The 144,179-nt window shown below is 43.4% G+C and overlaps 1 protein-coding gene across 5 annotated transcripts; it reads right to left on the bottom strand.

Moving 5' to 3' along the window:
- Positions 1-51,944: 51,944 nt before the first annotated feature.
- Susd6 (sushi domain containing 6) lies at positions 51,945-141,169 on the bottom strand. 5 transcript variants are annotated; one of them, XM_021179027.3, is made up of 7 exons: positions 140,875-141,169; positions 105,422-105,637; positions 81,628-81,690; positions 64,330-64,527; positions 62,513-62,648; positions 58,294-58,721; positions 51,945-55,671 (listed from the first exon to the last, which is right to left on the bottom strand). In XM_021179027.3, exons 2-7 carry the CDS (start codon positions 105,540-105,542, stop codon positions 55,646-55,648), a joined length of 972 nt encoding a protein of 323 aa, XP_021034686.1. In that variant the 5' UTR covers positions 105,543-105,637; positions 140,875-141,169; the 3' UTR covers positions 51,945-55,645. The 5 variants fall into 5 exon arrangements, with proteins under 5 accessions (XP_021034686.1, XP_085686640.1, XP_085686642.1 ...); XM_085830514.1 differs by lacking the exon at positions 140,875-141,169 and adding an exon at positions 140,555-140,723; XM_085830516.1 differs by lacking the exon at positions 140,875-141,169 and adding an exon at positions 88,506-88,732 and having other exon boundaries at positions 105,422-105,556.
- Between the last annotated feature and the right edge of the window lie 3,010 nt (positions 141,170-144,179).

Here is a 144,179-nt window from a genome sequence, read left to right as displayed (position 1 = left end):
ATGTATCCCAAGCTAATCTCAGACTCACTACATCAAGGGACTTTCAACTCCTGATTCTTCTGCCTCTCTATCCCAAGTGCTTACAAGAGTGTATACAGCATCATGCCCAACTGAGATCACCTTCTAAGTCAATGCTTCTGAAACTCAGAGAAGTAGTAGGGTCAGTCCAGTGGGGAAGTCTAGTCAACAATGCAATACCTGGGCCTTCCTTAACCCATGCCTACAGATTCAAACTGTCCCAAATCCCAACCAGAGTAGAACTTCTGCAACAGGATCCTTCTGCACACGTTTATTGGGAGAGCTTGATTGCAGAGGCGAGGAGACCCCAAGCCCAGAACTGGTGCTGCTTATATAGGCCTAGGAGAGGCGTGTCTCACACCCAGATTGGTTGTGCTTGGGTTATGCTTACCACCTCATTTGCATACCTACATCTGATTGGTTAACTTGTCTCTCATCTGATTGGTTAATTTTGGATAATTCTCAAAACCTCATCTTGGCAAAAGAACTTTACTGCCTATGTATGCATGGTGGCCAGCGGAGGCCAGCTGCCACTCTGCAACGGCACATGTGGCTTCCCACAAGAACTCATGGTCTGAATGGGACCTTTGTCTTCCTAGTGGAGGACTTGAACATTTTTCTGCTAGGCTGGTCTTGTTGTTTTGTTTTGAAACAGAATCTCACTATGTAGCCCAGTTACCCTTAAACTTGTGATCCTTCTATCTCTGGCATTACAGGTATACAACAGAATGGCTAGATTTTAACATATGGCATTGAACAAGCTAAAGAAGCCTTTATGGGGAAGCTCCCCTTGCTAGCTGTGATCCCGGGAGAAGCCCAAGGACCTTTAACCAGTCCTGGGAGGCGTCTAGTAATCATTAACTAGACATCCCTCAGATGCTTATTAAAACGTGTCTCTAGGGCTGGTGAGATGGCTCAGTGGGTAAGAGCACCCGACTGCTCTTCCGGAGGCCCAGAGTTCAAATCCCAGCAACCACATGGTAGCTCACAACCATCCGTAACGAGATCTGACTCCCTCTTCTGGAGTGTCTGAAGACAGCTACAGTGTACTTACATATAATAAATAAATAAATCTTTAAAAAAAAAAGTGTCTCTAGTCTAACGGTGATTATCTAACCCAGCACTGTCCGGTAGAAATAAGAACACAAGACACAGATATAAGATTTCCTAATAATTCTATTCTTTTTTTTAATTAGGTATTTTCCTCATTTACATTTCCAATGCTATCCCAAAAGTCCCCCATACCCCATCCCCACTCTCTACCCACCCACTCCCACTTTTTGGCCCTGGGGTTCCCCTGTACTGGGGCATATAAAGTTTGCAAGTCCAATGGGCCTCTCTTTCTAGTGATGGCCGACTAGGCCATCTTTTGATACATATGTAGCTAGAGTCAATAGCTCCAGGTATTGGTTAGTTCATAATGTTGTTCTACCTATAGGGTTGCAGATCCCTTCAGCTCCTTGGGTATTTTCTCTAGCTCCTCCATTAGGGGCCCTGTGAACCATCCAATAGCTGACTGTGAGCATCCACTTATGTGTTTGCTAGGCCCCGGCATAGTCTCACTAGAGACAGCTATATCAGGGTCCTATCAGCAAAATCTTGCTAGTGTGTGCAATGGTGTCAGCGTTTGGAGGCTGATTATGGGATGGATCCTAATAATTCTATTCTTAAAAGGTAAAATTTAAACAGGTAGAATTCCATTTAAAATATATTGTAATTGTTGAAGTCTGTTTCTCTAAATTGGTTCCCTGGCATTACTTCTTAGAAATAACTACAGCCATTTTGCTTCAGGTCTGCCTACCCAGCAGAGCTGTAGCCATTTTGTCCATGCCCCCAGATATTTCATACTATTGGTGTAATATAGCTGTCAGTCAATAACACTGAAAGATAACTAGGCTCAGAACAGGGTCATGGTGACCACATACCCTATTATGTTCTGAGGTTTGTTAATCTTGAAATTTGACAACCGTAAGCTCCACTTAGGACCAATCAGAATAAAGGTTGGTTAGAACTATTCTAGCTAGCTAGCTGAAGTAGCTTGAGTCAGAGCTGACCACTGGGCAGCATTTCCTGCCCCTGTGTATGGGATCACTGTGAATTTTAGCCTGTATAAGCTGGCCCTGAGAAACGTTCAGGGTTGCAGCCGTAACTCCTAAGTCTGAGCTATACATTGATCTTTGGGTGTGCCTTCAAAAACCCATCCCTGTCTGATTGAGATCGGTGTTCATGTGGTTTGTTGGGCTATTCCTGGACCCTAACATAGTTAAATAAATATATCCAAAATAGTATCACTTCAACATATAAACAGTGCTGTTAGGATTTAAGGGCAGACTGTGGCCGGGCGGTGGTGGCGCATGCCTGTATTCCCAGCACTTGGGAGGCAGAGGCAGGTGGACTTCTGAGTTCGAGGCCAGCCTGGTCTACAGAGTGAGTTCCAGGACAGCCAGGACTACACAGAGAAACCCTGTCTCAACCCCCCCTCCAAAAAAAGGGCAGATTGCAGAGAACCTTGGTGGGTTACATTTCAGCATACCTTGGCCCAGTCCTACCAAGGTACTCCAACCTTTGCAGCTAAATTCTAACAGGTCCGAAATCACTAATGTGCTATGTTACACTTTTGCCTATTCAGTCTTCACCATCCAATATACCTTATACTTTCTCCTTCAAAATGTATCTTCCCATGGGGCTGGAGAAATGACTTGGCAGTTATAAGCACTGTTTGCTCTGTCATAGGACCTGGGTTCAATTCCCAGCACCCACACGATAGCTACAACTATCTGCAACTCCCATTCCATGGGGAATATTCCATGAGGGTCTTTGACACCCTCATACAGAAATACTTGCAAGAAAAACACCAGTGTACGTAAAAGTAAAGTAATTTTAAAAATGTGTCTCCTTAGGGCTGGGGATATTGTTCCATTGATAGACTGCTTGTTTAGCATGCATGAAACCCTGTGTTCGACCCCCAGCACCTCCTACACTAGGTGTGGTAGTACAGGCCTGTAATCTGAGGACTTAGAAGTCAGAGGCAGGAGGATCAAAGGTTCAAGGCCATCCTTGAGTTCTAGTGAGTTCTAGACCTGCCTGAACTACAATGACACCAACTCACAAAACACAGAAAGAAGCAAAATGCCTCTGCCCAGAGACAATGCTTTGCCTTAGTTGTTAGGCTTTGTCGTTGTTTGTTTTGGATGTGTTGTGTGTGTGTGTGTTTGTTTGTTTGTTTAATGTATGCTCAGGTTCATCCAGGTCCCCACAGAAGACGTACCCCATTTAGGTGCATGACGTCTACTGGAGACAGAACCCTTTCTGTACGACTCTCAAAATTAAATCTTTTTTCTCCTCTTGAAGAAGGAAGAAGAGGAGAAGGAAGAGGAGGAAAAGGAGGAGAATAAACCGACACCAGGTGGGCATAGTGGTACATGCCTTTAATTCCAACAGAAACAGGATTCCTGAGTTCTGGTTCAGCCTAGTCTAGAGAGCAAGTTCCAGGACAGACAGCCAGGGCTACAAAACAATCAATCAAACAAACAGATAAAAACCAACAACAAAACACCCACAACCAACAACAACAAACTGCAAAAAGAAAAAAAAGAAAGAAGAAAGAGAGAGAGAGAGAGAGAGAGAGAGGCAGGGAGGGAGGGAGGAAGGAAGAAAGGAAGGGAGGGAGGGAGGGAGGGAGGGAGGGAGGAAGGAAGGAAGGAAGGAAGGAAGGAAGGAAGGAAGGAAGGAAGGAAGGAAGGAAGAAGCCAATTGGGGCATCCTCCTGTGGTTTTAACTCCCATGTGAGACACTAAGAAACAAGACCTGAGCTTTTGAGATGCCACCAAGCTTGATGCCCAGAATTCAGATACCTAGACTCACATAGTGGAAAGAGAAAGCCAGCTTCTACAAGTTGTCCTCTGACCTCTACATGTACACACCCGGTACATTTGAGCCCATACACATAGATACATAAAATTATAATTTTTTAAAAAGAGGTGAGAACTGAGAACACACAGAGACAGGTAAATCTATGTGAGTTTGAGGCCAGTCTGCTCTACATAAAGAATTCCAGACTATCCAGGGTAAGACCTTGTCTAAAAAAAGATGAGACATTGAAGTTCTCTAAAATGGATTCATTACATTCCTTTAAAACTAGAACTCAACTCGGGAGGCAGAGGCAGATGGATCTCTGAATTTGAGGCCAGCCTGGTCCACAGAATGAGTTCCAGGACAGCCAGGGCTTCACAGAGAAACCCTGTCTCAAAAACAAACAAACAAACAACAATAAAAACAGAGCAAGAACGGATTCAACTGTTGAAGCAGTTGACGCCCTAGTGGGTTTTCTCAAAGATGAGTCAATCATAAAACCGCCTTGGCCAGGCCTCTGGAACACTGCCTATCTCTTGCCATGTCTTGCTCTGTGCTACCGCAGGACTTTCCACCAAGAAAGAATATTATCAGACGGAGCCCCTTGACCCAGGGCCTGAACCATGAACCTAATGAATCTCTTGTCGTTGTAAGCTGCCTAGCTTCTGTTGTTGCTATTAGCAACAGAAAATGGACAAGAACCTGTGCTTACAGTATCGTGAAATTACTGTTATTAACCGGGTGGGAAGGAAATAAATACACATGGTAAAGGAGGCAGAGCCCATCGTGGGGGATTTACAAGATTAGGGATTCAGGAGACTGGGTCAGGCTGGAACTCCAGGGAGCAAGGACACCTCTTAATGAAGTGTCATTAGGGACATGGACAGTGTTGCAGTTACGTTTTCCAGGAAACCTTACTTAGTTCAGGAGACAGGGGCACAGTGTGCGGCTGGCTAGAAAGGATAACTTTCAAGGGCAAGAGGTTATAAGGCCTTGGCTGCAGTCCAGTTGGAGAACCCAACTATTAAGGTCACAGTTCACCATGCCTGGATAGCTCTCCAAACTCCGTGCAAAATGGAGGACTCCCATTCTCAGTGGGGCTTCCCTTTATTTGCCTAACTTTACTTGGAAAGTGTTTCCGAGCTATCCCGAGCTTTTGTTCCCGCCAGCAGAAACACACTCAGGACAACCAGAATCTCCTGCGGCAAAGCTTTATTGCTTACTTCTCAGGAAGACCCCGAACCCAGAAAATGGCTCTGCTTATATAGCCCACAGCATGACGTTGCAGCACCTGATGTGGCATGACAGCTCCTGATTTGTTGCTCGCCCGAATCATCCCACTATTACGCCCCGAGAATGGGCAGTGACTAGGAGTGAGTTCACTCTCGCACCTGCGTACAAGGCTTGTTTACTAGTTAGGCACAGCGGAGGCCAGCGCCATCTTATAATGGCGATTGCTCGCGGCAAGCACGGCTCTCCACAGCAATTGCTCGTGGCACGGCTCTCCACACGGAGCACAGGTGCCTGGCCTTATTTGGGCCAAGACCCTGCACAGAGCCTCCTGCACTTAAGTCCTGCTCAGCCCTCCCCTCCTTCTGAAGAACCCTACTTGGTGCTGCTACTCCCTTAGCCCTTGTGTGCTGGTATCCAACAACCCCTGAGGAAAGGGAGACTCACACAGTCCCTTAAGAACGCTGTTCTAGGTTCTGTTAGAAAGGGCAAGTCTGGAGGTAAAGATGATTGAATCGGCGTGGTGGCACACGCCTTTAATCCCAGCACTTGGGAGGCAGAGGCAGGTGGATTTCTGAGTTCGAGGCCAGCCTGGTCTACAGAGTGAGTTCCAGGACAGCCAGGGCTATACAGAGAAACCCTGTCTCGAAAAACAAACAAACAAACAAACAAAGATGATTGAATCAATACAAGCATTTGCCACCAAACATGACCTGGATTCCATTCCTGGAGCCCACATGATAGGAGAAAAGTGGCTGGAGAGATGCTAAGCCATCTCTTCAGCGATCCCCTTACCCTTTGGATGGATCTTATTTTAGTCAAATAACAATTGGATCACACAGGATTCAAGAACAGTTAAATAAATAATAAGTTAATCAGACATTAAAGACTGGTTTGTAAGCTGAGCAAGGGTGCCACACACCTTTAATCTCAGCACTTGGGAGGCTCAGACAGGTTGATCTCTGTGAATTCGAGGCCAATCTGGCTACAGAGTGAGTTCCAGGACAGCCAGTGCTATACAGAATAAGCCTGTCTCAACCCTACCTCCCCTCCAAAAGGAAAGATTGGTCTTTAAACATTAATAACCAATGATGTCACTCTTGACTGTGACCTTTCTAGTATAAAACCACAGTCAGGGACTAGAGAGATGGCTTAGCAGGTAAAAGCATTTCCTTCTCTTTCAGAGGAACAGAGTTCAAGTCCCAGGACTCATGTTGGAAGTCACAACCAGGAGTAACTTCAGCTCCAGGGGACCCAACATCCTTCTGACCTCAGAAACCTGCATACATTTATCTGACCGACTCTCTCTCTCTCTCTCTCTCTCTCTCTCTCCTTCCACACAGAGGAAATAAAAATAAAACTACTTCTTTAAAAATAAAAACCATATGCATGCTCAGTGGCCACCAGTCTATTCAGCCCAGCTTCCGGAACTTTGAGCTGTGTGAAGGAACCACTGTGAACTCTTTGTATTGTTGTCGTCAGCCTCTGTAGAGCTGTGGGAATCTCAGCAAGGGTTGGAGAACCAGTTCCATCTTGGCACAGTGCCAAAAGGAAGGCTTTGAGCAAGTCACCAGCACTTAGGATCTTCTCATGAGCTTGCAGAGGAGCTGAGCTCTTGGCTAGTGGGGGAAGGTCAGTCTGGTGAACAACAGGCTGTGCTGGGTATCAAATCACAAAATCAGACCACTTGACTCCTAATATCAACAATGGATGGTAGGTTAGGGGCCTGGAGTCATGAGCCCAATGCCTGGCCCCTGCTGCTAGTAGTATTATCGTTAGATTAATATTACTTCTCCAGGCTCCTGGTGAGCATTTCCCTTTTTGTTTCCTGGGCTGCAGCTATTTAAAAGTGGGACCATTTTCTAGGCCACATTGGGTCACTTGAATGAAAGCACTGTGGAGTAACCCTATTGCTATCTTCTGTTTTGTTTTGTTTTGTTTTGTTTTTTCTTTTGTTTTGTTTTTTGAGACAGGGTTTCTCTGTATAGCCTGGCTGTCCTGGAACTCACTTTGTAGACCAGGCTGGCCTCCAACTCAGAAATCCGCCTGCCTCTGCCTCCAAAGTGCTGGGATTAAAGGCATGCGCCACCACACCCTATTGCTGTCTTCTTGATCTAACCATTTTTATCGTCGGGATGTCAATCCTGGTCTCTTCGTTGTTTTCCATGTCCAAGCTGTTTAAGCTGCAAGGAGCCAAGCAAACTCTCATGTCAAATATGGACCGTGGCCATTTGCCCCCCACTGCCCTGTGCCACTTATGCATACCTCATCCATAAAGCCCCACCCCCGCCAGGTTCTGCCTTGGGAGTTCTGTTTCCCCAGGACAATGGGGACACCTGCAGCCCCACCCTCCTTTACACCTGAGGAAACAAAGTAGGTTTCAATGTTCTCCCTAGACCTGTCTGGCAAGACAAGATTTTTGTCAGGTCCTGCCAGCTCAGGGACTTTCTGATTAGAGAGTTGCCAAGGTGCTTTTCTTGTTTCAAATGCAATGCAGTGATCCCGCGATTCCCACAACAAACACATAGCTGTTGTGAGCGTTTAGTTTGTTTCCATTTATCTGTTACATAGGGACCTCTCAGAGGAAAAGGTGAAGTCAAACAGATCAGCAAGACAGATCCGAACTACCAGACGCTGACATCACCCCTAATGTTCTGCAGTTTTCTCAGACCCCTCTTCTACCTAACACTCACTTATCAAAGTCAATATTAAAACCACCTGATGACAATATTGTGACCCCCATCTCAGTCACGTAAATATTATCGTGATACCTTAAAGGGACCAGCACATTTCTGAATCCAGATGGCTAGTGTTATTGAAGCCTTGCTTACTTTTTGTCTGTAGCGTTTAAACGCCGGAATCACGACACTGAGGCTTAGCTTGGTGGTTCCACCTTGTAGTCCTGGCACTCAAAGAGCTAAGAGGGCTGAGGCAGTATCAAGGCTATTCTGGACTATGGAGTGAAACCCTGTCTTTGTTAGGTCTCAAAGAAACCCGGGAGAAGGCTCTTGCAGTACCTGTGGCTCCTCCCAGCGCTCTTCACCCCACCCTCTACCCTAAGCTTGCCTCCCCCTCCTGCACCTCCCCCATCCCTGCAGCGGCTGATCTTCCGCTTCCTGCTTCCCTTCCTCCAATCCGATCCCTGTATAGCCCATTTTAGCTATGCCTCGCTCTTACCCTCTTGGTCTGGTTGCCTTTCTTGGTGTGTGGCTCCTCTTCTTGGCATGTTTTCTAGGCTCTGCCCCACAGTTACCTGGCAACAGCCAGGTGTGCCTGACTCACTATAAAAGGGGCTACTTGCCCCCCCCCCTCCTCACTCTCTTGTTCTTGCTCTTCTTACTATCTTTCTCTCTTCCCTCTCTGTCCCTTCTCTTCCTGGTCGCGTCTCCTCCTCCTCCTCCTTCCCTCTCCCTGGCTTTCTCTGCCTTTACTACCCTCTCAACTCCTCTCCCCATGCCCTAAATAAACTCTATTCTATACTATACCTTCCTGTGGCTGGGACCTCAGGGAGAAGTGATGTCTCAGCCTGGGCCCACCGAGACACCACCTTCCCCCACACCATACCACACGTGCCTCTACCAACCAGATCCCGGGCTTCTTTTTCTTTTTCATAAAGCATAACACCTCTGTTCTCCCTTCCCGTCTATCCTCATGGTCTTGTTTAGTCTGCCCGCCATGTTCAGGCCATGGCCATGTTCAGCCTGCTTTCTCCCTTATATCTACAATAAAAATCTTCTCCACACTTCAGTAGTAGCCATGTTCTCCTTTTATTTCCTTTTTTTTTTTTTTTTTTTCATTTAGTCACAAAAACAAAGCCGGGCGTGGTGGCGCACGGCCTTTGATCCCAGCACTCGGGAGGCAGAGGCAGGTGGATTTCTGAGTTCGAGGCCAGCCTGGTCTACAAAGTGAGTTCCAGGACAGTCAGGGCTATCAGAGAAACCCTGTCTCGAAAAACCAAAAAAAAAAAAAAAAAAAACCCAACAAATCCAAAGGCATTCTTCACTCTAAGGAACTGCTATGGGGCCCGCATCTGTCCATTTCTTCCATCTGTCCCCAGCAGCTCAGTGCAGCTGTGCACATCCCTCTGCAGGGCCCAGATGCTGGGCTACAGGATTTGGTCAGAAATGTGGGATTTGATTTACACTGCTATAGCTTGGGATTTTGCTTTAATCTGATAGTTCCCAAATCCTACTTCTTCACTTTGGAATGAGAAAGTATGTCACTAGTCTTTGATGTTCACAAGAGCTTAGGGTTGGGTAACAGAACTTTTTAAGCGTTGAAATGTTGCTTTTTGAGACAAGTTTTTACTATGTATTCTTGGCTTTCCTGGAACTCACTATGTAGACTTGGCTGGCTTCAGACTCACAGAGATTCACCTGCCTCTGCTTCTAGAGTATTGAGATTGAAAGCAATGTGTGCCACCATGCCCAGTCTTAAAATGTTAAAATGTTTAAGGACTGTGGGATTTTTTTTTTTTTTCAGAGCTGAGGATGGAACCCAGGGTCTTGCGTTTACTAGGCAAGCACTCTACCACTGAGCTAAATCCCAACTCCGACTGTGGGACTTTTAAAGTTGCATTTTATATTATGGTATTCACATGAGATCATGAGAATAAATAAGAAAGGGAAGGTTAATTTAAAGTGATACTCTTTTGATAAGGGGTGGCGAGATGTCCGAGATGTCAAAGCTAACAGCAGTTGTGGCTTGACACACCCGGAAAGAGGGAAACTCAATAGAGAAATTGTCTCTCTCCGATTGGCCTGAGGGAATGCATTTGAGGCATTTTCTTGATGGCTAATTGATGCAGTCCAGCTCAGTACACCACTGTGGGTGGTATCCCACCTAGCTGAGTGGAGTAGGCTGCATAAGAAAGATAGCTTGACCTTGAATTTGGGAACAGGTCAGTAAGCAGCAATCCCTTCCATGGTTTCTGTTTTGAGGCTCTTCCCCTGAGTTCATGTCTTGGCTCTCCAGTTTGACAGACTATCATTCGAAAGCAGAAGATGAGATAAGCCCTTTTGCTCTTCCCGTAAGCGGCCTGAGGTGACCTGTGAAGATGGTTTGCTATTCTCTTGACCCAGAAAACCCTACAAAATCATGCAAATCAAGACATTCAAATCTTCTTACTTTAAGAATACCCACGAGGGGTTGGAGAGATGGCTCAGTGGGTAAGAGCAACGACTGCTCTTCCAGAGGTCCTGAGTTCAAATCCCAGCAACCACATGGTGGCTTACAACCACCCATAATGAGATCTGACTCCCTCTTCTGGAGCAAGCAGGTCCAACCTGAGTGAGCAGAGGTCTTAAATTCAATTCCCAACAACCACATGAAGGCTCACAACCATCTGTACAGCTACAGTGTACTCATATACATAAAATAAATAAATCTTAAAAAAAAAAAGAATACCCATGAAACTGCCCTATCCATCAAGAGTACGCATATCGGAAAAGCCCCCAAGTGTCTGAAAGGTGTCACTTTAAAGAAGCAGTGTGTGCTACTCTGGCGGTATAGTGATGGAGTCCTTAGATGTACCTGGGCCAAACACTGGAGCTGGACACAGGGCTGGTGTCTAAGAAGGATTGGTGAATTTTTGCTGCACATTAAAAATGTGGAGAATTAGCCGGGCAGTGGTGGCACATGCTTTTAATCCTAGCACTTGGGAGGCAGAGGCAGGTGAATTTCTGAGTTCGAGGCCAGCCTGGTCTACAGAGTAAGTTCCAGGACAGCCTGAGCTACACAGAGAGACCCTGTCTCGAAAAACCAAAACCAAAAAAAAAAAAAAAAAAAAAAATGGAGAATTGTGGGTCCGAGTTCTGCCCTGCTGCTGAGATGTGAAAAATGCTCGGGGTGGTGGTGGGGGCGGGGGGAGGCAAAACACGCAGACACTAGACTGTTCACCCTGTACTGCCATTGTGTTGTCGGATGCTGGGCTCAGGGAGTGGGAAAACGAAGCCTAGGATGTGGGAGGCTGAAACCGGGTTCCCAAGCTCGCAGGCATCCAGTCACTGCTGGAAAAATGCAGAGGAACGAAGGGTCCACGGGCCTCAACCAGGCCAGGACCAGGGGCTCCTAAACTCCTGGACATCCAGGCATCACTGCGTTGTGGGGAGCTGGGAACAGAGTTGGGGGCCAGTAGGCTGAGGACTCCGAAGAGCCCGGGGCTAGGGGAATTGGAACTCTGGCTTAGATCATTAGCGATTGCGAGCACAGAGGGGCCTTCTGTGGGAGGCTTAGACGGTCCAGCGCTGTAGTCAAAGGTCTTCTCCACGTTCTCCATGGCGTTTCTTGATGAAAGAGGCAGTTCTTGGTTCCAAACTGTTTTATTCTCTTGGAAAATGGGTGCATACCACCAGGATGGGCCAGATATTAAATACCTTTTGCAGGAAGGAATGTCCGGGAAGGGAAGCTTATTGGCTAAAACCTCAGGGTCTCTAGATACCTCATTAGCATGGAGAGCTCTGTTCTGGGCAATTTGATCGATGTAGGGAGCATGGTCACATGTTCCGGGCCAGGACTCTAGTAGAGAAGAGGGAGACACATACCATCTCAAGTGGGAATCAGGGTGCCAGGGTCTCAGACCCACTCAGCCTTACCAAGTTTCCTGGTACGATCCATTGTCCCACAGGATGTCGAACATAGGGTTTAGATGTAGGTTCTCTTAGTTGAACAAAGCCCCTAAGATGTGCCAATAAACTTACTGAATTCATGGCCAGATTACCCCACAGATGACTTCTTCTGCCACGTTGAGATGATCCTCACCTAGAGAGGAACAGATTGTCCCAAAGCCAGAAGAGGAGGTTGCATGGAAGAAAAAGATAACTCAGAAGAAACTAAAGAAACAAAAATTTGTGACAGGGGAGTACATTTACCATGAAGTAAAAGGAAAGAAAGAGAGGGAGGGAGGGAGGGAGAGAGGAGAGAGAGAGAGAGAGAGAGAGCACGCCTTTAATCCCAGCACTTGGGAGGCAGAGGCAGGAGGATTTCTGAGTTGGAGGCCAGCCTGGTCTACAGAGTGAGTTCCAGGACAGCCACGGCTACACAGAGAAACCCTGTCTCGAAAAACCAAAAAAAGAAAAAAAGGATAAAAGAGAAAATTGAACCAGCCTAGATGTCAGCCAACAGATGAATAGATAAATAAATAAATGGACAAATAAAAATGTGCTACACAATCAAAATATCAATATTATTCAGCTGTAAAAGAATGAAATCTTGGACTGGAGAGATGGCGCCGATGTTAAGAGTATACACTGCTCTTCCAAAGGACCGGAATTCAGTTCCCAGAACCCATGCCAAGCAAGCTCAAAGTTGCCTGTAATTCCTGGGGATGAAATGGACTCTTCTGGCCTCCTCAGGCACTACACTCACATGCACAAACCTACACATAGACACACATGAAGACACATAATTAAAAGGAAAAATAGCGGGACTGGAGAGATAGCTCAGTGTTTAAAAGCAATGACTGCTCTTCCAGAGGTCCTGAGTTCAATTCCCAGCAACCACATGGTGGCTCACAACCATCTGTAATGGAATCTGATGCCTTCTTCTAGTGTGTATTAAGATAGCTACAGTGTACTCATATTTTAAAAAAAAAGGAAAGGAAGAGAGAGAGAGAGAGAGAGAGAATACCTGAAAGGGAAAAAGAGGTGTGTGGATTTGGAATGTATAGTATTAAGTGAAATCACCCAAACTTAGACAGAAAAAAATATGTTCTCCTTCCTGAGGGACCCTAGCCAGTAATGTATATGTAGTTATATGTAAACAGCTGTAAGGGTGATACTTAGGAAGGATTAAGTTCCTTGGTTAAGGAAGGACACAACATAGGCAGACTAAGGGACACAAGACCCCTGAAAGACTATGTAAAGCCAAATGATTGCTTGGATTCAACTGTTATAGTTCTTGTTTGTTTGTGGTTTTGGCTTGGGGTGTGTGTGTGTGTGTGTGTGTGTGTTGAATATATCCATAAAAAGATGCAGAACCAGGACAAAGTGTGGTGACACCTTCATGAGTAACTGATACAGAAAGTGTGATGTGCTAAGCAGCGCCCCCTGGCTTCAGAGTGCATCCCAGCAATCTCAAAGTTCACTGAGACCTCTGGAGTTTGAGGCCAGGCAAGGGTTTGAGTGGCTACCTTGTCTAGCTATCTGATGTTTGAAAACACTTGAGTTCATTACAATGAAGTGATTTCTGGAAAGTACTTGGACCAGTAGGTCAAGGTAATCCTCTGAAAGTTCAAGGCCAACCTGGGACCAAACCTTCTCTTTTAATTTTACCCTTTTTTTTTGGGGGGGGGGGGTTATTTCGATTTCATAGCTATAACCTCCCGTGGAGTGGCTATTCCTAATTCTAAGGAAAAAAAAAGACTTTAATCTAAATTATTAGAACTTACCTGTACATGCTAGTTTGACCTGTTCTAGTATCTTGCTGCTATACTAGATTCTAGTTTAGAAAAGTAAATTAAAAGTCACATTACAGAAATAGAGAATATTCCAGTATTACTTTAAGTTTCTTTCTTTCTTTCTTTCTTTCTTTCTTTCTTTCTTTCTTTCTTTCTTTCTTTCTTTCTTTCTCTCTCTCTCTCTCTCTCTCTCTTTCTTCTTTCTTTCTTTCTTTCTTTCTTTCTTTCTTTCTTTCTTTCTTTTGGGAGGGTAGTTTGTGTTTGTTTGTTTTTTTTTTCAAGACAGGGTTTCCCTGTGTAGTCTTTGTTGTCCTGGAACTCCCTCTGTAGGTCAGGCTGGCCTCGAACTCAGAGACTGGCCTGCTTCTGTCTCCTGAGTGCTGGGATTAAAGGTGGGCGCCACTACTACCCAACTGGCTGGACAATTTTTATGGGCGTAATCAAATGTCAAATTGTAAAATTTATAATCAGAAATAGAAACACAACTCCCACAGGAGTCACTTTTTTTTGAGGTTTTATTGCCCATTTATTTTTTAGTGGCAAAATATATTGTTTGATTAATTTCTTTAAAATTCATCATATTTATTTTTCTGTGTACGTGTTGGGTGGGAGGACCCCTGTGGAGGTAAAAGGACAACTTGAGGGGATCAGTTCTCTCCCTTTACTTATGGATGCCCCAGGGATAGAACTCAGGCTGTCTGGCTTGGCAGCAAGCACCTTTCCCCTCTGAGGCATCTTACAGGCCCTAGTTCAATTAATTTTTTTAACCCTGGTAAAGGTATACTATAGTACACCTTTAGTGTTTGCTGTTAGAACTTATGGACTAACAATGCATTCACAAGGTAAGTCATATCACTGGCAGGAATTACCAGATAACCCCTGCTTCTCTTGACACCCATGGCTGAGCTGAACACATAGCTTCTTCCATTCCATCTAATCACTTAAGAAGCTGAGGCTGGGCTGGTGAGATGGCTCAGTGGGTAAGAGCACCCGACTGCTCTTCTGAAGGTCCAGAGTTCAAATCCCAGCAACCACATGGTGGCTCACAACCATCCGCAATGAGATCTGGCGCCCTCTTCTGGAGTGTCTGAAGACAGCTACAGTGTACTTACATATAATAAATAAATAAATCTTTAAAAAAAAAAAAGAAGCTGAGGCTGAGAGACTGACCATGTGGAAAGACACAAAGGAGTCCGTATCTTATGCTCATTCGTTTTTGCCAACTTGACACAAGCCAGGGTTGACTGGGAAGAGGGAACTGCAATTAAGGCTCTGCTTCCATAACACTGGTCTGTAGGTAAGTCATGTATGATGTATGTATGTATGTATGTAGTCTTGGTTAATGATTGATGTGGGAGATGCTACCTCATGGCAGGTGGTATAAGAAGACAGGGTGAGTAAGGTCTGGGGAGCAAGCCAGTAGACAGCATTCCTCCGTGGTCGTGCTTTTCAGTTCCTGACTCTAGGTTCCTGACTTGAGTTTCTGCCTCCATTTAAAGGGATTTCAAAGGAGCCTGAGAGGCCAAGGCTTAGACACTGACAGGGGGACCACAATCTGCGGATCAGGAGCTGATACCTGGAGTTGCAGGAATGATGGTGATGCACGGGCAAGATCAGGATCCCAGGTCTCGGTGACCCTGGGCAGGCAGATGATAGGGCTACAGTAGGTCTAGTCAGGATCCCAGGTCTCAGTGACACTGGGCAGGCAGATGATAGGGCTACAGCAGGTCTAGTCAGGATTTCAGGTCTCAATGACACTAGGCAGGCAGTTAGAGCTACAGCAGGTCTAGTCATGGGAGCAGTGGAAATGTTACTTATTTAAGAACTCTTTTACCTAAATTATTTTATCCTTTTTTTTTTTAATCTAAAGGTTCAAAGATAAGCTGTCATCTCAAATACACTGTAAAAGACAAGTTACATTATGAAGTAATAAAACATATTAGGATTACCTGTAAAACTGAAAACACCTTTATTTGCCTTTCTGTAGGTTAAGCAGGTTTTAAATGATCATTTTCTCTCTAGTTCCAAGGTTTCAAAGCTGACTCTCACCTTGGCTTCATGACGATAAAGACCTTAGGTGTTGGGGTATGGATAGCTCAGTCAATAATGTAGTTATCATGCAAGCGTATGGACCTAAGTTTGATCCCCAGAACCCACATAAATAGCTGCCTGTCTGTCATTCCAGGCCTGGGAAGGTGGAGAAAACAGATCCCTGCTAGCCAGCCAGTCAGGGCGTCCAGCTCCAGACTGAGTAAGTGGCTCTGTCTCAAAATGATGATGATGACGATGTAAAGATTGATTGAGGAAGACACCTGAAGTCAACCTGTGGGCAACACAGACACATAGACCATACAGGCATACGTGCATGCACGCACACACACACACACACACACACACACACACACACCTTGAATCTTTCATAAAACTGTATTTATCTCTCTAAGAATTGTTATTCCCAACTATCTGGTCGGTTCCTAACTAGCAACGTGACCTTGCTAATTCCTGGGTGACACACCATGAGCACCAGTCGATGGCTGGTTGGATAGATGGTTGAACAAACTAAAGTGTTGGTGTTTCGACACTCTAGATCAATATCTTTGCAAAAACAAGCGGCAGGATTCTCGCAGGTCTCACATTCGCTTATCAAACTCTCACCCCTGAGCCCACAAAAAGCGTAGGGTAAGGACCTTTCGTTTCTCATTGGCCTCTTCTCTCCCCACCCCATTCCCAATATTTCTTAATTAGGATGGGTGGATCTAACTCCACACTGACGACAGGGCACCCCCTGGTGATAGACTCAATTTCCCTAAGCTGCAGGCTGTGGGCTGCGGGCACAGAGCCATGTTGGAGAGCCCTTCAAAGGTTCAGAAACAAGAGTTGTTTCTTCATTGTCAGGCTCATTTTACTTGCTCACAATCCCTTTATGCGTCTTTCTTTTTTTTTAAAGATTTATTTATTTATTATATGTAAGTACACTGTAGCTGTCTTCAGACACTCCAGAAGAGGGCGCCAGATCTCTTTACGGATGGTTGTTATCCACCATGTGGTTGCTGGGATTTGAACTCTGGACCTTTGGAAGAGCAGTCGGGTGCTCTTACCCACTGAGCCATCTCACCAGCCCCCCCCTTTATGCATCTTAACTTATTTCTAACCTTTACCCCCATTTTTACTTTATTTATTTTGTATGCATATTTGCTTGCATGCTTTTATGTGTACCATATGTGTATAGGAGCCCGTGGAGGCCAGAAAAGGGCAGTAGATCCCTTAGAACTGGGTTCCAAGCAACTGTGAGCCACCACGAGGCTTCTGGAAACCACACTCAGGGTCTTTGTAGGTACTGTTTTTTTCTTTCTTTCTTTCTTTCTTTCTTTCTTTCTTTCTTTCTTTCTTTCTTTCTTTCTTTCTTTTTTTTTTTAATGGTTTTTCAAGACAGGGTTTCTCTGTATAGCCCTGGCTGTCCTGGAACTCACTTTGTAGACCAGGCTGGTCTCAAACTCAGAAATCTGCTTGCCTCTACCTCCCGAGTGCTGGGATTAAAGGAGTGTGCTACCACACCCGGCTTTGCCCCAGTCTTTTATTGATACTCCAAAAGTAGGTAGAGAAAAGGACATTGTATAATTATTGCCAAATCAAATTCAAAAGGATAACCACATCCCACAAAGAGTCAAGAATTACAATTGAGGCTGGAGAGATGGCTCAGTGGTTAAGAGCACTGAATGTGCTTCCAGAGGTCCTGAGTTCAATTCCCAGCAACCACTTGGTTGCTTAATTACTGAGCCGTGACTCTAGCCCGACATTTTTGCTTTAATTTGAAAGCTGTCCACGATCCTGAGTGCTAAATCATTGAAATGTGGCAGAGCACAGCGAGCAAATGACTGGCACATGTTCAGGATAACTTGGGAGAGCGTCTTGACATAGGCTATTGACAGCAGACAGGATTATGAGTTCGAGACTAGTCTGAGAAACAGTGAAACTTGTCTCAAGAGAAAAAGAAGGTGGGCTGGAGAGATGGCTCATCAGATAAGAGCACATGGTATGCTCTTGCAGAGGACTTCAGTTGGTCCCCAGAACCCCCACATCAGGCAGCTGACAACCACCTGTAATTCTGGCTGCTGGGAGACCCAGAGCCTCTGACCTCTATGGGCACTGGACTCACACACTAACTAACTAACTAATAACTCACACATATGCTCATAGTTAAAATAACTAACAACTGTGCTCTAGAAAAATTGCCACACTCCTCTACGGTCAAGCAGAGATGTAAAAGATCAAAGCAATATGATTAGCAAGATTAAAATGTGAGTGTTAATATATATAAGAAAAGGAGCATGCATACTTTTTGAGATCTGCAGCTTTGTGTGGGGCATGGATGTATGTTTGGGGGACAGGGGACAGCTTTGTGTGTTACTCCTTCTCTGTAGCCCCTCCCGGGAACTCCATCTTGCCTATACCACCAAATTCCTCAATGCCCTGGCTGCCTGAGGTCACCAAAATCAAAACCCAAATCACCCTGACTACTGTCTAAGACAGCACTCACCAGTCCAGGTCCATTCCCTCAGGAAGAATATTTCCAAATCAACCTATGCAGCCCTCTAAAAGAGGATCTTCTCCTGCTTCTGGGACTCTAACTTCTGTATTTGATTCCCAACGGCTCTCTCATAGCTCACCCCCTATGTACGACCTCCATGGAGTTCTTCCTCACTCCCTCCTCACAACCACAATTCAGTCTCTCAAACAAGCCTTAGCTCATACCTCTGTACCCCCAATCTACCTAACAAACCCTACTAAACCCTCCTTGTTCATGCCAATCAGGGCCAGATCCTATCCCTCCCAACCTCAAAAGGCTGAGATGCTTTTTCTTCTGGGGTATACCTTTCCAAACAACTGGGGCTAGTTACTTGAGACTAGCCTCCTTACCAAAGGTCCTGGCATCTGCTCTTATCCTTATCCTAACAAGATCTGACTCAGTAGCCTCTTCTTTGCATTATACTGGGCAAAAGCTTGAGCATAGGAGGAAACCTCAAAGCCTGCCTACACAGTGATGCACTTCCTCCAACAAGGCCACACCTATTCCAACAAGGCCACATCTCCTAAGAATGCCACTTCCCATGGGCCAGGCATATTCAAACCACCACATTCCACTCCCTGGCCCCATAGGTTTGTTCAAACACACGAGTCTATGGGGACTACGGTGTTTGAATAGGTTTGGCCCCCATAGACTCATGTGCTTGAATGCTTGGCCCACAAGGAGTGGGGAACTTGTTAGAGTAGGTGTGGCCTTGTGCGAGGAAATGTGTCACTATGGGGGTAGCCTTTGAGGTCCTATGTTTGAGCTCCACACAGTGGGGAAAAGGCCTTCTTCCTAGACACCTTCAGATCAAGATGTAGAACTTTCAGCTCCTCCTCCAGCACCATGCCTGCCTGGAAGCTGCCATGCTTCCTGCCATGATGATAATGAACTGAACCCCTAAAACTGCAAGCCAACCCCAATTAAATGTTTTCCTTATAAGAGTTGCCTAGGTCATGGTGTCTCTTCACAGAAATAAAACCCTAACTAAGACAGGGACCATACCTAGCCATAGCATAATGTAAAATGTGTTTAGTCCAACTTCAAATGTACATAGTTTATCACAGTTTCAACAATGTCTACAAGTTCAAAGTCTTTTCACACAGTCGCTTAACTGAAATCCCCTATAAAATAAAAATTAAAAAGCAGATCTTGTACTTCCAACATCACAGGATATACATTACCATTTCAAAATATTATTAAGAGGAAATACTAGACAAAAGGAAGACCAAAAACCCAACTGGGCAAACTCCAAACTGCATGTCCATGTCTGATGTCCAACTCCTCTCCGCTTTGTTGACTGCAACATAAATCTTTCTCTTTCTCTACTCTCTGTTAGTACTTTTCCTTGGTAGGCATTCCACGGCTCTGGCATCTCCAATGTCTTGGGGTCTCCAAGGCAGCTTCAACTTCACAACTTCTTGTTCTAGTGTCTGAGATCCATACATGATCTGGGCTACTCCAAAGGGCTCTGGTTAACTCCACTCCACTGCTGCTGATGTTCTTGGTGATCATCCCATCGCATTGGCATCTTCAATACTCTGGGGTCTTCCACTGTGACTAGGCTTCACCAATACCCTCTCATAGGCTCTCTTCATGGTGCCAACCCTCAACTTCTTTGCATAACTCCTTCAGTCTTGGACCGTCAACTGCAACTGAGGCTGCTCCTTTACCAATAGCCTTTGTAGGCTTATATTTAAAAAAAAATAAAAAACCCTACTTTAATAAGTTTACTTAAATGCTTTAACTTCCCTTCTAGCCCACCACCCACCAGAGGGAGTGGAAAGGAAAGGTTAATAAGGCAAAGGGGGATGTGGACCTGTTTAGAAATAGTTCTTTGAAGTGAATCCAGTCTGCATTTCAGGATATCAGCAGTTCAGTTCACATGAATCAGCAGCAGTAGCTCAAACACCATTCACAAATCAGCAATGGCAGTTCGATCCAGAAGAAACCACAAGTCCAATTGGCCAGAGTCCACGGAAGCAGCAGGAAGCCGCTGGAACAGCACGGGAAGTTCTTTGGTGTGTTTCTTGCTACAAAGTCACAACAAACAATGACCAGCAAAGAGTGGCAAGGTGAATCAATATTACACTGTCTATTGGGTTATATTTATACCCTTTGCAAACATTACATGTTATCTCAAGCATCTGCTCTGGCAAAACATTATATGCCCTTTCTTAGACTGTTTCCAGAAAAGCACCATGTGTCTGTTCTCGGCAGCACATCCTCAACATGTCTGCTTCAGCAAAATATCCTCTCATATGACACTTGACAGAAAAACATCACATGACACAATTGAGTCTCCAAAGAAACCAGAAATTTCCACCTCAAGCCTTTCCTGGCCTCTCTCAGTGCCAAGTCTCAACTGTACTCCGTGACCCCTTCATGCCTTCGAAACCAGTACCTCCTGGGTGACTCTTACACATTACCAAGTCCAGCTGCAGCACAAGGTACAGCCTTGGTTATCTCTGAAACAGTTTCTTTGTGCTTTCAGAAAACACTTTCCAGAAGATTTCACCTCAGTGATGCTGGTCTCTTCTTAATCACCACTAATTTCTCTTAGCTCCAGCTAACCAGCATCAATTGTCCCTGTAGTCCCTTCTACTCTTGACTCTAAAGCCAGAGCTATATGGCTGAAGCTGCCAAGTTCTGCTGCTTTCAGGAGCTGGAACATGGGCCCCTCATTCTACTACACCTTTCACTGCCTAGGCTTGGCTGTCCTGGAACTTGCCCTGACCTTAAACTCAGACATCTGCATGCCTCTGTCTCCTGAGTACTAGGACTAAAGGCATGTACCACCACACCTGAACTTAAGCTTGTTGTAACCACTATGCTCAAGAAGCCTATGTCTTCCAGCCTCAAGATACAGATCACAGGTGTGCCCTACATTTCTGGATTTTAGTTTATTCCATATATAGACAAGTTAACAATCTAGAATAGCCATCGCAAATTATCCCTTCTCAATTTGATACATAATCATATCTCCTTATGTGCAACTGAAAACAGCAACCAGGTCATAATAATGCCTACATATAACTATCCCTTGTTCAACTGCCAACACATAAACAATAAGCTTAGCCAGCTGAGACCTTGCCCTGAGGCCACCACTCCCTTAATCTGTTTATCTCCTTGAACACAGGATCAGCTCCATTCTACTTTCTGGTGCCACTTTGTTACTTGAACTGTACATTTTGTATTTTTCCTTCCTAAGCTTGCTTTGTTTGATCAAAACAATCCTTGTAAGAGTGAACCACAGGACAGAGTCTAAACTAGGTTTTGAGAGTTCCTTTGCCAATGTAATTAATTTAAATATCTTCACCTTAGCCTCAGGCAAACTCTTTGGACAAGGGCAAAAGGCAGTCACATTCTTCACCAAAATATCACAAAAATGATCACCAAGAAACATATTAAAATTCTTCTCCTCTGAAATCTCTTGAGCCAAGTCCCTAGAGTTCAAATCACCCTCAGCACCAATGTCTTCCATATTCCTACTGGGATGGCACTAATTAAGCCTTACTTAAAGCATTTCACTGCTTCCCAAATCCAAAGTCTTCAAATCCACATTCCTCCAAACAAAATCCTAGTCAGGCCTAGCACATCAATACCCCACTTCTGATACCTTCTGTCTTAGTTAGGGTGTCATTGATGTAAAGAGACAATATGACCAAAGCCACTCTTATAAAGGACAATATTTAACTGGTGCTGGCTTACAGTTTTAGAGGTTCAGTCCATTATCCTCATGGTGAGAAGCTTTGCAGTGTCCAAGCAGACATTGTGCTGGAAGAGTTGAGAGTTCTACATTTGATCTAAAGGCATCAGCAGGAGAAGACTCACTTGTGCAGGGCACCAGGAAGCTCTCTCTTTAGCAATGAGGGTAGCTTGAGCATAGGAAGAGACATCAAAGCCTGCCTACACAGAGACATACTTCCTCCACCAAGACCACACCTCCTAATAGTGCCACTTCCCATGGGTCAAGCATATTCAAACCACCACAGTATGAAAATCAACCAATATCCCAAGACCCTCCCCCAATACCTCTAGCTCCTTTACAGCAGGCATAGGCTATTGTATGATTTTGTCAACAACATTGTCAGTTAGCATATACATCTTACCAGACCATAATACCCTCAAGAATTTTGCAGCTGTTCTTTGTTCTTGCACCGTATGCAGACTGATCTCCCATCCTTGTTCCTTTAAATGCACCTGTATGTCCTTTAGTGGCTTTTCAGATCTGCAAAAATCTTGGAGGTTATCATAATGTCATCTACATTAGAAAACTTTCTCCAGAGGATGGGTAGGGTAAGGCAATATGCTAAACTACCACCCAAAGGTGCTTGACCTCGGTGAGACACCCTGAAAGTTCATTGTCACCTGTTCTGAGCAAGTGCCAGGTGATCTCAGAAGTTGATAACTAAGGGGATGCTAAAGTCAAATATAGGCAAGTGCTAAGACAGCACAGAAAGGTCCCATCCACTTGTGATAGTTGCTTCCTCTGCACCAAGGTTGGGTCCAAAAGTGTGGATAGGATTTAGTTATGTGCTCTCTTTGGCCCTTTCTTCATCTCTGACCGTCATGCTTACATATCCTGGAGCCCTTCCAGCGCTACCCATGGAGGCTCCCTTCATTTCTCTCCCCCTGATGACTTTAATGGGCCCTGATGTAATTTGCTTAGACCTATCCATGGCTCTACTCTCCCCTGCTGCAGCTGCTGGCTCCCTGGTTCGGGGGGCCGCTGGGTTAGCTCTGTAGCTGTACCCACGACTGTTGCTTCTCCAGTCACTACACTGCTGAGCGAACCAAACCCTCTCAACCTGTAGCATAATCTTTTGCTAGAAAGAAATGTACCCTTCTTAGTCTGGGAGTTAAGCATCATCCCTGGGACGGGCTTGATCGTCTTCACTTGTATTGTTCCACAGTACACTTGTATTGTTCTAAAACATACGCCTCTATGACCCGCATCTCAGACTTTTAAGCTTCCCCAAAGCTCCTCAGCACATAGTTTGGCTTTCTATCAATCTATTCCATAGAAACTCTGTCTTGACTTACATCCAGCCACATTTGTCTTTGAGGAACCTAGACAGACCTCCCTCTCTGCTTTGCCTTTTTATTATCTCCTCTAGGTTGCTCTTTTATGTCATGGACACTCTTTACATGCTGGTCTAAATCGCTGAGATATTCCAAAGCCTTCCCTACTTTATAAAATAAATCTCTTCCCACCAAAGACTCAGCAAAGCTGTTGTGGTGGTTTGAATAAAAATGGCTGCCACAGGCTCAAATGTTTACTTGCATACTTAGTCCCCAGTTGAACTGTTTGGAAAGGATTAGCAGGTATAAACCTGTTGGAGAAGGCATCCTACTGGGAGTGGCTTGTGAGGTTTCAATCGCCCATATAAGGCCCTGTCTCTCTGTCTCTGTTTCTCTCAGTCACTGTCTCTCTCTGTCTCCATCTGTCTCTGTCTCTGTCTCTGTCTATCTCTCTGTCTCTCTGTCTCTCTCTCTCTGTCTCTCTCTCTCTGTCTCTCTCTCTCTGTCTCTCTGCCTGTTGTCTATGGAACAAGACATAAAGGTACTGCTCCAGTGCTTTCCTATCCTGTCACCATGTTCTCTATCATGATGTAATGGACCAACCCTCTAAAACTGTAAGCCAGCCCCAACCAAATGCTTTCTCTTATAAGAGTTGGCTTTGGTCATGGTTGCTCTTCACTGCAATAGAAGAGTAACTAAGACAGCTGCTAAAGATCCATATAAGTCCCTGCTGGGTTGACCTTTTTTTTTTTTTAAGTCCTTTGTAAACAGTTCTATCTGGCCCCTTGAACTGGGGTGCAAACACCACCCTTCTTATTTCTAGTTCCCCCAGTCACACCTGTCCCTCCTCTATGGTCCTCTAGGCCCTAATATTTATGGGAGTTTCAGATGGAAACAACCAAGTATCCCTAATGGCTCAGATAAACCAACCAATAGGTGACTGACTTCCCTCACACTGTCTAGGTCATGCAGCCTCTGCCATAAGGAGAGAAGTATAATTAGGTAGTTAGTTATATTGCCCAGTTCTGTCTCGGCAGCAGTGGGATGTACTCCATACACTCCCATGATCTACATCCTCACAAACCAGACTGTGACAGATTCACTTTAATTGCCTATTTAAAAGTCCCCACTCCCCCAGAGGCTGAGTGGGGGTGGTGCATGCATGCCTTTAATCCCAGCTCTTGGGAGGTAGATGCAGGCATATCTCTGAGTTCAAGGCCAGCCTGGTCTATAGACTGAGCTCCAGGACAATTAGGACTACACAGAAAAACCTGGTTCCAAAATTCCAAACAAATGAACAAACAAACAAACAAATAATAAAATAAAAGTTTTCCCCAATCCCAGCACTCAAGGGGTGTTTCCTGCTCATCCTGCATCCTTGTACTGGATCACTGCTGGGGCCCCATTGGATCACAGATTTTTCCCTCCTTTTTCACTAGAGGTTGGCCCTGAGAGGTGTCTTCTATTGCCTTTATAGCATCTCTCTCATACTCTCATTCATCTAATTTACTTGCCAAATCAGAGGTTACGGTGGAAAAGGCTAGCCATATCTCCCTATCTTGTTACAAGAAGGGAGTTTGCTTGGCCTCTATCTCAGCCTCAGGGGCATTTCTAACTGCCCAAACAGTTGCCAGGTGACAGAAGCCATCTAGGAAAGGCTATGGCAAGCAAATGAGTTTCCTGGAGATGGTCCACTATTTTTCATGGCTACAGTGGGTGCACTCTGGAGAGGCACAGCCCCAAAAGACTTCATCCCATGATTGCTCCTTGAGACTGATATGCCTTTCCTGCCACTATTGCATAGCTGAATGGTTCCTGGGCATCAGCCCACCCTACTGAGCAAATTTCCTGCAGATCAACATGAAGATGAACTTTCATGAATTAATGCTTTTAGACGAATTAGCAACTTTATATCATTCCTGATTTGATTAAAGTAATTTTAGGAAGAAAGTTTGAGGAGATGGTTTTAGTTGTTCTGCCAAAAAGATATAAAAAAGTTAGAATCAGAATAGAATGTGCCTCCTCCTCGTAGAATAGTAATCAAAGGCTGCATAATAGGGAATACAATGAGCTTTCATAAATTACACTAAGAAGAGAAATAGGCTCGGGACAGATTTGGGATCAAGGAAAAAGAATCATTCTAGGTTGGAGCCAAGGATGAAGCCATGGGTGTGCACTATGATAAAGCAAGGCCACATAGAACTATGGCTTTGAACTTATAATGAGCTTATAGAATGAAACACTACTTTGAACTTACCATCAACGTTCTTCTGTAACTCCTCTTTTGTGAAACATTTTATCTATTAGGTAATTTTATAAAGAACCTTTATCTAGGAAGGTATAAAAAGGCTGAGAGAAAAAATACAGTGTGGCTGTTGGGGCTCTGTTCTGTCTACCAAATGTGTATCTGTCTGTCTGTCTGTCTGTCTGTCTGTCTGTCTGTCTATATGTATGCACACTTACAAGTTAAAAGAGTTCAGAGTTTCTCACTGAGCATCCTTGCCAGCCCCAGATAATTAAGTTTTGCTCCATCAGTAGTACTGACCCCGAAAATCACCTGTGGCTGTCAGTAGACCCTCCCTAGTTATCAGTATGACCCTAGTTGCCGATGCCATACCTGCTTTTGCTGCCTGCCTTGGTTTACCTGGGATGTCAAATCAGGCTTCTGACAGCCAGGCAACCTCCACTGTTTCTTGATGACAATCTTGACCCTTGTGTACTAAAAGACTGCAAAATTTCTCTAAACCGTTAAGCATTTTCAGGGTATCTCCATGTTCATGTGGTGAACCCCACTTGTCAAACAAGCATGCCATCCCATACAACAAAGATGTAGGCTACTGTCCTAAGATTCCTCCCACAGTCACTCCTAGTCCTGATAGCTTGGCCTTAGTTGCATTTCTCACTGTTGTGGGAATCTCTTTGGAATGAGCACTCTAGGGCTGGAGAGATGGCTCAGTGGTTAAGAGCGCTGACTGCTCTTCTGAAGCTCGCAAGTTCAAATCCCAGCAACCACATGATGGCTCACAACCATCTGTAATGAGACCTGATGCCCTCTTCTGGGGTATCTGAAGACAGCTACAGTGTACTTACATATAATAAGTAAATAAATCTTTAAAAAAAATTACTGGAATGAGCACTCTAACATCAATGAGGGTGAAAGAGGAGATATTTATTCACTGGTGGGCTAAAGCTCCTGAAAGACTTCAGCCCCCAAGTCCTGTCTACATTGTAACGTTATACTCTAAAACCTTGAGGTGGGGTGACACAGGCAACCAGGACTTTCCAGCAGTTAGCTTGGGACTTGTGTTTTTAAAGGCATATGTTACAATGGACAGCTTTTGCAGGCAGGTTGCTAGAGGCAATGAATGGCCTATTTTCTCTCACCTATTTTTCTCCTTTCTAATCACCTTGGGACAGAAACTTTTTGATTACCTTAGGGCTTTGTTCAGGTCATTCTGTTTCAGATAGCAAGGTGAAGTCGTGTTTTGCAATAACAGTATTGTAATTAAATCACTAAACAAATCAGTATCTAAACATTGTCTTTTCTATCTTATCCCCCTTCATGACTACCCATAGCAAGAATCATGCCACTGGTGTCATAGCAGAAAGGTACACTAACATAGTCCATAGAGGAAAAGACAGCTATACATTTCCCCACGGATGCCCTCCTGTCAGGCTGCTCATATCCAGGACCACACACTCATTCCTCTACACCTTGTCTTTAGTTCCATTGGGTTCCTATTTGGGCCTCAATTATGTTGCATGACAAGACTTTTTTTTTTTCTGGAAAAACACAACACACATGTCTACTTACCCCAATTAGGGAGTCTATGATTGACCAAAGTCCAACTTGGGGAACCAAATGAATTATATTGGGGTTACTAATGGAAGCAGAAATGACTCAAAGACATTTGCATCACCAAAGCCCACTCCAGCATGGGTGACATTTGCAAAACCTGGGCACCTGAAACACACTGTACAATCGACAGGTACCGCAGTGGGTTAGAGATTCCCTTCCAGGTGACTCAGCTGGTCTAAACTGTAGGGGGCATGGAGGTCTAAGTGTTGTTTTTCTCTGTCAATAGAACCCATCTTTATGGAAGGTGTCATAAAGAGTTTCTTCCTTTCTTCCTTTCTCTCTCTCTCTCTCTCTCTCTCTCTCTCTCTCTCTCTCTCTCTTTCTTTCTTTCTTAAATAATTTATTTATTATTATACATAAGTACACTGTAGCTGACTTCAGACACACCCAGAAGAGGGCATCAGATCTTATTACAGGTGGTTGTGAGCCACCATGTGGTTGCTGGGATTTGAACTCAGGACCTTAGGAAGAGCAGTCAGTACTCTTACCTGCTGAGCCATCTCACCAGCCCAAGAGTTTCAAAGTAGTCATATCTGACCTTTATTTAGCTTACTTTGTTTCTCAAAGAGACTTATGTATACTTTGTTGTACATGTGGGATTGAGCTGATTATCACAAGAAAGTTTTCAAATTTTGCTTAAAGTGGTTTGCTAAAACAAACCACTCCAGAAGTTTGAACCAACATCATCTACAAAGCTATACTGCACTAAACTGCTTTCTTGCCTCCAGCATATTTCTTCTCTGCAGGGCATGAAGGTCATAGAGACACCCACCCCCACCCACCATCTACCCTGACTCTAAATCTCTTTCAGACATTTTGGCTAGTCTCTGCTTCTTATTTGTAGCTTAGCTCATCTAAGAGTCTTTGCAGCTGGGCTCGTCTTTATTGTTAATTCTCAGGAGAGAAGGGCCCTGGTGAATCTGATCAGTTTCAGGAGCTTCATGAAGCTATTAGTTATTTCCTTTCTTAAAGAGCTTTCCTACAGGAATGTTTAAATCTTGGCTGAAACTGCTACACAATAAGAAGGCATGCTGAATAAGCCACAGAGAGCGATCCAGAAAGTAGCACTCCTCTGGTCTCTGCTTCAGGGCCTGCCTTAAGTTCCTGCCCTGACTTCCCTTCAAGATGAAAAGTTAGTTGTATGATGAAATAAATGTTTTCCTCTTCAAACTGCTGTGGCCAGTGATTTATTATAGTAATAGAAAGCAAACGGGTTGGGGATTTAGCTCAGTGGTAGAGTGCTTGCCTAAGACTCAACCTTGTTAGATTTTTCTGGCTGTGAGACTGTGACATAGTTACAGTTTATGTTCTCATCACGTTTAAAATTTGAAGAAGGTGCACTTCATGGTTAGAGAGCCTTCAGTGTATAGTTTCATATTAATTTTTGAAAACCTAATTTGCTAAAAACTTTAAATATATAGCCTGTTAGTACAGTTCCTGTGGCACAGAAACAAATATTGGTTTTACCTTACTAATTGCAGACATTGAGACGTAATCCTTGGAATCTTTATTTTATTTTATTTTTCGAGACAGGGTTTCTCTGTATAGCCCTGGCTGTCCTGGAACTCACTTTGTAGACCAGGCTGGCCTCGAACTCAGAAATCTGCCTGCCTCTGCCTCCCGCGTGCTGGAATTAAAGGCATGCGCCACCACTGCCAGGCCCTTGGAGTCTTTATATTTAAAGGGTTAAACCACAAAATGAACATTGATATGATTTGTGTGACATTTTTTACAGTATGCGGCTTTATGGTAAAAATGGTTTTATTTGTTTGTTGTTTTCCTCATTCTTGATAAAGGTGTTTTTCAAGGCAGGCATGTACCCTCCACATTTGCACACAGCAAGCTGAGCAGCAATGCCCGTCCCTTTCCGTTCCTCTGGCTCTGTTTCTGAACTGCACTGAGATGGAACCAGCCCTTCCACACTCAGGCCACCGAGTCTTCCCCCGTTGTGGTCTGTGCTCTCAAACTGCGAACTAGAATAAACTCAGTCTTCCTTAAGTTACCTTTGTTATTTATTTTAATTCGATAACTAGGAAAGTAATTAAAGCAGCTATAATGCAATAAAGCTAAAAAACCAATAAGGGCTTATTAAGTGCAGGGCAGTATTCTATGTATTTTCCTTAACTATAGAATCTTGTACCAAAAATAGAGCAAACATTGAAAACAAACAAGGGTTTTTTTATTTTTATATTAAATGTATATATGTTTGGGTTATGTCTTAGTTAGGGTTTTACTGCTGTGAACAAACACCATGACCAAGGCTACTTTTATAAATGACAACATTTAATTGGGGCTGGCTTACAGGTTCAGAGGTTCAGTCCACTATCATCAGCACAGGAGCATGGCAGCATCCAGGCAGGCATGGTGCGGGCAGAGCTGAAATTCTACATCTTCATCTGAAGGTCTCTAAGAGAAGACTGACTTCCAGGCAGCTAGGATGAAGGTCTTAAACCCAGGAACAAAGTGACACACCTACTCCAACAAGGCCACACCTCTTAATAGTGTCACTGCCTGGGCCAAGCATATACAAACCATCACAGGTTGGTTCATATGAATGCAGTGCCCGCAGAAGCCAGAAGAGGGAGCTGAATTCACTTCATCTGTGATTACAGGCAGTTGTGAGCCACTTAGTGCAGATGCTGGGAACCAAACTCCTGTCCTCTAGTAGGGCAGTACCTTCTGTTTAAAAACTTGCTTCCAGGGCTGGAGAGATGGCTCAGTTAAGAGCACTGCCTGCTTTTCCAGAGGTCCTGAGTTCAAATCCCAGAACCACATGGTGGCTCACAGCCATCTGGAATGAGATCCAATGCCCTCTTCTGGTGTGTCTGAAGACAGCTACGGTGTACACATGTACATAAAATAAGTAAATAAACCTTTAAAAAATAAAAATAATAATAATAAAAAACTTGCTTCCCCTCTTCTCTCCCTCAAGACAGGGTTTCTCTGTGTATCTCTCTTTTTTTTTTAAAGATTTATTTATTTATTACATGTAAGTACACTGTAGCTGTCTTCAGACACTCCAGAAGAGGGCGCCAGATCTCTTTACGGATGGTTGTGAGCCACCATGTGGTTGCTGGGATTTGAACTCTGGACCTTCAGAAGAACAGTCGGGTGCTCTTACCCACTGAGCCATCTCACCAGCCCTCTCTGTGTATCTCTTATTGTCCTGGAACTCACTCTGTAGACCAGGTTGGCTTCTAACTCAGAGGTCCACTTTGTTACTGCATCTCCATCTGCCTCTGCTGGGATAAAAGGCATGCACCATCGTTGCCATAGCTAGAAACTTGCTTTTAGTGACTCATGGCTACACTTATTTAAAACTAAACCATGAATAGACCACTAATCGGGTTTAATGGGGTAAAGTCAATGTGATCCTTAGAGGGAACGCTGTAAATTCGTGAAAATAAATAAATGGTGTTGGACTCAAGGAAGATATAGAATAAATCCAAAGAAAGAACAAAAGGCTTGGCATAATGGCTCATGTATGGGGTCGTGTGCTGTCCAGGGAATACACTTACATGGCTGTGGGGTTTGTTTTGAATGCTTGTGTTTGTGAAGTATATAGCAAGAAAAGGAGTAGGGAAATGATGAGCAGTGGGGCCAGAGAGAAACAGTGGATGCAGAAATCACCCAGAAGTAGAGTTGTGCAATAGAGAAAGCAACAAAACACAACAACAACAGAGAAAGGGAGAGGGGGAGGGGGAGGGGGAGGGGGAGGGGGAGGGGGAGGGGAGGGGGAGGAGGGAGAGAGAGAGAGAGAGAGAGAGAGAGAGAGAGAGAGAGAGAGACCTAACAAACAGAGGAGGGGATGTGAAGTAATTGAAATAGAAATGAAAAATAGAAAAGGAGGGAGCCACAGACTCAAAAACTAGATGTTTTAAAAATCAAATTTAAAAGCAAATAAAAGGTTTTATTCTTTGAAAATATTTGGATAATAGAAGTACAATTTTGCTTTTAATTCCAGCACTTGGGAGGCAAAGGCAGGTGGATCTTTGAGTTTGAGGCTAGCCTGGTCTACAGATTTTCAGGACAGCCAGAGCTACACAGAGAAACCTTGTCTCTCTCTCTATTTTTTTTTAAAGTACAATTTTGATTTTTGTTTGGTTTTGTTGCTTTGAACTTTTTCTGTTGTTTGTTTTGGTGCTGTTTATATTTTATTTTTTATTTATGTACTTGTATGTGTGCCTATGTGAGTCGACTTGTACCATATGTATACAGGCACCCAAGGAAGCCCAAATTCACCAGGTCCCCTAGAACTGAAGTGATAAATAGTTGTGAGTCACCATGTGGCTGTTGGAAAGCACTCTTAGCTATAACAGAACACCAGACCTTGGTAGGCCCCCAGACCTTAGCACAACTAAATCCAGGATGGAAGAATCATTCAGGCTGCAAAAATCAGCACGTTGGCTGGGCAGTGGTGGCACACACCTTTAATCTCAGCACTTGGGAGGCAGAGGCAGGCAGATTTCTGAGTTCGAGGCCAGCCTGGTCTACAGAGTGAGTTCCAGGACAGCCAGAACTACACAGAGAAACCCTGTCTCGACGACAACAACAACAACAAACAAACAAAAGAAAAATCAGCACACAGACAACACCATCTGCCAGAATGAAGACAAAGGCCTAATCTGTAACTGTGCACTTTCCCACCCGTGCCCTAGCTCACACGTAATCACTCAGAGGATTATTTTGTATTAATAAATGCCTAGGCCTTAAGCTAGGCTTCTTGTATGACTAGCTTGTACCTCAATTATCCTATTTATACTATTTCGTGTCTGCCACATGACTGGACACCTCTCCTCAGCTTCTTATGTCTGACTTCCTCCAAGACTGGGACTGGGTGGCAAAGCTTCCCGCCTAGCTATTTCCCAGGCCCCCTGCCCTCTGTCTCCTGGATGTCCCACCTCCTAATCCTGCTTCAGCTTATTGGCCATCAGATTTTTAAAAAAATATTTATTTTATTTATTATATATAAGTACACTGTAGCTGTCTTCAGACACCCCAGAAGAGAGTGTCAGATCTCATTATGGGTGGTTGTGAGCCACCATGTGGCTTCTGGGGTTTGAACTCAGGACCTCTTCTTTTTTGGAAGAGCAGTCAGTGCTCTTTACTGCTGAGCCATCTCTCCAGCCCTGGCCATCAGATTTTTATTGGTAGGTGATGCTGCCTTCCACACAGTACACAAGAATGATCCCCGCATCTCCCCCTTTTGGTCCGATAAAAGGCTCTTTCTCTTACATCAATACACACAGGAAGAAGACTTATGAAAACTGTCAGGTAGCAATTACATTAACAATGTCCAGTTCATCTGCATTTGGCAACCTTGGAGAAAGTTCTCTATTATCTTATCTTGATGAGTCCGTCAAGTTCTATTATGACTTGCATTTATCAACCTATAAATATCCTTTTAGACCCTGAAACATTTTGTTAAACCCTACACAACTTAAGCTTAATTGTGAAACTATAATTCTCTAGTCTTCAACCCCATCCGAGACCTGAGAAGGATACTCCTTACCTGAGGAGGCAGGGAGTGCAAACAAGCAGCTTCTAACTCTGCAGAAATGACAGGGGTTGCCTGTCCATGTGGGCAGCCACCTGACGCTTCTCTGCAACACTGGAGCATCACCTCAAGGGTACTGGCCCAGAATATCTGACAGAATTGTTTTGTCAAGTAGGAATTATGAAGGACTTGCCTACTTTGTCCTTGCAAAGTCCAGCAGTCAACTTCCCTGCATCCTGTTCGTCCATTTTGGACAGCATTCTGTCTGCAGTTGAGGAAAGGGCAGTTTCTTGCTCAGTGGGTAGCTTGCCCACCTGAATCAAACTCCATAAGGAGGTTCTTCAGTGCTCACCATCTTCTTTGAACTAGTGTGGGGGTGCTGCCAGGAACAGACGTGTCTCACTGTCACAAAAAAAAAATACTTTTATTAATAAAATATTTTAAAAGGCCGTATTCTGTAGATCTCTGAGGTTTTGGAAGACCATCTATCTAGAGTATATCCAAATAGGCAAATGTTGCTTGTTTCGAGCTATTTACTATCTGACTAACTTTGAAAACATCTATAGGAGACTAAATAAAGCTGATTATTTGCATTTTCAAATGAGTTGCATAGGTACAATACCTTATACAAAAGTTGAGACATAAATACATAGTATGTTGTAGCAAAATATAATCCTAAGTCGTTATCAATATACAAAGTCTATACTAAAGGTAATGTGGTCTGTTAATGCCTTTTAGTCTAAAAGTAGTTCTAAGAATCTACCCTTTTATCCAATATCCCCCCTTTTCTCTTCATCCTTTTCCCTTAATACTAGATAAGAAAGAAAGCATAGAAGAAAGAAAAAGAAAAAGAGATTCCTGAATCTGTGCAAAGGTAGAAGGAAAATACTAACTCCACAAAGTTGTCCTCTGACATCCACATGTGTTCTGTGGTACACACAAACACAGCTCTCCAAAACACATTTTATGAACACAATAACTAATGACAATTTTAAAACTGGTACATTAAAATAGATTTTTTTTTAATTGACAAAATCATCTTAATAAAATAAGAAGTCTAAGTTGATAATCAACTAAGACATGGAACTCAGAGAAGCTCAGTGGAGCACACCTTTGATCCCAGCACTAGGGAGGCAGAGGCAGGAGGATCTCTCTGAGTTCAAGGCCAGCCTGATCTCCATATCATGTTCCCAGGACAGCCAGGGCTACACAGAAAGACACTGTCTCAAAACAAAAAGACATCGGATTCATAATCAAAGGTCTCTCATCAAAAGTCAACAGGCCCGGATGCACACAGCTATAATTCCAGCACTAGAGTAGCTAAGGTAGGAGGATCTCAAGTTCAAAGCCAGCCTGGGCTACAGAGCAAATGACTGCTTCAGAAAACTAGAAATGGGAGCCCCTCCCTCACTTCATTTTCTGAGGCTATTACTTGGAGGTCAAGCAAGGACAGGAACAAGAAAAATCACAGGTATTTTCACTTACCAACATAGAGGGATAACTAAGACACAGCACTGTATTTTAGAATGCACATCTAGGTGTGAGTTATCACAGCCAAGCAGATTTAGCAGGACTCTAAGGGATGGTTTCACAGCAAGAAACTCTATTGGAATACAAAACAGGGCTTTACATTAACATATTAAAGAAAACACATTTTAATCCTTGCAGAAAAAAGCATTCGATAATTGAAATACCGTTCATCGTTAAGAATTTTCAGAAATCTAGGGATGAAAAGACACATCCTTCACTCTATAGATGCCCACAGTCAAGCATGCAGGTTGGGTGTCTAAGGACTTTTTGCCCCAGGAGGATTGCCACTTCAGCCAGAGGATGCTATAAGGCAATTATAAACTTGGTTGTGCTAAGGGTCTGGGGTGGAGTGTATAGAGATGTGGTTTTATTCTGGACTAATGCTGACAGCAAGTTAGCAGTTCTGGGACTGGATTTTTTTTTTTATTTTGTAAAGATTTATTTATTTTACTTTATGTGCACGGGTGTTTGCCGGTATGAATGCTTGTGCACCACATGTGCCCCTGGTGCCCTCAGAGGTCAGAAGAGGGCGTCAGGATTCACTGGAACTATACTTACAGATGGTTGTGAGTCAAAGCACCAAAGCACTGGCAGGGATCCATGTTTGCTGGACACAGAAGAGGGCATTTGGGAGCGAGTGGAGCTCCCTGGCCTTCTCCAGAGGTGCACCTGCCAGGAACCTCCAGGTGACCTGGAAGCTCTAGATATGTTAATGACTTTAATCTAGGACGTAGACCTTGGTTTCAAAGTTCTCTGCCTGACCCCTGGTAATTATGGCACCTTGAGGATGCAATAAAGCCTTGTGTGGTAGTCTCCTACCTACTTACTTCCACTGTCTTTGAGGACCGTGGCCATGGAGCCACAGTCTCCAAGGTCATGCAGCCTGGCCTTCATCTTCCTCTTCATCCCCATCCTGGTTTGCCTTTCTGCCCCAACTATCCTGCACCCCTTCCTGTGTTCTTCTGCCTTTTCTTTGTCCTCACAACCTTCATTACTCTCTCTTGCCCTCCCTGCTACCTTTCGCCCGCGGTCAATGAAATACCCACAGTCCCTGGAACCCTGTCAGGCCCAGAAGAGACAAGAGTAGCAGAGGAGGACACAGGTCACAAGGTGCACACTTGAAAACCAAGAATGTACAAAGTGGTCCGGTGTGCCTAGCCCTCTCCCCGCCCTGGCCTTTAGCCGATGTTGGAGGAACATCTGTTGAAACAACTGTATCTGTGATAGATGGACTATGTTCGAATACCTCCTCAACCCTGGTCCCTGCAAATGTGGCTTTAATTTGAAGTAGGGTCTCTGCAGATGTTGGCAAGCCACAGTGAGACTGTATCAGCTCAGGGGGACCCTGGTATAGCACTTGGAGACCTTACAAGAAGCGCATCGCACTGTGAGAAGATCGGGGAGGAACTGGAGTAGAGCAGGTATGAGAACAGCAAGGCCAAGAATCACCAGAATCTAAAAAGAAGGAAGGGCAGATTTTTGAGCCTTCAAGACACATCAGGAACTTTGTCAACACCTTGATTTTGGGCATATGTCTTTCAGAACCGAGACAATACAATCCTGTAATATTAAATTGTCCCCCGTACTGATGAGTTTTAAGGCCGCTCTAGAAAACTACTTATCTAGGACACCTAACTCTCCTTTTCATTCATTTTTTTTTAAATATTTATTTACTTATTATATGTAAGTACACTGTAGCTGTCTTCAGACACACCAGAAGAGGGAGTCAGTTCTTGTTACAGATGGTTGTGAGCCACCATGTGGTTGCTGGGACTTGAACTAAGCACCTTTGGAAGAGCAGTCGGGTGCTCTTACCTGCTGAGCCATCTCACCAGCCCTCTCATTTCCATTCTTAGGCTACAGCTGCCTAAAGTTCAGGATAGATCTCGTCCTCTCAGACCTGGAGGAGGCCGTCTCCTTCGCCGACGCTAGATGGCACTAGAAGGCTGTGCCAGCGCCACCTCTTGGGATGGCTAAAGGTTTGGTTTCTGGTGCAGTGCAGTGTGACTTGCTGGGATCCTAAATCCAAGCTAATGATTGGGTACTCGTTTCTGTAAGCTCTTTTCAGAGAAAGGGGTGTTTGTCCTGTCAGGGAGCCGAAGTGGATTCTCTCCTCTCAAAACTGCCCTGACAACCCGGGCTCCCGCTTTACAACTGTACAGCCTCAGCTTTTAAGAGAGACCTATGTTCAGGGACCTATGGCCTCCCAGGCTGGCGAAAGGCTGCCTGCCGTGCAAGGAGACGGTGGGCCACAAGGCCTGAGGATGCAGAGGATGCAGAAATGCTTTGCCAGGGGAGTTTAGGCAGAACTCAGTATTTTCAAACGCCACCTTGACAGCATCCTTTGGCTGAGTCACAAGCCGAAATCCAGGTGGGAATTCTTAGTCCTCTGTCCTCTCAGTCTCAGAGAATTTACTCCAGAGTTGTGGATCTCTTTTAAAACATATTCTTTTTACATTTTGTGTGTGTGTGTGTGTGTGTGTGTGTCTTGTTTTCACGTACCTCTGTGTACCACGAGCCTGCTTAGGCTACAGAGGCCAGAAAAGGGCATCTGGTGTCCTTGGAACTGGAGTTACAGGTAATTGTGAGCCGCCATGTGTGTGCTGGGAATTGAACCTGGGTTCTTTGGAAGAGCAACTTGTACTCTCCCCCCAAAAAATATTTCTTTTAACAAATATTGTGCACGTGCCCACATGTGTGGAGGTCAGACATCTCACAAAAGTCATTTCTCTTCTTCCACTCTGTGGGTTCTGGGGTCAGGTCTACAGAGTGAGTTTCAGGACAGCCAGGGCCACACAGAGAAACCCCATCTCAGAAAACAAACATGCAAATAAATAAATAAACGAAATTATACACTTATAGAAAGCTTCCTGCCCCCCTCCAAATATTGTTACACGTTTCTTAAAAGTGAACACGTAGTCTGGAGAGATGGCTCAGCGGTTCAGAGCACTGAGTGCTCTTTCAGGGGTCCTGAGTTCAATTCCCAGCAATCACATGGAGGTTCACAACCATTTGTAATGTGATCTGGCGCCCTCTTCTGGTGTGTCTGAAAACAGTTACAGTGTGTTCATCTACATTAAAATTTTTTTTAAGTGAAGACATTCTTCTGTGTGGTCATGACGCACTCATCGACTCTAGAGCTCACCAGTAGCACACCGTCATCCAGCCTGCACACCCTGCTCCACGTTCTCCTCATCTAGTTCATGCCTGTACAACCGTCATCCCCTCAAGGACTGAGTGGGCTGACCACCCAGTTCTCAAGCACCGGCTGTGTGGCTCTCATTCCCTTCTGGTGTCCTCATGCCCCACAGAGTTTGCGCAGAGCACGTGCTCTCTATTCTCTTGGTAATAACATATCTGGTAATTACCGTGCGTCAGAGCTGGCCCAGGAGGACCCAAGTGTGTGTGTTTCCAGGAATATCGTGACTCTCCATCCCAGGAATGTAAATATGTAGTAAGCTTGCATCAGATCTCGTAAAATGCTGGGTTCCTTGGGGAGAGGCAGAGGAGGTGGGTTCTGCCCCTGTTCCGCCCTCACAAGCAGATTGTCCCTGACCCTCTGAATTCCTTACACCCTCCCTGTACAAAGCCAATCACCTCTATGTCACCTGAAAACAAGCTTTTGTCATCTACTAGGAACGAATGTGATGAGCCTTTTTCTGAGCCCTGGTCACAGCCTGAGCCCCTCACACTCTGGCCCTCTGCACGGACCTCAGAATGAATGCTTAGTTCACTGCCAAGCTGTATCTGCTGTTTCCTCTTGCCTTGGAGATGGAATCCTTTTGGCCCTTTCATCCATGTGTCTTTGTCTCCTCATACAGTCATCCAGGAACCTCGAGCCTGATAGATAGATAGATAGATAGATAGATAGATAGATAGATAGATAGATAGATATATCAGGAGATCCAAGTTCAGCTCCCTGCACCCACACCAGGTAGCTCACAACTGCCAGTAACTCCAGCTCCAGGATGTCTGTCTGCTGTCTCTAGCCTCTTTGGGCACCTGCACTCAAGTGCACATACCCACACCCAGACCCGTAATTTAAAAAAAAAACAAACAAAACTATTTTAAAGGGTCCAGATTAGAAGACGGTTCTCCTCCTGTATCACTCTATCAGCCTCCAGCACTGGTCCTCAGAGGAGCTCAGTGCTCCTCGCCTTGTAAATACAGGTGCATTTGCCTCTAGGGGTTCTCTGTATACAGAAAAACATGCATACTGATACATTCTTGCTCTTTTTTCTTTTTCTTTGTTCACTTTACATCCCAATTGCTGTCCCCTCTACAGATCCCCCATCCCAAAGTCCCTTCCCCCTTATATTCTTTTCTCTCTCTCTCTCTCTCTCTCTCTCTCTCTCTCCCTCCCTCCCTCCCTGCCTCCCTCCCTCTCCTTTCATTTTTATTCTTTAATCCTTTTTCACAGTCCAGACTTCATCTCCTTCCTGGTCTGTGCCCCAACCGCTCCCCTCCCCCTCCCCCTCCCCCTCCCCCTCCCCCCCACCCTCCCTACACCATCTCCAAGAGAATGTCTCCATGACCCACCCTCACCCACCCCAAGGCCTCCCCACTTCCTGGGGCCTCAAGTCTCTTGAGGGTTAGGTGCAGCTCTCACTGAGGCCAGACCAGGCAGTGCTCTGCTGTATCTGTGTTGGGGGCCTCATATCAGCTGCTGTATGTTACCTGGTTGGTGACTCAGTGTCTGAGAGATCTCCAGGGTCCAGGTCAGTTGAGACTGCTGGTCTTCCCAGGGGGCCCCCTCCTCCATTGCCATGTGCTCCATTAGGCACCTGGTCTTTCTCAGACCACAATATGTTCTGTAGATTGCCCCTTAAGTAATTTTAGTTTTGAGGGTTTTTTTTTTTTGTGGTTATTGTTTTGTTTTGTTTTGTTTTCCGATATACATTGTCTATTTGGATATATTAGATGTATTTAACTAGCCAGGTTGATAACTCCTGGGGTTGTGTTCACATTTTTACTTTATTAAATAGTTGCAATATATAATGTAGATAAAAATGAGCTAGGACATCTGCAGAAAAAGATCTCCGAAGTGGAAGATTGAGTATGTCCCTCCAAAAGTCATATGTTGGAACTTAACCCTCAAGGTGGAGATAAAAAGTGGGGCCTGTGGGGAGTGAACAGGTCATGGGCTCGTGCTAATGTCCTTGTAAAAAAGGGTTGGGGTGAACTAGCTAGGACCCTGTGGGCCCTTCCATCTCTTCTGCTATTGAGGATATGTTTATCTCTTTTATAATGTCCATCAGTCTATGAGAAAGAACCAAGTGGTGTAGAGACCAGGATTCCAGCAGACACTGAAAAGGCAGGACCTTGATCCTTCCATTCTCCAGACATTGAGAAGTAACTGTCTATGGTTTGTAAGTCACCCAGTGTCACAGACTACATTAGAGCAACACAGATGGATTACGCACAGCATTGAACTTCCAAGTTAAATGGTATGTGGTAGTTGTTCCCTTCTGCTTAAAACATTTTATTTATTTAGTAAATTAATATGATGAGTACCACATGTGTGCCTGGTGCCTCGGGGGTCAGAAAAAGGCATTAGAATGCCCTGGAACTGGAGTCACAGATGGTGGTGAGCCAGCATGTGGGTCCTGGGAACCAAACCTGGGTCCTCTATAAGAGCAGCAAGTGTCCTTTAACCACTGAGCCATGTCTCTAGCCTCACAGTAATCATTTTCTTTCTTTTGTTTTGTTTTGTTTCGTTTTGTTTTGTTTTTCGAGACAGGGTTTCTCTGTCCTGGAACTCACTCTGTAGACCAGTCTGGCCTCGAACTCAGAAATCTGCCTGTCTCTGCCTCCCAAGTGCTGGGATTAAAGGCGAGCACCACCACTGCCCGGCTAAATAAAGTAAATACTTTATTTAGAAACAACCACACAAGTACAGAAAGCTTCCTGGACCATATGCCCAACCCCCTCCAATAATGTAATGTGTTTTCCTACCTACAGGCTAGGACACAAAAACAAACTAAAGCACACACACACACACACACACACACACACACACACACACACACACACCAGTGGCACAGAATTATTATCTAACCTTTGTCCCCATTCAACTTTTAACAAGATAACAGATGGCTTTTATGTAAATAGATAAAGACTCAGTTGAGTCACAGGCTACACTCTGCTGTGTCTCTCTGAGCTTCTTCAGTGTGGACCAGCTCCTCAGCTCCTCAGCTCCTTAGACTCATCTTTATGACCTTGACATTTTGGAGATGACGGGCCAGTTAGTTTGTAAAATATCACTTAATTTGAGGCTTTGCCTCATTTTAAAAAAAGGATTTATTTATTTTATGTATATGTTTTGTCCCGTTGATCAAAGTGAAGTCTGGGGCTTGTGGGATGGCTCAGCGGTTAAGAGCATTGGCTGCTCTTCCAGAGGCCCTGAGTACAATTCCCAGTGACCACATCGTGGCTCACAGCCGTCTATAGGGGGATCTGATGCACTCTTCAGGCAGGCAGATGTATATGCAGTGGAGCACTCATACATTAAATAAATAAAAAAATTTAAAAACAAAAACCAAAACCAAAAAAATAACCAAAAAAAAGTGAAGTCTGCCAGGCTCTTTTCACTGTGAACATTTTCTACGTGGTGTTGTCATATCATTCCCAGGGGGCACAGAAAAAGTGTCCATTTGCGGCAGTTGCAGCACTGATAACGGAACAAAGGAAAGACGGTGTCCAGGTTGGGGAAACTGAAGGATTTCCCAGCGTTACTTAGTGAGCATGCGTGATTCAGAAGTGGCTGCATCACCGAGAAGTCCTCCCACCCCAGCATGGGTTGCTGGAGTTGCTCTTCCGTCAAGGAGTCCCCTCTCTTCAACAACTGTTTACTGATTCATAACTGATGGGAAGGGCCAGTGAGCTTCCTGGTCTTGTTTGTTTCCTGTGAGTTTCCTGTGTAGTAGGAATGTGTCAATCCAGAGGGAATGGTTATATGATGTATGGTCACCTTGTGTGTGTGTGTGTTTCTGTGTGTGTGTGTGTGTGTGTGTGTCTGTATGTCTGTGCGTCTGTGTGTGTGTTTAAATCATTGTTAGCATTATTTCGATGATCTAATTGTCTCTAACTTGGCCGTTGGAAGTCACGAGAAAGTACTGGAAAGGTGATTCAGTAATTAAGAGCATTTGATCCTCTTTCAGAGGATCTAGGTTTGGTTCCTAGCACCCATATGGCACCCATATGGTTCCCAACCCTCTATAACTCCAGTTTTAGGAGATCTGACACCCTTTTCTAGCCTTCACAAACATCAGGGACCCGTGTAATACACATACATGCATGTGGGCAAACACTCAGACACATAAAATAAATCTTTAAAAAGGTCACTTTCAGTGAGAGTCCTTTGGGTATATATCCATAATTCTTTGAAATTTTTTTTAACTGTTTGACATAAACAGTCCAGGTTCCTTTATAGGCTTCCTCTAGAACCATCCATTTCTCCCCAAGGAGCTCTGGTATCTTTGAGTGGAAATAGTATTTATTATATTTATGTGTATGTGTGTGTCTACACAAATTTCTGGGCACCAAATGCATGCAGGAACCCAAGAGAGCCAGAAGAGAGTTCCTATCTTCTTCTTTTTTTTTTTTTTTAATTAGGTATTTTCCTCAATTACATTTCCAATGCTATCCAAAAAGTCCCCAATACACTCCCCCCCCCCCCAGTCCCCCACCCACCCACCCCCCACCCCTTGGCCCTGGCATTCCCCTGTACTGGGGCATATAAAGTTGGCAAGTCCAATGGGCCTCTCTTTCCAGTGATGGCCGACTAGGCCATCTTTTGATACAAATGCAGCTAGAGTCAAGAGCTCTGGGGTACTGGTTAGTTCATAATAATGATCCACCTATGGGGTTGCAGTTCCCTTTAGCTCCTTGGGTACTTTCTCTAGCTCCTCCATTGGGGGCCCTGTGATCCATCCAATAGCTGACTGTGAGCATCTACTTCTGTGTTTGCTAGGCCCCGGGAGTTCCTATCTTCTGAATTGCAGTTAGAGATAGTTGTGAGCCAACATGTGTGTATGCTGGGAACTGAACCCAGGCCCTCGGCAGAGCAGCAAGTGCTCTTAACCACTTTGCATCTCTCCATCCCTGGAAATAGTTTTTTGTTTGGTTGGTTGTTTGTGTTTGTTTTTGTTTGTTTGGTTTTTGAGACAGGGTTTCTCTGTGTAGCCCTGGCTGCCCTGGAACTCACTTTGTAGACCAGGCTGGCCTCGAACTCAGAAATCTGCCTGCCTCTGCCTCCCGAGTGCTGGGATTAAAGGTGTGCACCACCACGCCCGGCCTGGAAATAGTTTTTTAAAAAAGTAAACTGAGGCTAGAGAGATGGTTCAGTGGTTAAGAGTTCTGGCTACTTGTCCAAAAGGACCCATTTGTGATTTCAAGGTGATTTCATGCCCTCTTCTGGCCACTGATGGTACTGCACACACATAGAGTACAGGCATACATAGAGGCAAAACACTCGTACCCCTAAAAATCAATGAATTGAAAGAAATAAAAGCAATGATCTCAATATCAGTACCTTCCTCACTGTCCTTGGGTTGCCACTGCTCCCAAACCTTCTGAGAAGAACTGAGAAATATCTGTGTGTACATTAAGTGTGTATATACATATTCACATTATTTCTGCATTGTTTTATCAATCAATGGGGGCTATGTCAATTTTTGTATATTAAAAATCTGAGCCTATCTGGGTGTAGTGGTACATACCTCTAATCCCAGCACTGAGCAGACAGAGGCAGGCAGATCTATGTGATTTAGAGGCCAGCCTGGTCTAAATAAAGAGACCCAGGCAGTCAGGGATACTCTGCTAAAAAGAATGAAAGAAAGGAAGAGAAGAGAAGAGAAGAGAAGAGAAGAGAAGAGAAGAGAAGAGAAGAGAAGAGAAGAGAAGAGAAGAGAAGAGAAGAGAAGAGAGAAGAGAAAGATGAGGTGGTGCACGTCTTTAATCCCACCACTCGGGAGGCAGAGGCAGGTGGATTTCTGAGTTCGAGGCCAGCCTGGTCTACAAAGTGAGTTCCAGGACACCCAGGGCTATACAGAGAAAGCAAAAAAAAAAAAAAAAAAAAAAAGAAAGAAAGAAAGAAAGAAAGAAAGAAAGAAAGAAAGAAAGAAAGAAAGGAAAGAGAGCTATGAGTTCACCTTGTCCACCCCATTGCAGTCTGGCACTGTAAGGCTCCTGCCATTTTCTTCTTCTTGTTTTGTTTTGTTTTTTATTTTTTATTTTTTTAAAGATTTATTTATTGTATGTAAGCACACTGTAGCTGTCTTCAGACACTCCAGAAGAGGGTGTCAGATCTCGTTACGGATGGTTGTGAGCCACCATGTGGTTGCTGGGACTTGAACTCAGGACCTTCCAAAGAGCAGTCAGTGCTCTTAACCGCTGAGCCATCTCTAGCGCTGTTTTGTTTTGTTTTTATTTGTTTTTTGTTTTTTTTTAGTTTGTTTTATCCTGAAGGGGCTTGGTGAGAGATCTTCCTAAATACTCAGCTTGGTCATTCTCCTCAGCGCATGATGCTTCCTTTCATTTGAGACTTGGTAGCCAAGGCTGACCTTGATTTGCTATGCACCAGAGAATGACCCTCAATTCTTTTTTATTTTTAAGACAGGGTCTTGTCTGGAACTCACATTTAGACCAGACTGGCTTGGAACTCATAGAGGTCGATCTGCCTCTGGCTCTAGAATGCTGGGGTTAAAGCCATGAACCATCAAAGCCAGCACCATTCGGGAGCTTTCTATGCACGCATGTGCACCACCTACATGCGTGGTGCCCAGTGGAGATTGGACAAAGGCATTAGATTCTGCAGAACTGGAGTTATAGTGGGCTGTGAGTCACCATGAGTGATGGGAGCTGAATCCGGGTCTTCTGCAAGAGCTACAAATACTTTTAACTGCTAGTGCTCTCTCCAACCCAAGATTTTTTTAAATTGTGTCTGTGGAGGGAAAAAAAAGGGGGGGGGGGGCCAGGACGAGTGTGTGCAAAGACCAGAAGATCCTGTGCCTCTGCAATCACAGGGGGTTTGCGAGCCGAGCCAGCTGATGTAGGTATTGGGATCAGCACTTGGGTCCCAATGGAACACCAAGTACCGTTTACCCCTGAGCCATCGCTCTGTTCCTGGCCACACATCTTTAGGAATGAATTGTTGAGAGAAGGAGCGAGGATAAGGATCTATGTTGCAATTTTAATGGCTGTCGTCAAATTACTTTCCACAAGGAATGTTTCCAATTTTACTCTTGTTTTCCTTGTGTCTTCCATCAACCCGGCAGGCCAGAGATATAACTTCTGATGCTTTCATGGCCGCTATTATTAAATAACTTGACCGTTTCTGGATGCCTCCAGTGAAACATAGAAATGGACAAGAAGAATGTTGTGACTGGGTGGGAGTACTGTCCCCAGTGGGGTTCAGTGCTGTCCCTCCAGGTTCACTACCACCCCTTTTGGCTCAGCACTGGGGTTTGAACCTGGGGCCTCGTGCATGGAAGGAAGGCATCAATCACTCTGCCGCTGAGCTGTGTTTCTACAGGGTCTTGGTAAGTTAGCCACGTTGGGTTAAAACCGAGTTGGGAGCTCAGGCAGGCCTTGAGTTTCCAATCCCCCTGCCTCCGCTTTCTGAGTAGATAGGATTACAGACCTGGGGCCACAGGGCTTGATTCCCCACCCCCTCATTTCTGGAAATCACTAAGAAAAAACGGTAAACAGTTTAATTTTTAACTCAGAGTAGCTAGCTGCCTGGTTGTTGCTGACAGGAAGTCACTCTCAGGCAGTGCATACACCCTGTGTTGTCCCAGCCAAAGAGAAAGCAGGGCCTGTACTGGACACCTCAAATGCCTCCATCTGCAGAGACAGAACCCAGGTAGTCCCTAGGAAGTTCTGCTCAGCTGTTAGTAAACCACAGACTTCAGGAGGGAAGGCTCTGCACTTGTCTGTGGGTATCCTGTTGCTGTGTCTTTGGTTGAAAATCAATGAAGTCTCCAGGCAGAAGTGGTGCATGTCTTTACTAGCACTTGGGAGGCAGAGGTAGGAGGACTTAAGAGTTCAAGGCCAAGTATGGCAGTAGTGGGTGCACACCTTTAATCCCAGCACTTGGGAGGCAGAGGCAGGAGGATTTCTGAGTTCCAGGCCAGCCTGGTCTATAAAGTGAGTTCCAGGACAGCCAGGGTCACACAGAGAAACCCTGTCTCGAGAAACCAAAAAAAAAAAAAAAAAAAAAGAGTTCAAGGCCAGCCTGGTCTACAGAGTTCCAGGACAGCCAGGAGGGAATATTGAAGTCTATCCTTGAAGAGAAAGGTACTCTTTTTGTTTGTTTGTTTGTTTGTTTGTTTGTTTTTCGAGACAGGGTTTCTCTTTATAGCCCTGGCTGTCCTGGAACTCACTCTGTAGACCAGGCTGGCCTCGAACTCAGAAATCCACCTGCCTCTGCCTCTCGAGTGCTGGGATTAAAGGAGTGCGCCACCACGCCCGGCTGAGAAAGGTACTCTTAATCTGAGCTGATTTTAAGATTATCATAGGTTTGATTTGCCTCATATCAGACCTTATTTTTTTAAATCTCCAAAGAGGAGGGAGGAGGGGGAGGAGGAGGAGGAGGAGGAGAAGAGAGAGAGAGAGAGAGAGAGAGAGAGAGAGAGAGAGAGAGAGAGAGAGAGAGAGAAAGAGGAAAGGAGGAGGAACAATAATTTTTTATGTTCCTCACTTTAGATTTTGCTACTTATTCACTCACTTATTCCTGTGGATGTCTATAACCTGAAAGACCCTCCTCTTCCCATTTTGCTCAATAGCCCCTTGCTCACTTCTCCGTGAAAAGTATTAAACCATAATTTATTCTCTAAGACACAAAGCAAGAGGCGTCTTCTTTCATGGGGGACACTATGCTCCTCCCCCAAAGCTCCGACCCGTCTCTTCACTCTGCAGCCACTCTGCCAATTGGTCCCTACAGCTTTCCATCCTTACCGCGGTCTTCTTTGTAAAGCCCTCTTCCCCACTGTACACATGCTTTGAGGGGTAAACTGAGTCTCACTCACCACTGTCTTCTGAGAAGCTAGTATCAGACTTTGTGTGATGCCAGATAACAGTTTACTGAACACATTCAAAACGGAATGAGCTATGAAATGACTGGAGCAGAGGTAGGAAGCGGCCATCCGCTAGAGTGGAGGTGGCGTAAAGTCCCACCTAGTCTCTGAGAACAGCCACTCAAGGACTTCAGGAAACCAGTGCCCCACCCCCACCCCTAAATGAGGCAGCATATGCCTAATGTGTTTGTGCTGAACCAAAGTACTTGTTTCACATGCCCCCTTCCCTCCCCCGACTCTCCAGATGTTGAGCTCAGCTGGCAGGCTTCATCTACAAACAAGCTGTCTTCACTGGAGGCCACACTGTTATTCCCCAAGGGAAGTTCCGCTGGGGAGATGTCCACACTTGCCAGACCTTCTGCCTTGCAGGACTAAGTTGAGAAGCCTAGACACAACCGCTATCTCAGACTTACAAAGTCTAAGCTGCACCCGCAGACTGCTGGGGCCACATCCAAGTTGCGAAATTTCCTTTTCCCAGGACACAGTGGTGTCAGGGGAAGTCCAGAAAACCAGGCAGCTGTTCCCCTCCAGGGCGTGGGATGGGACTTTCTTGTGGTTTTATAATGTTCACAAGCAGCTTGCAGGAGAACCAAGCCCAGCTCAGGAATGTGTACCATCCCAAAACAAGTTCACAGTCAAATAGTATCTCATTTAACAATGAAAGGGAAAACCCGAAATGCCCCAGCACTATTTCCTGAAGAAAAGCTGCAAGACACAATTCCTCTGGGCCAGGGGCAGACAGGAGTTGCAGGGTGGCTCATTGTGCCAACTGCTCAGGCAAAGCCACACCAGGGATGGGGGGTGGGAGGGAAACCAGGGGCTCAGAGGGAGGAAATTTTTGCCAGGATAATACATGGACTAGGGCCAGGTGCTGGGGGAGGTATTCCCAGGGAGTATTGACCAAAGGAGTGGGATACAGAGGTGACTAGTCCCCATGGGGTTAAATCCAGGAGCCTGGATTCAAATCCTAGCTCAGTGGGAGACTGGCTACTTAAGGTGGTCTTGGGCTGCACTTGGACCCGTCTGAGTTACTTCTCTTTTCTTTTCTTTTCTCTTCTTTTCTTTTCTCTTCTTTTCTTTTCTTTTTTTTTCACTTATGAAATGGGTAAATGGTCTGTGCCTTGTAAAAGTGGCTTTCTCACAGGCCAATGTCCCTGTTGGCATTTTGTCTAGGCTCTGCCCCACAATTACCTGGCAACAGCCAGGTACCTCTCTCTCTCTCTCTCTCTCTCGCCCCCTTCTCTCTCTCTCTCTCTCTCTTGCTCCTGTTCCCCATCTCTCTCCTTACCCCTCCCTCTCTCTCCACGTGCACATGGCCAGCTTCTCTTCTCTCTCTCTTTCTGTCTCTCTCTCTTTCTCTCTCTCCTTCCCTCCCCATTGCCTGAATAAACTATGCTATACTATACCATCATGTGGCTGGTCCCTCAGGGGGAAGGGATGCCTCAGCATGGGCCCACAGAGGCACCCCCTTCTCCCATACCATACCTTACCTCCACCAAACATATTCCTGTTTTGTTTTGTTTTGTTTTGTTTTCCCTTTGGACAGGTCTATCCCACCTCAGAGCAGAGAGGGGGTGCTTTGTTTTATAAATCTTTTTTTTTTTAAAGATTTATTTATTATACGTAAGTACACTGTAGCTGTCTTCAGACACTCCAGAAGAGGGAGTCAGATCTCATTACGGATGGTTGTGAGCCACCATGTGGTTGCTGGGATTTGAACTCTGGACCTTCGGAAGAGCAGTCGGGTGCTCTTACCCACTGAGTCATCTCTCCAGCCCAGCCATCTCACCAGCCCTCCTTTTCTTTTTATAAAACACAGCAGTCCCTGGTGGGACTCAAGGGTCCTAGGAATAACATCTTTTGTCCTGCAGACAGACCTGCGACTGAGAGGAAGGTTGAGCTTCTTCACTGCATGGGTAGGACCTGACGATTATGTTTTTCTTCTCTGGGCTAGTTGAGCAGGCAGGCCACCGACTCCTCCGTGGGGTGGGCTGTTCAGATTCCCCTTTGGCTGCTTATTCTATGTCCAAGGTTTTTGGGAACAAAGAGAACAGGAGCTGCAGGATGGCTCCCAGCTCGATTGGCTCTCCTAGGACCAGGAACCATATTGACTGCTGGGGCAAAGCCAAGCCCTTCCCAAAGCCACTTTGATAAAGTGCAAACCTTCGGAGCACTCAATCCTAAGTGGGATGACGGCATCACTGCTCCCCCCAGCACCGCCCTCTTCCACTCAGGGATCTATGCAGAAGAGGAGGCAGAAAGATCCTAAGTGTTGTGTTTGATAAACGGTAGTGGTGTCATGCGGGAGGAGGGAGCACCTCAGAGAGCAGGGCAGGGTGATTCCCCGAGAGGAATCAGTCATATGACAGGCCTAGTGGAAGGAAGATTTTTTTGGCAGGAAGAGGATCTGGGGAAGGGGGTAGAGAAGAGAGGAAGAGGCTGGCTGGCCGGGGAAACATGGGAAATGGATCGAGGGAGAAAGAGAGAGGGAAGGAGAAGGAGAGAGGGAGAGGGGGAGGGAGAAGGAGGGAAAGAGAGAGGAGCGAGAGAGAACATAAAGTTGGGTGGGTAGAGAAACGAGGATCTGGTAGGAGTAGGGTGGACGTGATAAAAATACATTGTATCAAAGTTTTTTTTCTCAATTAAAAAAAAATTAGCCGGGCATGGTGGCGCATCCCTTTAATCCCAGCACTCAGGAGGCAGAGGCAGGCGGATCGAGGCCAGCCTCAAACAGAGTGAGTTCCAGGACAGCCAGGGCTACACAGAGAAACCCTGTCTCAAGAAATCAAAAAAAAAAAAAAAAAAAAAAAAACAAGCAGAAATGCAGACTTGCTGAGGGTGTGGGACAGAAACATACTCTGGCACTCAGCTCCATTCCTGCTCTGCTACCAGGTGGCCAGAAGACACATAGCAGGAGAGCTCCGTATCTTCAACTGCAGAACTGAGAAGCAAATGGCCACTGTACCATCATCTGTGCTTTGTCTTCTCTTGGTCACTAAGTTCCAGGGGGCTGGGGAAACAACCTTCAAGCTCTCTTGGTAGAGCTAGTTTTGAGTGGTTTTCTGTTCTTGCATCCTGAGGTAACTTGGGGTTATAGGTAGAGCTCCTGGGGCATATATTAAGAATGAAGGCTGGAAGACAGATTTGAATTCTAGTTTCTATCATTTCATAGCAGTGTGACTTTATAATAACGCACTTTTTGATTGCTATTAACCATTATTGTAGTACTGAGGACAGAACCTAAGATTCTGTGCTTCCTAGACCAATCACCCTGATTTGGGGTTTTGTTTTAGACAGTCTCTTGCTATACAGCCCAACCTAGCCTTGAACCTGTGATCCCACTACCCCAGCATTTACACTCTTAAGCCCATTTCTTTATTTATAAAGCTCACGTTCACCATCATGCCATTACTCCTACCCCTGCCTCAGCCCCAGTAAGTTGCTAGGGACTAGGGAAGTGCAGACTGAGCCCAGAATGCACTCCATAGAAACTCTGTTGCTGTATTTTGAGTTTGACTCTTTCAAACACATCTCCACCACACCTGTCTTCTTTGTCTTGTGATCTGTTCTCCATTATCACTTAATCAGTCAGTCTGTCTGTCTGTCTATCTATCTAGATATTTATCTACCATCATTAGTATTTCCTTTTTTTTTTTTTTTTTTGTTTTTTCTGAGACAGGGTTTCTCTGTGTAGTCCTGGCTGTCCTGGAACTCACTCTGTAGACCAGGCTGGCCTCAGACCCAGAAATCCACCTGCCTCTGCCTTGGCCTCCCAAGTGCAGGGATTAAAGGTGTGCGCCACAACTGCCTCCCTCGCTTGTCATTAGTATTTCACTATGCATCCCCAGCTGGTCTGGAATTTGCTATGTAGGTCAGAGATCTGTATGCACCACCACTCCCAATTGTTTTTAATTCAGTCCTCACTGCTTTCTTCCTTAAATACATCTTTCCTTGTGGTGCTAGGGTTCAAACTTCTGAGGCCTTTGATGATGCCAGGGAAGTGCTGTTCCACTGACCTACATACCTCTCCCTGCTTTTTTTTTTTTTTTTTTTTAGATTTTATTATATGTAAGTACACTGTAGCTGTCTTCAGACACTCCAGAAAAGGCAGTCAGATCTCGTTACGGATGGTTGTGAGCCACCATGTGGTTGCTGGGATTTGAACTCCGGACCTTCGGAAGAGCAGTCGGGTGCTCTTACCCACTGAGCCATCTCACCAGCCCCTCTCCCCGATTCTAATGGCAGGGTCTCACTGTAGTCATGGCTGGCCTTGAACCCCCAATCTTGCTTCTGCTTCTGAAGGGTGACATTAAAGGCATACAACACACTCCTGGTCTTCCTACAGTTCTGTCTAGCTTTCCTCTGTACTGCTGGCAGTGATCTGTGTACCCTTTTTTTTTTTTTTTTTTTTTTTGGTTTTTCAAGACAGGGTTTCTCTGTGTAGCCCTGGCTGTCCTGGAACTCACTCTGTAGACCAGGCTGGCCTCGAACTCAGAAATCCGCCTGCCTCTGCCTCCCGAGTGCTGGGATTAAAGGCGTGCGCCACCACGCCCGGCCTGTGTACCCTTGAGATGTGTTTTCCCCTGCACCCAGTCACCTAACTGTTCTGTGTTAAGAGTACTGACTGAACTTACCAACTTCTATCTCAACAGCCATCTTCCTAGAGATCCTATTGTCATCCACCCAGCTCACTAGGGTCTTATATCCCTACATCCATCCTTTAGATGCAGTCAGAGTCCATCCCCTAACCCCTTCAACTTTAGTTAATGCTAAGGCATTAACTGAGACCTGCCAAGGTGATTTCCATGCCCATAGGGTGCGCAAACATCCCTAGTGGGCTGTCCAGACTCCCCATTCTCCATATTACCTCCTTGTGGTCCAAGTCACTGTCTCTTCAAATTCAGGAGCAAGTTCTTTCTCTCTCCTTTTCCCACTGCCTAGTATGCAACTTCCTATACTGCCTGTACCATACACACACACTATCCTTTGTGCCCAGATATAGATAGCACCATGCTCAGCCTGTCTAGGCTCATGGTACCGGTCCTTCACACACCTAGCTGTGTTTCATCTGAAGGCTTGGAATGCCCCATCCCATCTTCTTGTAGGTTCCAGATTATATCAATCATGATGCACTTGTTAATTGTCTCCCCTCCTGGCCCAACTGACATTCTACATTAGCCCAACCATATTAGGATCAGATGCTCAAGTGTTTGGCACCCCGAGAGGAAAGCAGTTGATCAAGAGACAATGGTTTCCTACTGGTGATAGTTGGTGGTCCTTCTCCCAGGTCACCCTCCCTCTGCACTGCCCTCAGTGATCTGTGCTCTCCCAAGATGGCCCCGATCCCATCAATCACCCAACTGTCGGTTCTATGTTCTTAATGAACACTTTCTGAATCTGTCCCGTCTCCATACCTGCCAAGCAGCCTCTTCAGACCTAGAGCATCCTCTAGTCATGAGCTCTTGCCTGCTTCCACTCTTTGTGTGTGTACAGTGTATGTGTGTGGGTACACAAGCAGAGGCCAAAGGATGGCACTGAGTGTCTTCCTCTATTGCTGTCCAACTTTATCTTTTCCTGAATAAGGACTATGAACCTGGAGCTAATTATGGAGGCTGGCTGGCCAGCCAATTCCTGAGTCTGTCCTCATTTCAGGAACACACCACCACACCCTCACTTTGTGTGAGCTCTGGGGATACGGACTCAGGTCCTCACGCTTGCAAACGCTCTACCAACTGAGCCGCCTCTCTCCTCCTCTTCCTTCTGTGGTGCTGGAGACTGAACCTAGGGTCTCACATATGCCAAGCTAGCACATATAGCCTTAACCCCCACACCTACTCTCTTCAATCATCTAGAGTTCTGAAAAACTATTTTTGGGAAGGACTACATCTCACATCTGCCTTCATAAGAATTTTTATTATTATTTAGAAATGCAGTTATATACATAGAACAATTAAAATTAAATTAAACTTTGTACAAATATTAAAATACTATCTTCATACCCACTGCAATGTACAGGATACCAAAAAATATATATATAAAATAAAATAAAGCAAACCCAGATTGATTGACATCCTGCACAGTCAATTAAGCATGTGTTGTTTAAACCATTATATGAGTACCATTCTGCAAAGGATCCCATAGTGGTGCACAGCCTTAAGAAGCCAGGCCAGTGTGGATACAGCCATGCAACCCTCAACTACTTCCTCTCCCTCCTTGGCAATCCAAGTGCTCTACTCTGCATCCCCCATGGTGAGCTCTGCTGCTGGGTGAAGGAAGGGTGGGGTGGGGTGCGCTTTGTTCAAACTCTACTAGGTTTTCAACTACCTAGTAAAATGCCAAGTAAAATATTCTCTAAGGCTGCAGAAGACCCAGCAGGCCCTGCAGAGAAGGCTCAAGCTATACTGTCAGGTGCAAGTATACCTGGAATTAAGCTGTGTGGTAGGCATGCTGTGTGTCCCTTCTAGCCTCTTTGTTCTTTAAGGAGGGGGAAGGGAGGAAGGATCTAGAAATGTTTGCAGCATATTCCATTTTCTATGCTAGAATGTTCCTCAGAACAGAGGAGATATTGTTATGCAGGAAGCCAAGTGACTCAAGAGCTCTGATAGGACTGGGAGGAAAAAGGCCAACTGCCATCTATCCCCACTTGGCCACTCTCAAAGCAGGAAAAATAGACCTTTGTCTGTCTTGTAGCCTGGCTTCTTTACAGAATTGTAAAGCTGGGGGTGCAGGGAGGAGGGCAGGATGAACGGGGAAGACAGTATGCTTTAAGTTCTCTTTGCAAATGGAGTGCTTGAAGAATGTACATTGAAATGCCTTATGAAACCAAACAAACCCACAAAGTGGGCAGGACTCTGCCCATTTCACAGTTCTCACACAAAACACAGAACTGGGCAGGTAGAGCCCACCTGTTAAACTAAGGCATGGAAGGACGGAATTTTCTATTTATTTATTTCATCATTCTGGCCCTTGAAAACTGAAGAATGTGACAGCAAGTCACCAAGATATAAAACCTGCATTGAGTCAGTCTAAGTATGAAAAAGCAAAAACATCTCCCAAACCAAAAAACCCTGTGTAAAAGTCCTTTGGTGCTGACAGCCTCTTTTGGACAAGTCTCGGGATGCCCCTGGAGGTGAGCCCAGTAAAGCAGGCTGCTTAGCTTCTTCCCACTTGCTCGAAGCTTCTTCCTGCCCATCCGCCTGCCACCTGCCACTGACCCTGTTTCTAGCAGGCTCCACTTCAAGTCAATTAAGTCCCCAGTCCGTCTGTAATGGACAAAGTCCAGATGCCCCAGAAACCACAGCACATGGCTAATGGTTAAGAAATTGCTGCAGAAGAAAACAATGCAGGAAGAAGCCACAGATGCCAGCAACAGGTGGGAGACCTCAAGAACAGACCTTCTAAAAGCCAGTGACAAGAGGATGCATGGATGCCCTTCATCCTTCAGTTTTAGACAAGCCTGGGCCTGTGATTCCCCAGAGCAGGCTAATGGATGCTGAGAGAAAACGAGGCACCAGGAGGTTCTTTTACCCAAGGCCAAAGCCAGGCACCTACAAGGCTAAATAATAAGCCAAAGAAGTGCAATCTGTAAGGGGCAAAAGCCCAGGGTAATGACACAGAACTAAAACAGAACTCAGATTTTAGAAAAGCAGTAAGCAAAAGAAGCAGGCCCACTCAGAAGACTCGCGCTCCTTGCCCAGCTCTCCCTTGAGGAGGGTGGACACCACTGAAGCTGAAGAAGCGCCATGGTGAGGTGGCTTGGGGCCTTGGAACCCACCCCCAGGTAAGCCTATGGCAGCAACTGCTAGGGGTGTTCTAGTCGTCTAGTCTAAGCACCTTTTCCAGCTCATTCCTCAGCCAACCATACTTGTCTGGACACTGAGCACACTGGACTGGCCTCCTGGGTTAGTGTGGGAGTGGCCAGCAGGAACAGCAGGCACTGCCCTTACCCTGAGAGGAGATGAGGGTGGCAGGAAGCCAGGCATGACAGGGACTAAAGTGCATTGTGAATGGAGGCAGTAGGCAGTAGGCAGTTGGCTAGGAGAAGTCATTCCCCTATTTTTGAGGCCACAGATGCCTGGAGCTAACCCTGTTGTGTCAGGAACTATAAATATACTGGGCTTTTATTATTTTACCATCCCAGAGAGGCTCATCACAGGTTCAGTCCAGGACTGGCTCTGAAGAGTTTCCCAGCCCCAAGGCTTGAGGAGGAGGAAGAGGAGGAGGAAGAAGAGGAAGAAAGATGAGAAGAAAAAACCCACACATTCCTTGATGCCACATCTGTCTTCTCAAGATGGTAGAAGCCTGGTGAGGCTCAGTTACCCAGACTTGTCAGCATTCAGTACAGGGCCATAGGAGGCTGGAAATGGCTGGAGCATTTCTTCTAGGCCAGTACTTTCCCACTCCCAGGACCTATATGTCAGGTTTCTGGGTACCCACCATCTCTATCAGCTGGCAGGGAAAATAAGGAGTGGCTTGTCAACGATGACGTGGAAAGGCAGGGAGGAGAGAACGGAGCGGGAGCAGTGGCACAGCAGGCCACTTCCTGGGCACAGTTACTAAGGCACATGACCGTGATGAGGAGGATCCTCAGGACCTGCCGGAGCTGCCTGCAGCCCCCGGGGACTTGGTCTGTACCTATCAGCCTCCCCTCCATCACCACAAACCTAAAAAGGGGCAACTTGCCCAGACTGCCAAAAGCCAAATGAGCTTTTGTTGGCATCTCAGCAAATCTCAGGATTCTGTGGGCTGCAAGGAAGCCAGAGCTACCTAGGACGAAGTCCAGGAAACGGCATGCAGCTTCCCCTTATCCAGGAACAGAAACCAAGGCCAAGGCAGCCAGTGCTGGAAGCAGGAAGTGAGAACGTGAGTATTAGGAAGACAATCAGTAACTGACACCTCTCCTCCTCTCACAGGTCTTCTGGGTGCTTCTTAGAAACTCTCAAAAGAGCCAGCAACCTGCACGAGCGCTGGTCAGCTGAGTGCTGGGCAGTTCTGGCATGACTTCCCAAACCTCTGTCCTCAGTTAAGGAAGATGCCGCCATCAGTGTCAACACACAGGGCAAGCTCAGGGACCCACATTCTGGACCCAGCACGAGCTATTCCTGCTTTGAGTGCCTTACTACTCTTCAATCTGTTTCTGCAGCCTCAGGCCTGGCCCTGGGGTACAGGTGGCAGCAGCCACTAAGGCCTGGGGATAGCAACCCACCTGCACAACAGGGAACCTGGACAGGGTGGGGAAGGCACAAGTAAACACAGCAGTGCTCAGGCCCTCATGGCTGTGGGGCTGCCACCAAGAGCTGGCTGGAAGGGACCCAGAGGCTGAGGGGAAGGGGAGGTTCAATCCAGCACATTCAGACACATCCCTGACAGATGGGAAGGCTGGGCCAGGCAAACGGCCAGGTCCTCCAGCTGTCCAGTGGGCAGATGGTGAGAATCTTTCTTGAGTATCCAGCGAGGTGGCCTGCAGGCTCTCAGGTACACAGAGATACACAGGTGGCAGTTCAGGCATCCAGGTGGGGCAGCTAGAGAGGACATGGTACTCAAACCCACAGGAAGAGAGAGGACGGGCAGAGAGGACAGAGGCCAGCGGCAGCCCTCATGCTTCTTTCAACAGTGGGATATCTGTAGAGACAGGGAGGGAAGTACAGCAGTTACCTAAGGGCGTCTTTCAGTATCTCTTCCAACTCCACCCTAGAGAGTCCCAAACAGTGCTCATTTAAAGAAATGAGCTGTACATGTCTAAGCTAGTCAAATTTTCCTGCTTTCTATTTCTGGCCTTTCTGCTTCTATTCTCCCACTGCCTGTACGATAAAATCCCAATGCTAAGCCTGGTATCCAAACACCTTCTGGTCCCACCAACATAACCCTGATTCTGTTCTCTGCTGGTCTAGTTACTTTTGATTCTTCTCTAACCTTGCTCTAAGAAGCTACAAAGTTCTACCTTTTTAAAAAAGCCACTTGTCATCTGTGTGAACCTGGAAAAATCATTTTGACCAAACCAGTGGGTTTGGTCTTCTCATATGTCACCAGAGGGGAGAAGTGCTAGAGCCATGCTTTAAGATCTTGAATCTGTCTTAACAACACTGGTGTCCTCATCATGGCATGAGTTCTTCTTCAATTTCTTTTCATTATTGTACTTTTAAAAACTTCATAGCCGGGCGTGGTGGCGCACGCCTTTAATCCCAGCACTCGGGAGGGAGGCAGAGGCAGGCGAATTTCTGAGTTCGAGGCCAGCCTGGTCTACAAAGTGAGTTCCAGGACAGCCAGGGCTACACAGAGAAACCCTGTCTCGAAAAACCAAAAAAAAAAAAAAAAACTTCATTATATATTTATTCATTCCTTTTAACATGTGTACATCCACACGCCACAGGAACTATGTGATGACGTGCATCTATACCTGCAGGTCAGAGAACAAATTTTGGGAGTCAGCTCTCCCATTCTACCATGTGGGGACTGGGAACCAAATTCAGATCATCAGGCTTGGTAGCAAGCGCCTCTCCCTGCTGAGTCATCTTGCTGGCCTTATTTTTGTATTTGAGAGACGGGGTCTATGCAGTCCAAACTACCCTTGACTGTGGTTCTTGTCTTAACCTCTGAAATGCTGACTGCAGGCCCGAGGCACCATATCTGGCTAGCACCACAATTATTGATTCCATGATTTCTCTAGTGCAGGCCTCACTGACTTTCCTACTGATACTCCTTGCAACAGAGAGAGTACTTCCTGTTTGCATCAGATCTGAAACCTCATCCACAAGATGTGGCTTTCAAAAAGTTTTGCTCAGACCAGGTGTAATGGCACATACTTTTAATTCCAGCAGAATACTTTTAATTAGAGGCAAAAGCAGAGCAATCTCTGGGAGTTTTGAGACCAGTTCTCATTTACACAGTGAGTTTCAGATAGCCAAGGCTACACAGTAACACCTGCAATCAGCCACTTGTGGCTAGGGTAACAGGATAGTAGTCTCTGAGCCAGCCTGGGCTATGCAGGAACCCTGACTCTGAAAACATCAACATCAACAACAACAACTACAACAACAGCTCCCAAACCAAAAACTTGTTTACTACACAAACAAGTAGCCATCAAGAAAGAGCAGGGAACCTATGTGCCCTTAGCCACATCTCATAAAATGCATGCCTAACGGTCCAGAGGTAACTGAATGCCGCATCCAAACTGGGTCAGTTACTTATAGCACCCTTGTCATCTCTCTCCAACAAAGAGAAAAGAAGGCAAGCTACTGACAGACACATTTCAAAGTGTTAGACGTGGCCTCCATCCTCTGGGCTCCTTCAGAAAGGCATTATGAAGGCAGAGTGTTACTGTCAACATGAAGTTTCTAGGTTTTGTCTGAATCAGGAACTATACTGGGATATTCTTTAAAGTGACTGCTTCAAATTATAGTTACACTCTCCATGCTCTGGCAAAGGAAGACTGCCAATAGGTAACCACTGCACTCCATGGTCACTTTGACACAAAAGGAACTAGTTATCTGGGAGCCAATATGGCACTGTAAGGTTAAGAATGCTAGTTTAGAGCCACAGTCATTTAGTTTTAAATCTCACCTGTCGATTACCAGTGGAGAAAAGACAAGTGAAACTAGGTCCCATATTTTCCATCTGTAAAATGGGGACAGTCTACCACTCACTTAACTGCTAGCTTGACTGCGATAGACAATACAAGGAAACCAGCAGGATACTTCTGTGTAGAATGAAGCAGCTGTCTTCTCTACAAGGTAAGCCGACTACTGTTTTCTCTGCAGTACCACCAAGGTCTCCTATTTTCTGCCTTTCTTTCTTTTGTTTTTCGAGACAGGGTTTCTCTGGGTAGCCCTGGCTCTCCTGGAACTCACTCTGTAGACCAGGCTGGCCTCGAACTCAGAAATTCGCCAGCCTCTGCCTCCCAAGTGCTGGGATTAAAGGCGCGCGCCACCATGCCAGGCTCTTATTTTCTGCCTTTCATGAACATAAAACTTTTTGACAGTCCTATACCCTGAACCCCATCCAGTTGGTTTAGCAGAGCCTATGGCTATGAATAGTCTGACAGCCATCAGAAGTCACAGATAACAATGAAAAGAGCCCAAAGCTCTACCTGGCATTCTGAGGACCAAGTCCTACTTTGTAGGCTAACACTGTATTAGCTCTCACCTCCTGAAAATACACCAATTGTTAAGAGTGGCCCACAGAGCTTCCTCACTCCCAGTAAGGATTCTAACATCTAGTAATTCGTGTTTAGCAAAGACCACTTACCATCTGTGTACTCCTCTGATGTGAGGGATAAAAGGCTTTGTATGTCACTGTTTTCTGAATCTGCAGTGTCTTTGTGTGTCGGCCGGCTGCTCCCTGAGCCGGCCACCCAGGAAGATGTGGTTGCCTGATGTACCATCACAGTCTCTGAGCCCTGGGAACCCCAGGCTTCACACAGCCCAGAATGGCCCGGGGCCTCGTCCTCTACACCTGCAGAAGAGCAGGCCGCCTGGCCTTGCAGCTGCTGTTCCCTCGGCATGTTCCTCCCACTAGGTGCAGACCCTTCTGACAGAACAATCTGTACTCTGGGATCAGCCGGTGGCATGCAGTGACCAGAACTTCCATACACAGCTTCCTCATATGAAGGTAGTGCAACCTGGACACCATCCACCATAATGGAGACTTGATCCCCAGAAACCCCCTGTTCACGCCTGGATCAGAAAAGAAAAAAACAAAAGAAGAACCTGAGTAACACAGAGTTGAATAAATGATGTTGTATCAACACAACTCATCATTTCCCAGCACTTATTATATGCCAGTAAGTACAAGGTACTTTAAACACTAAGTACACTGGACCCTCACCTGAACCCTTCCACCTAGGGATTCACCAAAAATGCAGGCTTGGCTCAGAGGAGTTAAGGAACTGCTCAACTGTCACAAAGCTGGTAAGGAGTGGACTGGGGATTGATTCCAGTTTTACATACTTCAAAAGACTGTGTTCTTGGGGTTGGAAAGGATGGAAAGCGGTGGTTGAGAGTGCTGGCTGCTCTTCTAGAGGACTCGGAGTTTGATTCCCAGTACCCACACAGCAGTGCTCAACCAGCTGTAACTCCAATTCTAAGGAATCCCATATGCTCTTCTAGTCTCAGTACGTACAGGCACATATATCATGCACAGACATACATGTAGGCAAAACACCCATATACATAAGTAAAACAGAACATGCTGCTGGGTCTTGTGACACATGCTTTTAATCCCAGCACTTGGGAGGCAGATATAGGAGTTTTGGGACAATCTGGTCTACATAAGAAGAATCTGTCCTTTAAAAAAAGAATTTTAACACAAATGCAGGAAAGAACATGTGGCCAAGTCTACATAAAGCCCCCTGCATAGTCTAGCGGTGACACTGGTGTATACTCCTGCTGAGGTCATAACTGTAGCCTAGATACTGCACATCCATCCCATAATTTGTATTAGCCTCAGGACTTCTTTTCCCATGCAGCTATAACACTGTATTCCAGAAACTTAACAATGGTGTGTTATAATACAGACTTCCCAAACTGTCTGCAAACTTATCCACTGTGGCTCTGTTGTTTTTATCCAGAATCAAACAAACAATGCTGACTAATTTTATGTCAACTTAACACAGGCTAGAGGCATAGGAGAAAAGGGATCCCCACTTGAAAAATGAGGGAAGGTCATCCCTAGGCTGATGGTGCTGGGTTTTACTTATAAGAAAGTAGGTTAAGCTAGCCATTAAGCAGCAATCTTCCATCTGCATCAGCTCCTGTCTCCAGGTTCCTGCCCTGTTTGAAATCCTCTCCGGACCTCCTTCAGTGATGAACTATGGACGTTATGGTGGTTTGAATATGCTTGATTCAGAGAGTAGCACATTAGGAGGTATGGCCTTATTGGAGTAAGTATGACCTTGTTGAAGGAAGTGTGTCACTGTGGGGGTGGGCTTTGAGACCTTCCTCCTAGCTGCTTAGAAGCCAGTCTCTCCTGGGTGCTTATGAATCAAGATACAGAGCTCTCAGCTCCTTCTCCAGCACCACATTTGCCTGCATGCATGGCATGCTTTCTGCCTTGATGATAATGGACTAAACCTCTGAAACTGTAAATTAGCCCCAATTAAATGCTGTCCTTTATAAGAGTTGCCTTGGTCATGGTGTCTCTTCACAGCAACAGAACCCTAAGACAGATGGGGAAGTGTAAACCCTTCTCCAACTTGCTTTTGGTCATGGTGTTTCATCACAGCAAGTAACCCAAACTATGACACATACACTCTATGCCTAGTTGTTCTGTCCCTTTCATTTCCATTAATTTAGAATATTCACTAGTTTTATTTTATACACAGACATTTAAAAAAATTAAAAATATCTTGTGCATGGCTGTTCTGTATGCCACATGGATGCAACACCCTCAGGGGCCAGAATAAGGTGTTAGGTATCTTGGAACTGGAGTTAGAGATGTCTGTAAGCCATCATGTGGATGCTAGGAATCGAACCCAGCACCTCTGGAAGAGTAGTCAGTGCTCTCAACTGCTGAGTTATCTCTCCAGCCTTGACCTTGGCAGTTTTGAAGTATCCATGCCAGCTCTGTAATAGGATGCCCCACCAACTTAGATATGTGTAATTATATATTCTTATATATAACTAAATTTAGGTTAAATTTAATAAAGAACTCTACATAGATGAGGATGAGGCACAGTGTCAGATGTCAGCCTATACTACCATTGCTCAGTGGGTAACTTTATTTCTTTTCCTGTAGTTGGCAGACACAATCTATATTGCCCAACTCAAATAATATATGTAATAAAGAAAATTAGCATCCCTAAAATAACCAGAGATTTTTGGATGGGAAGTAAATTTTTCATGGTATAGCATATGCTCACAAAACTAGTAAATATAATTAAAAATACATATTTTGTTTGTTTGTTTTTTAAAGACAGGGTTTCTCCGTGTAGCCCTGGCTGTTCTAGGACTCACTTTTAGACCAGGCTGGCCTTGAACTCAGAGATTTACCTGCCTCTGCCTCCTGAGTGCTGGGATTAAAGGTGTGTGCCACCACTGCCCAGCTGGTATATTTTTTTAAAGTAGTGCTTGTAACATGCATTTGGTACTCAGACAAACCCAATCAGTTTTATACTTAAGCAAAAAAGAATCAACTGGTTACTTTTAACAGATTCACTGGTTACAGAGAAAATTAAACTGCCTAGCTTAGATGGAAAAGAGATTAGAACAGTGTGTCTTGACATGGAAATAGCTCACTGTTTTCAAATAAATAGTTCCCTTCAAAATATCACTTTAAAAACAATTGTTACTGGGCTGGAGAGATGGCTCAGAAGTTAAAAACATAGTTTATTCTTCCAGAGATCCTTAGTTCAATTCCCAGCAACCACATAGTGGCTCATAACTATCTATACTGGGATCTAATGCCCTCTTCTGGTGTGTAGGTGTAAATGCAGATAGAGCACTCACAAAATTAACAAATATATCTTAAAAAAAAAAAAATTGCTACTCCTCCTTCCTTCCAAACAAAACAGGAGAAAGGGAAAATCCCATTCCTGTATAGAAATTCACTTCAGGGGAGTCCACGTCTGTATGTGTCACATCTGGAGCATTTTACAGAATGTGGTTTAGTCTGGATAGCTGTTCCTGAGAGCTAAGACAATGACTGATGTAGGGCTATGAATGAATATAAACGATCTATATTCTTCAAAGGCATGAAGTACCCATAATGGTTAAGCAACTACAGAAGCCAAGGCAGGTCAGGAAAAAAGTCTCTTATCAGAGATATACTCAGGGTCACTCCCACCAGGGCCCCACCATCTGCCACCCCCATCTCCCAAGTATAGGATGATAAACAACAAACAATGTACTATGAGAGAAAAAGGAGAATATGTAGACAAGAAAACCCACTTCTAATTTCACAATGGTATCATGTCCTGGATTCTCACTGCACATCATAACTATCTGAGAAGCTTTCTAGAAAATGATAAGACCAGGATCCCACTCCAAACCAAATACATGAGGATAGGAGGGAAGCTGAGGTGCACTAAGGATTAGAAGCCAGGAGCAAGAAGAGGTAGCTTACAAACACAAGCATGTATCAGCACCACACAGAGGGCTGTACTTTCTATTACTGTGTCTTAGCTCCAAAGCATCTCAGGAGTGGTGCCGATGCTGCTGGAAACACCAGAGACAGTGATGAGACAGAAAAGCCATGTCTTTGAGATTGAACAGATATGTAGGTTCAAATCTCAATTTTGCAATCATTCTGAGATATTATTTGAACATCTCAGTTTCTTTGCCTGTTCCCAAAAGAATCAAAGTAAAGAATGTGCACCAAAAAAGGGCAGTGCCACGCACATGCATGAGTTTAACACACAACTGTACCCTCCTCTCTACTTCCCAAAGATACAGACTAGCAGAAGCTATAAACTAGTAGCTTCTTATAACTGGTCCCAGGTTGACATCATGGGGATGCTTGACTAACTCACCTGCTATGATGGAAAGACTTCAGCTTTGGCTGCAGCAGTACAAACAGCACCACGAGGAGGAGAATGAGTGCCACAGAGCTGGCAGTGGAAGCCACTATGGACAGTGCAGGGACCCCAAGTGCATGGGTTTCTTTGTCTAAGAAAACAAGCCATCATAAACACATCATAAACACAAAACATGAACTCTACAAATGAAATAGTTAATTATCCCCTGCATGGTACAATAAAGAAGCATTTATTTGACGGCTGGGCCTTTTTAGGGAAATCTTATAAAGTGGCTTTATGCATGTATGGTGTTTTGGAAACATTTCCTTTTCCTGAGTAAAAGACCCCTCCTCATTCTAGCCTTTGAAGTCCATCTGGTATCTAAACTCACTAGCTAGCTGGTGAATTTCAACCATCAAAAGAGCCACATTTTTCTACCACCTTGAGTTCCACCATATTCCGCATCCCCCTTCCTCCCCCCCCCCCCACCCCAGTAGCAGGGTAATTAAGTGGGCAATAATAAGCTCCTGTCCTAAGCCCATCAGCCATCACTGTAAGCCCTATATTGGTTCCCTGAAGTGAAAATTTCTGGTTTCTTTAGAGACTTGAATGTATCATGTGATATTTTTCTAGAAACTATCTTACAAAAGAATGTTTTTGCTGAAGCAGACACGTGGTGTCTTTCTGTAGGCAGCCCAGAAAAAGGGCATTATGGTATTTTGCTAGAGCAGATGGTTGAAAGAAGACGTGATGTTTGACAGTGGATGGTGCTGTATGGTTTGTATGGTTTGTATGGCCCTGCCACTCTTTGCTGGTCAACACTGGCTTTCACTGACAACTCTGGGTGGTATTGGTACCTGATCATTCTTTATTGGTCATCATTTGTCATGACTTCATAGAGAGAAACACACCAAAAAACTTCTGGTGGTATTTCAGTGGCTTCTTCCCATTTCAGAGGACTTGGGCCAACTGATAGAGACTTGTGCTTTCTTCTAGATTGACATGCTGTGGCTAGTTCATAAATGATGTTTATGAGTCCTGCTGTTACTGATTTGTAAATGGTGTTTGCAAATGGATTGAGTTGCTACTAATTTGTGTGAACTTTACTGTTGATCTCCTGACAACGCAAGATTAGATTTGCTCCAAAGAAGTATTTCTAAAAAGGTCCACACCCTCCTTTGCTCTATTAACCTTTCTTTCACTGCCTCAGGTGGGTGATGGGCTAGAAGGGACATTAAAACATTTAAAAACCCTTATTAAAAATAGATTTTAAAAAAATCTAAGCCTACAATTCCCACCACCCTCTGAGGTGTTACTGGTTAAGCATGCTCTGGTCTTGAAGCCCAACTGTGAATGAAGCACAGAGATGGCTATACGACACACATTTCCCTTTAGAAACCTGCATTTTCCTGTCATGTAAGACAAGAGGAGGCAGGAAGGAAAAAGGACTCTTTAAGGGGAAAAATGAAATGGAAGAGACACTGGAAAATGTGTTCGTGCTGTGCTCACTGCTCTCTGTGCTAGCAGAACCCTGCCTAAGGGTATCAGCACCTGATTAGTCAAACAGAAATCCTGACCTCAAAGGAGTTTTACACAGTCAAGCAGATGCCTCAATAAAGAAACAGAGCCCCTCAATGGTTCAGAGGAATGTAACATGGCATGCGCCAGCAAACCCAAGGACTTCCACAAAGACATGGAATTACCACAGAGGCTGAGAGGCCAAATGGCTTTTAACACAGCCTAAGGGAGCTCTTGAGAAAGCATGTGCCACTCCCCAGGAGCCAGGGAAAAAGCAGAACCCAGGCAGCACCCGGTTTTACTTGCAGACTGACCTTCAATGAGATGACAGCTAACCTCCATGGCTGGCGTCCACTCGCCATTTTTGCAGGTCAGGTATTTGTAGTCACCCTTCAACATGTAGCCTTCTGCACACAGGTACTCGATGACACTGCCTGCTGTCAAGGGGTCTTTGCAAGGCCGGGGGTGGCAAATGTAGCCACCATTCTCTGGCTCTGGGGGCAGAGGACACACTGCAAAGACAGAGGGAGATGGCGCTACAATGAGGCTTTCAAATGGGTATCTTGTCTTAGTAGCATGGCCCCAAATCACAAGGGGACATAGAACCGTCCTTGGGAAAGCCTACTGAACTAGTATGGAATTCAAGTTGTCACCGAGACTGAGGGAAATGTACCAGCAATTGGTCAGTCTGGCTGCCTACAGTATTTCTCTCCCTACCAATGGCCAGCAGACTCCAGAAAAGTTCTGTACCTGCTGTAATTTGCACTTGATTCTAACAGCATCCACTAACAGTGAGTCAGACTGTGGGGATAAAGTAGGCAACTCACTAGGCTAAGTTTTAGGCTGTTTACAACATCAATTCCAGGAAAGACTCCCTGGATGAGTTTGGCTTCCGTGAAGATCTCAGAGAGCTTTCCTGGGAGGCTTCCAACGTCCTGTGCATCTTCTTTTGTCTGCTAGGCTTCACTTGCCTTTATCCCACAGTAAATCCCACATTTTCCTTCTAGGTATGACAATCTAGTTTTAAAGTCATCATCATCTCTTAGGGTTCTGTGAGATAGTTATCATCTCTTCCCTCTAATGATGACGATACTAAGTCCTACAAAAGTGAAGCAACTTTTAGCCAAGATTGGGGCAGGGGGCAGTCAACCTGGGACCAGAGTCAGGCCCTTTGATTCTAACCCCAGCTCTTCTTCCCGAGTCCTAATCCCTATCCCATGAGCTGATTGGTTTATAAGTTTATGTATACCAAGATCACTTCCTTTCACCACCTCAAATTGGTTAACTAAAGAGATGGCAAACAGGTGTGGTAGGATGTTGGTTTAGAAAGGGTGTCACAGGAGCTGGAGGGACCAAGCAGCTCTTAGGAGATGGAAAACTATTTCTATCTCAGACAGATTATAGAACTGAATCCCAAGCCAGGCAATACAAGGTGGTGTGTCTAGCTACCCTTGCCTAGTCAATGGGGGCACTAAGGAGTCACTGAAGTCAAGCCTGGCGAAGGCAACATGATCAGGCACTCGTTACCTCCAACTTTCCAAATCTTTTATAATCACAAGATACAACAAAGCTTTTTCCAAAGGAAATTCATCTTGCTGACTCCTTGCTAGCCTGTCCCTCGTATCACAGAGACATCCATCCATGTGGGATCAGAATGGCCATTTCCTCTTCTCACTTCCTCTAACAGCTCCAAGTGACTGGGAATCACACAGGCGTGTCTGACTAGCAGGAAAAGGCCCTGGCTCCCTCCCATGTGAACATCCCATGGACCACATTCTGTAGCTGTGCCCTTGTAGCTAGCCCCCCACCCGACCCAGATGCTATTATGCAGTTGACATCAAGTCTGGCTGGGGGAAAGTGTCAGATGGAAAACAATCCTGCCCTCAGGTTGCACATCCCTAGAGGTAGGTAGAAAATGTGCCATTTTCTTTTGTTTCATCATTTAAGTGCGGTTATAATTGTTCTTGGGCAGGTGCTTGGGACTGAATTAGGGACTTGTCCACGCTGGCTAGACAAGCACACCATCAGAGACAATTTCATTCACTTTCCCTTTTATTTTTTTAATAAATATTTTTTATTTACTTTTATTAGGTATTTTCTTCATTTACGTTTCCAATGCTATCCCAAATGTCCCCCTCACTTTCCCTTCATTTGATCCTTCGGCAGTACTGCAGATGGACCCCAGGACCTCACACATAGTAGTATACATTCCCCGCTGAGCTACTGTTCCAGCTCAGCAATTTTTTAAAAGTTGCCAAAGGATCTAAAAGTCCAGCAGAAACTATGACACCAGAAGATGAATCCAAGTATGAGTCCCTGTCCCCTTAAAGGATACACCTCTGACATCCCTACCACCCACCTGGCTTAAAGTCCTAAACAGGAGAGAAGTGAGTGAAAATATTGCTGTAGTTCCCTAAGTGGTGGCCAAATCATTCATACAGCTGGCAAGCAAACAGTTGCTTTACTATTTCATTTTCCATCTTCTGTCCACTGAGTAGTAAGCCCCTCAGACCTTCTGACTGACTCTTGGCTCTCTATAGACTGTGTCTAACTGGTTCATTTCCTTGGCATAATTAATACGGAACATTCTGGCCAGCTCCTGAGAGCAGGCAGGACCCACACCAAAGCAGGCCAGTACACATGGAAGAGGATCTCAGAGAAAGGGCTAGAATTCTAGAGCCAAGCCTACTCTGCTATACATTTTCTTCCCTTGTAAACCCTATAAATACATAGGATATCAGTATATATGTGGTATAGAGCTAAAAATAACATGTACAATGAAAAGACAGATGTCTTATTCTGCTCTGGTCACTCAGCTCCCTCCAAAGATACTCAACCCTTTCAAAACAAATATAAGTTATAGAAAATAGGGGTATGCAGGCTCCAGTCTCTAAGGGATTGGAGGTTTGTAGGCAGGCATATATTTAAATATCTAGTATACTTTCTTTTTTTTTTTTTTTGAGACAGGGTTTTTCTGTGTAGCCCTGGCTGTCCTCGAACTCAGAAATCTGCCTGCCTCTGCCTCCCAAGTGCTGGGATTAAAGGTGTGCGCCACCACGCCTGGCTTCTAGTATACTTTCAAAAGACTTAACAAAAGAGGTTTCTGGCTAACAGCTACAAAGAAAAGACCACACTGTCAAAGACAGGAGCTGCAGGGTTCACAAGCACATATACGGATACAAAACACTCATATAAATAATATAAATACATAAGTAAATATCAATTTTTTTAAAAAAATGTGTTTAATGAAGGTGCTGACAAGATGGCCAGAGAGAAACTCCTGAGGACTGAGAGTAGGGGAGGGGAGAAAAAGAGGGTCCCAGGCCCAAGCATCAGTTCTAGAGAGCGGAGCTGAAATAGTACTGTAATTGTCCTACCTGGCTCTAATTCCAGCAAAAAATTAGAGCGAGTCCTTTCCACATGTCTTTAAGGAGGGCTATAAAGATCACACCAAGGCAGAGCATGACACTATGAATAGAGCCTACGGTCCTAATTCCTTGGCCTGTTCACAGTATGTCCTCTTTCCTCCCCTTCCCTCACTCTACTCCCATCTGTCCTTTACCTGGCTAACTCTAGGTAAAGCCAGCTCTGTGTCATCATGTGTTCTACCATGATGTTCTGCCTTGCTACAGGCTCAAGTGACTGGGCTGAAAAGGTAGCCAAAATAAACTCCTTTCCTCTTTTTTAAGTTGCTTTTCTTGGTTATTTTTTTTTCCCACAATAACAGAAAGCTAAATAACATAGGGCTAGTAAAGGCTACTGTTAATGGTCAGCAGTCTTTGTGAAGATTTCTTGGAAGTATTGGAAGATAGGTTTGTGGATCCAAAAACAGAAAGATCTACATGCTAGAGCATGAGACATAACTAGGTGTGGTACCTCACTCCTATAATTCTAGCATCAGGAGGGTTCTGGGTTCAAGGACAATCTAGGCTACACAGTGAGGCATTGTCAAAAAAAAAAAAAAAGAAGGAAGGAAGGAAGGAAGACAGGCATGTAAAAAAACCCCAACATTTAGCAGAGGACCCTTTAAAGTTATTTAGAAGAGGGACGTTTACTCACTGTAAAACTTTCTTGATAAAAAGGTTCAATTTCTAGTTCCAGTTTGTTAACAGCAGAGCCAGAGAAAAGAAAAGGGGATCACAGAAAGTAAACTTGTGTTTTTTTGTATGTAGGTAGTGTACACAGCTCCTAGATGCACCACTTTCCTGAGTTCCTTCTACATGAACCATTTCACACGAGGACAAGGAGGCTCATTCATTTGAGTTGAGTGATTTTCCCCAAGGCGGACCTGTCCATACCTTGTTCAAAGAGAAGGTGAAAAGTATCCCAAACAAGTTGAAATTACAGCATCACAAATACAGACGGAGGGAGGGAAGGAGGGAGGGAGGGAGGGAGGGGAGACAGAGAGATGCGGGGGTAACCATCTGGTGGTGGTCAAAGGCTTCTTTGAAGACTCTCCTTCAAAGCAGAGTCGTAACAGTTCATGCTTACTGATATATGCCAAGCACTACTCTAAGCAGTTTACAGTTTACATGTGGAACTCCCTATCTTTCACAATATATACATTTCCCCCTCCCCCCTCTCAATATACTCTCCGAACACAATAGAGATACAGATGAGCAAATTAAGGAAGAGAGGTTAAGATGCTTGTTCAATGCTACCCAGAAGGCAAGGCTGGTGCAACATATCAGGGGGTCTCAGAGCCTAGCTTCTCTTCCAAACCTCACCAGGTCATAGGTGTCTCAGTGGAGTCCAGCAACAAGGACAACCTGGATACTGTAAGCAAACACTTATGTCATCACTAAACTAAAATACATCTGAAGTCACTCTGAAAAATCTGTCTGAAGTCAAATGTGTATGTGGCTAGCCTCAACAGCTTTTAGAGAGGTTCACTTTTGAAAATCCTATAGCTATGTGGTTTTAAACTGACCTCAGAGTATGAAAGGCTGACAGCAATCTTGTGTGCATGCAGGAAAGAGCTCCTTCAATGGACAGCAATATTATTACTTAGAAGACACCAGGGTGGCTTCTGAATGGGTCTCCTGGCCTTTTGCATTACCAGTCACCACTTGAGTAGTCAAAAGTCTAAAACAGGCTGCATGAGAGGGAATCAACATGATGTCTCATGCCATTTGCAACCTTCTCATAGGAAACAAACCTTCCCAGCAGCAGACAGGAAGGCCATTGTCCAGCCAGAATCTCTTTTCTTAGGAGAACTTCCCACGCGCTGGGGGTAGGGCCAGTCTGCCATAGCTCAAGTCTTTCTCAGGGTGTGGTACTGTGCTGGGATGGGAGAGCAGAGAGAGGAACCACACAGGCCTAGGCTGTTTCCCTGCAGCCCACATCATCTTCCCCAGAAAGGCCTAACCCAAGCCCAGTTCTAGGACATCAGCAACTGGCAGATAGGTCTCTCTGGCAGACTGTCCTTGTTTTAGAGCTGGACTCCTCTGCCTCCCATCCTCTCATAACCAGTAGCCTCTGATGGAGAAGGAAATGCATTTTCTTTTATTGCCCATGGCAATCCTTGTTACCTGGAGAGAACCACAAAACCCCCTTAGTCATTAAGAATAAAGTGTTCTTATCTTTGGCCAAGGATCCTGACCTTAAAGCACACAAACCCAGCTGAAACTCCTACTTCTGCACTTCAGATGCTCAGGCTGTAGCTTCTGAGCATCTCTCCAGCCACTGCCAGAGATCAGGAGTTTGCCTGTGTGGGCCTGGAATTAGATGCCTAGCTTGTTTGTTGCCTTTAAAAGTTACCCGTTACACAGTCTTATGAAGATTTATCCCTCAGTTTCCTAAAACAAGGGGACACAAAGGTATCTACCTGAAAAAGTTACTGTGAAGATCAATACTAATATATAGGACAAGTACCCAGTACAGGGTCTGTTATATACTGTTTAGTAAGTAGTAGCTTTATTATTTTTCTTCTGTATTCCCGTAACAACTTCATCTCTCTTGAGAAACTACTACCATACTGGTTTTGCATTTATTTTTCCACAGGGTCGCTCTTCCTTCATTTCCCCACTCGGTGTCCACACCTTAGGATAGGGATTTGTTCTGCTCATGTTTGTTCCCCAGTGCTTCATGAATCTGAAGTGATAGTAAATACTTAGTAGAAAATCTCTAATTCTCTAAACCAGTATCCAGCTAATCATGAAAAGACACTACTTGCCTAACAGGATCAGGCCAGAAGGGAATCAGAGCATGGTCTTAAGTGTGGAACAAATGAATCTGAGTTTGACCTAAGGGTCCACTCTATGTCCTGTCAACTGCCCTGACTTCTTTGAGCCTTACTTGACAGCAGTATTTAGTTCTACGAGTGTGACGAGTCAACTGGTAAAAGCATTCATGAAAGCACCTGCATCATGCTGCACATACAATAGGCATGAAGACATTCCCCACTTACTTTCACAAAGCAAATCAAACCCCTTCACTTTTGACCTTTGAATGGGGAAGGAGGGGCAAGGACTTTACAAAAAGAAAAGACTGTTTCAGAACTTCCCTGATGCTTAGAGGGGATGGGCAGAAATGAAGCACTATGGGAGCGCCTTCTTTGCTTGCTCTTTGCACCCTTTTCCGTTTCCTTTTTTAGCTGTAGAGCTCTGGCCACACTTGGCTGACAAATGGCCTCCATATGGTCTGCTACCCTTTTATCTCTCCTTGTTTTCACAGCTAAGAAGGAGGGGAGAACAGGCTGGCAGCTGGACTCTGTCCTTCCCCCCTCCTTCTGTTATGACTGCTAAAAGAAGGGGCAGGCAGGAGAGGATTCTCCTTCATCCTGCTACTCCAGGTTCAGGCCTGGCTCATGCAGTGCTAGCAACCAGTCTCCCAGTTCAGTGAGCTACAGAGCACAGCTCATAGCTCTCCTCTATGCCCAGGATGGAAGGGTAACCACAAATCTAAAGAATCAGGATATTCTGGGTGTGCTAATATATAACTGTGCCACTTTGGGGTGGTAGAGAAAGGTGAAGAGAAACACAGGGCATTTACTTTTTCCTCATTAGCAATGGCTACTCAATCCCATCTCTTAGACCCTAACTCCTAAGTAAGCTGTCTAATGGTATGCTGTAGCCTTCAGAATTCCACCTGCAGGAGGAAGCCCTAGACAACTGTTCACTGTCCATCCTACCTCAGAGGGTAACTATGATAACAAACTGAGGGCTTCCACAGTTTAAAATAGAGTTAGAGGCCTGGGTATAAAGGTCAAAGTTGTAGATTCATTTTCTCTAGCATCTAAATGCAAAGTCTAGACATATCCATTTAGGAAGCACATATTTAAATGTAAAGCAAACTTAATCTCTGTTGTTCCACAATGTAAAAATGAGAAAAAGAATTAACATTTATCAACAGGCACCGTACTGAACTTATTCAATTCTCCCACATTACAAGGAAGGCATAATGATAATTTAGTCAGACTAAGAAACTAAAGCTCTGATACATTCAGTAATGGCTTGATATCCTGTGTCTACTAAACTGTGGAATCTGGATTCAAACTCTGATTTGCCCTTAAGTGCTACATGGAACCTCCCTGATTACAAATAGCACAAGAAAAATTCCTCCCAACTGCAATGTATTACATGGGGATAAGAGACACAGATACAAGCTGCTGTCTGGAGAATAAAGGTTTGGGTATCTGCTTGTACATAGAAGCCCCCTACGTTCATACATCAGACAGGCAACATTTCCCAATCGAAGTGGAATGCTCAGAACCAAACCTGGGTCATCTGCAAGAACAGAGTTCTTAACTACTGACCCATGTCTTCACTTAAGTTTCTTTCTTTTCTTTTTTTTAAAAGACATCTCTTGGGCTGGAGAGATGACTCAGCAGTTAAGAACACTGACTCTTTTTCAGAGGTCCTGAGTTCAATTCCCAGCAACCACATGGTGGCTCACACTATCTGTAGTAGGATCCGATGCCCTCTTCTGGTGTGTCTGAAGACAGCTACAGCATATTCATATATCTATAAAATAAATAAATAAATAAATCTTAAGAAGAAAAAAAAAAGACAGGGTCTCATCATGTAGCCTTGGCTGCCTGAAACTCACTGTGAAGACTAGGCTAGCTGTGAACTATAGCCATTTAAGTTCATACAAAGTCCAAAGCAAGTGCCTGATCTTTACTGAAAGGTCTAGGATTTGTTTATAATCAGTCTAGCTCTGCTACGTCTCAGTTCCTTGACCATCACATACAGCAACTTCACAACAACAATTTGTGAGCCTAGCCTTGTAGCATATATCTGTAATGTCAGTACTTGAGGAGGCTGATAGAAATTTCAAAGTCGGCCTGAGCTACAGAGTAAGACCTTGTCTCAAAACAAAACATATAGACGTACACACATACATACATACATACATACACACACACACACACACACACACACACACTTACACAGTACATCAAACAATCACCTATGCCTGTCTGCAACTGATCTATGAAACTTTGAACCTAGACAAATTATATAGTCTCAATTCAGTGTTTTATTTATTAATACGGTTTTGAATCAGGGTCTCTCTATGTCTCCTTGGCTATCCTAAAACACATTATGTACACAAGGCTGGCACTGAACTCACAGAGATCTGCTGCCTCTGCCTCCTGAGAGCTGGAATTAAAGGTATGAACCATTACACCTGCCTTACTTAGTATTTTTGAGACAGGGTCTCACCATGTATCCCTGGCTGGCTTGGAGTTCTCTATGTAGACCAGGTTGGTTTCTGCCTCCTAAGTGCTGGGATTAAAGCCATTCATCATTATGCCCAGCTAGTTTTGTTTTGTTTTAAATCAGGCTGAAGACCATGACCCTGTTCCCTTCTGTGACAACTCTTAAGTCCTGGAAAGTTTTTGTTGTGGTTTTACGATGAGGGCTTGCTATACAGTCAAACTTGAGATTCCTCCTGCCTCAACCTGCCAAGTAGCTAGGATTATTTTGTGTGTGTGTGTATGTATGTATGTATGTATGTATGTATGTATGTATGTATGTTATTATATATATACACACATACATAGAGAGTATATGTCTACCCACGTACCCAGCTTCTAGAGAGACTTTTGCTTTTTTGATTTTTGTTTTTGGACTGGCCAGTTTAACAGTCTTGGTTTAGAGATATTATCTGATGGAGCCCCTACTCTCCATGTGTGTACAAATAAACAAATGCAACATTTAATAAACAAAAATCCTTTAATCTAGATTTAATAACCTTTACCTAGAAAACAATGAAAAAAAATTAAGTCTTCATCTTATTGTTACTGGAATTCTTTCGTTGACTTAGAAATTACCTGTTGAGTACTATGCTCCAAGGCAGTCCTAGGTTTGTAAGAGTAAATAAGACAGCATCTGTCCTTGAAGAGAATCCAGTCTCCCCAGAGTTACAAATAAAGAGTCTCAAGTCGGTTTAAGCTTCAGAGTTCATGTAAGGATTGCATTTATCCATCTACTCCCTTGAAAGTTTTACTAAGTACCAAGGCATGTGCTAGGCAATGGAGGAAGGCAGGGAGAACGATGAAAACCACAGTGGCCTGACTCTCTTGGGGGCTTTTATCTAGTAAGTAACAATGGCAAAAATCAATATGGGATACAAGAGGTTTTGAATAAGGATTAATCCAATGGAGAAGAGGTGGAAGAAATTAGAGTTCCTATTTGAGGGTTAGTAGAACCTGTGACCATAGGAAAAAGGGTTGTGACAAGAATAAGCAGAGTAAGAGGAACACACTGTGGATGGACATAAGGGCAAAGGCAGAGACGCAAAAAAATGGTGGTTTGTGTATGGAAAGTAACAAATGTGTCCGGTACCAGCAAAAGATAGAGATTTAGAAAATCAGACTGGTAAACTGGGTGTAGCAGCTTATACCTCTAATCTCAGCACTTACAAGCCTCAACCAGGCTACAAATTCAAGCCAAGATAGGCCTACTCTGAGGGAAAACAGTAGGAGAAAAGTCAGGCTGGTGTTTGATTCAGAAAATTAGGTAAGGCCCTAAATGCAAGACTAAAAATGTGAACTCTTAGGTTCTTCTTCCAAGAAATGAGTTCTAAAAATCCTTCCAGCCCTAAAATATAAAAGTGAAAAATGAAAGTCTGCTTTATGGTGCTAACTCCTGAAGAATCCAGGCGTATACACCCTTGAAACAAGTGCTTCCCAATGGAATTGGATGTGTAGTGTCATGGAATGAGGAAGAGGGAGAGAACAGGAAAATCATGGAAGTTTTCCAGTACAATCATCTTGCCTCTCAGGTTTGCAGAGGAGCACAGAAGGAACTGGAGGATGGTGAGTAAAAGAATACAGAGATGAGTTGGGGTCAAGGTCTTTCCCAGGACCTGTACCATGGCAGCAGATGGAGGGCATCCCTAGAGGACTAGATCCCAGAAAGCAGCTGCTCCCAGGGTCCAGCTCTAACAGCTGGGGTGACAGGCCCTTTTTGCATAAGCTCAATGCCAGAGATCAATGGCTCCTATTGTGCCTGCATGTCAAATTCTCCTATCCCAGGCTTATACCCTACATCTACTTGAAACAGAGGACTGGGAAAAAAAATCAATTTACTTTAAAAGACTGCATTTGTAAATTAATAGAAGATAAGAGTATTATAAAATCTAATTTTACATAAATTGCCTGGAATTTGCTAGGAAAATGAGATGTTAATCATTTCAGATAAAATGACAGGACCATAAAGCAGGGAGACAAAAGGACAGAGCATAACCAGAAGAAAATCACTAAATGCCTCTGGTCCTTGCCCAATGCATGTTTGCCTCCAACCAAAGAGCAGGCTAGACAGTTCAGTATTAGAAAAGGAATTAAAGAATCCATAAAAAAAATGTGTGTGTAAAGGAGTATAACTGTGTGATTACATAATTAGGCATATTAAAGTATTTATACTGCCGAAACTAAAAGCCCCTTCTCAAAGACATTCTACCAGAGTTGAAAGGGGAAAAAGAAGATATAATATACAGCATCTAATTACAATCTTCCACAATGCCAGACACATCCCCAGCTGGTGCCACAGCTGAATTCTCTTAATTAAAATGTTGTAACAGCAAGTATAAAAGACATTGCATGCTTATCAACTTACTCAGTGACCAGCCAGCCACTGAAGAGGCTGGAAATACTATTGTAATTAGAGAGATAATGGTAATCTAGTGTGGGATGTTAATTAGTTTTCCCTAAAAACCTTATTATTTTAAGTACATTTTTTTAAAAGATTTATTTATTTAATGTATATGAGTACACTGTAGCTGTACTGATGGTTGTGAGCCATCATGTGGTTGCTAGGAATGAAGGTTGTTCACTCTGAACTTATTTTAAAAGACTGCATTTGTAAATTACTAGAAGATAAGAGTATTATAAAATCTAATTTCACATAAATTGCCTGGAATTTGCTAGGAAAATGAGATGTTTGGCCCCACTCACTCCGGCCTAAAGATTTATTCATTATTATATCTAAGTACACTGTAGCTGTCTTCAGATGCACCAGAGGAAGGCGTCAGATCTCATTACAGATGGTTGTGAGCCACCATGTGGTTGCTGGGATCTAAACTCAGGGCCTTCAGAAGAGCAGTCAGTACGCTTAACCGCTGAGCCATCTTTCCAGCCCGAGTACATTCATATTCATTCATTCATATTCTCTCTTTCTCTCCCTTTTTTTCTCTTTTTTCTTTTTTGGTTTTTCAAGACAGGGTTTCTCTTTGTAGTCCTAGCAGTCCTGGAACTCACTCTGTAGACCAAGCTGGCCTTGAACTCAGAAATCTGCCTGCCTTTGCCTCCCAAGTGCTGGGATTAAAGGCGTGTGCCACCACCACCCGGCCCCAAGTACATTCTTAACAACTCTATATTCACAAAGTTAGGGACAGGGCTAGGAAAAAAAAAGTTCACAGTTTAGAAGTTGGTTTCCAGTTTGGTGGTTCTCTTCCAAACTTGAGACTTTGCAAGTTAGAGAAAGCTAACAACAATATTTGAACAGGGTAGCTTTTATTTAATAGACTTAAAGTAATATATTAAATATATATCTAAGTGGAATAAAGAATGATAGAAACGAACATATATGAATGAGTACAGTGTGCAGCCATTAATACATGAAGAGGCTAGGTACTCTCCCAATATATTTCAGAAAATACTCTCACAGTTCTGGAAGGGTCTTTTATATTTGCAAAAAAGTTTTATTTCTATATGACTCTTAAAGTTATAGTAGAACCTGCCCTCCTATTTCCTGAATGGTCCAACAAAGTAAAAAATGGGCTTATATATTATAAAGAAGTCATGTTCTCAGCCAGGAAAAAGACACTAAAATGCCTAATTATATTCTGCCTCCTGATTATAACCCTGGACAGTGCAATCTGGGTATTTCAAACAATAGTTTGTAGCTGTACATGTGTTTTCTTCATAGCTGAGCAGGACTGCTGACTTACATTCAAGTAAATAAACTGCACACACTGACACCTCCCCTAGCCAACCCCTGGCACATTTACTGACTAAATTCCACACTTTTTTCCAAGTATGTCAACTTTATAAGATCTACCCTTCTTATAACTAGAAACCCAGCAATTTCATTTTCCATTTTCAAGTTTAATCTTACAAAATAAAGGTTCAATTCTAAAAGTTCCTGCTACAACACAGATGGCCACATAGCTTTCACAGTATGCTCAGCTGATGTACAACTGTCCAAATTTATTTATTACCCAGAAGCATTGGGTGTTGATTTACGACAGACCAAAAAGCAGGTTGTTCCTAAATGTCCAAAAGTACACGGTTCAATTTTGCTCTGGAGGCCCTCACTCCCAAGGGCTCAGAGTTATTGTGATAAAACTATAGAAAACATATTCTTGGGTACCCTCACCTGCAAACAAGGAATGTGGCTATGACCAAGGACACAAGGAAAGTCAAATTTATCAGCAACTGCACAAGCCTATTACTCCAATGTCAGCTCATCCTGAACTTCTCCAGTCCCTACACTTTGCTGAAAAAGACCTGTCAGCTGTGCAGATAGGGCCCTGAAGAGTTGACAGATGCTTCCAGCCAGGTCTCCCACTGGAATGATATTAGCAGCACAATAGCTTCTTCTCCAGCTGAGGGCAGCTCAGCCTATGGTAAAAAGAATCAATATGCTCACTTCTCCATACAAGTGGACAATGTCCTCTAAAGTCAGTCCTTTGCCTGCAAAACCAAACAAAACCATTCAGCTGAAAAGGGCATAGATACTGTAGGACTGATTCTGAACTCTAGGTCTGATGCTTTCTCCTACAGCCCTCCCTGAGCACCCCCAATCTTCTCAATGCTGAACACAAAAAGGATAAACCACTCTACTGGAAGTCTGGCAGACGACGGCTGTTTTAGGGAAACTGTTACTCAACTATGAGATACTTCACATCGCAACCCCAATGCAACCCCAAAGAGTAGCTTTCAAGACAAGGGGAAGATTTTGATCTTTAAGGGCAGTAAACAGGGTACTTGTTCAAAACTCAGGGAAAGTTTCCCCAAACTCCTTGGTGGAGAACATCAAGGCTTCTAGGAGAGCCTCAGCCAGATCTGGTAACAGATTGGCCTAATTCACTTTCCAGAGCTACAGGCCACGCCATGATCTCTGCCAACACCTGAGCCAGGTCTATGGGGAGTGGCAGCTCCACCCCAGACCAGCAGATGGAAGGGAAATGTACTCACCTTCATTTTACCTTCACCAAGTCTATGAGGAATTAACAAATTTTAAGATGAGTGTGTTTATGCTTGTTCATTCCCACAGAATCTCCCAGTAATTATTAATTTTTTCTATTTCCATTTCTTACCAAGAGCAACAGCTAGATTCTCCATTTAAAACACCCTTTGACTTATCTCTTTTATTGTAGTAAAAATCGAAAGCTTCCCAAGTTTCTTATTGAAAATTTGTAAGGGGGCAGATTCAGAGGAAGGCTATTTCACTCAACATTGACTGGGATTTTCAGAAGCAACACTCTTTCACTGTCAACTAAATATGACGCAACAGATGTCCCCATGGCCTGTGCAGCAATCTTTAGCCAGTCTTATCCTAAAATGATATGTTATGCTGAACTCTACTGGGGTCACTTAGGAACTTCACCTCCACCTGGTTAAAAGATTTACTCAGGCGGCACCCAACAACTGATCATTCTCAGGCATGACAACCAAGCTGCTAGGTCCCACTGGAGAAGCTGGTACCACCACTACATGATCACCCAAGATAAGGTAAAAGCAGCAGCCTGTCTGCCACCCCTTTCTCGATGCCTATTTCATGATTTCCTTCTCAACTATGGGCAGTTGGGGTCTTTCTTGCTCCTACCTGGAGTCATACTCCACTTTACTCTCATAGGCAACCCTTCTCTAAACACACTTTTCCTCATGATGTTTCCAGAATCTTCCAAATTCCGGCAATTTCTTTCTAAAAGTCTCAGGATTTCTGCCAAATATGTGCCTCTCCACAGTTCAACTCAAACCCAAACCAAATACTAGCTGTGTGTTTAGAAATTTCCTTCTCTGAACTCGTCTCCAATACCTGCAATCAAACATAATCCTACAATAATATGCTCACTATTTTAAAATAGTCCAGCAGTCATGTGCTACTTATGACAAAAAACCTACATTCACCACATTTAAATCACTGGGCAACGACCAGATAGAACCTGTGTCCAGAAGGCTGGTACCTCTTCACAGATAAGCCAAAGGTTCAAAAACACCCAAGGTTCTTGCTTCCCAGGGAGTCTCTCTTTTCTACAGGCCATTCCTGACCCAGTCCTGGCCAATGCTGAGACTTCTGCACTCAGTCCACATTCCAACTTGCATCAAGCACCAAACAAAAGATCTCACATCACCCCACCCCTGCTGCAGGCTCTAAAGTTCTTGAAAGGCACCCTGTTTAAACAAGAGGTGCTGTACATTTTTGGGAAATGATGAAGCAACTTACCATAAGAGAAAGGGAAAAAAAATCCCCATTGCAAAAATGGCTTCTTGGAAACCACAACAGTTCCCCTGCCAAGGCAGAGAGAAAGGATTTGACATCCAGGCCCTTTACTCTTGGCAAAGCTGCTATACAGGAACAGAAGACATGGGGCATGTCGGGGGGAAAAACAGGAACTCAGTGTCATTTCCAGAACCCTAGCATTGTCAGGCGATTCATCTGATCCTGCGTGATCCCTGAAGTCCAGCCTCTTCTTTTCCTCCTCTTTACATATCTGAACAATGGACATGGTCCAAAAACTTGGATGCAAATACAGTCATATGCTAGATACATCACAGCACTTATTACTTAAAAACAACTGTACAATGACTGTTTTGGAGGGTGAAACATACTTTTGTTATAGTCACACTTTAAAAAAAAAAAGACGAAAAAAGGCATGGTACATTTTGCATTTCACACACTTTGTTAGACTATACGGTAAATTTCTCTTCTAAATTTCTTCTGTTTTTTTGTTTGTTTGTTTGTTCGTTTATTATACATGCATTGGTGTTTCGCCTGCATGTACTCTGTGTGAGCTGCCATGAGGGTGCTAGGAATTGAACCCAGATCTCTGAAAAGAGCAGCCAGTGCTCCTAACTGCTTTAGCCCCAGTTTCTCACTTAGATCAGAGCAGCTGGTTTCAGGAGAGGGACATGTATGAACTAGGAAAGACAGAAAATTCCTGTCAAACTGCTTGGTAATCAAGGCTTATCAATTTCCCACATTTCACTTTTAAAATAACTCCATTACTATAATAATGGAAGTACTCTTCAAAGAAAGAAAAAAGAAAACCATCACCCACAGAGGAGACTTCCTCAGGTTCCTCTCTGCAAACAAACCCTGATGTCTTGATAATATTTACTACATTCATATAGCATGTGTGAGAGCTCCGACCCACTTCTTTGGCATAAGTCTTAACTAAACCTGAGAATTCATCCCCATCTAACCTGTTTGCCTGGGCTGAAAGGCAGCCTGCAATCCAACAACCCCAAGTGTCTTCCTGGTGGCTGGAACATGTCACCCTCCCTCCTCTTCACTGTCCTACTCACTGCATCTTTACAGTAGCTACTCTCAACAATGATGAAAAGGCCATAAACAAGCTGCTAAAAAAAAAAAAAAAAAAAAAAAAAACAAAAAACCCAACTCTACTTAAAAAAAAAAATCCCATAAGTATCCTCCCTCCTCCTCTCCTTTCCTCTACTGCAGCCATTTGGGCCCTAGACCATAAAACAGGACTTTCCTTTCTTGGTACATTATGGATTCCTGCTACAAAGCAATTTCAGAAAACAAAAGTTAATCTGCCTTAATTTTACTGTCTGAGTTTATTAAATTTTACTTTGAACACTGCTATACCATCCGGAATCCTTTCTCTGATTTGAGCCTTCCTTCCGGCAGCCAGTAATTTTAACAGACACAACTCATATCTCACTTTTATACCAGATAGCTATTTACTACTTTTTAAAACAAGCTAGTGGGGAAAGGGCTTAGCTAGTGATAGTGCAGAAAGGGCTTAAGTATTTCTGAGTCTATTCAGTGGGTCTCCTCCATGAAGGCAAGTTTGTTGAAAGGCACCACAATGTATTAGGGTGCCTCCATCAGCTGCTTAAACCACAAGTTAAGAAATCCTCTTTTCTTGCAGCTATTACAAAAAAAAGAGAAAAAAATCAGTCTGTAAAACAGCAGGGGCCAACCCAATATACAGAATTTATGGGGAAGGAACTTAGGGAAGGGCTAGAGACATATCATCTTTCTTCCTCTAACAAAGCCACAACTACAGCAAAGACAGAAGTTAACTTGAAGGAGTCAGGGATTTAGTTCAGTGGTAGAGAGTTTGCTTAGCAAGCACAAACACCCTGCCCCACCCCCTGTATTGGGTACTAACTTTGAAACCTTCATTTTAATTAGAATGGTTGAGTTAACAGAGAGGTTAAGGGAATCACCTTCTCAGGATGAGAGTTAGTTTTGTGGGGTCTGAGAGACAAATGAAGAGTGACTTTGAGTTAGAGAAAACAGCATAAGCAAGGTACTGGAGGCATAGGCCATTATATATGACGGGGACAACTCCATACCCGGGAAACTGTAAGTTGGAAGGAAAGCTGGGGGTTATGATGCTATGGAATGTGGACCTTACCACAGGCTTACTGAAACTGTTTTGTGTGTAATGACTCTAAGTCTGAGATCCTGTTTTGTTTTCTGTCCTTGTTTTCCAATACAGGGGTTCTCTGTGTAGCCCTGGCTTTCCTAGAACTCACTCTGTAGACCAGGCTGGCCTTGAACAGAGATATGCCTGCCTCTGCCTTCCCAGTGCTAGGACTAAAAGTTTGTGCCATCGTCACTCAGCTCCAAGTGTGAGATTTTAAGAGTTATTTTAGCAGCATAATAGAAGGGAGATTTGTGGAGAGAGGAATAGAGAAGATACTGGAGACAGGAAAACCACTATAAGATATAAGACCTTGAATATCTTTACATATGATCTTCCCAGACCCCTTCCCCTTCCAATTCCCTTTCCTACCAGTTTTCTCCTTCCATTGACATCTGATATCTATTTTATATCTAATTTTGAGAAAGATGCAACCATCCTCCCTTGGGTTCTCCTTGTTATTTAGCTTCTTTGGGTCTGCTGATTATAGCATGGTTATCCTATACTTTATGGCTAATATCCACATATAATTGAGTACATACCATGCATGTCCTTTTGGGTCTGGGTTACCTCACTCAGGATATTTTCTAGTTCCATCCATTTACCTGAAAAATTCATAACATTAGGAGAGCAAGGGAGAGAGAAGGGAGATAGGTGGTGAGCAAGAAGGGGGGGGGGGTGATTCCCAGAGAGGGACTTCCTTTTCTCTTGGAAGGGGAAGGTGGAATGGGGGAAGGACTTGCATGAGATGGTACTGGGAGGAAAGGAAGGGCTGTTATTGGGTTATAAAGTGAATAAGTAAATAATTTTATTTTATTTTATTTTTTAAAAAAGTCCTTGAATATCAGCTATTGTTTTTGCTTGGAGAGGGCTGTCATTTGTACCCTTGACTACAGTTAACTGCCTGGCTGTATCCTACCTATCCACCCTCGCAGATACAACAGGAATAAAAACACCAGTGCCTCTGGAGAGTGGATACTTCTAGAATCTCTGTCACTGGTAGATTCTGGTCTCTGGACTAGTTCCAAAGTGATAATGTACCACCTCGGGGAGTCACTTTGCAATCTGCAAAATGCTAGATGTCTCCCTTAAACAACAAAGACAGTCTGGATGGAGAAAGTGGCAGAATCTCTGCCTACCCTCCTCCCATTCCCTACCCATAAAGAAATTGTAGAAAATGTTATATTCAAACTGGGTATTTTGGGGAAGACATAAAATTATATATTATTTTTAGTAGTTCAAGTCCTAAAAAATAGAAGGTGCCCATCATAAAATATACTCTAAAACTTGTAGAAGAAAATAAGAGGCTATCTTTATAAATATAAAGCATATAAATGCTTTCTACATTGAAAAACAATTATTAGTGTGTGTTTACACATGTTGTATGTGTGGGCACATATACTACAGTGTACATGTGGTGGTCTGAGTTGGTTCTCTCCTCCCACCAGGCTTACATGGCAAGCACTTTTACTTACTGAGCCATCTCACACATCCTGTGAAACAGATATTTTTGAAACAGTACAAAGAAAGCATATACCAGAGGAAAAAAATACTAGTAAAATAATAGTTAAAACAGCATTGGTTCTCAAACTCTTTATTCTCAGGTTCCTTTACCATTACTAAAGGCATTAGCAGTAGGGGGAAAAGTATTATGCATGCATGTGTAGGCCAGATGTCGTGGCATGTGCATGTAGTCCTTGCTACACAGAAGCTAAAGTAGCTAGGTAAGTCACTTGATCCTAGGAATTTGGGGCCAGTCTGAACAACATAGTGAATGAATGCCTCTTAAATAGAAAATAATAAAATAATTATGAAGGACCCTGAGCCACTAAAGCAGAATCTGTTCCTATTACCATATTTGAAATAAAAGCTAACTTATTTATGTATAAATTCTTTTTAAAATAACAGGAAACAGATTTTAACACTAGTGAGACCATGAAGAGACATCATGCTGCCTCTGCAAATTTTGCGTCATACATGCTGGGTACAAAAAGGGCAAATAACACCTGTGTTAATAAGAAGGCAACTTCAACCGTGTCACGCCCTCCAAGAACCTCAGCCACAGAAAAGTAAAAATGTTTAAATAATGTATAAACTAGGAGATAGTAAAGGAAATAAAAAATTAAAAGTCACATCACGATGTCATCTCTTGTTCATTAGGTGGACAACACTCAGTATTTATCAACTATAACAAGCATGCTGAGATATTGTTGAGAAAAAGGAATTTTCTTTTATTTCAGCAGGAGCATAAACTGGCACAACTATTTAGTAGAAGTACTTGACAAGATGCACAATGTTGGAGTCACACACTTTCCACACTTCAACAGCCCTGCTGCTAGAGGTATATGCTAGGAAGGCCTGTATACATAGCTTTAAAAAAAAAAAAAAAAAAAAAAAAAGGATCTTACTATGTAATTTTGGCTGGCCGACATCTTATTATGTAGTCCATGCTGGCCTCAAACACACAAATCCACCTGCTTCTGTCTCCCAAGTGCTGGAATTAAAGGTGTTTACTACCAAGCCCAGACCTGTATATAAATACATCTAATAACACATGTACAAGTATGTTCTTTGTGGCATTGTTTAAACAGTAGGAAAAATGCCTACCGATCAATGACAATATTTATATTTTACTAACACAATTACATATTACTATTATAATTTAGTTGTTAATGGTAATTACAAATAAGTCCAATGCTACAACTGTTGTATTAATGCAGCAGAATACATGTAAATCTAAATCTAAAAAAAAAGTGAAAAAGTTATAAACGCTTATTACACTTTAAAGTGTAAATAATAAAAAGGCTGAAAAGATTACTCAGCAATCAAGAGCACTTGGTGCTCTTGCTGTGGACCTAGGTTTGATTCCCAACATCCATAACCCCAGTTCTAGGAGACCTGTCGGATACCCTCTTCTGACCTCACCACACACCCAGAAGGCATGTGGTACACATATATACATAACCCCAGTTCTAGGAGACCTGTCTGATACCCTCTTCTGACCTCACCACACACCCAGAAGGCATGTGGTACACATATATCCATAACCCCAGTTCTAGGAGATCTGTCTGATACCCTCTTCTGACCTCACCACACACCCAGAAGGCATGTGGTACACATATATCCATAACCCCAGTTCTAGGAGACCTGTTGGATACCCTCTTCTGACCTCACCACACACCCAGAAGGCATGTGGTACACATATATCCATAACCCCAGTTCTAGGAGATCTGTCTGATACCCTCTTCTGACCTCACCACACACCCAGAAGGCATGTGGTACACATATATACATAACCCCAGTTCTAGGAGACCTGTCTGATACCCTCTTCTGACCTCACCACACACCCAGAAGGCATGTGGTACACATATATACATACAGGCAAACAATCACACATAAAATACATGAATAAATCTGACAAAAATTTAAACACACATATACTCTATATTGTGTAAGAATATATGTTTAAGTACACAATAGCCTACAACCCAAGTATTATCAAATTGGTTATTGTTGTTTTATTTTTGAGATCATATCTCTTACTTCTGGACTTAAGCAATTCTCTCAGCTCATTTTCCCCTGTTGAGACTCCAAGTATATATACTGTTTATTCAATGTTTACAGATTTTTGGAGAAATGGCAACAGATTTAAAGTGGCTAGGATCTCAAAGATACTACATATAAATAAGTGTTCTTCCTTCTACTACATTTTTTTTGGTTTTTTGAGACAAGGTTTCTCTGTCTGTCTTGCCCTGGCTGTCCTGGAACTCACTCTGTAGACCAGGCTGGCCTCGAACTCAGAAATCCACCTGCCTCTGCCTCCCGAGTGCTGGGATTAAAGGCGTGCGCCACCATGCCCGGCTACTACATTATTTTTAACCAATAATTTCTTATATTTTCAGGCAATGTTGCCACAACTCTGTGAAGTTCTTCCAAGAATCAAGTCCAGGCAAGGTGAGGCCAGGGTTGGGCCCCTCCAAGGGATTAACAACTGCTTCAGCTGTTGCCTCAGGCTACCAGAGGTGACCTGAACATTCTTTATAGACAGTATTTTGCAATGTCCCCAAGCTAAGGCATATCATTTCTCATCATCTTCTTTTTTCTTTCAAGATTTATTTATTACATGTAAATACATTGTAGCTGTCTTCAGAGACCCTAGAAGAGGGCATCAGATCTCATTATGGCTCATATGGTTGTGAGCCACCATGTGGGTGCTGGGATTTGAACTCAGGACCTTCGGAAGAGCATTCAGTCTCTTAACCACTGAACCATCTCTCCAGCCCTGAAAACTGTTTCTAATCTTCAGTACTCTAAGGTTCCATTTGGTCTCAAAGTACAAACAGAAAGCCTAAGATCTCACTTAAACTGACAGTCCCATATGAACGCTAAGACCCCAGATGGGATCAGCTCTGTAAAGGTAGTCTTACAAGTCAGAGTAGCAAGCGTAACTAGAAGCAGGCCAGAACTTAATGGCCTACCACCTGCCTTTCAAGTGAGGCTAGCAACTGACTCAGCTACTGTAGTCAACTTCGTGAACATCCTTTCTCACCCACTCCCCTCACATTCATTCTTCCCCTGATTTCAATTAGGCCTAGATGATGGCAAGCTTTATGATGTCAAAACCCATGATGCTTTCTGAAACCACAGAAGGCACCAGAATGCTCTTAAATTAGTGTTTTCGTGCAGTCCACCCTCACCAACTGCCACAGAATGATGGGGACAAGGGAGTAAAGTTGCTACTGCCTCTTCTGTGAGGAGTACTGGGGAGTTAGGAAACTGTTTCACATTTTTAATTATTTTTTTTAAGGATGTGGATTGCAGCCGGGCGTGGTGGCGCACGCCTTTAATCCCAGCACTCAGGAGGCAGAGGCAGGCGGATTTCTGAGTTCGAGGCCAGCCTGGTCTACAGAGTGAGTTCCAGGACAGCCAGGGCTACACAGAGAAACCCTGTCTCAAAAAAACCAAAAAAAAAAAAAAAAAAAAAAAAAAGGATGTGGATTGCTGGTCTGTTCTTCAGGTTTATACAGGGATGGGAATCTGATTTTGAAAGCACAGCAAATGAAAAGAGGCACTGGGGCGGATAGAAAGGACCCACCACTCCCTAGGGCACCAGGCAGGTGTTAAGCACTGTTAAAGTCATTGTTAGTATTAACAGTAAGTTCTTTGAGTTCTTATTAAAAGCATTCCTATAAATAAGCAAAGATTGTGTGGTGGTGGTGGTGGGGGTAGAATGATGCAATTTGACAACCCAATTAGCAGCTGTTAAACTCTCTTTCTGCCCTGACTTCCTTAAAAAAAATAAAACTATCAAATAGCCAGCCCAACTACCTCATACCAGCTCCCACCATCTACAATGCTCCAGCCTTGAGAAAACTGCAACTAATTGCCTGGCTTCTAAAGGCAGAGCCTCAGCAAGGGCTGTTTAAAAGTTTCACCAGACTGTTTCCACAGCCCTAGTGAACTCTAGATGACCTTGATATCCTAGGCCAAAAAGGAAGTACTTCTGGTGACCTAGCAGAGATACTGATGCTAAGGAGGCACAGCTGATTAGTGTGACATACAAGCCTCAGTGGCTGTGATTGGTCCAAATATCCATCCCTTGCTTGGCCAGCTGGAATACATTTCCTATGCTGCCTCCTCTTAATTTTGCTGCACCAGGGCTAATAAGTTTATCAAGTGGTCTTTTCTTGCCTCCTTTTAGTAGAGCAGGCTGAGAAACAGTTGTAGAGAGAAAGCCGAACAGTTGGCAGGACTAGCTTTGAAAACACCAAGGCCACCGGCTAACAGCTGAGGACGAAACAGCCGAACAGTTCAAGAGGAACCAGGGCAAGAGGAAAGGAGACAGAAGGAGAGAGATGACAAATGAGCACAGACAGATGAGGCTGAAGGATTAAGCTGTAAGGAGCCAAAAAGGAGAAACTGCACACTCTAGTTGCCAGAAGAGTTCAGAGAGCTGTCAAAAGGCTAAAGGTCTTAGACCTTAGAACAAGAACTGTTAACCTAGGTCAGTGTTACAGGCTAAGGCATCCCAATTCCCAGACTAGAGAAGTGCTGTAGTATTGGCTGCTGCTAAGTGGTATGGAATCCACTGGACTTCCTGGAAGCTGCAATGCCAGCCACAGCTAAGAACTGTGTGGCCATACTGTATGTACATCCACATGGTGGACATACATACATGCAGACAAAACACTTTCACAGGTAAGATAATATGGATTCAAATACCAGTTTCCCAACTTCCTAAGACCACACAAAATAACACTTGTAGAGTTAACAGTCAAAACGTCACAGGTCTACAGGACTGCAACAATACAAAGTGCCACTTGCTACTACCACCTGCCTGGTGCCACAGCTTGCTGGCAGAGACCAACACTTCTTTACCCACAATTTCTATTCAGGTAGAGCAAAAGGACCCCTACAAATCTCAGCATCTTGTCTATACCCCAGAGTGCCTAGTACTCAACTAATAACCAACTCTCCCCTTCTTCAAAATTCTCTGATTTGGATCCTGTCTACCAGGCCCAGTTAAAGTTTCAGCTCTTCTTTTGCTAGACAGAAGCCATGCAGTGTGTGAACTACAAGAAAAACTAAGATTTCCTCTATCTCATCCTTTCTTCAATTAGACTGCAGGACCCTTCTTCCCATGAGAGGACCCAGTATATACACAAATGGATTTTACTACTCAAGTAGCTAGGAGTGCATTGCTTCAGTCCAATCTTTTAAGAGGCTGGAACAAGTTTGAGACCAAACTGTATCTCAAAATAGCAAACTATTTTAAATCATTAAAGCAGTACTAGACAGCCAGGCATGGTGGCGCACGCCTTTAATCCCAGCACTTGGGAGGCAGAGGCAGGCGAATTTATGAGTTTGAGGCCAGCCTGGTCTACAAAGTGAGTTCCAGGACAGCCAGGGCTACACAGAGAAACCCTGTCTCGAAAAACCAAAAAAAAAAAAAAAAAAGAAAATATTTGAGGGGCTTGGTGGTTAAGAGCACTTGCTGCTCTTTCAGAGAACTAAGGCTGGGCCCCTATTACTCACATGTCAACATCCATACGTACCAGGAATGCATATGGGGCATATCTATACATTCAGGCAAAACAATCATATAACTAAAATAAAAATAAATAAAATTTTTAGAAAGTATTCGATTTACAATGAGAGGATGTAGGTTCAAATTTCAGTTTCATCCTGTATGAACTGTGCCATGCTTCTTACAAGGATAACAATAATATAATATACACAAATCTGATTTACATCATAGCTGTAGCTACAAATATCTGTTATTTCTCTGGCCTCCTGAAGTGTTTTGTATCATTTATTTTTCTTTAGAGTCAAGAATAGAAAAGCACAAAAACTAGAACTACATCTATGAAAGTGTTTGTAGGTGTTACTACAGGCCGGCCGCAATCTGATGCATTCCTACCTGGGCCACGAGGGTCTGGAAACATCCTCATATAGTTTCTAAGACCAAAGAGGAGAGCCCTCTGTGGTAGGACCCTTCCCCACCTGTCCCACTCAGACGCCAGGTGAATATGAACTTCATCACAGCAACAGTCTCAGCTTTTGGAAATCCAGCCAAAGCCAGTCATTAAAATCATCTTCAAACCATACTTGCAGCAGATGAAAAGGCAGTGTGCAGTATCCAGCTGTCTAAATTAAAGCAGTGTGGTAAAGGAAATGAGAAACAGTCGTGATTTCCAATTACTGCTAACAAGAGCATGTTTAGAAGGGAGGAAATTAATGGAATCATCAAAAGACTGGTGATTTTACTTAAAATGAATCAAACCAACCTCAGTCTTCCCCTGTTTCAACAGAGTTCTTGGGCGAGTCAGTGCTTGAGTTCCCTGAAAACTGCCCAGGCTGGATCAGAGAGGCTAACAATTAACAAGGGCTGGGAAATCTTCTTTGGCTCCCTAGCCACAGAGTAGAAAGAAAGAGCCAGACAATGGTTCTGAGGCAGTATGTTAATTCCTTTTAAGTCAGAAGTCCTTTAGCTTGCCAATATAAACACCACCAGGCTCCAGCAGGAAAGAAAGGCAGAAAACAGGGTCAAATTCAACTTGCACAACAGCAAACCCCCTTAGGACAAAACATTCTGGAACTCCCAGCTACTTTGGATAACATAACATGGACAAAAAGAAAAGGGGACTGAGAGCCCTGAAGGGACATGTCATACATACATGGTCTCTGATGATCAACCTGTGTATACTAACACACTCAACACACATATGCAGCTCTGACAGATGGAAGGCATTATGGAGTTTGTTGGGTAAGGAGGGAAGGATGGAAGTGAGCAGGGCAGAGGAAGACAACCAAGGCTTATTAAGGGAGAAACTACAATAAAGAAAAGGGACATCAATATAATTTCCTGTAGCTACAATCCATCACAACACAGGCCACACTGTGCAGGACAGTGGAGAATGTTGACTAGCAATGCTGTGCACCCTGGAAATAAGAACAGGGCAGCAGCCCATGAAGCTCCGCAGTGCAGTGTGATGACCTTGAGTACAGGGGTGGGGTATGACCAGCATGAGGAGTCACTCCTCTCTGGAAGCGGGTGCTAGGAAAGCAACACACAATTTTTTCACTTTCGCCATTCTGATTCAGTGCTGCTTATCAAAAGTCCCTCCTCACAGAACAAAATCAAAGCAAGTTAAACAATCATGCTTACGTTTCTGACAGAAAGAGATCTATCTTAGCATTAGAGGCATCATTCCCCTTGGGAAAGAAAGTGTCCTTGGAAATGGGATTGATGGTCAGTACCCCAGTTCATGTTCTTTTCCTTCATACCACAGAGTGCAAGCTCAGGAAAGGCTCCCTGAAAAACTGCCTTTTACAACTCAGTCTGCCAGAAAGGGCAGAATAGTAGTGGGATGAGATGGTCAAGGTAACCCAGCCAGGGGATTTACCAAGTCCCACCCCTTTCTGTTGGATAGTTTCCAAGAACCGACAAATCTGGAGGAAACAAGGCAAAGGCCTGCCAGATCCTCCTTTGATATTTAGATTTTTCTAGTTTTAAAATTAAGTTGGTGCTGGGCAGTGGTAGTTCATACCTTTAGTCCCAGCACTTGGAAGGCAGAGGCAGGCAGATCTCTGTTGAGTTCGCCTGGTCTACAGATGGAGTTCCAGGACAGCCAGGGCTACACAGAGAAACCTTGTCTCAAAACAAACAAACAAACAACCTAAACCAACCTACCTACGAAATAAATAAAAGATAAAATCAACTTGGTGGGTGGATTCAGGATCTTTATATCTGCCTCTGCTCACTTGACCAAAACTTGCTCTGAAAGGGGTAAGATAGGTTCACTCATTCTCCAGAATGACTAGAGATTTAACATGAAGCCATTCTGTCCATATCCTATCAGTAGTGGCTAAGGATTTGTTTTTCAGCAAAAGTGGGGTAGGGACATACACCCATAAAGAGTACTACTCCTACCTATAAGGGGTGTTTCATCATGGGAAACACTGTGGGCCCTCTGACACATTTTGGCACACACTAGTGGAAGGAGTGGGTTTCTATTGGTATGTGCCAGGAAGTCAGTACTGTGATACACAATCCAGCATCTCAGTCTAAACTCTTTGGTACCTCTGTTCTCTTCTTGGACTCTTGTTTCTCTAGTCTATAACAGGACTCATTCTCAATAGAAAAACATGTCAGATTCACAGTCATGACTACAATACCTTTGTCTGATATGGCCATTGTCTGTGGAAAAATTATTTGGGGAGCTAAAGAGATGAGATGGATGAGCAGTTAAGGGCATATATTACTCTTCTAGAGTACCTGAGATTAGTTCACAGCACCCAAACCTAACAACTCATAATAGCCTGTCACTCCAGTTCCAGGAGAATCTTATCCTCTGGCCTCTGCAGGCACCTGTATACGTACACACACACACACACACACACACACACACACACACTCCAGATCTCCTTGTACAACACCTTAGCTATTCCTACACTTACCTGGAACCAACCTGGTTTTTTTTTTTTTTTTTTTTTAGATTTTATTTATTTATCATATGTAAGTACACTATAGCTGTCTTCAGACACTCCAGAAGAGGGCGCCAGATCTCATTGCGGATGGTTGTGAGCCACCATGTGGTTGCTGGGATTTGAACTCTGGACCTTCGGAAGAGCAGTCGGGTGCTCTTACCCACTGAGCCATCTCACCAGCCCCCCAACCTGGTTTTTAACATTAAACATTATAAACTGATTTTAATATCCTTTAAGTAAAACGTACAACTTTAAAAATGATTACCAGTGAAAGTCATTATGACCTAGGACATAAAAAGTCAACACTATATTTTTAAAAATTGCCTAATAACCAATCTTCTCAATGCAAGGAGAAGGGCTAATTGAACCACAAAGCCTCTGAACTTCCTAACAAGATGCTAAGAATAATATATGAACCAATGGGTTCCTTTACTGAAAGCCATTCTAAAGAAACCTGAGATATATCTCTGTTAAGATAGTTCTCTGAAACCTAGAATACAGCAAATAGAGCAGTCCCCACCCTATTTCCACAATTACTCCAGTAGAGCAGATCTCAAATGATGAATCCACATGGGCCAGATGGCACTTTCAGTATTCTCCCTTCCCTAATCAAGTAAGAACCTCTCACATCCTTTGGCCTCCCCAAGAAATCCATGACACTAGCCAAGATCCACAGGGGACCCCTCACAGTGAATCAGAGAAATAAGAAACTTCTGTCAGACATGTCTCCATAGGCTAGCTGAGCTGAGGTAGGACAGAATGGAGAAGGGGGACCTATTTGGACTCTTCTCCATAAGCAGGCTGCACAGATGAGTCTGTCGATTCCTGTCTCAAAGGTAAATAGAAGACCAACTACCAATTTTATCATCCTCAATTTTCTCCCACAACTTGTACTTAAATTTATCTTCCTCTAGCCCTCCCTACCTCCCTGCTTAGAATCAATCCCTTAGTATCTGTTTTTCTTGCATGCTTTAATCCTTCAGACCCTACAGGAGAGTTTGTTGTTCCTCTTCTTCACCTCTGACACTCACTGGGAGTCTATCTCTACCAGCAGCATCCTGCCTCTCTACAGGACACTAAACTTTTCTTTTGGTGTTGTGTGGTCTAAACTCATTAATACTTTAGACTATGGTTAGGCATCAGTTTTTCTTTTTGGAAACTTCAGTTTCTGAACATATTCTACCAAAGCGAAGGTGATCAAACATTCACTGTCCACAGCACTGGCTGTACCAGTTTAGGGATTCAGTATCTTTGATTCCAGTTGGGGTTTTGTTTTGCTTTTCTGAATATTAGTTATAACAGAAGTGAAATGGAGTGCTGAGGAGGTGTCTCAATTGGTAAAGTCATTGGTATACAATCAGAGTCTGAGTTCAGATTCCAGTACCCAATTAAAACCTCAGATGTGGGGCTGGTGAGATGGCTCAGTGGGTAAGAGCACCCGACTGCTCTTCTGAAGGTCCGAAGTTCAAATCCCAGCAACCACATGGTGGCTCACAACCATCCATAATGAGATCTGATGCCCTCTTCTAGTGCGTCTGAAGACAGCTACAGTGTACTTACATAAATAAATAAATCTTAAAAAAAAAATCTTAAAAGAATCACAAATCTAAACTTAAAAAAAAAAAAAAACTCAGATGTGTTAATGTGCCTATAAACCCATTGCTGAGGAAACAGAAACAGGTAAATCCCTGGACTTCACTGGCCAGCCAGCCATAGTTGATTTATGAAATTCCAGCTTCAATGAAAGACCCCATCTCAAAAAAGACAAATCAATAACAATAAAAGAAGACACTCTGAGTTACCCAACAGTCTGGCCTCCACAAGCATATGTGCACACAAACACATGCACCATTCTATACCCCACCACATCCCAAAGCAACCTGACAAGTTCTGACAGAAGGACACACAGCAGGTGTTACACTACTTTCTTTCCTTCCAAGGTCCCCACCACCTGGCTCTGGTCTGCCACCCTAAGGTTCCATACTGTAACAGTGATGATATCTGCAACATTTAATCTGTCACCACCCTACCTGCTATGTGTAGTACCATTCCAATACTATAGACTCAACCACTGGGGACAGAGTTTGAAAAATCTAGCTCAAAATAACACTCTGTGTTCATGACTGAACTATGATTTATTTAGACAAGCCAGCCGGACTGAAAAGACATGTTAAACTTCCCTATGCCTTTCTGCCTTTTCTGCCTACTAACTCCCGTTTGCCTCCAGGTCTCTCCCCCCAAAAAAGTCTCACACTGACTATCCCAATCTTTTCAGAAGACCTTTCTATGCGTATTCCAGTATAGAGCTTGAGTCCTTCACCAGAGCAGATGTCACATGGAACTACCATAGTTCAGAGTAGTGCCAAAGCCTAGCCATGTACTCATTACATTCTTGTAATCAGAGTGCTATACCACAGCTCCGCCTGAATCTCAGGGCAGGGTACTGTTCCTGGTACCATTGATGATCTCATACGCTGCCAAGTGACAGCTTCCATCATAAACCAGTTCAGTATTTGGCTCCCAGAAAGCCCTCCATGCCATTACTCTTGCTGCATCCCTTCCTGCTTACCTTCTGTCAACACAAACTTGCTAAATAATGGACTTGATGCTGATTATTAAAATACTAAACCCAACTGTTTCACAGCAAAAACCCTGGAAAGTCTGGGTCTCTATTAGTCATTTGTCTGTTGCTGTGACAGAATATCTAACAAAAGCAACATAAAGAAATGATTTCTTTTGATTCACACACTGAGGGAAGAGTCCACTGTGGCTGTTGGCAAGAATATGAAGCTGCTTATACTGCATCTAGGCAGTTGCAGAAACAGGCACGTCAGGCAGCTAGTCAGAAGCAGAGAGCTGTGAGCCGTGCTGCTCAGTTAGTTTCCTTTCTCCTTTTTTTTTTTTTTTTTTTTTTTTTTTCAGTTTGGGGAACCTCAGCCTTACAAAATGGTGCCACTCTCATTTAGGTCAAGTCTTCCCACCTCAACTAACCCAATGTAGAAAACCCCTCATCAATACATCCAGGCGATTCCATGGTGATTCTAAATCCTACCAAGTAAGTAATCATCACATGGTCGTTAGAGTTTGGAGCACGGTTTTAGGATTTTAATACAATGCATTATAATCTTCAAAACAAAGAGTTCCAGTTTTCCAAGGCCACAATCTGGATGACTTTTTCCAATCAAAGACAGCCAGGCATTAGACTTCTATTCCTGGGGAAAATGCTGACATTCCCCTAAGGGAAAGGACCAGGACTAAAGACTCTTGTTAATTCCACTTATGTACATACAACAAAGCCTATTTTCCTTCCTTAAAATTTAATAGATTGTTTTTCTACTGTTGAGATAAATACCATGAACACAAACAATGCATGGAAGAGTGTACTTTGGCTTATGGTTCCAGAGGGAAGGTACTAAGTAGCAGGCAGGGCAGAAGAAGTAGGAAGCAGAGAGATCACATGGTTTATCACAAGCACATAGCAGAGAAAAGGCAAACTGGAAGAATGGTGAGGAAGAACTCTCATATCATGTACCACCGCAGTAATGTACTTCCTCTAGCAAGGCTGCACCACTTAAACCTCCTTTAACCAAGTAGGCACTAAGTGTTCAAATACCCAAGTCTATGTGTAACATTCCTCATTCAAACCCGTAAGTGATAAGGGTCGGGTGGAATCCTCTAAAGAGGTGACTCTGAACTGGATCTTGCATGATAAAGGGAAGTGTGAGAGGGTGAGAAAGCAGGTGGGATTCTAGCCACAGGAGGAATAAGATGAGAATTGGCTTGAAGATGCTAATCTTCAAGCAAAAAGGAATAAAGATGGCCTTTAGCCTTGACCTTTAGGGACAAAGGCTAGGTGACCAGAAGAAGAGGAGGCTATGGATAAAGTATAAAGTCAAACCCATTCAAACAACACTACTCCAGCCTAAGGAAGAGTTTAGAAATGCCATGGTTTTCATTTACATTCTTCTACTGATCTCTCCCCTCCTCTCTGGTCTTCCTTCTCTCTGTTCATTTTCCTTTTTTTCCTCTCTCCTCCCCTCCTTCCCTCTACTCCAGATCTAAAGGGTCCCACTTTGGGCTACCAGATCCCTGCCCAGGCTGGAAATCAGCCCATTCTACAATGGATTCTGGGATCTGACTAGGTCCTCTCTTTTCCTCTCCACCCACATTCCTGCAGTCTGAAAATACTTTCATATCCTTCTCACCATAAAGTTGGGGGACAAAGATCTTCTCACCAGAAACTATAAATCAACTGGGAGGTCCCCATGCTGCTACTACTCATGGGCCTTAGAATTAGCTCTGTCAGTCCTCCTACAGAGGACAACCCACAATAAAGTACCACCCAAAGTGGACTTTCCCCAGGACACCCTTAGGGTTATTATTGGCCTAGGTAAGCAAAAGAATAACATATAATTTTGTCCCTGCCTTCAATGAGATTAAGGGCAAATACATATAAAACCAAAAGAAAAAAGAACTAAAGACTGAGAAACTTAAGTATAAACAACCTCAAAAAGCCAGAAAGCTCAGAAAAAAAAAAAAAAAAGTCTCCTTTTAAGGATACAAAGCAAAGATCTACACTGCCTAAGAAAGTCTCTAGCTAACTTCTCAGTCCAGGAATTGGCAAGTTTGAGTAACTGTGCATAGCTGTCAATAAGTCTAAGTGAGCTATATATACTGACTCAAAACATTTGCTCAAAACACTACTACTGCAACCCAGCAGTAATGTGAACAACTTTAAAGGGAAGAGAGGCTTTTTCCCTCTGACCCTAAATCTCTCTGTACCTATCCCCACGCGTAGGAAATGTGGACAGGCTGCCATCAGAACCACTCAAAGTCGTCTGCAGGCAATAATCTCAGCTACAGTCTTGTATTCTCAGCCATTCCTAAGTCAACAAGGCTGAACTGTCAGAACTCAAGCCAGTGACAACATATGTCCCACCCGCTCTGGAGGAGACACGTGTCTACTACACATGAAGAACTGACCTCACCCTCTACATTTCATAAAGTGTTCCTTGTTAGTCAGAATAATTAATGCTATAGCAGATTTTGTAACCCTGCTTGCTGTACTTAGTCTTAACTTCCTGAAACCCACTTATGCCCCACCCCCCATAAGAACTGCAATATCAAAAATACTTTCTACCTTCAAAAAAGCTTTGCGGAAAAGAAAACTTGTACCTATCTTCCTTGTATTGCTGCTTAGAAATTTAACAATTATATGTTAATATGTAGCTATTCGCAAAGGTAACAAGTTAATAAGTCAAACAAGGAGAAATCTCCAACTCTGGAGATGTGAAAGAATCTAGGTAGAAAAGGCTTTTAAAATTAGGAATTCTGCATCAAAAAATGTCTTAGTGGTTAAAGTGTTTGTTGTTTACATGTGAGGACTGGAATTTGGATCTTTTGAATCCTTGTTAATGCTGAATGAGCATGAAGGCCTACCTGTTAACTCTAGAATTGGGAGGGTAGAAATGGAGGACCCCCCAGAGCAAGCTGGCTAGCTGCTAGACCAGCCAGAATTGCAACACAATTTTTTTTTTTTTTTTTTTGAGACAGGGTTTCTCTGTATAGCCCTGGCTGTCTTGGAACTCATTTTGTAGACCAGGCTGGCTTCGAACTCAGAAATCCGTCTGCCTCTGCCTCCTGAGTGCTGGGATTAAAGGCGTGTGCCACCACGCCCAGCTTGCAACACAATTCTTTACAGAGCTTAAAAGAGCAATTCTAAACTTCATGTGGAAAAACAAACAAACAAAAAAAAAGCCAGGATAGCTAAAACAATCCTGAACAATAAAAGAACTTCTGGGGGTATCACCGTCCTTGATTTCAAGCTGTACCCCAGAGTAATAGTAATAAAAACTACATGGTATTAGTATAGAAACAGACTGATCAATAGAAATCAAGTTAAAGACACAGAAATAAACTCACATACCTATGAACACTTGATTTTTGACAAGGAAGCCAAAACCATACAATGGAAAAGGGAGAGCATCTCAACAAATGGTGCTGGTCTAACTGGATGTCAGCATGTAGAAGAATACAAATAAATCTGTGTTGTGTCCGGCCAGCAGATCACAGCCTGGGTTCTAGCCTGGAAAGGCATTTTGGAAGAGAAGGGCCTAGGCGACGAGAGAAAATGATGCAGCTAAGACAGGCATTCTGATCAAAGCTCAATTTTACTGTTCCACATGCAGTTATGAAGCAGGGGAAGGGGGCCCGATTCCCGCCAAATAATCTCGGGGTCCAGTAGCAGGGTGACCACGTGTATGGCTCCGAACAGCAAAGCGGCAGGTTCCAGCAGTGGGCGTGGCAGAACGATTGAGCGGGAAGCTCCACCCCTGAGGAAGCTGGTTTCAGGCTGGGGGAGGGGAGACTACAAATCTGTATTTATCACCCTGCACAAAACTCAACTCCAAATGGACCAAAGACCTCAAATTAAAACCAGACATACTAAATATAATAGAATAGAGACTCGGGAATAGCCTTGAACTTGTCGGTATAGAAGACAACTGCCTGAACAGAACACCAATAGCTTAGGCACTAAGGTCAACAATTAATAAATGGGACCTCATGAACCTGAAAAGCTTCTGTAAGGTAAAGGACACTGTTAATCGGACAAAACAACAGCCTACTGATTGGGAAAAGATCTTCACCAACCTTATCTCTGACAGGGGGCTAATATTCAAAATACATAAAGAACTCAAGAAGTTAAACATCAACAAACCAAATAACCCAATTATAAAATGGGATACAGAGCTACAGAGAATTCTTAACACAGCAATCTTGAATGGTCAAGAAGCACCCAGAGAAATGTTCAACATCCTTAGTCACCAGGGAAATGTAAATAAAAATGACTCTGAGAATGCCTAAGATCAAAACTCAAGGGATAGCACAAGCTGGTGAGGTTTTGGAGCAAGGAGAATGCTCTACTGCTGATGGGAGTGCAAACTTGTACAACCACTCTGAAAATCAATTTGGCGGTTTCTCAAAAAATTGGGAATAAATCTACTTAAGACCCAGCTATACTACTCCTGGCCATATACCCAAAAGATGTTCTAATATCCCACAAGGACACTTGATCAACTATGCTCAACTTGTTCATAGCAGCCTTATTCGTAATATCCAGAAACTAGAAACAACTCAGATGTCCCTCAATTGAAGAATGGACAAAGAAAATGTGGTTCATTTACACAATTGAATACTTTTCAGTCATTAAAAACAAGGACATCATGAATTTCACAGGCAAATGGATAGAGCTAGAAAATATTATCCTGAATGAGGTAAACCAGAACCAAAAGAGCATGCATGGTATATACTCACTTATAAGTGGATATTAGCCATAAAGTATAGGATAACCACGCAATAATCAAGAGACTCAAAGAAGACAAATAACAAGGAGGGCTCAAGAGAAGATAGTTTAATCTTTCTCAGGAAGGGAAACAAAATAGATATCAGATGCTGATAGAAGGAGGGAAATGGGGGTGGGGTGGGGAAATCAGAAGTAGGGAGAGCAGGGGAGAGAGAATGCAAATTGGCGGCGGGGGGGGGGGGGGTCAATTTCTAGGACATGCGAGAGACCTGGTAGAGGCCCCAGGGGATATATTGGGTGATCCTAGCTGAGACTCCTAGCAATGGGGGATGTGGATGCGGAAGTGGCCACTTCCTCTAGCCAGGCAGGACTTCCAGTTGAGGAATAAGGACAGGAACCAGTAACCTACCCATAAACCTTTGACCCAAAATGTGTCTTGTCTAAGTACAGGGACAAAGATAGAGCAGAGATGGAGGAAAAGGCCAACCAATGACTGCCCCAAATTGAGACCCATCCCATGGGCAAGAACCAATTCCTGACGCTATTAATGATACAGTTATGCTTGCAGACAGAAACTTAGCATAACTGTTCCCACCCAGTAGCCAATGTTTCCATTCTGAGATACAAAACCCCCCAGGCAAACACTAGCTAGAGCTCAAGGAGTCTTATGGAAGGAAGAGTTGGGAAAAGGATTGGGGGACCGGAAGAGGAAAGAGACTCCATAGGAAGACCAACTAACCTGGACCCTTGGGGGTTCTCAGAGCCTGAATCACCAACCAAAGAGCAAGCACAGGCTGGACCTTGCCCCCTGCACATATGTAACTTATGAGCAACTGGAACAGGGGCTGTCCTTAAGTCTGTTACCAGTCTGCTTGTGGATCCCGATCCCCTAAATGAAGCCTTGGCTGGCCTCAGTGTGGGAGGATGCAGTTAGTCCCACAGCAGCTTAACTTGTGAGGGGGTAATGGGGGGGGGGCACTAGCACGCTAAAAGAACTCCCTCTTTGCAAAGGGGAAGGTGGAATGCGGGAAGAATCTGCATGAGGGGGTACTGGAAGGAGAGGGGATATGATATTGGGATGTAGAATGAAGAAATAAATTTAGTTTGAAAAAAGGAAAAAAGGGGGGAAATAGAAGATCCCTAGAACAAGCTGGCTAGCTAGACCAATCAGACTGGTAAGCTATGCTTCAAGTGAGAAGAGATCCATGGCCCAATGAATAAAGTGGACAGTGATCAAGGAAGACTCCAAAGGTCAACTTCAGGCTTCCATGTACATATGCCCCCACATATATGCATGCTACACACACAAATACAAGGTGGGAGATGAACCAAACGGCAGCTACATACAATAAATACAAAGCTACACTACTGACCTCAGTGGCTCTCTGACAGCTACTACTGAAGGTACACATGAACTGAATTCTATCTGACCCATGCACACTTCTATACAAATAAATTGTAAGAATTTAATAGTAACCTTATCCTCTCATGAATTCAGATATCCTTGTATTTAATTTGCTCAAGTGAGTTGGAAGAGCTAAGCTATCAATGAAGTCTCATTCACATGGAACCATGGAAAGGCTGTCTTCTAAACACTGCTGTCTCTCTGGCCTCCAAAGGTAAACACCAGGCAGGCCAACTGGCACCCAACCACAGCAGCATAAGCCACCTAGAGTGGGAAGCTGCTCACATCCTTCAGAGGTTTATACTCCAAGTGACAGAGAAGAATGGAATCTTCCAGTGGGTAGGAGGTAATACAAAGAGTTCATCTATAAACCTACCCACAATCATTAGAGACTCTGAATACCAACTCCATTTTTTTCCTTTTTTTTTTCCTCTTTGTTTTTAGCATGTTCTCATCTTCTTTTGATGAAAAGATGGACAGATTTAAAACAAAACAAAACAAAACAAAACACCCTCCAAGTTAACAAGTTAGACCACAGTAAAGGGATACCCACTGCTGAACAGATGTAAATTTCTGTTTAATGAGGATTTTAAACCAACTAAGATTCAGGCAGGTAATCAGTTTGGTGGGCTCAGGTCTTATTTATTAGAAAGACGTGTACCTGTTCTAAACATGGCACAATTAGTCTGCAGAGAATAATTTCTCAATGTCTTTTCATGACACCAGGGTTCAACAAACCCAGCAATTGACCTATCCAGCCTCCTACCACAATCCTCAAGTCTTTTTATAGTCACAGGTAATTACCCCAGGGAGAGATTACATCACTTCTGTCAGTAGGGTTTGCAGCTGACAGGAAGATGCTTTGCGGATGTTTTGGGAACTACATCCTCATTTAGAAACACATTGCTATGGCCCCCATTGTTCCTTTCTAAGAATAGAACTGCCTCGGCAAACCCTGTGCCTAAACTGGAACCAAACAACCAAGAGCCATTGTGGGTAAGAACACAACTTCAGAGGAAAACATGGTAACCTAGAGATGACTCCTGTATCAGAAGGATACAGGAGAGAACACAGATAGGGTCTTTATTCATTATCAGAACAAGTCTCTGAGGGCTGGCCTTCACCCTTCAATCAGGAAACTTAAGAAATGGGTCCAAGGACACCTCCCATTCAGTACAGGTAGGCCAATGCCAACAAAGCCATGAACAGAGTCAGATGAACATAAGTATCAGCCAGTTCCAGCACTTGTAATTATGTGCCCAGGTAAGCTACCCAACATCCACCTAAGTCCCTCTCTCCATTAGGCACAGAAATGGTGTTCTTTATGTACATTTCCTATCTATCTGCTGTCCTACCACCCCCAGCTTGGTATACATTATCTAACTCAGGTCCTCCTGAGAGGGTGAGACGAGCCAAAGAAGTCTGACAAAACCTCTCTGCTACAGTAGTGCTTAGGGCCAAAGCTACATCCTATCATAGAGAATCTGGTTCTCAACAATTTTTATCTTCAACAAAACCTAAATACTTTACTTTCTCACTCTGCTGTATAGAGATACAGATGGCTGCTTTCCCACTATCTCAAAATTGCATTGTGTGAACTGTGATGCTTAACATGGTATTATGCATCATGGCAACAAGGGGAGAGGGTGATCAGAAACAAAGAACACTGAGTTGTCAGTATCTTCTGAACTGAGAACGCAAAGCATTTGATCTAAGTCAGCAGGCCACCTCAATTGAGATCATCAAAATATGCAAAAATGAGCTTTGTGGAAAACATCAGGGATTCCTCAAGTAGTCAATCCTTCATCAGTCAGATTTAACACCTGCTCCAAATCTCTTAACCTGGACAAACAGTGACTCAGGGTACTCAGTTCATGTTTTCATGAGAGCAAAGGTGTTGTCTTCACAAAGTCTACTGTGCAGTGTGACTCAACAGTAGGTCACATAACAACTCTGTTGTTATTTAGAAGTTACATCACACCTTTTATGTCATTCTTATTAGTCTATACAACACATCAACTTGACATTCTTAAAGAGTGTTGTTCCTCTTTAATAGCAGCATGAAGAGGTCAAGTGATTTGCCCAAGGTCATAACTCAAGTTTCTTCGGATCAAGCAGACAGAGCTGGGAGAGACTGTCCCACAGCGGGGTCCTAGTTCCTCTAGTCCAAGAAAAGTAGCATGAGTAGCATACGCACACAGTTTGTTTTTAATCCTGATCTTCCCATGAAGATCATGAATTGTGCTTCTGCATAACAAGATATGCTTCCTGTCACACCTAAAAAGGAGCCTCCAATAAATAAATCTCTGAAATGGGTACTCAGGAGCAGCTACAAAAACACGTAAGAAATTGAGATTTAGGGTCTGGAAGAGATGGCTTAGTAGGTTAAGATCACTTGCTATTCAAGCTTGAGGACCTGAGGACTAAAGTTAGAATCCCTAGCATCCACATTAAAGCCTATAAAACATGTATCTATATTGTGGGGTGGAGATAAGGAGCTCCTGAGAGCTCACTGGCTGGCCAGGTAGCCAAATCAATGCTTCTAGTTCATTGAGAGGCCCTGTCTCAAGGCAGTTAAGATAATAGAAGAAGACACCAGATATCTTACTCTGGCCTCCGAAAGCATATGTTTAGGTACAGGAACTCACATTCACATTCATGCACGCCCCCTAATATACATACACATACACACATACACACATACACACATACACACATACACACATACACACACACACACACACACACACACACACACACACACTCATACTCAAGTTCAAAAAGGGGAAGCAGGGGCTCTTCCTGAAAGGAACTGCCTTTCTTTAGCTTGACTGTTTATCTGAGAGTTTTGGTTTCCTGGTGAGCATACTTGGCACAGTGTTCATGGCAATCACAGCCATGCAGGTGTGCTCTGAGTTTTCAGGCCAAAGGGGTGGGTATCGTCTTCTCCTAGAAGCCACTTCACAGAGGGAAAACATTGGCAGCAATGTTGGCACACTGGATTTTAGTGATGGTGAAGCCCCTTCTCCCTGTATGCACTCTGCTCCCAGATAGTACATATGTTGTGAGGAATAAAAATGACTTGAATGTTAGGGTGGTAGGAAAGATTCTTTGCAGTGGGGAAGGGAAAGAAAACAGCTTCAACTTTTCCATTCTAGTCTGGGCCCACATTATAAACAGATAGTTTTTCCACACTAAAGAATAATAATCCCTTTATCTAGTCAGTATGAAACTTTGGGTAGAAAGTTGGGGAGGTGTCCGGTAGGTGGAAAATGGAAGGAAGAAAGCATAAAGCAATAAAAAGGAAGGTGGAGAGGATGAGATGGCTTAATGAAACTAAAGGGGCTAAAGACTTCCAATTCTCTGCTAGCAACAATGCAGCTTAACATGCTAGGGCAGCTTCCCAGGAGAAATCCCGGGAGAGGCAATTTGCAGTGGTTCCTAGGCACTAGTCCAGGTTCTGTTCCTGGACCTACCATTAGCTGTTAAGACCTCGGGCAAATGTATAACTTCTGAAATCTGGCTGAGAAGTTCACCTTACTCTAGCTCTGACAGTTGTTCATTCAAGCACATACCTACTAAGCGGCATTTGTTCTAGGCTAACTGTGGGAATGGGAACAGAGGAATACAAAACTTCTATGAAGAAACAAATCTTTTGTCTGTCTGTCTGTCTGATCCAGGGTCTCACTCTGCAGCCCAGGCTGGCCTTAAACTCAAAATCCTCCTGCCTCAATTTCCTAAATGCTGGGATTATAGACAAAGAGCCAAATACTTTAGCCACTGGTTTTTACTATACTTATTTAACTTTTTGCCATTACAGCACAAAAGTAACCAGAGACGACATATATTCAAGAATGAGCACACCACGTTCCACTCAAATCCAACTTATAGGAATTGAAATTTGAATTTCATATTATTTTTACATGTAACAAAATATTACTTTTCTAATTTTTTTAGCATGTTAAATATATAGTTAGCATTCAGGTCATACAAAAGCAGGCAGAAGCCAGGAATGGTGGTACATATTTATAATTCCAGCACTAAAGAGTTAGAGGAAGGAGGCCCTCAAGCTCAAGGCCATCCTGTATTATAGCATTAAATCAAGTTCTCCAGACTAGCTCTCGCTACATAGAGGGAGGTTAGCGTGGAGCAATTTGCTAGCTTCTGCTCTACAGTTAAGAGCAGTAAGCATGACAACTTTTACACTGTGTTTCTGTACCCATCACTTCTGGAGACCTTGTATAGGCCAGTCTTGTTTTCCTTTTCATACAAGCATGACCCCATACTATGGAGTCCCAATCATCAATGGTACCAGAGGTTGCACTGGGGTTCCTTCCTCAAGGCTAGGAAGGAAAGGGCAGAAGGAGAAGAATCAGAAAAGGAAGTATGTACACAATAGGGAAGGCTATAATGAAACAACCGAATCAATAACTGTTTCTCTCAACAGTTCAGAATAATGCTACAAGTAGACGAACCTGCCCTCCTATCAGTATGTATGGGTAAGAGGATAATAGAAATGATAAGCAATAGAAGAGACAGCACTGAATTATGAAAAGTCCACAGCCATATATAATGTGCCGTATTCCCACTAAAGCCCCATTCCAGGATAACTCTGCAATCTCTCTCCAGGGAACAAATCCAAAAAAATTGCCATCCTGGTTGTTTTAAAGAACTCTGGCAAGGATTCCATTATTGTCAAACACCAATGTTCACACCAGGACTCACAGATACACAGATGCTTCTGGCATGCCATCCAATGGCCTGCTCAGTACATCCAAGTATGTGTTTTTTGGAAAGGATGCCAGGTCTGGATTGCACAAAGTGAAGTGATTAGGGACTTTAGAGTACTGTTAACGCATCAAGAATCAACAAATTCAAAATGGCTCACTCCTGCATTCTCAGCCTCTCTTAGGAACATTCCTTCTTATCATCTTTAATAAAAAAGCTCTCAGAATCATGAAAGAACAGACTGAGGAGCTAGAAATGACAGTCAACTTCTTCATTTAACACATGGGTGGCTTTGCTCAGAATTACAATGTAATTACAATGCCAGTTACTAGGCCCTATTTTCACTAAGATACAGTATCTCAACTATGTACCTAGTCTGAGAAGAGACACAGAAAAACAAGGAAAAAAATGAACAAACAACAACAAGAGAGTGAACATCATTAAGTAGTGTTTTACTATGTAATAATAATAATACCTTTACAACCCTCAGAGAGGTAGGTACTGTCATTAACCTACTCTGCAGCTGAGGAAGCCAGAAATTCACAGTAACAGAGTGATCTGCTCAGGGTCAGAGGCAGTAATAGGAATGGGCTCTAAACCCAGGTAGTCTAACTCAGCTCATTTCCTTCCCTGAATATCATGCCTTGCATCCTAAGTTTTCCTCTTGCTGAAGATGCCAACAGCTGGAGGGAAGGGAGATACTGTAATCACCAGCAGATTTCCTGTCTCACTCTATTAGGCTTCAAAGAACTGGCTTCCTGCTGTACATACCAGACTATAAAACAAAACAAAACAAAACAAACAAACAAACAAACAAACAAAAGCTCTTCCTAAACTGTCTGAGGTTCCAGGAAGAAACCCTGGTATAAAGTCTTCCCCTCCCAAACACAAAAGGCAGATGTGAACTTACCGGAGGCTAATCCATCTCCCAGCAGAGCGCAAAGGATCACCAGTTGAAGAAACACTCCATGCCCCACAGAAGTCACAACAAACTCTGAGCTGCTCTTTGGTGCTATCCTGCCATGGCACATCTTTTATCCGTCCGAGGTTTTTATTTATTTATTTTTTTAAAAAGAACGACTTTAAAATCCAGAAGAATCCTAAAGCCAGCCAGGAGTAGCTTCACCTATAACAAACAAACAAACAAAAAAAGGACTTAAGTAATGTGAAAAGTTCAGCTATAAGTTGGTTAGATGAAAGCAATCTGTAAGGAAGGAAGCCACAATCACACACAAAGTTGGAAGAATTCTAGCAACTGAATCCTTACTGCCAAAAGCTCCTCCTGGGTGGAGAGGTTCCAAAGCTCGACACCAGCTGTAGTCAAAATCTGATCTAGGAGGCAGACCCTTTCAAAAAGGGACAGAGGACAGATCCAGCTCACCTGTACATCACCTGCCCAGCCAGCCAGGTCAGTGTCCCTTTCAGAAATTGCCTGCTCTGTCAGGACCACTGGCCTATGGGCTCCAGCAGAAAGCAGCTGTTGACACAGAGCTGCTCCGCCTATGTCACTTGGCCTCAAAGCAACTTCAGCTAACCAAAAGGAAAAACAGAGTGAGCACATGTCTTAAAGGAATAACTACACCGCCTAGAGAAGGAATGCAGCAGCAGGAGCCAAGGGCACAGAGGCCTCGCTTATCAGAGGCTGAGAAGCCTCCCTCTGAGGATCTCTTTCAACAGCACCGAATCTCAAACCATTCAAGGCTCAACCCACACACCTGTGACCAGAGGGGTGACATTCTATTAACTAGCCTTTAAAATGATGAGGATGTGGAGTACAGGCTGTAGTTGCTAAATGGCCCCACCACCCATTCTGGTCAGGCTGACTTATGAAGAATAGTAAGAAGTACCATTTAAAGAAAAATAAAAATAAAAATCAAGCCCAGTGTGGTGGCACACACCTTTAAGCTCAGTTTTCTGGAGGAAGAGGCAGGGAGGTCTCTGTGAGTTCAAGGCCAACCTAGTCTATACGGGGAGTTCCAGATCAACCAAGACTATACAGTGAGACCCTGTCTCAAACAATCAAAACCAAGTAGTAGTCAAGAATTTAAGGATTATTTTCTAAATGTCTTTAGAGAAGATGCTGGGTTGATAAAACATAAAATAGGCCTATTTTATTCAGTTATTTATCAGTTACTCAAATACTCTAGTTTATAGGAGGTATTCAAAATAACATAATTTATTTTTTAAATATCTCCATACACTCAATGTAAAGCTCTAAAAGCACAGATCAGAGGGCCTCCCATTTATAACCCTAATAAAGGACTCCCTGAGTCTTGGCCAAAGATGATAACCAGACTCAACTTTAATATATGTCTGAAGTCAACTCATGTTTCCCCCAAAGAGAAGACAACTGCAAGAAGTAACATGAGTTTTCTCAGTGTAAAATAGAGCAGTTACGAGACTCTTCAGTAAACATTAGGCAGGGATCAAGAACAGAGCTAGCCAATAACTGATCTTGACTTCTTTTCCTCTGACAATTGTGACAAAAGCCTCTTTGATTCTTGGCTTTTACCCGGACTCTAAATTGAGCCTTTACAGCTGTAGACAGAGTGGCTCACAGAGAAATCTGTATGTCTATGCATATGTAGACTGTGTTCACATTTATATAGCTACAAACGGGAGACTGGGAATGCCTATATTTGAAATATTTGTTCCTTGTAGCTCTTAGCCCAGTTTCCTCTCTGTGAAGGGTTTTGACGCAAGCAAAGTGCCCAACCTATTTAAGTCCTCAGTAACCTTATTGTCATTGCTGCTACAGTCAAGCAGCTTTTCTACAAGATGTAAAAAGAGGTGGTGGTGTTTAAAGTCAAAGAGGTTAAAGATGTTAAAGGATATGACCAGAGCTCTAGGTGGCTAATAATAGATTAACAATAGCCTTGTGGTGCTACCATTTCAGTATATCCACAATAGATAGCCCTATGAAGAATTCTTCAGTCATCTCTTTAAGGCAACAACTGGGAGCCATCAAGAATGCCATCTGCATGTGCCATATCACTGCACATGTGCAATACATATTTAAGTGGTGAGTGCATTCATGTAAAGTAGTGCCTTAGGTGTTCTGCACATGAGTATCAGGAGTTAAAAAATACCACCCAGAGGAGCTTGATGCTAGTCTGAGTCCTAAATGACGTATTGGAGGGCAGGAGGCTGTAGAGGAAGCAGGAAGGTTTTACCATATACAGGTGAATCAAGACTACTCCTGGCAAAGGTTCAGAAGAAGGCTAAACCAAGGAGTTGAATGTCTACTTGTATAGGCATGTACATATTGAATGTGGAGGTTGGAGGAGGGGTGTTAAATCCTCTGGGATTGGAGGAACACAGTTGTGAGCTACTTGATGGGCATCCATCTCTCCAGGCTCAGGACACCAGTTTTATTTTTGAAGATCACTCTCACTTTCTAAAGAATTGGTCAAGACAGAAGATAATGTCAACATTTTTATGTTATATATAATGCCTTTTTGGAAGGCAACTTAATAACACAGGTCCCAAAAAGAACATATTCTCTGACTTATTGATTCTAATTCCAGATCTATCATCAGAAATCACAAGTATGTAATAGCATAGACATATGCAGGACACCCAAGAACATTGTTTAGAAAAGGAAAATACTGGGACAATCTGAAAGTTAAGAAGGAGGTTGGCTAAATTAGTTATAGTACACTTAAAAATACTGTTTGGTTACTTAAAAATGGGGCATCTAAACCTTGCTAATATAAAATGCCTTCTTAGATTAATGTCTGAAAAAATTGGATGTGTACTTGTATTTTTTTGGCTTTTTTCTTTTATTGGATATTTTCCTTATTGTTATCCCCTTTCCAGGTCTTCCTTCTGGAAACCCCCTATCCCTTCCCCCCACCCCACCCCGCCTCTATGAGGGTGTTCCCCTACACTTGAGGGTGTTCCCCTACACTTGTATTTTTTAATTTATTAATTTATGTTAGCTTTGTAAAATATAATCTCTGTAGCTCAGATTGGTATTGACCTTGCTAGGTAGCCCAGGCTGCTTTAAACTCTTCATCCTCTTGCCTCAGCATGCCAAGTGCTAGGATTAGGTGTATGCCATTATACCGAGCCCATGCTTGGATTTTTAAAGGATGTATGTTACACACACACTTATATACACCGAAAATCACTCAGGAATAATGCACAACAAACATCGCTGTTAGGAAGAGGAACTAAATGGTTAAAAATCAAGAAGCAAAAAAACCAACAATTACTATATGCACTTTCTCAATATTCTTGAGCATTGTACTTTGTACTCATATTAACTTTTCAAAGAGATAAAATACAAATCAATTTAATGTGACATGACTTTTTTGTCTATTTCCTCAACAAACTTCTAGGAATAGTCACTTTAAGGGGTCAGAAAGAGTCCCTTTCCTGACACTTCCTACTGTGCCTATTCCCAGGAGAACTGGCTCCTTGGAACCCTTTACTACTTCAGCTTGAACTGGCTAGTGTATCTATTTGTTTATCTGCCTCACCTTAGTGGATTGAAAGTTCCTTGAAGGCAGAGACAGTACACTCATTTTGGAATCTTTAAGAGAAAAGCATAGGCCCTTGCATTTGACAGGAGATTGCTAATGTTTGCCAAACTGTGGGAGGAGACAGAAAGTGGGGAGAAGGTGGAGGAGTACAGCTCCTGATTTATTCTGTCTCACCAACTGCTGGCTTCTCTCTTATTGCTTAGGCAGCTACTTGAACCAATAAAACCCAATACTTGATCAAGTACAATGCAGAGAGTAGTATGTGGACTTTACAAAACAGGGAAAACAGAGTGTCATCAATGGAGTATTTATGTAAAGGATGGTCTAAGGTTACTGCTTCAAAATAACAGAGGAAAGTCAACTTGCAAGACCCCAGAGTATCACCAGCTACAAGAAAACCCAGCTAATTTGGACAAAAAGTCATACAGTAAATTAGATCTAAATAAGGAATTATCTGCTGTAACATAGAATGTTAAAAGTCTTCAGTTGGGTATGGTTCTATACACCTATAATCTCAGAACTCAAAACAGTGAGACAGAAATGCTAGCCTGGGCTACAGTATAAGACCCTGTTTCAAACAACACCAAATTGGGAGATGGGTATCACTTTCTTTAGTAGTAGAGCCACTAAAAAGTCATCCACAGTCCAGTAAATAATCTCCCACCCATGTTCATGCAGGCAACACTGAACTCAGTGAGTCAGGACTGTACATGTACACACATACACACACAAAGAGAGGGAGGGAGGGGAAATTTTTTAGCCTACACTTTCAGGTACAGTTATTATTGAGGGAAGTCAGGGCAGGAATTCACACAAGGCAGGAAACTAGGAACTAGAGTTGATGCAGAGGCAATGGAGGAATGCTGCTTATTTGCCTGCTCCTTGTGGCCTGCTCAGCCTGTATCTTATATGATTCAGGGGTGGCACTGCCCAAGTGAGCTAGTCATCCCACATCAATTAGCAATCAAGAAAATACACCACAGGCTTGCCCACAGGACATTCTGGTGGGGGCATTTTCTTAAGGTTCCCTCTTCCCAAATAACTCTAACTTGTGTTGAGTAGACATAAAACTAGCCAGCACAGTATCATTACCCCTAGAAAAATACTAAGGCTTAAATTGTTGGGAGTTGGGAGAGATCCATTGCACATCAGCATTCTTCTGGTATGTTATTGACCATGTAATTAATGAATCTATTTTTGAGACAAGGCTTCCCTGTGTAGCTCACGAATCTTTGAATTTGCAGCCCTTTGAATCCAGGCCCTTCGCTAACTCTTACCATCTTTGAAGGGATTGAGAATTTTCCCCTCACTCTCATTCACCTTCAAACCCTTAGGACCTCCTACCATCCCCTATAAACAATATGAGGTTTTGTGGATGCACTCTATTTCTTTCTCCTATGCATATTTCCAGTCACCAACTTCTATTTCCTCTGAGCCACTAACATTTATTTCAGTGCTTCAACAGCCACAATTTCTTCTATTGGGATTTGAGGAACGTTTGACAGAACATTACCTTACCCATTTCACTGCAGGCCAGAGCAGGGAAGCAGAAGGGAGATGAAGGGAAGGGGGAGAGAAGGGGAAGGCTAGGTAATCCAGGCTGCCCTTGAATTTGCAATCAACCTCTCAAATGCTGAGATTATAGCTATGCTCCACCACTCCTAGGTAAAAATAACTTTTGTTGAAATTTAACCTGCTCCTAATTATAAAAATCACCCTCAGCTTTCCTTTTAAGCCACCTAAAAGTTACTGGAATGTGCCAGAGATTTTCTTGAATTGCTTTGCTATTCCTTACAACTTGTGCTGCTCCAGAAGAACTGCTGTTGATACACTCAGGGCATCACACTTTCTCCCAAGATCCAGGCAAGCAGGAATACCAACCAGTGACATACTACCATACCCTCGTTCAGTCTTCCCAGTCCTCTAGGACTGCAGCAGTTTTGGCTATAGCAGGGACCTGATAGTAGACAGCTAGGTCCAGCTTCAGCATTAGGCAGTGGTTCTGTCCTCGGGCAAGCCACCCAGTCTTCCCAGTGCTTAAGGATGGTCCTGGATGGCTCCCAAGGCCCTTTCAGGGCTAAGGAATTCAAAGCCTTCTAGAAGTGACCCGAAAGTATTTCCTCTGAAAAAGTCTTCAAATGTTCTATTCTAACCAAAAGAAAGAAATGTTAAATCTATCCTAGCAGCCCTTCTGCCTTCATCTAAGACCAAACTCTAGCATCTATCTCCCTCTGCAATGCAGTAAACTTAAGAGACTCTACTTTCCATTTAGAGCTTAATCAATCCATCAGCACATTTGTACCCATCATCTAGCACACAGTGTTCCTAATGCATTTTCCAAAAATAACAACATCTAACAAAGGAGAGGAAAAAAAAAAATCAAAAAGCCAACCACCCCAGGAGTCATCACACCAGGAACACTGTAGCACTGTAGGAGCCTCGGGAAGAGAGAGAAAAATGTAGGAAAAATGAGGAAAAAAGGAGAACAAAGCAAAAATGACTGTGACAGGAAAACAAGAGAAAGCAAGGAACTCAGCCATAAATGTCTAATCTGTAGCCAGGAAGCCATTTTTTAAGGCAGAGCTTTACCATGGACTGTTAGGCCAAACTACAACAAAAACTTCACTTCCTTTGCTTCTGTTTCCTTGCCAGTGGACAGAAAATGGTTCAGCTAAGTATCTCTCAAGAACAGCATTGCAGACCAGGGCAGATCTCTGGTCCACTTGGATAGTATTTATTATTATTATTATTATTATTATTTAAATCGGATGGTCTAGGGAAAGTATTTTCAGTTCCCATCTGCAAACTGGATGACACCAATCTTCCGGGACTATGTGAGGTAGAAAACAACAAGCATGAGCTGTAGACTATATCGGAAACTGACTTCAGTTCATGATGGTGAGGGTTCTTTCTTCCATCAGGCTGTGGCTGATACCCACTGGATTCCCTAAGGGCAGTCTTTGAATGTGGTTTAGAAACATCCCGAAATCAGGCTCAAAGCACAAGGTCAGTTCAGATTTTAAAAAAGCAAAATCCCAAAACAACCAATGAGTTAATTAAACAAGTGAACTTTCCTTTCTCAACCTTAAACTAAGCTCTTCCCAAATTCCAAAATATTTTAAAGGCACTTAACTAAGCATATATGGAAAATTAAATACCCATTTGCCTACTTGAAAAAGAGTACCCTGCTCTTCTGTTTGGGGGGGGGGGAGCCACTCTATGTAACCCTGGCTGGCCTGGATCTCTGTGTATACCAAGTGATCCTTGAACTCAGAGATTAATTAACCTGTCCCTGCCTCCTGAAGCAATTCTAGCTTGAGATAACCAAGTATATCCCCCTCCTTGAAGCCCATACAGAGACAGGTTTCTTCCGAATGCTGCATCTACCACAGGTAGTGACTGTTTCACCAATTCTACTTCTCTCCACAACTCAGAGTGCTCCAAAAGTGCTTGTTGAACTCAGGGGAAGGAGGAGATAAAAACCTCTAACAGTTTGTGCAGAACAGAAAAGAGGGCAAAGCAGCAACAGACATGAAGCAGGAGGGAAGGGGGTGTATCGAGTTCAAGTTTGAAGCAGATAGCAAATGCTTGGCAGAAACAGCAGCGGTTAGTTTCTAGGCCCCAGAGATAGATCTTATATGTCATTATACCCTCTACATGATTCACAGCAGAGCTGAAAGGAACAGGCTCCAATACTCATTTTGCAAATAGAAATCCAAGAAAATGATTTGCTCAATCTGAACCCTCAGGACTCTAAGTTTCCAGGAACCAACTATACTGCAGTTCAGCAAATATGTACTAACTGTCTTCTGGGTAATCACAGAGATCAAATGTGGTATCTTGCTCTCAAAGAATTTACAATATGCTGGTGAAGTGCATCCTTATCTACATCATTCAAATGGTTACTAGGACCTAAAAGAAAAAAATATTTTATAGTGCTAAGAGGAAACAAAGAAATTAACACAAGGGCAGCAGCCTTTCCTTTGGGTTTGCTATTTTTGACGTGGAGGAGGTGTTTCCTGCACGGCTGTAACTACTCTGACACTAAAATCTGGCTCCTAAATATCCTCTCCAGGGACATAGATAGATATGTATTTATTTCTTGTTACCAGACAGAAACATTCTGTGATTCTAGGCAGACGCAGTGAATTGTTCCCCTCTTCATCCTAAAAAGTGATGAAGAACTAAGTTAAGAACAAAGACTTATAATTATGTCCGGGTGGGGTATGTATGAGCTGTACCCTGAACTCAAGTACAAACTGGTGATCATACTTCTAAGAGAATCTTTTGCAGGCAGAAATTACTTATTTGCAGTGATAAAACAAAAACAACAAAACAAACAAACAAACAAAAACTCAGAAGACCAAGTCACCTTTTAGGATGAAGAGGGGAGCAATTCATTGTATCTGCCTAGAATCACAGAATGTTTCTGTCTGGTAACAAGAAATAAATACATATCTATCTATGTCCCTGGAGAGGATATTTAGGAGCCAGATTTTAGTGTCAGAGTAGTTACAGCCGTGCAGGAAACACCTCCTCCACGTCAAAAATAGCAAACCCAAAGGAAAGGCTGCTGCCCTTGTGTTTACTTTTTACCATCTACGTGGATGGCTTTCCAAAGGCCCTCAAGTGGGATGATATAAACAGGTCTGTGTCACTTCCTGGTTCTCAGGCCTTCTGCTACATTCCCAGTCTGTCTGGGAAGACTGCCTATTTAAAAATAAACCTTTAAAGCTCACCAAAAACTCCAAACTTAAACCATCCTTTCCTTTATTTCATTCAGTTTCACTGAAATTAAATGGGGTAAGAGAGCAATAAAGGAGAGAAAATAATCAGAGAAGGAATCTTTGAGTTCAAAACAAAACAAAAACTGTGCTCAATGAAAGTCAAAGTCGGGCTGGAGAGCTGGCTCAGCAGTGAAGCGCTCTGACTATTATCACTAATACCTACCCTTATTATTGTTATCATCATCTGAAATAGAGGGTTGGGGCAGGGGGGCTCTATTTGAAGAGCATCTCTGCTCCAAATTCTGTAATTCTTAGTTACTTTCTCTTCTTTTTCTCCCATTTTTCTTTTTAAGAGTATTAGACAAGAGAAGAGAGATAAATTAGGCAAAGTCTGAGTTAAACAAACAGCCTCAGCATCTATGTTAGAAACAGTAGGAAATGAGCAACCCAGAAGGAAATCCACAAGTAAGTTAAAATGAAATAATGGTATGTATCACTCTCCAAAATGAAAAGACTTGTATATTTTTCTTTTATTATACTCATAGCATTGTGACATATTCACCCACAATGCACTACCATGAATGCCAAGGACAACATTCCCCTGCCATCAGAACCCGACTTCAGCCACTTTATCTTTCACTACATAAAGGTCCCCAGCAGCCCTTTAAGGAAGTCCTAAAAGACAGATTGCACAGTAGCCAATCCCACTCATTTCTACTGGTTAATCCTACCACTGAGGTTTTGTTGTGGTGGTTGTTTAAAAGTTCTCTCGTTCTCTCTCTCTCTCTCTCTCTCTCTCTCTCTCTCTCTCTCTCTCACACACACACACACACACACAGAGACAGAGTGAGAGAGATAGATACATATTCCTCTTCTTGGGGTGGGGGATGTAGCTCACTCATTTAGTATAGGGCTCCCTAATACTGCCTAAAATATGGTCTGCTGGTGCATACAAACATACCAGTAACCTCAGCACTTAGGAGGTGTGAGGTCATCCTCACCTATACATCAAGTCCTAGGCCAACCTGAAACGCATGGGACCCTATCCTTAAAATAAAGATTCCCATGCTATCCCTACTCTTAGTAGTTTTCATTCACAATTTTATGCCAGCTGAGAGCCTCCAAACTCAAGAGTTACTAAGAATGATAAGGACACATTACTTTCCTCTTGCATTTTTTCCTTCTCTGTAACAAAGCTGAAGAAATGCAAGCTTGACCCACAACCTTCCAAGTAAGTAATTCAGTCCATACATGTTGTTTGAAGATGTCTCAGAACGAAAAATGGAAAACAGGGTGATGAACCTAAAGTTACAAGATGATAGATAGAGGTTCATCATTTACATCTGAAAGAGACCCAAAGTTTCATTTCTAAAGGTTTTTATTTCCCTGGTTTTTCTTTCTGCAGTGCTATTTATATTACATGGAGATTATTCTCAAGGACCAGGGCTAAAGGACAAAGCACTCACAAAGTAAACAAAACTTAGCAAAGGCTCTCTAGTAGAGTGGTTAGAGGGCAGCATCTAGAACAAAACTAAGACCTGGATAAAATGAGACATAACATGCATTACACGGAAGTCAGAGTTGGGGAGGCAGCGCTAGACTCATCCATATAATTAGTCCCTTAAAAAATAGGCTGCTGCTCACCCACACTGATTCACACACCGCTTCCCTTGCTCAGGTCACTCACAGGCAGCAGATGGCCCTAGCCCTAGGCAGATGGCTGAATATGAACAGGACAAAACTAAGGCCCATCCCTGATTACAAAAGTGCCTGAGGGTTGGCACAGCTCAAAATCAACAGCATCATCCAAGGTTCTCCAGCACCCACAGAGCTCATAAAGAGACTGGGTAAAGAGTTTAGTTAGGGAAAGACCCAGTACAGCTCTCAAGCTGACCATACAACTCTCAAGTGGTCATACACACCACAATCTAAGCAGTGTACCAGCAACTAGGGAAACAGTGATGACAGAGGTGGTGACAAAAGGAAGTTTGTCACAGTGACAAGGGTGGTGCTCTCAGGAAGTTCTCTGAAATGTAAGGGCAAACAAGTAAACAGATGGCAGACCAGTGGGGAAGTGCTGAGTCCAGGGCAAAAACAGTAAGGTAGGCCAGAGACACCCAGAATGCAGTGCTCCAAACAGACCCTGGCTTTATAGATGTTACCTAAACAGACATGAAAGAGGTAGAGAAAAACATAAGGATCGTTCCAAAAAGAAACAACTTAAGAGGCAAAAGAGAATTGGGAATCACTCCCACCTTTGCTGCTAGCATGAGACCCTAACCATTACTACCTAAAATGAACTATAGGGCCATCTTATCATGTCCTATCTATTTAATTTAATAGAAACTATAACCTCAGCATGAGCTGCAACTTGCCTAGGGACACAGGCCTGAGTGCCTAAACCAGAGCCCAGTTCTTTCACTCAACAGTTTCCTCAGCTGTTTCCCAATCAGAACGTGACTGCTGACTAAATCTTCAAGGACACATATCAGCCACAGGTCTGCTCTCCCTGGGTTAGGTATATTCTAAACACCCCTGGAAGGGCACTTGCTGAGGCCTCTCTACCAGATAAGGTACTCAGTAGCAGAGTTCCTTTAGGGGCGCCAGTGTGGCACAAAGAGCTCATGAGAAAATAGTAATAGGTACCTACCTTCTCTTCTGGAAAGAAAGCAGCAAGCATTTGCAACAGAACATGAGATAGACTATCTATCTGTACAGATGCATCACACACACACAATTAAAAAAATGGGACACCTTAGGAATGTAAGACTGAGGGAAATCTGTTAGTACATAACAGGATATGTGCAGGCAGGCTTAATTAAGACTCCACAGCCTGTTTCCCAGGAGCCTACTACCTCCTTGTCTAGCTAGTCATATTAACGTAGCTATGAGAAGCAGTCACTATAGAGCAGTTACCTTCGGGGGTGGGCCATCAGTCTAGCAGACAAGTCTTTAACGTCAGCGCCCAACTGCCCTGTCACCTCAATCTTTACTTTCAACAGCAATTACTCTGTGACCCCAGCTCTCAACCAGGCTGCCTACTTTTGATATGTAAGGTGGAAAATAGTATTTTCTTTCTCTCTCTCTCTCTCTCTCTCTCTCTCTCTCTCTCTCTCTCTCTCTCTCTCATCTAAACAGATAGGAAGTACAGTTGTTCAACTGCCAAAGCACAGTTTCTGTTCTGATTATAACAAAGCAAAATTACATGTCAGTATCTGTGCAGAGAGGGGACTGGCAACAAGGCTCAGTTGATAAAGAGCAAGCATGCTACTAAGCTTGACAACCTAAGTTTGATTCCTCAGACCTACATCACTATTTGGAAAGAACCTACTCAAAGTTGTCTTCTGACCTCCATTCACCCTACCCCATGCACATAGAATACTTTTTTTTTTAATGTGCAGAAAGAGGCCAATAAAGATCAAATCTATTTACTATCCCATTCTGCCTGGTGATCCTCTACTCCAAGACCTTGAAGCAAAGGTATGATGAAAACATCTTAATGATCAGAAATCTTTGCAGCCTCCCTTGCTTATAACATTTTAAATTAAAAAAAATAATTTTTACAAAGCAGTAGTCTAATTCACAACTTAATCAGTGTACCTGATACTATATGTAGTCATCACTACTACTAAAGAACTAAACTTCATCACAAAATGCTGCGACATTTAGGTAAATGCAAGTCACTCTCTTTTTACGCAGAATAGAACAGGAAGAGGCAGCAGCATTTTTCAAAGACACGGGATTCTGATAATCATTCACTAGCTTATCTACGGTAACAGTAGGAGAGCTGCTACCCAAGAGTGCACTTGCAAAAATAAAGGATCTGCAAAGGTAAAGAAAGGGTTGAAGAAAGTCTTGTGAGGAAAAAAAATAACAATAGTTTTATTTCCATGTAAACGACAACTCCCTGAGTTCTGTCTATGCAACTACACTTTCTACCTAAATTCAGCAAACTTAAAGGTACCCAAGGAATTTATCTAGCTGAAGCTGGTCCTTGCTCACAGTTGTTACAAATGTTCCACAGTCATAGCCAGTTCAGATAAAAGGAGAAATGGGGTGTGGGAGTGGGGATGGGTCAACATGATGCTTAAAACTCTACTCCCAAGTCAGAAGTAGAAGGTACTACTTTTATTTTATTTTATTTTTTTTATTTATTTATTTATTTATTTATTTATTTATTTATTTATTTATTTATTTTGTTTTTCGAGACAGGGTTTCTCTGTATAGCCCTGGCTGTCCTGGAACTCACTCTGTAGACCAGGCTGGCCTCAAACTCAGAAATCCGCCTGACTCTGCCTCCCAAGTGCTGGGACTAAAGGCGTGCGCCACCACCCCCGGCCTACTTTTAATTTTATGCAGGATTCTATTAGTTGTTAAAAACCTAGCATAGGCCTTTGCATAACAAGTTCAAATCTCCAAGCTACTCAGATAAATGCAATTCAATGTCAATAATACAAATCCGTAAATCCTTACTTAGTCTGACAGGCCTGCTTATTGGTACTCCTACCTAGTTCCTTGAACTATAAACTTCCCTGTGACTAAGCATTTTTCACACCTTCTATTGGGGTGATTCACCACAAAAAGGAACTAGAGCAAATAGAGGCCCCTGCTAAGAGCTCCTAGCAATCTAAAATAAATGTATTTTCTACCCAAACCTTTCAGCTTCTAGGAAAATCTCAAGGTAGGACAAACTTATAATACTGTGCCTGTTCTTGCCAGTTTCTCTTAGGTGTTGGTCCCCAATATCCTAAAAACTCCAAATGGCACCCAGTCTCCCGATCCTTGCTCTACCCCCTGAGAACACCTGAAATTCTGTTAAGACCCATGTTTGCTGTTTTATCATTTCCTAACAGTCTTCTCTAGATAGTTTGTAAAATGTATAGAAGGCACAGACCTCAAACTCATCAGAACTTTCAACAGAGTTAAGGTGCAGACTCAGCTAGTAAACAACCAAAGCAGGCATATCTATCTTAATACTCTACGTGGGTGCAATAATGTTGAACTGTAAAGTATGAAAATGAGGAATGAGCAACAACTACTTATGAGTTATGAACAAAATAATGAAAAACAAAAAGAGAAAAAAATTACTCTGAACCAAGATAATCAAAGAGGGCCTTCTAAAGGAAAGTCAGGAGGCTGGACATAAAAGCTTTGATGGCTGGGAAAGTACAACAATGGTATACAGCTGTAATCCAGCTCTCAGGAGGCTGAGACAGGGGGATCACATATTTGAGGCCAGCCTGAGCTACATAATGATGCCATATCTTAAAAACAGTAATAAAAAAAGTATTAAGAAACAAAGACAGGGACACATAAGAAGGTACATTCTTTAAGCATCCTAGATTGGGAAAGGCCAAGGATCAAGGAAGAACACAAAATAAACTGCACTCTAAAATCCTCAGATTAAGGCACAATTCTTACTGATTTCCACAGTTTCTGCCAGCTGGCAAGTTCTGGTTATTTTACAAAGTATTTATCATTCAATTGACTCTTCAGGTAAGGCCAGCTTGGAAACTTCTCCTTGGGTCAGCAGGCAGTGGGAAACAACTGTTCTTGAGCAAAAACCTGACCTAATCTAATTCCACAGCATCAGCTAGAGGCCCTCCAGGAACACAGGAAGGAAAGAATAGGGGTGTCACACCCTGACAATAGCTTTTATTCTTTTACCTAATCCCCAGAGATGATAAGCACCATGAAAGGGAGCTAACTGACCCCAGCAAAACAACTACAGCAAGATGCAAAGCCAGTCAGAACAACTACAAAAAGGCCTAGGAAGGAAAATGGTGACAGAAACCTGCAGAAGATGGCACAAGAAGGGTTGTGAAGGAGGAGGAGTACTGAGCAGAGCTGGAAGATAAGGTTTCCATTCCCAGATGGTGCCATTATCTTCAGACCTCAATGCTTTGACTCTGCTGACAGATGCCAAATGCTAAGGTCAGTCAGCTTGGCACTCTGCTTGTTTCTGGGAATGGGGGTTACACATTCCATCCTTCCCATCTGTCTGCGGTTTTATATGCTAGCTATGATTTCCTGTAATTCCTGTGTATAGGGATCGATGAGAAGATAAGGACAAGCTCAGGCAATTCCTCTGTCCATCACACTGTGACAATCACATCTCAAGAGTCCTGCACAACGGTTTTACTGGTAACTCCGATTATGGGAAGAAGAGAAAGAAGAAGGAAGCATCTTAATTTGAAAGCTATAATAAGGGAAATGCCCTTCTTACACAATCAATTTCCCCTTTTGGCAGAGCCTTCCCAGAATGCATTTAGTGAGAACAAGGGAGAAAACCCAACATTTTCCAACCCTGAGTCCTGACTGATTCCTGCAAAGATGAGGAACCCAAAATTCCTTACAGCCTTCCTGTGTGAAAAATGGGCACAAACCAAGGAACCAAGAGTCAACATATAAGGCCAAAACTGCTTCCAAAACTGAATGACAGCCTTTCACAGTGGTGACTCTGAGGGAGCCAGGACATAAGTAAGACAGGAAGAATGAATGTTCATGGCCAGAGTAGGCCACAGCAAGACCTTGTCTGAAACAAGCCTTACCTATAAGGCTTTTTTTTCTTTTTCTTATGCTCTTTGAGGTATATATTTCAGATTTCATGTATTTAACTGAAAATGACCTTGAATTTTTTTTTCCTTTTTTTTTTTTTTTTTTTTTTTTTTTTGGTAGGGAAGACAGGGTCTCTCTATGTAACGCTGGCTGTCCTGGAATTAGCTTCATAAACCAGGCTGGCCCACCTGCATCTCAAAGAGACCCACCTGCATCTGCTTCCCAAGTGCTAGGCTTAAAGGAACCCATGACCAGGCCAGGCTTTATGTGGTCCTGGGGATCAAACCCCATGTTTTCACGCATGTTAAGCAATTACTTTACTAACAAAGCTTGCCCTCAGTCTGTGATTTTTAAAAGATTTTCAAGATCTGGGAAAAACAAGTTTCAGATGTGCATGTTCACATAGGAAAAGTACATTTCAGTGCTTTTCTAACTATTAAATAAACATAAGGGGGAAAGAGAGCAGATTGAATGAAGAACAAAGTGTTGGTTATAACTTGGTGACATTTTCTAAACAAGAACTTGCCTCCCACCAGTAACAGATTCAAGCACTCCAGAACAATCACACTGTATTCTTCCACACAGGGGCCTCAGAAAACTTAATCTAAGAGGTGACCCGAGAATATCTCTTACTATATGACTTTTCCAGGATCAGGCCTCCTAGAGATGGCAATCTGTCCTTTATAAAATCATGGTTCCAGTAGAGAAAGGGACATTTTGTCCTTTTCTATAACTGAGGTGATCATAATTTTATCCTAGTATTATGAACCCTCCAGCTAATAACACCATCATTATTATAACTAGCATCTGACTGCTTATTCGTTGGGTATGAATCTAAGCACTTTACACTTACTATCTGACCTAAGTACTATTATTATCTCTGGTTATAGGCAGGGAAACCTAGCAGTGGGGGTTGAAAGAGATGGGGGTGAGACTTCAACCTAAGCAGTCTGACCCCAAAGCATGCAATTTTGGTAGAGGTATAAATTTGTTTCATGTAATTGATTTTAAATGTTAACATTATTTCTGGGCTGAATAGATGGCTCAGGGGTTAGGAGCACTTGCTGTTGTTCTAGAGGACCTGAGTTCAGTTCACAGCACTGATGTAAAACAACTCACAAGATACTTAACTCCAGTTCCAGGGGAGCCCAACACCCTCTTCTGGCAATCTCAGGCACCCACGTATATGTGCATATACACACAGATACACATTTAAAGAGTAAATCTAAAATAAATATGCAGATAGATTATTAGGAGGAACCTTCATAAAAAGACAAACAGGAAGTTATAGCAATGGTTCAGACTGCTGTATACAGCTGTGCAACCTCCTGAGGTGCCAGACACTTCCAAATGAGCAAAGAAAATCTTAAACATATGGATGACAGGGACCTACTTATCATGAGGGCACTGACTAGAAAGGCTAGAGTCTATGGTTATATCTTCCTGCAGTTCTGTTTTAGTATTTATTAAATGGGTTTCATTATGGCATTCTCATGTACTATTATATCTTGCATCACCACCCTCCCCTCCCCCTATTTCCTCCTCTGACTTGGCACATCTCCCAAAATAATTCCCCTTTTTTAGGGGCCTGTGCGGCCTCAGCCTTGTCCTCCACCCACTTACCCATTCCTCTGAAACATTAACGACATCCTTGTCCTAGCATGTAACTGGTCACTCCTGGAAGAGACTAAACCTCCAACAGCTCAAATCCTCAATGCCTTGGGTTGAGAGTACAAGGAAGGGTTGTGGCCCACCAGCCCAGCCCAAATCCCATGCCACCATTCCTTGCTATGGTCTGTGCTTTTAAACAGTGTTAAATTATGGAAGCTCCCAAGGCCTTCCTTGTTTTTGAACCTCTTATTTATACTAAAGTTCCTTGTTTGCACAGACTACCACCACCACCCAGACAATTTCCTTTCTATGTTCATGTTATCATATGGGCAGGTGATTTTAAAGCACACCTCAGATGACAGGGGGGCTCTGAAGCCTTTTTAAGACTTGGGAATATTAGTCACTAGATGAGTAATTCCCTGAACTGCAAATGAGATGGACAGTAACTTTAAGTCATAGGTAGTACATTTATTAAAGGCACTGACACATGAAGGGGATGTAATGAAAACTCAGATACTAATAGCTCTTAACAGATATGCCTCTACCAGCATTTGTCTTTTCTAATGAGCCTGATTTCTCTAGAAATTAGCTGCCAAAGACAGATACACTGCATAGTTATGATCCAATTCAGATATTCTTACTAAGAACTTGTATAGAAATGGCTAAGAGGGGAGAAGTTTGTAGTTTTGTTTTGGAGTGGTGTTTTCTTTAAAAGTCTAAACATAAAGCATGTTGCTGGGGTCTCTTCACTTGTTTGTAACCTGAGTAAAAATGCACTCACTTCAAGGCTATGCCTCTCTGTGCCAGCAAATAGTAAATCTCCACCACATGTGAGCTCACTGGATTATTACAGGGGCTACAGGCTGTGGCCAAGAGTTCACACAGTCTGAGTCTGATACAAGCTATGCCAGCACAGGCAAGATTTTTAAGTCCTCTTTTAAGCCAGGTTTGGGACACAGGCCTATTATAGTAGCTACCTGGGAGCCTGAGGAAGTTCAAAGCCCTGCCTGGGCTGTAAGAATGAATCAAGGTCAATCTAGGCTACTTAGTGAGACTCTTTGTCAAAATAAAAAGTCAAAAGAGAACTGGAGGTTTAGGGATGTAGCTCAGTTGGTAGAGCATTTCAGCACACACAAAGCTCTGATTTTAATACTCCACACTACATAAGCAGGGCATGATGGTGTAAACCTGTAATCCCAGCCTTGGCAGGGAAGAAGCAGGAGAATCAGAAGTTTAAAGTTATCCTTGGTGATATAGTTAAGTTTATAGCCACCCTCATATGCAGTGTTAGTGGCAAAAAGTTTTTTCATAAAAGATGTATAAGTTGAGCATAACGAAAGAGGGGGTATGATGCTCAAATTCATAAGAATATTGATGTTAACAGTAGAGTTTCTGTTATGAAATTAGTTGAATAAAATTCTGGTAAGTTAATGTAGTGTAGTGGTCCTAAGAAGATAATAGTTGTTAGAGCATTTATTAGGATAATGTTAGTATATTCAGCTATAAAGAATAATGCAAATGGGCCTCTCTGTCTCAGAGATGTAACACAGAGTAGAGCATTTGCCTAGCGTACAGAAGACTCTGGGCTCAACAACCAATACTAACAAACAAACAAAATCTTTAAACTGTAAAAGAGATACCAAATGGTTACAATTTCAAACTTGCTAGGAAGATAAGTTAATATGTACAAAACAGTAAAAACAATGTTTGACACAAAGGAGCCTTCAATAGTATGATGGCACATACCTGCAGAATTCAGTAAAGTGAAACAAAAGGATACTGAACTCAAAACCAGTCTTGATGATACTGCAAGTTTGAAGCCACTTTGGGCAACATGTCAAAATGTGGACTCAAAACAAAACAAAAACACTGTTCTATACATGCTAAGCCTTTTGTATCATCTTACCTTATAGTATTAATTTAGTTCTGTATAAATTTGGGACTTCACCCTTTTGAATGTGTCTTAGTCTACTATAGCTATTAATTCAAACCTCAGAATAACCATGTTAAATTAGATCCTGCTAAAAGGAAAAACTACTAGGCAAAGGGTAGGAACTGAGTACACAGCAATCTCCCTCCTTAGGTCAGGGACCTGTCTCCACCATCTGTGAATATCCTCCCACCTCCACTCCCACCCCCACTAGCAGAAACTCAATAAATCCATGTTAAATTAGACTGAGTACACAGCTGTCAGGCTATGAACAGAACAACTCCAGCCCTGTGGCCAGAGGACGGGGAACAAACAGGAATCATCATTCCTGGGCATTCCTAACTTGAGAACAGACAAGAGGGCTACTATTCCCAAGCCAGACTCCAACTCATTCCTGAAAGGGAAGGGAGCAGCCAGAGGTCACTCAGAGGGAAATGTCAGTATTGCCCCCTGCACAAATGACCTCTGAAGCAGTAGGGAGCCAGGCTAATGTAACGAGACATTGTACAGGCCCTCCCATCAGGCCAAAAGGGGATCCATAGATGTTTCAGATGCATATAATGCTGCCTTGCTAATTGAAATGGGAGTTGCCTTTTACAAAGCTTAGGCCAGTCTATAAATACCAGGAACCAAAAGGCTTTCTGTAGGGGCTCAACTGCACCTTCCCTATCTGGTCCTTTATGCCTCAAGCAAACCCTAGGGAACATCCCTCAGAAAAGAACTATCCTCCAATAGTACACATTCACCCCAAGAAATACACCCCAACTTCTCTTTTTCTACTTTAGTCTGGTTTTGTTGGTCTTTCCTTCCCATTCACTTCATCTAAACAATCCAATCCCAAACACCCTTATTTGATCCTACCTCTACCCTCTCCCCCCCCAACCCCCCACAGATAATTGTCTCCCTCTCCAGCTCATCCTGCACTTCAATATTCCTATCCCACAGACTCTGTCTACCATGAAAGAAACACCAGCTCTGAAATCACTGCAACTCTGGTTCTAGCTCCAGCACAGTCAATTACAGTGTTCCATATTGCTAAGGCTTCTATCCTGATCTATAAAGTGAAACAAGCTTGCCTAAATAAAACACCCAGCACAGTGCCACCCAACACACCCTGCCCAGTCCTACTCCCCAGGGGACTTCCCTTCCTCCTTTACTCCACTACTTAGATATAATCACTCAAGGTATTATACCTTTGAAAATCCCAAAGTCAGACTGAAAGAGTGACTTCCCTCTGTAACGTTATCTCTGTACTCCTAAAGCAACCTTAGGGTCACTTTGCACCTGCCTCCCACAAATGACCTATTTGGGAAAAGACAGTAATTAGGAGGGATAGAAATGAAGAGTCATTAAGCCTCTATATGATAAGAACAGATCTGTCACATATGACCAACGCACAAGAGAGTCCCACAATCCCACATTTACAGACTAATTTTATCAGTCATTTTTGTTAGAAAACCAATCTGGTTCATTTAAAAAAAAAAGTTTTCATGTTTATTTATTTATTAGTAAGAGGGGACATGAATGTGGATATCCAAGGATAATCAATGTGAATCAGTTCCCTCTTTCCACCTTTAAGAGGGTCCCAGGGATTACACTCAGGTGGCAAGCACCTTTCTTACAAACCATCTTACTGGTCCCCACTTAGTTAATTTCTGATAAGACCCAGATATGAGTTTTCAGAGATCAAGGACTCCCTATAATTTGATTCCCAAAAGGTGGCATCATGATGACAGCTCCAAAACAGCATGTCAGGTCTCTTCCTAGTGCCCTGATGCTGCTCTGCAAACCCATGATTACCCTTGAAATAAACCCACAACCTAGTTCTTTTATAAGAACTTTGTCCAAAATTTTTAGTCATCACCCTTAAAAACAAGCTATCTTCAAAACCCGGATCAACACTAGAGAAAAATTAATACAAATCCTAAGCAGCTTATGCTTTAAAGGGACTTTCAACAAAGAGGTAAGAGGGTGCTTGCTTCTCCACAGACAATTCTTATTTTGAAATTAGCTACCAGTTAAGAGGTTCTCCTTCATGAGGTTTTAAGATCCTTCTAGATCCAAGACAAAAGGATACTTGTCTAAAGAGGCACAGAAACCTGGATAGCCTCGAGTATGAAAAAGTGGGTACCTCAAGGGTAGCCCCTTAAAACTTTACAGTCCCCAACAATATACAGATAATCATGGGATTCAAAGAAAGATCTTCCGCTAGAGCAGCTCAACCTGTCCTGTGCAGGCCTGTTGGAACAAAGGAAAAAATGAATGTAAGCACAAGTCAGTAGTGTGGCCTGCAGCAGCAAGAACAACTTCAGCGAAGGATAAACTGGAATGTTCTGAACTTGACAGGTCAGAATCTTGAGCTACAAACAAGGACAATGATAGACAGCCTGCTGTGTACCAAATAAAGTAGATGCGGAAATGAGGAGAGGGAAACAAGCCCTACCCTTCTGTAATTCTGTGGCCATCTGCCACAGAAAGTGGGGAAAAAAGATAGGATCCAAAATTGACCAAACTTGAGTCATGTTAACTCCTCAGGACAGACCAATGGTGCTCTATTATGGCACTGTCCACAGTCCTGGCCACTATTGAGCAGACACCTCCGAGACTTCCCGTTTGCTAGAGGCTACACTGATAGAGCAGGTGTTTTCAAGACACCAACCACATACGTATCAGTGCTATTTCTGCTGTAACCCAAGCCCCCTTAGCATGATGCTAGGTGTGGTGGCTATGTAACAAGGTATTAGCATAAAAGAAAAGGAAAGGGGGGTGGAGAAAAAAGAAAAGAGCTGGAGGAAAAAATAGAGAGGGAGAATGTGAAGAAGGGAGGCAGTCACCTATTCATTCTGTGCCTCACTTCAGTAACTTTAAAGTGTAATTCCCACCTTGCTTTAACCCATAAACATGAGAATAAGAGCTGACAACACCAACAATATTAGCTGAACACTTCCCATGTGCTAGATACCGGTCTAAGGCACTTTACATTTCTCACTTCATATAACCTTCAAAACCCACAGCCTGTTACAGTACATGCAATTGTTAACTTCCATTTCCAGTTGAAGAAGCTGAGGCTTAGCAAAGAGACTTACCCATAGCTGTGTACTCAGAAAACTAACACTAAGACAGCAAGGGCTTTATCACATCTTTCCCAAACTGCTATTCGAATATCTTTTAGTTATCAGGACTGTGCCTTCTGCTTTAAATATGTCCTTTTGATTCTCAGATCAATTTTATTAAATGTGGTTTTAATAAGTTATTCAAGTTATACATACCACTAGTATAAAATTCAAGTAACACAGGAAAGTAGTTTAAGAAGTTATAGTTTCCAGGCTGTGGTGGCACACGCCTTTAATCCCAGCACTTGGGAGGCAGAGACAGACTGGTTTCTGAGTTCAAGGCCAGCCTGGTCTACAGAGTGAGTTTCAAGACAGCCAGGGATACACAGAGAAACTGTCTCAAAAAACAAACAAACAAAAAAAAACAAATAAAAACAAACAAAAAAAGTTATAGTTTATCCAAGAATGGTGGTACATGCTTCTAATCCCATCCCTCTGGAGGTAAAGGCAAGCTTTGTGAGTTTGAGGCCAGCCTCATCTATACAGCAAATTCTAAGAGTGTCAGAGTTACACACAGAGAGACTTGTCTCAAAAAGAGAGAGAGAGAAAAGGAAGATTAAATTATTGTTTCTCTTATCTTTATGACCCAGAGTTCTCTCCCCAGGTAATCATTAATTTGTTAATAAGGTACCTTTCTAGAGATCACATTAACATTGGTTTCATTTCACAAACTAACCACAAAACTGAAGGATCAGCTAGGCATAGGGATGAATGCCTATAACCTCAGAATTAGGAAAGCTAAGGCAGGAAGACTGCCAAGAGTTTGAGACTAGCCTGGGCGGGCTACTACATAGTGAGACCTCATCTAAACAAATGTTAAAAACCCTGAAAATCAAAGTTCAATTTGTTCCAGGTCATATAGCTGGGAAGCAGAAGAGCTGAGACTCTAAGGTTGCTAAAGCAAGGTTGTTCTAAGCCCACTAGCTTCTCTGCTGCCTCCTTCTAAGTACTCTCTTCTAAAAACAACTGTCATTCTCAAAGGACAGAGGAATAAGGAAACTGCACCTGGCCCATGGCCAGTTTTACTCCTCCACTTTCCCAACTAAATGGAAAAAGCAGGCAGGCTGGCCCAAGTACATCTCTGGTCCAAGAACGCTGGCACTCCATATTCTTTTCTAGGCTGCCACAGCCTAGAATATTATTCTTCTATAATGTCCTTGCACAGTCTCATCTCTGGAAACAATAGGACAATAGTTTATCATCAGAGACCAAGCTGATTTCCTTCTGGTAACATCAAAGGGAAGGAAGTATCTTCAAATGCCCTCAAGCTTGGAAACACCACCCGGCTAAGGAGTCAATCAGATGACTGCAAAGGGACAGTTAGAACCAAGAGATCAACATACCTAATTTGGGGTGAGCTTGCTGAGCCACTCAAAAAGTGTTTGGAACCAATAAGCTCAGAATTTCTGCTTTGTTTTATTCCTATTTGATCTGTCAACCACAAAGATTTTGAGGCAGTATTTCTGTCCCTGGGGACTTTCCTCCTCCTCCAAAAAAATAAAACCTTTATATTATATGGAAACACTCTTCCTAAGGATATTACAGCTGCTTTTTTCAAACTATACACACATTCACAATTTTAAAATTTGTTTTCACCATTTTTAGTGTGTATTTGTGTGTTGTGTTTGTGTTGGGGATGGGGCACAGGTATGTACCTGCCTGAGTATCAGTGCTAGATCACCCTAGAGCTGAAATTGCAAGCAGTTTTGAACTGCCCAACATGTTGAGCCACCTCCCAGTCCTCATATTTGAATTTTTGTCCCATCAGTATAAAAAACATACTGAGTTTAGGACTTCTGTGCTGAGCCAGGGGAACAACAAAGGAGATACTGCTATTACACTGCTGTTACTCAGCAAGTAAGTGTTATGGATCTAAAATCCCTGGAAGTTTCCATTTCCCAGCATGAGCTAAGTACAGTAGCTGCGGAATGCCTTCAGGGAAGGGGGTGGGGGTAGAGAGATGGTCAAGGGTTATGAATACTTGCTGCTCTTACAGAGGATGACCCAGGTTCGATTCCCAGGAACCACATGGCAGCTTACAACCATCTTTGACTTCCCTCCAGTTCCAAGGGAATCCAATGCCCTCTTTACATCTCTGAGGGCCCAACACATACATGTGACATATATATATACACATGTAGGTAAAATACTCATACACATAAAATAAGCTATTTTTAAAAAATGTCAACTCATTGTCAAAGGTTTTGCTTTTCCCATTTGTATACCAGAACTAAAATTTAAATACAGCTACTCCTTGGTAGTCAAAGATTATTGGTTCCAAGATACCAAAATCTGAGGATATTCAAGTACCTTATTTAAAAACAGCACAGTAGTTACTTACAAATACCTTCTTATATACATTAAATCATCTCTAGATTACTTGTAAATCCTAATGCTGTGCAAATAATTGTCAGGCTGTATTGTTTAGAGTTACAAGAAAAAAGTCTACATGTTGGCCAATGCAGATACATTTTTTTCTCCCTCCAAACTGTCAGTGCAAGGTTACCTGAATCCACAGACGAAGAACCCCCAAGATTAGGGAGGGCACATATATTTTATATGAAATGTCTTATGTGAGAACCTGTAAAATGCAGAAATTTTTGCCTGTTTTGTTGCTATATATGTTAATATAGATGTCTAGCACATATTGTAAAGAGGGGAAATTTAAAGCACATTGAAGGGGTTTGAAATGTGTAAGAAAAGACTAACTAGAACACTAGAGAACAACTCAAATAATGTATCTTTAAGTGTTAAACTGTGCTGCAAAGAATCTGGGAGAGGGTACTTAATAAATCCTTGTATAATTAACACATGAGTTTAAACACATTACTTAAAAAATTCCTTGTCGTCTTTGCACCACCCTCTCTATATCATCCCTAAAGCTGCCACCAATGGCTCTGACATCTGCTCATGCTACCACTCTCTACCTATATTCCTAAAAATAAACATGTACTTTTAGACAAGCATTCATGGGATAATGAGAAGCACCAACAAAATTATTCATTTCTAAAGAACAAAGAAACAAGTCACCCCGTATTAGCTATTTCCTTATCTACAACTGAATTCACACTCTATGCTGGATATATTTATTCCCCCAAGCTGCAAAAACAAATGTATAAATTAGTTTTAGGGCAGGATTGATAGTTTTAGTCCGATGATTGTATGTGCCTGGTGCCCACAGAGGTTAGAAGAGGATTTTAGACTCATCGGACTGGAGTTACAGATGGTTTTAAGCCACCAGGTAGGTGCTGTGAATCTAACTCAGGTCCTCTGGAAGAGCAGCCAGTACTCTTAACTGATAAGCCATCTCTCCAGCCCCCTAAAGTTTGTTTTGATTGCCCTTGCTGAATGAGTTATATAGTGAGACCCTGTCTCAAAAATAAAAACAAAATAAAACAACAACAACAACAAAGAAAAAAAAAAGCAATCTAAGACAGGCAGTGGTGGCATTTGCCTTCAATCCCAGCACTGGTCTACAGAGGGAGTTCCAGGTCAGGCAAGGTTACACAGAGAAACCCTGTCTCAAAAACAACAACAACAACAACAACAAAAACAAAAAAGAAAGAAAACAGAAACAAGCCAGGCATAGTGGAGTATATTTTTAACCCCAGCACTTTGGAGGCAGAGCCTGGAGGGTCTCTGTGAGTTTAAGGCCAGCTTGGTCTACACAGTGAACTCCAGAATAGCCAGGGCTATATAGTAGCTACACAGTGAGACCTTGTCTCAAAACAAATAAATAAAATGTATATAATGTATCCAACCATGTATTCACTACATGCCAAATAAATACCAAGATTTACTTCTTGATTTCTGCAGTAACTATACCTGCCTCTTACCAGTCCAAAACTGTTCATAAATTATCATAACTTGAGGGTACACGTAAACAGGAAAAAAGATGAGTTAATGAATTCGTATGAAACCCAGAGCCTGTTTTTCTTGCTATACTGCTGTGTAACAAGCAAAATTCCCCCATAGGAGTAAACAAGGAGGAAGGTGGCCTTCCTATAGCAGATGGCATACCTGAAGGAGGATGAGAAATAACCAGCCAGCATATCATTCACTAATGGTCTAAAAATGCTGTCAGAACACCGACCAAAACAACAGCATCCACCAAATACAAAACATTGTTCACTAGCTTTCAGGGATAGGGAAAAATGAAAATATATGAGCTGTTTCTTTCCTAACTGACTAGAGACATACAGTTTCAGATGTGTGTTCACATTGCCTTTAAGTGGATGACTGACTGCATATACAGTAAGCCCAAGGTAGTCAAACCCACAGCTATGAAGGGGTTGTCAGATAATAGGAGGAAGGGATTAGGGTGGGGAGGCAAAACAGGTAATAAAGAGGAGAGGGTATAGGATTCATCCAGATGACTACTGTCTCCCAGTCTTCAAGTAATTCCACCATTTCTAGGATGCTAACAGCACCTGCCACTGTCTCACCTGGATGACCTAAGGAAAATAAAACAACAGAGAAGACAATCCAGTAGCCTGGAGTCAAGAGACATTTTTGAATCATATGAAAGAAAGAAAGAAAGAAAGAAAGAAAGAAAGAAAGAAAGAAAGAAAGAAAGAAAGAAAGAAAGAAAGAAAGAAAGCACAGAGTGGGAAGAAAGTTAAGAAGCTCAGTTGTCATGCAACTGTACCCATTTTAAGAAAAGTATTCCCTAGGGCTGGAGAGATGACTCAGGAGTTAAGAGTGTGTCTTGCTCTTGCAGAGCACCAGAGAATGATCCCCAGCAACCACAATGGATGGCTCACAACCACCTGTAATCCAGGGCCAGAGATTCCAACATCCCTTTCTGGGTGCCTGCACTCAAGTAAGCACGTACATGTGTGCACACACACTCATGCATGCAAGCACGCACAAATAAATAAATAAAAATTGTCTTTTTTAAAGTATTCCTCACACAGATAAAAATGTTCTCTTTTTTAAAGTATCCCTTCAAACACTGTAAAGACACATCCCCCTTTGTTGCTCACTACTGCAGATGCTAGGGTAGTTCAGATGATAGAATGTTTGTAGGCATTCATGAAGCCCTGGGTTTTATCCCTAGTACCATAAGCATATCCTGTCTCAAAACAACAACATACCATGGAAAAACATAAGTTTATTCAGGACAAAACAAAATAATGAATCAGAAACCTGGCTGAGGACCCAATATACTTTGTAAACAGGGGCCCAGAGGAGAGCAAGAACAAAGAGACAAGGTGATCGTACTGAGGTGGGGACTTGGCTTCTTTACTGATCCTTAAGCCTCCAGTTCTCATTTCTCTTTTCTATAAGAGGTAAAGAGGATCTCAGAATTCAAAGTCCAAGTCCTCCAACTTTAATGAACCTACAGTTTCTCGTCATATATTTATTTGTTGCACAAGAATCAGATGAAATCCAGAAACCTATCTACAGACAAAAATTGTATGCCAGTGTGGTGGCACACACCTTTAATCCCAACAGTGCAGGTAGATTAAAAAGGCAAATGGGAGGCCAGGCATGGTGGTGCGCATCTTTAATCCCAGCACTGGGGAGGCCCATGCAGGGGCATTTCTGTGAGTTCAAGACCAACCTGGTCTACAAAGCCAATTCCAGGACAGCCAGAGCTGTTACATAAAGAAACCCTGTTTGGAACAACAACAAACCAAACAAGAAGGAAGGAAGGAAGGAGAGAGAAAAAGAAAGATAGGCGGGGGCTGAAGAGATGGCTCAGTGATTTAAGTGCTTTGGTTGCTCTTCCAGAGGTCCTAACCTCAATTCCCAGCAACCACATGGTGGCTCACAACCATCTATAACAGAATCTGATTCCCACTGTTGATGTGCATGAAAATAGAGCACTCATATACATAAAATAAATAAATAAATCTTAAAAAAAAATAGACAAGTGAATCTCTGAAAATTCTAGGCCAGCCTAATTTACATAGTGAGTTCCCGACAGCTAGAAATACTTTGTCTCAAAAAAAAAGATCAAATTAAAAATAATTTGACTCCTCATTGGGCCTCTTGAAACTCTAGAATTTGGAAATAGAATTTGTATTAACAATAGAACCTACTTCAATGAACTTTAGTCAATGAACTCTACCAGGTAAGTTATAGATAGCTATATTCATAAATAGTTATACACACACATCTAAAGAACTTTCCAGGACTCACTTTGGCTTGGTTCCAGATACAGGAACCAAGAGACAGCTAACTGAAGTACCCCATTTGTCTGTCTTGGAGGCCATGTGCCCTTCCCTCTGTTTCTCTAGAAACAAACTGTCTTGACACTCTGATAAAACAGCAAGGTGACCTGTAAGTGTGCAGTTTCAAGAGCTTTTTATAATGATCTACAATCAAGAGGCGCAAAACCTGCTGTTGATAATGAAGGCTAGTTCCAATTAGGACAAGGGTGAAAGGAGAGAGAAGTCATTACATTATTCCAGTAAGGTGGCTGGTTTGATGTAAATGCTCAGATTAAATCCCATAGAGGAAATGGCACTCTCAGCAGCACCATCTGCTCCTTCTGGTGTCTAGCCTGATCCTTTTTTTTTTTTTTTTAAACTCAGCTGTAGCCAGTCCACCTGTCTGAGGGCTGTGAAAGCTGCTCTAAAGCACTCAGTTCCTCATATTTGTACATTCTCTCATAGCCATCTTCTCCTATCTTGAGGTTTTTCTCCCCAGCAGGTACACAGAACTGCAGGACAATTTTTACAAGGAAAGGAAAAACTTCTGAGAACTACAGATCACATTTAATAATGAAAAGCCCCAAGAAATGAAAACACACATCCACACAAAAACTTACACAAAAATGTTTTTAGCTGACTGTGGTGTCACATGGCTATAATCCCAGCACTTGGGAGGTTGAAGCAGGATCACCTCAAAGCCAGCCTAGAATATATGACTGTATTTAAAACAAACAAATCAAAACAAAGAAACAAACAATGTTCTTGGCAACATGATTCAAAACCCAAAAGGGAAGCAATGCAAATATCCATCAGCTGATAAGTAAGGTATAAAGGCAATAAACTGGGACTGAAGCCAGCAAATGCTCCAACAGCAATAGATCTTAACAATAGTAAGTGGGGCTGGAGAGACGGCTCAGCAGTTAAGAACATCAGTTGTTCTTCCAGAGGACTCTGGTTCTATTCCCATCACCCACAAGGTAGCCCACAATTGATTGTAACTCCAGCCCCAGGAGATCTAACACCATCTTCTGGCCTCTGGGAGTACTGTATGAACACAGTACACAGGCAAAACACCCACACACATTAAAAAGAAAAAAAAAGTAACTGGAAGTGAAAGAAGCCAGTTACTAAAGACTACATATACATATCACAATTACAATACCACGAAACGTCTGAGTAGGTAAGCATACAAAGAAAGTAGGTGAGAATAGTCTAAAATTAGATTGGTGCGATCTTATTCAACCCCGCAAATATACTAAAAACAGCTGCATTGTTTATGCAAATGTCTATCAATTAATGTATAGACTGCGTATGGTGGCATACACCTTTAATCCCAGCACTCAGGAAGCAGAGGCAGATAGAGCTCTGTGAATTCAAGGCCAGCCTGGTCTATATACTGATTTCCAGGACAGCCTGAGCTACATAGTGGGCCCTTGTCTCAAAAAATAAGAAAAAATTTAAAAATGGTACATCTATACAAAGAAATATTATTAGTAATGAACATACATGCTCAAACCTCAAAAGCATGCTGAGTAAAAGAACCACATGGGTGAATTTTATGATATACAAATTATAAGCCAACAAAACGATTTCTTTAAAAAGGCATTATTGACAAAGTAAAATGCTAAGTGCCAAAAAATCTCCCTGAGTAAACTTATGTGTGTGTGTGTGTGTGTATTACTATATGAAGCCATTTGATCTATTAAGGATGAGTCATAAGAAAATGCTTATGGAATAATGCTGAGAAAAAAAAAAAACAACAAAATTCAAAACAAGATGTTTAGGGTCTACCAGAAAAGACGGAAGAGAATAATACAGAATACACAGAAAAGATATGTTAGTTTACACAATAATTATTTTATTTTGACTTGTATATTCTAATGTCTGCAATCTTCTCTCACTGTAATGGCAATTAAAGAAAAAAATGCCCCTCAATCTTCCCTCAAGCAGACTGCAGAGACAACTACAATTCAAGATGAAAATAAGCAACCCACTTTCTTGGTTCCCTTTCTCAGAATTCCATCCACTAAGTTCTCAGAGATCTTCAGAGAGCAGCCCAGAGGAGAAGAACTGGACTAACGGAATGCCCAGAAGGCACTTTCATTCATAGCCTAATCAAAAGTCAAAACCTAGTTCAGCCAAAGAGAACTTCAGCAAAGTCTAGAGGTAACTCTGTCGGGCAGTGGTGGCGCACGCCTTTAATCCCAGCACTTGGGGGGCAGAGGCAGGCAAATTTCTGAGTTCAAGGCCAGTCTGGTCTACAGCAGGGTGAGTTCCAGGACAGCCAGGGCTACACAGAGAAAAACCTGTCTGGAAAAAAACAACTACAAAAAAAAAAAAATGGTAACTCCACTCTAATCTTAAACTTCTGTGGATACACAGGCATGTCACTGCTGGTGGTAAATTGGATTTGGGCAGATGAGATACATGTCCCTCCTGGAGAAAAGTTGGTAGGAAAAGGAAGTTTGGAAGAGTCCCCATTCAAATCTCTTCTCTTGAGGTTTTGCTCCTAATCTCCAACTAGAGGAAAAAAGAATCCTGAACTATTTTCTTTTCAACATAAAAGAGCCAAGTAATAAAGAACTGTCAGTCTGCACAAGCACTGAGTCTGGGGCTGTCATGAAGAATCCCAAGCTAATTTCCCAAGTCACAAAAAATAAAAACAAAACACTTGTACCAACTGCTACTCTGGAGGGGTGGGTGTATCAGGGCACACAGCTACCAGGTAATTTTAGAGCTCTCTCAACACTGGTCACATTAACAGGCAAGTATATCTGTTTCTGTTTGAGAATGCTTCACTAAGATCCTGTTTTGGAAGTACTTCATGAATTTTTGGCATGCAGCTTTCAGATGTTTCCAGGAGGGAGACACATCATAGATAACACAAGAGTCTGAAACACCACTCAGTTCTCACTACAACTGCTGTACTCCCTGCTCCTCTTAAACCCAGTACCTTCACAGACTCAACTGTCCCTCCACCTTGGGAGCCTTTCAGGGCAACAGCAACCCAGCTCAACACCACTTCCAGATCTATCAGATTCTGGAGACCTCTAGACTCAGCCGAGAACCAGAAGACAAAAGAGCAAAGGAAGGAACCTTGCTGGTTTCCAGCTCCCACCCCCAAGATTAAAGGGGACAGACAAGCACAGATATGAGGCTAGAAGATGACAGGTGCCTGCCAGACTTCTTTCTCACATAAAAGATTTTTTACAGGGTAACACTTGTGAACATACATCAACCAAAGAAACAATTTCTACTTACGTGAATCTTAGCCATGATGTAGAAAATAGATTTTCTTTTTTTTTTTTTTTTTTTTTTTTGGTTTTTTTCGAGACAGGGTTTCTCTGTATAGCCCTGGCTGTCCTGGAACTCACTTTGTAGACCAGGCTGGCCTCGAACTCAGAAATCCACCTGCCTCTGCCTCCCGAGTGCTGGGATTAAAGGCGTGTGCCACCACGCCCGGCCCCGAAAATAGATTTTCATACCCAAGGTCTGTCACCTCAAGTTTTGCCTGACTGCTTCCTGGGTCTCAAGATCCTAATCTGCATTCTTCCTTCCCATCAGCAAGCTAACGCCTCCCACATAAACCACAGTATTTGTCACTGCTTTAGCTTTTTAAGCATCCTACAATGTGCTCATATACCTAAGAGCATGAATTTTCTAAAAACCATTCAACTAGGTGAAGACCCAATGTTATTACATATGTAGATGTTCTGGCTTTGATTGGCTTTTTGTTTGTTTTGGAAACAAGGACTCACTAAGTAGCACAAGCAAACTTTGAATTTAAGATCCTCCTTCCTCTTCACTCCATGGTTTAAACCTGTCCTAAAAGTCCAGGTATTAGAAAATCCTCAAATTCATGTATTAATTCTATTTGGAGGTAGGACTAGAAGGTGGATGGATACATTAGCTGATAACTAGGCTTAGATGAGGTCTTGAGGGTGGGGTTCCCATGCTGACTTTGCAAGAGGAAGACTCCAGTTGCCAAGTTTTTACTGTGTGATACCTGTGCCATGTTATGATGTAAGACACTGGTGCCAAGCTCTTCAATTTGCCGGTTTCCAGAACTGTGAGCCAAATAAGCTTCCTTCTTAATGATTTACCACATCTCAGGTTTTTTTGTTACAGTAACAGAAAATGGACTGAGACTGGAGTGATCTCGGCATAGATAGAATCTTCAAAGAAACCAAAAGAATTTCTTGTCACATATTTTGTTTCAATGTTTGCCCTTAACCCAAATATCATAATCTTCACATTCAACTCTGCAACACAGCAATTCTTGCTTTTAAAGTGTGTGTGTGTGTGTGTGTGTGTGTGTTTCCTTTATCGCTTTTTTCCTCCATTCTCCTACTACTTGAGAGAATGTTCCTAGCAGGAATCCCATGAGTCCAAGGCAGATAGAGGAAGGAAAACGAATTTTGTTCATGAGCTCCAACATGCCAATCCAAGAGCTCAGTAAAATGTTTTATGTGTGGCAGACAGTGGGCTATCTGGACCACTACTTCCTCTCATGAACTATCACTTGGTAAAGGGGACAGCAAGGGAAAACACAAGCAAGCCCCCACCATGTTCTCTGGCTTTCCTTCACTGCCAGCAGAGGTTCGACTTCATTCTCCCAAATCACCTGGTTGGTTCTGAAATGAGGAAAATCATGCTCCTCAGTGAATCTTTAACTTTTCTCTTGGTTTTTACACAAGGTCTCACTTTTTAGTACTGGCTGTCCTAGAACTCACTATGTTCAAATTGGCCTTGAACTCTGCCTCTGCCTCCCAGTGCTGGAATTAAAGGCATCTGCCACCATGCCCAGTCTCAACAAATATTTTAAGGTTTTAATGATTATGCACAGGTGTCTGTGTGCATTCAGCCCAGAAAAGGGCATCAAGTACCCTAAAACTGTGAAGTTATGAATAGCTGTGAGCTGGTTGGGTGCTAAAAAACAAATTCCAGTCCTCGGAATTTGGACATTGAACAGCAAGCACTCAATCACTAAGCCATCTCCACAGCTCCCTAACTGAATTTTTAAGATACTTTATTGTTTCTCTAAGCCTACAGAGGATACCAGTAGTGAGCAGGTGTCAAGAGAGCTAAAAATACAGAAAAAAAAGCACAGGATAAGTATAAAATGAGAGTAAAGGATGTTTTGGTGGTCAAGGGTGTCTTTTGGTTGTTGTGGGGTTTTTTTGGTTCTTTGTTTTTTGGGTTTTTTTTTTTTTTTTGTCGTCTGATTTTTGCACAGGGTTTCACTGTATGTGTATCCAGGCTGGCTGGAAGTCATGACCCTACCTCAGGTCTCCCCAATACTGATTACAGACATGCACAACCAAAAGCAAGTTTTAATGTGAGAAATGGACAAACATAATGTGTGCAAAATAATGCTTACTAGTAATAATAAACTTGTAAAAAGTCTTACTTTTAGAAGCCAAGTGAATTAGTACCTTTGGAGGGCACGTGCTCTCGAGTGTGTGGAGGAAGCAGTGAAGCAGGAACCAAGGCCCCAGACACAGTAGAGGAGGAAATCCCCTGTCAGAAGATGCATCATTACATAAGCACTCCAGTTCAATCGCCACAGCATGGAGGCCGAGCAGGAAACCACAGAGTGCTGAGGTCTTGCCACCTACCAGGCTGCAGCGCCTTTTTACCTGGCTTTCTCTTTTCAGTGAGCTTGAATGCTGGCTCTGGAGAAGCTGGACTCAACAAGTCAAACTGGCACCTGGTGGGCTTGCTCTCAGGACTGCATACCCTGAGCCTTTCTATAGCAGAAGGTGAGGATTTTTTTTCCTCTGTCATTCCTACTACAATATCCAGAGTCCCTCTGTAGACAGAGAATCCCATCTACAGGGTCAGTCTCCAACTGATAACTGTTCTTCCTTTTAAACTTAATGGGTACAAAGTCCCTTAAGCAGCAAACAGTGAGCCAGGCATGGTGGCTCACTCCTTTAATCCCAGCACTCGGGAGGCAGAAGCAGGCGGATTTCTGAGTTCGAGGCCAGCCTGGTCTACAAAGTGAGTTCCAGGACAGCCAGGGCTATACAGAGAAACCCTGTCTCAAAAAAACAACAAACAACAAACAAACAAACAAACAAAAGCAGCAAACAGTAATGAAAACTGACACCATAAACCAAAATAAACTAAATTAAAAGTTGAGCACCATGAAGATCTATCTGGTTTCAATTTTAATCATCCCAGTATCTATAAAACCAGGTAACAACTGGCATATGCTGTGTATGATATGAAATTTTTAAAAAAAGTGAACTAGTATTGTGCAACCTACCATTACTGGGCTTCCAGGAGAGAGTTAGGGATGCTTATCATCAGAGAAAGAGCCTCAAACAGTAGTGTTTTGAGACGAATCTAGACACTCCAGAACTTACATTTGTGGCTTACATTATTTAACATGTGTAACTTTCATCTCAACTGGAAAAATAAGGATAATATCAGCCCTATCTCAAATATTATTAAATGAGATCAAAAGTGAAACTTGGGCCAGTGAGATAGCTCAGAGTGTAGAAGCACTTGCCACCAGGCCTGATCACCAGAGTTCAATTGCTGGGAGGTAGAAAACTGGCTCCTAGCAATTTGTTCTTTGACCTCCACACCAGCAGAAGTTCACACACTCAAACTCACACACGCTAAATGAATTTAGCTTGGGACACAATAAACCCTCAAGAAGTTTTCCACAGTATCCCCGCCTTATGAAGTGATTCCTTTATTGAAGTACAGGAATCCACCCCCACCCCCAACTCAAGACAGTTCTCATTTCTACTTGAATGTGCATCTAATGAAAAATGCAAAGCTCAGAAAACTAAGAAGTCAAAGCCAAGGGCATGTCTCTACTAGTCTCCACTAGATGGTGACAGCCTGGGTGTAGAATTCCCAGAGCACAAAAGTGTGTGTGTGTGTGTGTGTGTGTGTGATTATTATTATTATTATTAACCAAAGGGATTCTAACACCAAAAACCGACTTGACCACTGTGAAAAGTGGAAAGACACTGCAGATCTTGCAGATCTAGAAAGGACTAAATACCCATGACTTAACTGAAAAGGATAATGTCCCCGCACCTCTCTTCGAACCCCAACCAGCAAGAACAACAAAGGGCAGCACACTGCCTTGTCACCACAGAAGTGTGTGGCAACAACATCGGGCCTCTGCTGAACTAATGTAAGTTCCCAATGAACTTGATGCCTCTTTAGGATCCCCGGCCTTGCTGCCCTCCCAATTCCGTTACAGGTAAGTTTTTCCACCATGGTGGCTATCCCGGGAGGGACCATCAGTCTCACAAGTAAGAAAGTCTATATGTAGTTACAGTAAAACCGAAACAAAACAGGAAATGGGTTCGGCAAGTTTCAGCCCACATAATAGAAAAGTTTTTGCGACTGAAGAGGCGACCAGGCGCTGGGGCTCCAGAACGCTCCCACGCACAGGCGAGCGGCTGCAAGGTTTCCTCAGGAAACCCACCTCGGTCAAGCCGGTCCCGCCGTGCGGAACCGCGGCTTCGCTGGACAGGAGGGCCTCCGCCTTGCAGCGCGCTCCGCCGAGCCCGATCTGCTCCTCCGCTCTCGGGCACCGGCACAGCCACGCCGCCGCCCTCGGAGCGGCCCGACCCGGCTACCCCCGCGCGGCTCGCAGTGCTGACACCGGCCGGCGCGGTAGCAGGCGGCCGCGCAGAAGGCCCGCGTCCCTGAGGAAGTGCGTGCCCGCCAGTGCCCTGACAACCGGCCCCGCGCGCCGCTGACACAAAGCCGGCCCCTCCAGCCCGGGCGGCGGTGACAACTCACCCGGGAGCGGCGCCGAGACCTCCGGGAAAGGGGGCGCTAGCAGCTCCCGCGTCGCCGAACCCGCTCCGCCGCTGAGCGCGCCCGCCTGCCTGCACTCCCAGTCGGGTCCCCCCGCGACGCCTCGCGTGCCCTGGTCTGGCTCGCGCGGCCGGGCGCTGAGGAAGGAGGAGGACGAGGACGAGGACGAGGACGCGAGCGGTGGCCGGCTCCTGAGGATGGAACGCGGCGGCGGTGGCGGCGGCAGCGCCAGCGTCACTGGCCCAGCTGTAGGACGCGGGCGGGGGAGGCCCCGCGGAGGGGGCAGGGCAGGGACGAGGCCTGGGCGGGGCCAGGCACGCACGCAACAAGCGCAGGCGTCGCGCCGCTGCGACCGCCCCGAGGAGTCACGCGCACGCGCCTCTGACCTTGTCTGACACGCCCCTGGCGGCGGGGGTGGGGGGGAGGGAACCTTAAAGAGACAGTCGCTCGGACTGCTCTGGCTGTAATACTCTAGTTAAGCCACCTTCCTAGAGGGCCCTCCGGTTCTTTTACTGTTATTGTTTGGTTATTATTTGGATGTTTTAATTACTGTCATTTGCAAGGAAGTATACTGTTGTTTAAGAGCCTCTTCTACACACGTCGCCCATTTAGGTCTTGAATCGCTTGCCTGACCTATCTTCAAAGCAGGTTATTATCTCCCTATTAAGCTGTACTCTAGGTTAGGGTGTGTAGCTTAACTATCTCAAAAGTGCCCCGAGGGGGTTAGGTGGGGGGTGGAAATGTAGATCAGGCCATTCTGATTCTATAAAGCTAGGGTGGGCTTCTGGAATCTTTTTAATGGATGTCCCTGAGTGCTATTTCTGCGCCCTCAAAAGCACCTGGCAGATCTTAAATGGAGGAAACTGACATTCCAGCGAGGCCTGGGGAACCTAGAGCTACAGGCATGGCCCCTAGCTTTGCTCTGCTTCTGAGCCTCCTTGAATGGCTTTCAAGAGCGTCTTAGGTGAGCAAATTGAGCACTGGTCAGCTGCATCCATTTAACAGTGACGTCTCACTACAGAGGGGTGGCCATATGACAGTAGGAACTATCTCTTTGTGCCTAGGTACTTGGTATTAGGTACTTGGCCTGTCTTAAAGGTGCTCAATAAATGTTGAAGCACTCCTTGAAAATCAGTGACTCATAAATTAAGAAGGCCTGTTAGCCTTTTCTTTCTTCCTTCTTTCTTTCTTTCTATTTATTTTTGTTGTTGTTATTGTTGTTGTTTTCAAGACAGGGTTTCTCTGTGTAGTCTTGGCTGTCCTGTAACTCACTCTGTAGACCAGGCTGACCTCAAACTCAGAGATCCGCCTGCCTCTGCCTCCCAAGTGCTGGGATTAAAGGTGTGCGTCACCTCGTCCAGCCTTTTCTTTAACTGTGCAAGTGCCCTACCTAGGATCTACTGGAGTTTTTTGTTTCTTCTTTTTCTTCTTCTTTTTCTTCTTCTTTTTCTTCTTCTTTTTCTTCTTCTTTTTCTTCTTCTTCTTCTTCTTCTTCTTCTTCTTCTCCTCCTCCTCCTCCTCCTCCTCCTTCTCAGTCCTCCTCCTCTTCTTCTTCTTTCTTCCTCTTCTTCCTTCCTCTTCTTCTTTCTTTCTTTCTTCTTCTTCTTCTTCTTCTTCTTCTTCTTCTTCTTCTTCTTCTTCTTCTTCTTCTTCTTCTTCTTCTTCTTCTTCTTCTTCCTTTTCTGCCAGATGCCCTTTAAACAAAGTTACACCTCAGGGCCTTTCACCTAGAAAGCTTCCAATAAAGGTGCTGTGAATTACTGCCACAACAACACACCCATCCCCTAGTGCAGTGGTTCTCTCAACCTTAATGCTGTGATCCCCTTAATACAGTTCCTCATGTTATGGCAAAACTCCCGACCATAAAACTATTTTTTGTTGCTACTTCATAACTGTAATTGTGGTAGTATTATGAATCGTAAAGTAAACATCTGTATTTTTCGATGTCTTAGGTGCCCCCTGTGAAAGAAAGGGTCCGATCCAACCCCTTTCAGGGTCCCAACTCACAGGCAGAGGACCACTCTAGAAAGCTCTCCCCTCTCCCTGTGGGCCTAGGAGAAACCCCTGATGTATTCCCTTCTTTTTCCTTTCTTCCTCTGTGAAAAATAGACACCTGGCATCCTGCCTACTTACCCAGTCTGAGGGAGCTGCACCTGCCCAGACCATTAAGGGGGTTGAAAAACATCAGCCTGGCAGGATCTGGACAGTCTGTAATTCCAGCATTAGGGAAAAAGGTTAAGGCAGGAGGATTCCAAATACAAGGCTAGCTTCAGCTACAAAGCAAGATCCTGTCTTGGCAAAAAAAAAAAAAAAAAAAAAAGATGAGAAATACTGCAGGACCTTAGCATAGCTTACTAAAACTTGTGGTCCTGGCAGGAAGACCCAAGAGACAAGAGAAAAGAAACAGGGAAAGGGTAAAGAAGAGCCTGAGCCCCGCCAAACAGAAGGATGGGTGAAAAAAAAAAAAAAAAAAAGAAAGCAAAGGAAGAAAGTGGGTCTTGTGTGTGTGTGTATTATTGCAAAGGAATAATTAAGAAAGACAGATCATGTCTTCCTAGAGGACAGCTGAGTCTCCAGCCGTGCGTGGCAGTTTGGCCACTAACAGGGAACTTCATGGAACACTTGCCGCATCTCACGATGTGAACCCTATCACTACTCACCACCTACCAGAGTTCAGCAACTGGGAACAAAGTCCTCCAGCACGGACTGTGTCCGGGGCTCTCCGGCAGTCTGGCAGGAATCCAATCACATCACCCGCTGAACAACCAACACCTAAGCCTCCCCACCCTGCTGGCACATCTCTAACAAGCTACCACCTGCCACACCTCTGAGACCTCACCATCTGCTCCCCTACCTGGAGTGTCCTTTCCCATCCACCCTTCCTCACTGGCTGTGCCTCTCGTGTCCCTCTGGGGGGGGGGGCTCTGCTTTATCTTTACGTCCGCACTTTTTTCCCTTTGCTTTTATATTGCCAGGATGGGGATCAGGTTTAGCCCTCTTCTCTCTGGCCAGTACTGGCTCTCCAACCTCTTCCTTCCCTCTTATCCCTCCTAGCATACTTGCAATACTCCCTATAGATCTTATATCCTGCCTTGCTCTGCTCTCCTGGCAAATGAGGATGGTTCTCCCTGGCTTAGAGTAGGTGCTTGTTGTGGTTTGGTTTGGGGTTTGGATTTTTGTGGATATCCCAAGATGGAGGTTAAGAATGATCTATGCCCCCACCCGCTCACACAAGCAACCCAGGTGAAATGAAATAGGACCCCCCAAGATAGTCATGAAAGTAGGAG

Source organism: Mus caroli, unplaced genomic scaffold (genome assembly GCF_978045245.1).
Source record: "Mus caroli unplaced genomic scaffold, Mus_caroli_1 scaffold_14, whole genome shotgun sequence".
NCBI classification, from domain to species: domain Eukaryota; kingdom Metazoa; phylum Chordata; class Mammalia; order Rodentia; family Muridae; genus Mus; species Mus caroli.
Note: the sequence above shows the minus strand (reverse complement) of the source record. Positions and strands in the feature narration are given on the sequence as shown.

What these genes read in the sequence shown, in the direction of transcription:
- Susd6 (XM_021179027.3), bottom strand. Translation starts at nt 105,542, where the DNA reads ATGTGCCATGGCAGGATAGCACCAAAGAGCAGCTCAGAGTTTGTTGTG. An exon ending in GGGAGATGGATTAGCCTCCG is followed by an intron (nt 81,691 to 105,421) that starts GTAAGTTCACAT and finishes TGAATTTTTCAG; the next exon opens with GTAAATGGATGGAACTAGAA. An exon ending in GACCCAAAAGGACATGCATG is followed by an intron (nt 64,528 to 81,627) that starts GTATGTACTCAA and finishes CTGTCTTTGCAG; the next exon opens with TGTGTCCTCTGCCCCCAGAG.